This window comes from Urocitellus parryii, assembly GCF_045843805.1.
Source record: "Urocitellus parryii isolate mUroPar1 chromosome 13 unlocalized genomic scaffold, mUroPar1.hap1 SUPER_13_unloc_2, whole genome shotgun sequence".
Classification (NCBI taxonomy): domain Eukaryota; kingdom Metazoa; phylum Chordata; class Mammalia; order Rodentia; family Sciuridae; genus Urocitellus; species Urocitellus parryii.
In genome coordinates, this window is record NW_027551770.1 from 559,967 (window position 1) to 704,145 (window position 144,179).

General features: G+C 45.3%; 3 pseudogenes; all 3 read right to left on the bottom strand.

The window, feature by feature from the left end:
* Positions 1 to 2,173: 2,173 nt before the first annotated feature.
* On the bottom strand, positions 2,174 to 2,893 carry LOC144251402 (gamma-glutamylcyclotransferase pseudogene; annotated as a pseudogene).
* A 12,180-nt stretch (positions 2,894 to 15,073) lies between these two features.
* On the bottom strand, positions 15,074 to 120,919 carry LOC113178370 (E3 ubiquitin-protein ligase RNF213-like; annotated as a pseudogene).
* A 7,117-nt stretch (positions 120,920 to 128,036) lies between these two features.
* LOC144251403 (sodium-independent sulfate anion transporter-like) lies at positions 128,037 to 136,313 on the bottom strand (annotated as a pseudogene).
* Positions 136,314 to 144,179: the final 7,866 nt, after the last annotated feature.

A 144,179-nucleotide genomic window follows, 5' to 3' on the forward strand; every position in this document is an offset into this window, starting at 1 on the left:
CATTTTGGCTCTTGTGAATAATGATACAGTAAACATGGGAGTGAAGTCTTTTAAGATCCTTATTTCCCAAAAGAGTACAATTGTGTTCTTTTACCTGTGAATATACAGTTTTCCCCATACCATTTGTTGAAGGGACTATCCTTTTCCTTTTGTATATTCTGGGCACTCCTCTGAAACATCTGTTGCCTGCATATTTGTGGATTTATTTCTGGTCTTTATTCTGTTTCTATCTTTATCCAATACCATTCTTTTTCAATTTCTGTAACTTTATAATATATTTTGGAAAAAAAGACATGATTCTTCCTGCTCTCTTCTTCCTTCTCAAGATTGCTTTGGCTATATAGGATTTTATGTCATTCTATATGAAATTTAAGGTTATTTTCTATTTCAATAAAAAAATGCCATGGGTATTTTGGTAAAGAGTGGATTAAGTCTGTATGTTACTTTGGATTATATTGCCATTTTAACAGTATTGTTATATCATCCATGAACATGACATGTATTTGTGTCTTATTTCTTTTATCTGTGTTTTGATGTTTTCTATATAATCCAATTTTTTTTAACCTCTTTAGTTAAATTCATGCTCAGTATTTTATTCCTTTTGATGCTACTGCAAATGAAAGTACTTTATTAATTTCTCTGTCTGCTTTCTGTTACTTGACAATATACCTATGATAGTCAATTTATAAGGAGGAAAGGTTTATTTTGGCTCATAGTTTCACAAGTTTCAGTCTCTGGTCACTGGACCCTGTTGCTTTGGTCTGCGGAAGCAAAGTATATCCTGCAGGATGGTATGGCAGAGGAAGCCTCTTTGCCTCATTGTAGCTAGTTAGAAAAGAGGGGGCCAGGGTCCCAATATACCTAAAATACATACCCAGTGACTCAACTTTCCTCTACTAGTCCCCACCTTCCAAAAGTTGCACCCCCAGTCAGTAGTACCACAGGCTGAGAACCAGGCTTCTAACACATGATCCTTTGAGGGTAAAAGGTTTCAATTTTTTTGAATGCTTTTGGTTGGATCTTGAATGTCCCCCAAGGGCCAATGTGTTGAAGGCTTAATCCCCAGCCTGTGGCACTAATGGGAGGCAATGGTTAAGCCATACTTCAGGAGGTATAGCTTGCTATTGGTTGGATCTTGAACATCCCCCAACTGCCAATATGTTGAAGGCTTGATCCCCAGCCTGTGGTGGTAATGGGAGGCAGTGGTTAAGCCATACTTTAGAAGGTATGGCTTATTGAAACTAAGCTAGGTCATTGGGGGCACATTAAGGGGGCATTGAGACTCCAGCATCCTCTGTCTCTGTCTTTGCTTCCAGCTGCCCTCAGGTAAACAGGCTTCCTTGGTCATGTGCTTCTATCATGATGTAGTTTCTCACTACAGGCCCAAAGCAACAGAGCCAAGCAACCACAGACTGAAACCTTAAAACTGTGAGCCAAAATAAATCATTCCTTCTTATGAATTGATTATCTCTGGTATTTTGTCACAGTTTCCTTAGAAACACAACAGATTTTTTTGTGTTGATTTTTTTTTTTATTTTGCAACTTCACATTATTTTTTTTTCATTAATTCCAATATTTTAAAATATTTAGTATTTTTTATATCTAAGATGTCATCTGGAAGAAGAGATAATTTTACTTCTTCCTTTAAATTTGGATGCTTTTATTTCTTTATCTTGCCTAATTGCTGACTACAGTTTTTATTACCATGTTGGCTACAAATGGTAAGAGTGGGCATGCTATCTTTGTTCTTTTTTTTTCCAGTTTTTAAAATTTTATTATCAATTGTGTCAGTAGTTCCCTTTCTCTTATTAAACTAATTTTTAAAAAAAGTCCAGACAGAGCCAAGCAATTTACCAGCACCATCATCAAGTAAACTGCGAATTTATCCTTATCATAGAGCAAGAGGTCATTTAAGATCAACCCAAGAAAATAGCTTTAAGTGTCCACAGGAGTACCCACATCCACTTGTCACTCACTCCAGGACTGCACAGTCCCTTTTAAATGTCTAACTCTTCACCCAGCTGCTTTTTATAGTTTGAAATTATGGAATCACTCAAGTGAGGTTCCCCTTCAGAACATGGTTGTAAACAGATCAAACATGGAGATATCACAGATCCCTGTTATTAAATGTTAAAAATATTTTATATTTAGTATATAGAATATTCTTTATTCTTCAATATATTCTGTTATCTTCTAAAGAGTTTTGTTCCCCCTTTTTGATAATGTCTTTCATTTCTTCTGAGACCTTTCCTTTGTAGCCATTCTATTGCCTTTTTTTTTTTTTTTGGAAGGGGTACCAGGGATTAAACTCAGGAGCACTCAATAACCGAGTCACATCCCCAGATCTGTTTTGTATTTTTTTAATTCAGAGACAGGGTCTTACTGAGTTGCTTAGTGCCTCGGTTTTGCTGAGGCAGACTTTGAACTCATGATCCTCCTTTCTCAGTCTCTGGAGCCAAGGGAATTACAGGCATATGCCCCTGTGCCCCACTGTTTCTATTGCTTTTAGTCTCTCTTGATGTTCCAGTGGCAAACCATTTTCTTTTGCACTTATGCAAATAAACTTTTTATATAGTGGGGATGGGTAAGTGTGTTCCTAATTTGTCATCAGATAGCTTCAACAGATTCTTTCCTTTCTTGAGTTGAAACTTTCATTTCTATTACAACATACATTCCACTTTTAACCCCATCTTGCCTCCATGCCACCTCTGACTTCTTTTGCCTTGGAAATTACCAAAGTCAAGCTTAAAATTCTGCAGGTGGTCCATGAAGCAGAAAGGTGGGTGAGGGGTTTTGAGGTGGCTCATCTCCTTCATTAAGTTGCTGCCAAGGTGAAGTACAGAAAACTCTCCTCCTCCTGGCCTGTGCCTTCCTCTCAACAGGAGCTAGCCATATCTAATTAGATGCACCATCCGGGGGTTGGGAAGCAGAAGTGAAAGAAACACACCTAACCTGGTGCTGCTGCCAACGGACCAGGACTGGTATCTACAGCACTACCCCCAGGGGCTGGGGAAGACTCCCTTGATTTGTTCTTGATCTTCAAGGAAAAACTTTAATTTTTTTTTTACCATTGAACATATTAGCTTTCCATAGATGATTTTTATTATGTGGAGGTAATATCCTTCTATTTTTAGTTGTTGGAGTTTTTATCCTGAAATGGTGTTGAATTTTCTCAAATGCCTTCTCTGTGTCTATTAAGATAATTAAGTGATTTTTAGTCCTTGTTTTGTTTATTTATCATATTAATTGGTTTTCATATATTGATACACCCTTGTTTCCCAAGAATAAATCTCACTTAGTTATGATGTGTTATCCCTTAAATTGTGTTGTTGAATTCAGTTCTCTGGTATTTTATTATAGATTTTTGCTTCTATGTTCATCAAAAGTATAGTTTTGTTGTTTTGCTTTTTCAGTCATCTTTAATTTTGCTGCTCTCAGCATGAGTTTAGAAATGTTCTCTTGTATGTTTTTAGAAGAGTTGGAGAATAATTGGCTTCAATTCGTTAAATATTTTTAAAATATCATTTTTAAATTCTTTAAATATTCTTTAGTAGGAGATTTAAAATACTAATTCAATATTTTTACTATTCTAGTTACAGGTCTACTAAGATTGTCTCTTTCTTCATTACTTGATATTAATAGGTTATATTTTTGTGGGAATTTATGCATTTCTTCTATGCTCTCCAATTTGTTGGCATTTATTTGGCTTTATCAGTCTCCTAGGATTCTTTTTATTTGCATGTCATCAGTTGTAATGTTTTTCCTTTCATATCTGATTTTATTTATTTCAGTCTTTCTTTTTCTTGGGTAGCTAAAATTTTATGAATTTTCTCAATTTTTTTTCAAAAATCTAGCTCAATTTCATTGATTTTTCTCTTCCCGACTTCATTTATTTCTCTTCTCATCTTTATGATTTCCTTTTTTTTTTTTTTTTTGATGATGGTGGGTGAGCTTTGTTTGTTTGTCTAGATCTTTGAGGTATAAAGTTAGGTGTTTGTTTCAGATCTTCCTTCATTTCAGAGTAGGCACATATTGTTATGCTGCATTCTATAAGTTTTGGCACAGAGTGTTCTCATTTTCATTTGTCCCATGATGTTTTCTAATTCCCCTAAATGTCTTCTTTGATGCACCTGATTGTTCCAGAGATTGTTGTTTACCGCCAGGAGTAGGGCAGTATAAGCTTTAAGTCTAGATCCTCAGAAGGCTGGGTCAGGAAGATCAGAAAATCAAGGCCAGCCTGGGAAAGTTAGCAAGACCCTGTCTCAAAAAAAAAAAAAAAAAAGTAGCTTAGTGGTAAAATGCTTGCCTTACATAGATGGTACCCTGGATTTTTTTTTTTTTTTTTTTTTTTTTTTTTTTAAGAGAGAGTGAGAGAGGAGAGAGAGAATTTTTATTTATTTTTTAGTTCTTGGCGGATACAACATCTTTGTTTGTATGTGGTGCTGAGGATGGAACCTGGGCCGCACGCACGCCAGGCGAGTGCGCCAGGCGAGCGCGCCAGGCGAGCGCGCTACTGCTTGAGCCACATCCCCAGCCCTGGTACCCTGGATTTTAAAAACCAAAAAAACAAACAAATAGAAAAAGACATACTGTTTAATTTTTACATATTTGTGAATTTTCCAGTCTTCCTTCACCTATTGATTCCAGTTTTGTTCCATGGTGATCAGAAAAGAACTTTTATAAGAGGTCAATCTTCTTAAATTGTATGACTTGTTTTGTGATCTAGCATGTGATCTACCCTGGAGAGCATTTCATGTGTGCTTGAGAAGAATGTATTCTTCTGTTGTTGAGTAGAATCATTTGAATTTATCTATTTGGTCTACATTGTTGTTCAGTTATGCTGTTTGTTTATTGATTTTTTGTGCAGATGTTCTATCCTTTATTGGAAGTTGGGTATTGAAGTATCCTACTATTGTTGAATTGCTTCAGTTCTGTCAGTGTTTGTTTTATATATTTAAGGTCTCTGATATTAGTACATTTATTTTTATAATTATGATATTTTCCTGGTGAATTAATCCTTTTATTATCCTTTGACATTGTTCAAATTTTGTGTCTTGTGACAGTTTTTGACTCAAAATTCATTTTGTCTGACATGTTTAGTCACCCCTGCTGTATTTTGGTTATAATTTGCATGGGCTATTTTGTTGCATTACTTAACTCAGTCCATATCTGTCCTTATATGTAAACCTGAATCTCCTGTAGACAACACATAGGTGGATCTTGATTTTTAATCTGTTCAGTCACTCTGTATCTTTTGGTTGAGGAATTTAGTTTATTCATGGTAAAGTAATAATTAATGAGGAAGGTGAATATTTATGCTTACAACATTTTTACCACCAAACTTGTGTGGTATTTTTCCTTCTGATGCCAAATTTATGTTGCCTTTTCTAACACCATTTCTCCAACTCTTGAATACCAGTTGTATGTCCTACAATTCAGAGCAATTCTGGTACTCAGTACCCTGAATTAATGCCATATTCCACACTCGTAAGGAATAGTCTTATAAGATTGTCCTTTCTTAAGATGGCATTTGCAAGCATCAGGTCTCTGTGTTACGCATACTTTTGTCAGAGTTGCCTACAGAGTCATCACAGCACCCCCAGGTTGGGTTCACTAATTTGCTACAAAAGCTCACAAACTCTGGAAGACACTTTACTTGCTATCACCAATTTATTTTAAAAACTACTAATAAGCAACCACATGAGGTATATAGGATAAGAGTCCTAAACACAAAAGCCTTTGACATCATGGTTTGGAACATACCACACTCCTAACACATGGATGCTTGCATGCTCTTTTTGTTTAGTGATTTTTATGAATGTTTTGGATATAGGTAAATAGAGTAAGCCATTAGCCCTTGGATTAAGTTCAACCTTCATCCTTTCTTGCCTTCCTGGATTTTAAGAATGCAGTGGAAATTTCCATGCCTCTAATGATTCTTTGTTTTTTCTGGCAACAGCTCCCATTTAATAAGTACATAGAGGTGGCACTCAGTCTCCAGTCTTCTCTTGAGCATACAGAAGGCACTTAGACCTCTGGAGATTTTAAGAGTTATGGGAGCTATGTGTCAGAAATTCAGTAGAAATACCAAATGTTTATTGTTAATTGTATGACAGAAATACATTACTAGCATTTTGTTAAAGGTTTGCTGCCTATCTTATACATCTTTTGTTCCTGTTTTCCTTTTATACTTTCTTTCTTTATATTTTATTGATATTTATAGTGATATGCTTTATTTCTTTATATATCCTCATTGTGATTACAATCAGACTTACATAAGATATTGTATAGTTATTACAGTTTACATCAACAACCTCAATTGCATATAAAAACTATGTTATTAATCCTCTCCATGGACTTTATATTATTAACGTCACAATTTACATCATTTTACATTATATAAAAATGCACATATTTTATATAATTGTTTTAAAAATTTTGTCTTTTGTACTAGAATTGAAAACCAATTTCCACAGTTCTTTTGCGGTGTTATATTATTCTGTATTTTTCTATGCATTTACATTTAACAGCAAGTTTTATACTTATATATGCATTGATTATTTAGCTTTGGTTTGTTTCTCTTTAACATTTCTTGTAAGACTAGTCTTGTAATGATAGACTACTTCAGCTTTGTCTGGGAATATCTTTATGTCTTCTTCAATTTAAAGGACAAGACTTCTCTGGCCAGGTATTATATTCTTGATTGGCAGTTTTACCTTTCTGCATTTTGAAAATATTCCATTGCCTTTTTGCTTGCAACATTTCTCTGAAAAAATCCATTGACTATCTTGGACAAGTTCCCTTAAATGTGATTTGTCACTTTTTCCTGGCTGCTCTCACAGTTCTCTTTGTGTCTGATATTTTACAATTCAATTATAATGTCTCTCACTGTGGAAATCTTTGGGTTCATCTTATTTGGAATTTTTTGGATTTCCTAAATTTCCTAGATCTTCCTTTTTTTTCCCTCAGATTTCAGAAGTTTTTCCCCATTATTTCTTTGAGTAAGTATTTTGGCTCTGTCTTTTCTTGGACATTCATAATTGTATACATTGGTCTTCTCAATAGTGTCCTATAAGTCACCAAGCTTTCTTCATTTTTTTTTTCACTTTTTGTTTTCTTTTTATGCCATTGACTGGCTAAGATAAATCAAATGACCTGTCTTCAAGTTCAGTGATTCTTCTGCTTGATCTAGTATGATGTTTTGATGTAGACTGATTTCTCCGTTGAATTTTTCATTTTAGTTATTTTTTCTTTAGAGACAAGACTTCTCTTAGCTCATATGTATCTTTGCTAAAATTTTAATTTTATTCATGCATTTTTCTCCCAAGTTCATTTTGAGTACTTTACCAGCTAATTCGTATATTACATGTCAGTAAAATTGGGGTCTTGAAGTTTCATCTTGTTCCTTTCGGAGAGGCATGTTTTCCTATTTGTTCCTTTTCCTTGTCTCTTAGTGTTAGTACCTGCACATTAGAAAAAAATGACTACCTTTTCCACTCTTTGTGAGCAAAATTTGTATAGAACAAGATCCTCAATAGGAAGCATTGTCGGGGAGCTTTCAAATTCTGTTTGTGTGTTTTTGCTGGATTTACTTGTGTAAATTCCCAGTTAGAGGATTTTCCTGTTTCATTTTATTGTTGCTTGGCTTTCTTTCTTTCTTTTCTTTCTCTTTCTTTTTTCATTCTTTCTTTCCTTTCTCTCTCTCTCTCTCTCTCTCTCTCTCTCTCTCTCTCTCTCCTGTAGCTTCTGGTACCTGTGTCAGTACCAATGGTTTTCTGAGGCAGCAGCACACCATGAGTTCTCAGAGGCACACAGACCTCTAGATTATACCAGGTCTCATCCATGCTCTGAAAATGTTGAGACCAAAGCTAGTTCTGAATGTTTGGCATATATTTCTTTCTTCTTTCTTCTTCCCAGAGATGAGCCAGGCTCTGGGATTCTCATTGATTTGCTATGCCAGAAGAGGGGCTCTGGCAGGTGACTGTGTGGTAGTCCAACCTTTGCCTTTATTCTCAGTGGCCCTTCCTGCATTTAGAATATGCTGGGTCCCATCAGTGTTCTAAGACAGATGAGCCTCTGAAAATGTTGGAACATTGCACACTTGACCCAGCTCTCTCCTTCCAGAGAAAAGCTGAGATTTTGTGATTCCTTTACCCACTTTACAACAATAAAGACAGGCTATAATAAGTTCTTACATTATAGTCCAAAATGCTACCCTTTCCTCCAGTGGCTCACAAGTATCTAAAATGTGCCAGGTCCCATCCTTGCTCAAAGACAAAAAAGACAGAAGCCAGTCTCTCTGGCAACCCCAGAAAAGGTTGGAAACTTGTACATATACTTCAGTCATTTTCCTTCCCAGAAATTGGAAGTTGGGAAGTTTTTGCTTTTCTTCTCTACTGAAATTGAGGGGCTGTGGCAGGTGCTTACTTGCTAGTCCAAGCAGCCATCTTTGTTCTCAGTTTCTCCCAGATGCCTATAACATGCCAGATTCTAACTTGCTTCAAAATTGGTGAGAAGGAACCAATCCCTTGGGAAGAAGCCAGTACCTAGAGAATTTGGAATTTTGGACACACAGTCCATCTCATTCTCTCCCCATGAAGAACCTGGGATTTGGGGGTTTCAGCAAGGCACTCTTTGCTGAGCCATGGAGAAGGGCTATCAGGAATATTCCTTGATATCCTTCATATTGCTCTTTTTGTTCACAGGGACTCCCACCCAGGGACCCCTCCTGTCATGGCTCAGATTAAAGCAAGAATTAAACCAGTCCCTTGGGTAGCCCTAAGGAAAGTCAGGACATTGGATATATAGTTCAGACCTTTCCTTTTCTCCCCAGGAAGAAGCTGGTGCTGCACTTTCTTAGTGCTCCTCTGGTGCTGTGCTGGGAAAAGGCTTATGTTGTGAGGGTTTTATAGATTTTGCTACCAGCTTCAATGTGAAGTTTTGTGCTTCTCACAAAATCTAGTTTTTGATTGTTCACAAGGGATTTGTGTCTTTGAATCTGTGTGTCCTTTTAGGAGGGAAAGGCCAGATCTTCCCATACCATTTCTCTGAGTTCACCTAGTTTTTCTTTCTTCTTGGCTTCTTTTGCTTTCCTTCTGCTTTCTCCCTGTGGAGCTGCATTTCCTCCCAACACTGTCATGTTACTGGGCTAATTTGTCTACCTTGTTGCATTCAGCATAATCAGATCCCATGTAGATCTGTCACAGGCTCACATTCACACACACCTGTCTGAATTTGGCAGTATTTACAAATATGTTTTTCTATATCTTCGGACTCAGTAACACCTTGTGGGAATTGTTTTGAGTTTCCTGATATAGTTTTATTTTATAATGGCTATGTAACATTCAATTATGGTAGCACACCATTGTTTTCTTCTTTTTCTTACAGAGGGTATTTACCTTATCTCTACTTTTTCCCACTGCAAACATTTTTACATGTGTTTCCTGATATTGAGGCTTTTATTTTGATGAGATAAAGTTTCCAGAGTAGAATTTCTTAGCCAATAGGGTTTTCATAGTTTACATTGAATAAATGTCCCATTGCTTTTCCCAGGAAGAATATAATTTACCTGCAGAGTGTGGCAATGCCTGTCTATCATGTCCCAGCCAGGCACATGTGTTAAGCACCATGTAGACTTTTCCAGCTTAATGGACTGAAGGATTGTCTCTTTCTTGTTCACGGTTATTTAACTATTGGCAAATTAATCTTCCTCTACGTTTATTGTCAATTTGGATTAGCACTTTTGATCATTGTTCATTTTTATTTTTACATTTGTTTTTGTATTTTCTTCTCAATTTATAATAGAGCATTATATTTCATTGATAAGCTTACTTTTTCAGATTTATCAATATTACATTTAATATTTTAGGATATATTGAGTATTTATTTATGATTATTTATTTATTTATGAATATATAGACATATACCTATATATTTCTTCATAACTTTGAAGTGTTTAGTCCTACTTTTGAATGCCTCCAAAACCACAGAATCTACATAGTCTCATGGATTTTATTGCCAAAAGTTTAAATTAGTTTTCTTTATTTAAAGTCTTTGATTACTAAGATGTATTTTTTTAATTGCTTTTATTTTTTAAATACATGACACAGAATGCATCACGATTCTTATTACACATATAGAACACAATGTTTCATATATCTGTTTTTATGTAAAGTATGTTCACACCAATTCATGTTTTCATACATGTACTTTGGATAATGATGTCCATTACATTTTACCATCATTGCTAATCCCTGACCCTTCCCTTCCCCTCCCACTCCTTTGCCCTATCTAGAGTTCATCTATTCCTCCAATGCTCCCCTCTCCCTACCCTACTATGAGTCAGTCACCTTATATCAGAGAAAACATTCACCATTTGTTTTTTGGGGGATTGGCTAACTTCATTTACCATTATCTTCTCCAAAGCCATCCACTTACCTGCAAATGCCATGATTTTATTGTCTTTTATTGCTGAGTAATATCCCATTGTGTATATATGCCACATTTTTTTAAATCCATTTGTCTACTGAAGGGCATCTAGGTTGGTTCCACAGTTTAGCTATTGTGAATTGTGCTGCTATAAACATTGATATGGCTGTGTCCCTGTAGTATGCTATTTTTAAGTCCTTTGGGTATAGACTGAGGAGAGGGATAGCTGGGTCAAATGGGGGTTCCGTTCCAAGTTTTCCAAGGAATCTGCACACTGCTTTCCATATTGGCTGCACCAATTTGCAGTCCCACCAGCAATGTATGAGTGTGCCTTTTTTCCCACATCCTAGCCAACACTTATTATTGTTTGTCTTCATAATAGCTGCCATTCTGACTGGAGTGAGATGATATCTTAAGTAGTTTTGATTTGTATTTCTCTAATTGCTAGAGATGATGGACATTTTTTCATGTATTTGTTGATTGATTGAATATCCTCTTCTGAGAAGTGTCTGTTCATATTCTTGGCCCATTAATTGATAGGGTTATTTATTTATTTATTTATTTGGTGTTTAGCTTTTTGAGTTCTTTATATACCCTAGAGATTAGTGCTAGGATCCCAGGTGTCCAAGAAATGACTTCACACCCTTCAGGTCTCCCAAGCCTCCCTGGGGTAGGGCATTGCTGGGTTTGCACCTACCTGTGGAGCTGAATCCTTGCATTGGTCACACTGGCTGTGGAGACATCTTCCAGGTGCTCAAGAGTCCTGACTTGGCTGCTGCCCAAGCCCCTTCTGCGTACTGATTACCGCTACTTTGGCTAGTGCCTGGCTGGGGACCCCTGCCCACTACTGGCCTCCACACAACAGTAGCAATGTAGACTGTCCCGCTGGCCCTCTAGATCCCCTCCCTGTTGCCTTTACCTCTCCACCACAGAGGCCCTTGAGCACCAGTGGTGGCCGCCCAGAGGTGCTTGGCTACCTTTCTTGAAGGACCTTTCTGGCCACACCAAACCACCCCTTCCTTTGCTGCAGTGCTGCAACATTTCCTCCACCAAGGGGAGAAGTGACAATATCTCAAACAAAACCCAGGAATTGGTGTGTGACTCATCTGCTTGGGTACCTTCAGTCCCCAAACTGCCTTCCAGGGGTTTTCTTGGCCAAAGCTGCCGGATGTTTGAGCCTTTTCTTTCCAGGGTAGATGGATTGAAATATGCCAGTTGTTGATTGTTTGTGATCTGGGCACTGCTGTGTTTTGAAGGAGGTGAAGGGAGTCACGCTTGTTTGTCTTCCCACCCAAGTGAAGAGTTCTTGATGTTTACTGCTTATGCTTAGACAGTATGCAATTTGTTTTAATTTAAATTTATTTATTTTTGTTGTTGTAGGGGATAGGGGTATAGGCTTATGAAGAGCATTCTGAATCTGGAGGAACTCTTTGCTGTCCCTGGTAGGAGAGACACCCCTAGTCTATCCTCCATGCCATCTACCTTGGTCATCTTCACTTGCTTTGTGAATTTGCACCTGTTTCAGGAGCATCATATCTACCTGGATGAGCCCATCAGAATTCACCACTCAATGGCATGTTGTCAACCAGCACAGAATAATGCCGTCTTTGATTGCAAAGTACTGACAAGGAACCATGCTTTCCTCTGGTTGGATCACAAGACAGGCAAGGTAATTTCACCACATTGTCTAACATTTTTTCTGTTTCCCTTTGCTCTGAGAGCCATAATGTATGCAGGATCCTAAGGTTTACATCCAGAGGACATTGTCAGCAAGGCCATGGAACCAACTTTTTATATGCCCGATTCTAATCGAAATCTAATTGAGGTGGCTGAATGAAAACAGAGAAGGTATTGTAATTAAATACCTCAGGAGGGCGATGGCACCTTGATAACATGAAATCCCAAACTATAATTCGTTTTGGAAAACAGGATAGTGAAATTTGGCGTTTTGCTTTCAGTCTTTTTAGAAAGGTGAATCTGCACTTCAGTGTTTGATTAAGCAAGCAGCAGTTCCCAAAGCAATTCGAGAAATTTGGCCCACACTATACCTGGGCTCAAGTGTCCCTATGGTAAAATGTATTTAACACAGCTTTTTAGTTGAGTTTAATAAGGGCCTTATTTATAGTAAGGATAATCACTTGTGTAAACTTTATGTTTTTCAAAAGTCTGATACATATTTACTTTTGAAGGAATAATTTCCAATAATCAAAGCAACCTAATTAGTGTGGACAACTTTTTGTTTTCAGACTTATGTTTACAAGTTGGATAAAAACATATACTTATTACTTTTGAAAATCACTTTTTGGTATTCCTTGCAGCTCTTGTTAAATACATAATGCTTACTTACAGGGTGATATTAAAACATTAGTGTTAGGAAATTAATTTATTTTCTGAAATTATATCCAATGCTATCAATTATAGCTTTACTTAAATATCATAGGATGAGTTCAGGGTTTTTCATTTTAAGTGTAACCATTATGGCATTTTTATGTTGGCACTTAATTGATGTATGTGTGTGCTTTTAATTTGAGAAATCAGAAGAGTAAGAGTCTTTCACTTTTTAAAGACTCTTTTATCTTGTATGGGGAGGGTGTATACCAAAGAGTTCATCTTTGGGCCTAAACCTAAGATTTTATTTGAACTACTGAATCAATTCCAATTTAAAGTAAGTTATGTAAAACTAATAGGAATATCTCAGGTTTCATCTCCTGACTTTTTGCCCCTTCTTTGAGTAAATGATTTAAGTCTTTCTTAAAAGACTTTAAGTCTTCAGGAGTAGTTTTTTTAAATGAAAGAAATATGAGCTTCAAAATGAAGTGAGAAAATGCTTTTGCAGCTACTGACTTAAAGAGGAAGGAATACTGACCTTGGTGGGGCCATGGGAAGGGAAAGGCAGCACATTGCAGACTGTGGAGCCCCCAAGCAGAAGCAGCCTCCACAGCAGAGGGGGCTGCTGCATGTGCAGGGCCCTCCCCAGTTGGTTCTCTGAAGCACTCCACCAGCTGAGAAGGAAGCAGGCTCCATGTCCCTATAGGGAAGGTATGAGTTTTGCTAGCATTTTCTCTCTGGAGAAAGCACTTGTGCTTGTTTTTCCAACTGGACCTGGGATTCTAAGCATAGGCTTAGTGAACTTGAAGGGGTCAGAACATTGCAGAACACGATGTGAGTGCCAATTGCTGCCAATTGCTGGTACCCAGCTCCAGGCCTCAGAGCTGCTGTCCCATGGAGCACTCTGCTGGCACTGTGACATGCAACCTCACTTGGTGCTTCTGGCATCACATCAGAGATGCTTTCCATTGGCACACTGGTGCTCGTGGGCATGCCAGAACATGGGTAAGTTTGGCTGGGCCCTTTGAACTGATATTTTGCTCACAGTGATTATCAGTGGAAGGTTGTTTTTGAGTTGAAATTAGCTTAACATCTAGGAAAGCTGAAATAATCCCTGTCTGTCTCCCTTAACAAGTGGCAAAATTTCATAAGCATTAGGGATGGTATGGAAAAGGTTTGAGGGCAAAGACTTGAAGTTCTATTTCTTTCACTGCCTTTATTTTCTGTTACCAGGATGTCTTCTCCATGCATAGCCTGCCTCACTGAGTTAGGTAGTTTTCATTCTTACTCCTTAGTAGCTGGGGCTTTGCTGTTTCAGTGATGTCCCTTTAAGAAGAAGACACCCCCCTTCCCCACTGAGACTTAAGCTTTATCTACTGTGGACAAGCTGTTCTGTTGTTGTTCTGTCCAGTGGAAGTTTACCATCTCACATTCTAGAGTGTGCTCTTCACTTCTGAACCATCTACTTCATGAATACTTTCAAGGACATTTCCACAAAAACCCATAACCATTCCCACAGTCTAGCTGAGGTCTACATGGCATATACAGTAGCATGCTCCCAAAGAGAGGGATCCTTTAGCAGCAGAACTCACATTTATCAAAACAGCATTACAAGTATAATGACATTTACTTGTACTAGCCTGGTGTATTTTTGTGTAAATTGTGCTAGATAAGACAGTTAAGGCTTTGAAAGCATAGCATACAAAATAAAATATCTTCATTAGAAACAATTCATAATAGTGAAAAAAATACCCAGGCCAAAGGGAAAATAAGGGTCTTCATATCAAGGACTTGATACCTGATTCTACCTGTGAAGGTGTGGCAGTGAGGAACAGGTTGAGTCTGAGTGCCACCTGCTGGCCCTGGCAAGCTGCACCCTGACTCCCAGGCATCTAAGGCCAAGGTGCTTCTGCTCTCAGGTGGCAGGCATCTGGTGGGAGGAGGAGGTGGCTCTACATAGTCTGGAAGGTTCATCACAGCTCACTAAATGCAAGTGCATGTTGTGAAAGGAGCTACTACCTGAGGTCTGTCACTGCACTTCCTTCATCAGAAGCTGTGAGAATGATACATGGAAATGGAGTGCAGTGTTCCTTCTGTACCTACCTTTGCAGGTGTGCACAGGGCCTGTGCCAGCTTACCTTTTTTTGGTTTCGTTTTTGCAGTGCTGTGGGTTGAACCTATGGCCTTGTGAATATGAGGCAAGCACTTTACTACTGAGCTGTGTGCCCTTTGCCCCCATTTTGCATTTATGTAGCTGAAAAGTTCACAGGCCTGATTTCAAGTTGATCTTTAATGTACATGAAAAATAGGTCTCCAATGTGTGGATGGCTATTATGGCAAACAGGTTCTGAGCTGTGAAGAAAAGGAATTTATCCGGAGGTCCAGGACATCAAAGTAGGTTTCAAAAAGAGACAAAACGTACAATGACAAACACAGCACAAGATCGAGGCAAGTTAATTTCCCTTTTTCAGAAATGGAACTGGTTTTGTACTCTCTCTGAGACTCAGTTTTTATGGTATGGTTGAGACTGAAAGAAAGGAATGCACATACTCAGGGAAGCTGAGATCACACCAAGATTGCATGCTTATGTAGTATAATAATACCTGGCAACCAAAAACTCCCCATGGCATTGCCAAGAGCCTGCTCTGATCCATGCTGATGCTGTCGAATTTTCTTTAGAATCTCAAGATATGAGAACTGGAAGGCACTTTGGCTATCAATCCACTCCATTTTATTCACAGGAAACCAAAACCCTAGCAGTGTCCCAAGTCCCATGCTCTTCACAGAGTTGTTGGCTCTCTTTGGCATCTGGCAGTGACTTAGAGTGGGGTCTGGGTTGGCTTTGTTCTCGTGGCATTAAGGCATGTGCAGACACCCTGGCTTTCCATTAGTGAGAAGACAAAAAGAGTGTGGTACTTTTTTCACATCTTGGAACCCAAGAAATATGAGTATAATACTCAGAATTTAAGGGACTGGGAAAGAGAAGAAAACCAGATTATCTTCTGCGTATGCAGAATAGCATAGGGGGAAAAAAAAAAAGACCAGTAACCCTACATTCTGCCTCTGTGTGGCAACATTAGGAAGCATGAGGAACAGGCTGCAGGCCCGACACAGGTCATTGCTGGGTGTGACCCCAATTATGACTCTTCCTGTTGCTCCTTGAATGCACAGGATGGTGGTTGATTTCCAGTTTCAAGTAACTGCCATTCTCACCACTTGCTATTCATAATGTAACATGGAAGTTCTGGCATCTGCATGTATTCCAGAAACAGCTTAACTCTCAAAAAAGCTGTCAGCTGGCACAGTAACTGCTGGCCTTGAATTCAGTGCTGTGCCAACACTTTCCTTCCAGGTGCTCCCAGAGGCACAGTGGAGGGGAGGGGAGCTGTGTCTGCAGCACATCAAGAGATGGAGTGGAGAATCCTATTTTGCTTGCCTGTCCTGTTTCCGTATAGCTGCCACTTTCCACACAGAGACACAGTTGGACAGCAGTATCTCTTCTGGGAACTGGGATTCCACTTCCAGAAGAACTTCATTCTCTTTGGTTTCCATGTAACTCATTAGAGTGTCCCTCAGGCTGTAAAATCAAGCGCAAGAGATAGTGTTTAGAGCATCAGGAGCCTATCAGCTCTCACTCTTTCCAGGCATTGACAGGACTGAGGTGCTAAATAAGATGGGAAACACTGAGCGCCAGCTTAAAAGGTCAGCCAGCTGCCCAGTTCCTGAGCTAGACCTGGAGTCCCAGGCTCAAGGCATCTAGAGGATGGAGCTTCCTCGATGATGCTCAGCTAGGCCACTTCAGGCATTCCACTGACGGGCCTGCCTGGCTGCATCAGAAGCAAAGCTTTGCCATTCAGAACAGGCAGGTATTCCCTTTCAGGGTTTATCTTACCAAAGGTTGTAAATTCTCTAGGAAGGGGAATTTAATTGCTCACAGGCATGTGCCATATGGCCTGAGATCAGAAATAGCAAGTGTAGTCTGACCATCCAGAAAACCAAGTCACGTGAAATGTCTCCCTCTTACCACATATAAAAGTGAACTAATGAAAGAAATGTGCAATATAGAACTATAAAAGCAGCAGGAGAAAACATGAGGATATTTTGGCACCCTGCGATGTGATAAGGAAGGCCTTTAGTGTATGTCCCCATGGTGGCTTTTTTTTTTGGGGGGGGGTGGTACTGAGGATTGAACCCAGGGGTGCTTAGCCATTGAGCCACATCCTTAGTCCTTTTTAATATTCTATTTAGAGATAGGACCTTGCTGAGTTGCTTAGAGCCTCACTAAGTTGCTGAGGGTGGCTTTGAACTCATGATCCTCCTGATTCAGCCTCTAGAGCTCCTGGGATTGCAGGCATGTACCACTGCATCTGGCCCCACAATGACTTTATGAAAAAATCCCATCAATTGACTTCTAGTGCATTTGTAATGTGTACATCAGATTAATCTGTTCTATATAAAGATCTTTTAAAAATCATTAAGAAAGAGAAACTGGTTGGGTGTGGTGGCATATGCCTATAATCCCAGCATCTAAGGAAGCTGAAGCAGGAGGATTGCAGAGTTGAGGCTAGCCTCAACAATAATGAGGTCTTATCTCAAAAAATAAAGAGCTGAGGATACAGCTCAGTAGTTAAGCACCCATGGGTTCAGTTCCTGGTACCAAAAGGAAAAAAGAGATCAACTGCCCTGTCCAATAACCGAAAGCTACCAAGAGATAATTCAGAGGATGATAAAAGTGGTGATAAATTTAAAAATGTGCCCAACCACAAAAGTAGGTGGGGAAACAAGTGAAAATAAGATACCATTTTTTGGCCATTAGATTGACACAAATGTAAAATTAAGATAGTTTTGAATATCTTAGATTTCACACATTAGTGTGGCTTTTTGTACCTAATCTAAAATGTTTATCTCTTTGACATAGTTATGTCTACTTGTTAGACAGAGGGTCAGTCTAACAAGTGGAACTACCTTCACGTCAAGGGGAAAAAGCAAATATTCTGCACACCTGCCTGCCAGCAGGTATGCACACCATACCTCCATTCAGGGTTGAAGCTGTCCTGGGTCTGAGTGTTTCTTAGTTTCAACACCATCATTTCATGAAGCTCTAGGAGGAAAGCATCCAGGTCTGTGTAATTCAGGAAGGCGCTGAGTAGCTTAGCACTTTCTGGGCTGAGGTCTGCTTTGTACTTAGAACTGATTTCCCTAAAGGGATCCTAAAAAAGATAAACAAGTGCAACATCAAAGCCTGGGAAGAGGGTGCATCTCCCTTAGTCTGGGCAGAGGCAGGGCAGACTCTTCTTCAGTCCCAGTAGCTGTTCCGACTTAAGAGCAGAGAGGAATTGCCAGAGAGCAATGGCGTGTTTTAACTGACATCTGCTGAAGGCCTGGAAGAGGAAGAGAGTCCCAAGTAGAATGCAAAGGCTCACACCCTCCCTTAGTGCACACCAGTGACTCTGGGTGCTACCCCAGGGCACTCCTCCCTGTTTCCTCCATTTCCTGTCTTGAGGCCACCTCTGTTCCATCTAAGAGTCTACCTGTCTCATCTTGCAAACACATGAGTCTATTACTTCTATTACTTCTCCTGCAGCAGCTCAGTGTCTGTGAGCATCATGCAACATACAGGTAGCCAATGTCCTCAGTCACTTGTGCATCCCACTCTACTAGGTGGTCAGCACTGAGTGTCCCTTCCTCTCCTGTCCCCAGTGTGTGCTGCTATTCTGTGGACTGGCTAGGGGTGGGGTTCGTGACTGCCCCTTTCCAGGGGTGCCTGCATTGATGCTCCCTGTTTGGTGGCATTCTGTCAGGAAATTAAGATGAGGTGATACTGATTCTCCTTGAAAGGCATATGGGACCCACCTTTAAAATTGGAGTCATTTGGTCACCCATTCGCAGGATGTCTTGGACATACACATTCAGATGCATATTTGGATCCCCACCAGCTGTGCCTAGAAAGCCCAGAGTAACCTCTATAACAGACAGGGCTTCACAGACATCGCTGTAGGACTGAAGCTCTCCACTGATGGCACCCATGGCTGAATTGGGGAGAAGGCACTGAAACCAAAAGCAGGACAGAGGCTTGGGTCAGGCTATTACTTCTCCTACTTGTTAAGAGCCTAACTGTGAGCTTCCAGCAGGACCAGCTATCCAACACTTGTGGTAAGAACTGATGCTTGTGCTTGAGCTGATGCTGAGTGTAGCAGCGTTTCAGACTTTGCACAGAAATGGGCCCGAGCTAACTGAATCCTCCACATGACCCATGAGTACATGGAAAGGCACAACAGCTTCTCCATCTGTCAGTAGCAGAACCTAAGGAGCAGGAAGAATTGAGTTCTCAACTTGTAGCACCATGGTCATGATATCATCATTAAGAAAATAACCCCCAAGTGGTTGGTCTGTACTCAAAAGAAAGTTTGGTGATCGGCCATCCCGCTTGCTTCTCCAGAAAGCACTGGGCTCTTAAGGAGCTCCTGGGGTTCTTAGAGAGCCAGAGAGCCTGGTGCTCACAGCACACACCAGATGGGACTGGACTGTCCTTGTATATGTGAATGAAACCACCTTGCAAGTGAGGGTTTATTATGACCACCTGTGCCATTTTGTTCTTGATGTCCATAAAGAGATGTTCAAAGTTCCAATCATGTCTGTATACCAGCATGGGTATTCCCTAAGGTGAGAAAGGAAAAAAAAAAGTTTTTGGAAATTAAATCTATAGTGGAGGTTTCCATCTGATGACAGATATATTCTTCAGCAGTGACTCAGTGACTAAGTACCAAACTGGACAGTATATTCCTGGGCAAGGAATGTAGCTTTGTTGTCTCCTGATGACTCTGTTCCACCCCCACTCTTTGGACACAGTAACACAAGAAATCCAGCCTGGCTACAGTGGCCTTGCAGATATTGCCCTGCAGAATAGTGTGTCTGAGGACCACAAGAGAGGAAGAGCGCTAGAGGAACAGGAATGGGAATGTGCACATTTGTGATCTATCTTGTGACACTGAGCAGAGACTGTGCACAAGGCAGCCACTCTCAGGATGAATTAAAAATGGCTTTGGGCTTAAGCAACTGACAGCCTAATTGCAGGCAATGAGGGAATAAATACATCCTAGTATAACACCTAACTGGACCTGGAAGGATGAGGGCAGCCACTGGAAGGGACAGTGTGGAAGTGCCATTGTGCTCAGGGAGTCAGAAGGCAGGTCACAGGGTTTGATGCAGTAAGAAAGGAAGGGCCTGGAGACAGCTGGAAGGTCGGGCTGGGGTCAGGTGACAGGGCCTCTGTGACAGATGGGGGAGTGTGGTGGAGGACATGTAATGCTGTCTACATGCTGTGGACTGGCTGGGGGTGGGGGTTCCTGACTGCCCCTTTCCAGGGGTGCCTGCACTGATACTTCCTCCATGGTGGCATTCTGGTAGGAAACTAAGATGAAGTGGTGCTGCTGGCACTGGGTAGCTGGACCAAAGGCTAAATACTCTGACGTGAAGCCTCGGCCATGGCAATTCGAGGATGATGGAATGGGGAGGTCTGCACAGTGGTTTCTGGGCACCAACTACATATGCAACTGAAGGGGTGGCAGCAGTGATGGGTTTTCTTGGTGGTACCATTAACTGTAGTGGAAACCCAGTCCACTGAGACTTGAGGCTGCCCTGGGGGACAGGTGCAAATGGTGATGGTGATATGGAAGAGAGCTGGGGACACTTCCCAGCCCAAAGAAGGCATAGGGACCACAGACCACCAGTGGGGAGGAGATAACGCAGACGAGAGCCTGGGTGTCACTTAAGTCTGTTTACCCTGAAACCCACAGGGCTGACTGACACAAGCAAATCATTGGCAGAGGGCCCAGCCTACCTTGAGGGTGAGCCGGGGCTTTCCCTGGAGGAAGCGGCTGCTAATCTGCTGCTGGATCTTCTCCAGGTCAAACTCCTGCAATGTCTCCCCACCTTGCTCCACTTGATACTGGCAGTTGGAGATAATCAGTGGAATCAGGTCTCGTTCCACTTCGTAACTGATAACATGCAGGTCAGTGACCTCTGAGGCATCCACGGAATAGCTGAGGGACACAAGATACAATTCTTGGGGTCCAGGGCAGGTGTATGGGGCCTAAGGCTTTGGTACATATGCTCCTGCTTCTGCCTTCATAGTGTGAGCAAGTGAAAACCATGTGTAAACACGGGGCTTTGTTGAGGAAGGCTGAGAGAGTGGGGACAAGAGCTGTTGCTGGCAGAGTCTGCAGCCAAGCCTGGTGGCAGGGATGGTGGGCTTCTGTAGTACCTGTTGTTTTCCTTGGAGAACTTCTCCACCATGTGGATGATTTCATTGTGAAGGTTAATCAAGTAGCTGACTAACGCAGTTGAGCATAGACCCAGGCCCCGACGCCGGGGTAGGATGACCTCAAAATCTGTGTCCAGATCCAGGTCAGAGCTGCAGTAGTCTTTAGGTAACTTGATTTCACCTTTAAAAGACAGGATCATTCCTAAGTGGAAGGATTCTGCTCCAGGCATTTGGGTCACAGCCTGGGGCAGCCATTTCCATAGAGCTGGTCCCTGGCTATTAAGTTTCAAGTGCTCTCAACTCTATTCTTATTCCATATTTATAGATTCAAGAGGACTGAGGATTACTCTGGAGATTGATTCATGTATCCCAGCACCTCCATCAATAGGTTGCAATTGCCACACACACACAGCAGGGTGCTGGCAGAGCCACATGGAGGAGGACACTTACCATTGGTCTCCAGTGACCGCCTCAGTGCATTCCACGTGGACAGGAAGATGGTGATCCTGTTGTGGAATAGCTGCCTCAGCCCCTCTGTTGAACAAAACACCTGGTAAGATCCCCATGGAAACAACCCCTAGCACTACCATGACAAGAAACCACAAGGTGTGCTCCCAAGAACCTGACCCTGCACCTTCTTCACGTTCAGTAGCATGCCACATTTCAAGTTTGAGGTTGTGTGAGAGCTGGAGAAGGTGAGGGCTTTCTAGCCACAGCAGTGGCTCAAGGCATGTCTCTGGGATTTGGCATCATTTGCCTCATGTTCTAGCTTAGAATCTGAGCCCCACCCTCATGCCCCAACCTGAATGATCCTTTTGAACCACGACACATGGATGGTCCTGATCTTTTGTTGGAGCAGGCAGCAGTCGTACCTGAACTGTGACTGCTAATAAAACTCCTGATGGAACAGTATTCATCTTCTGGAACATTCTGGAATCGTTTCACTAGATCCCTTTGCAGGGCCAAAATCTCAGGTAAGAATTTCACCAGTCTTAGTTCTGCCTCCTGGAAAAGGGAAAACAGCTCAGTAACACTTTCTCTATTTAACTGAGAAACAACATGAGGTGTATAGATTTTGGGCAGGCGGGGACTTTCTGTGTGGTTTGTGTGGTCAGTGGGTTGTTTTACAGATTATACCCTGAAACTTGCAAATCGGAAAGGGACAAGCCCATCCTCTCACCAAGTGGAGGGCCTTCAATATGTTAGACATGCCCTGCACACGACAGATGTAGGATGAACAAGACCAAGTCCCCTCCTTCCTCCATTGAAAAGCTTCCTCAAGGGCTAAGCTGGGCCACCATCTCTCAGTTTGACAAGAATCAACTCTAGATGACCAAAGACCCAGATGTAAGACTTGACATTTGAAGCTGTCAGCAGAAAAATAGAGGAAACACTCCAAGACATTGGCACAGGCAATGGTTTTCTGGATAGGACCCCAAAACCACCTTTACCTGACAGCCTAATTGCAGGCAATGAGGGAATAAATGCATCCTAGTATAACACCTAACTGGACCTGGAAGGATGAGGGCAGCCACTGGAAGGGACAATGTGGAAGTGCCATTGTGTTCAGGGAGTCAGAAGGCAGGTCACAGGGTTTGATGCAGTAAGAAAGGAAGGGCCTGGAGACAGCTGGAAGGTCGGGCTGGGGTCAGGTGACAGGGCCAGACTATATAACTCAAAAAATTTAACAACAAAAATATCAAAGCAATCCAATTTAAAAATAAGCAAATGATCTGAATAGACACTTCTTAAAAGAAGAAATACAAGTGGTTAACAAATATATGGGAAAAAATGCTCAATATCAGTAGCCATCAAGGAAATGCAAATCAAAACTACAATGAGATGCTATACCACCACAGTTAGAATGGCTGTTATAAAAAAAATAAGATAGCCATGGTGGCATCTGTAATACCAACTACTCAGGAGCCTGAGGCAGGAAGATCACAAGTTCAAGGCCAGCCTCAGCAAGTTCTAGGCCAGTCTGGGCAACTTAGTGAGACCTTGTCATATTGGGGGGAGCTGGGGTTGGGGACTTTAGCTCAGTAGTAGAGCATTTCTTGCCTAGCAAGCCCAAGAAGGCCCTGGTTTCAATTGCCACTAGTATCTCACCCTATAAAATAAATGAACCCAAACATAAAATAACAAATGCTCACAAAGATGAAGAGAAAAACGAAATCTAATATACTGCTAGTGGAAATGTAATTAGTACCTCATAATGGAGAATAGTATGGAGGTTCCTCAAACTAAAAAAAAAAAACCTACCATGTGACTCAACTATCCCACTTGAAAGAAAATTAGCGTATCAAAGAGGTAATGCACACCCATGTTTATGTGGCACCTTTTACAATAACTAAGACATGGAATCAGCCTAGAAGCCCATCAGCAGATGAATGGATAAAAATGTGGTTTACAGGGCTGGGGATGTGGCTCAAGCGGTAGCGCGCTCGCCTGGCATGCGTGCGGCCCGGGTTCGATCCTCAGCACCACATACCAACAAAGATGTTGTGTCCGCCGAGAACTAAAAATAAATATTAAAAAAAAAATTCTCTCTCTCTCTCTCTAAAAAAAAAAAAAAATGTGGTTTACATACATAATAGAATATGATTTTAGCTGTAAGAAGAATGAACTCCTATCATTTTCAGAAAAATGGATAGAATTGGAGGATGTTATTTTAAGTGAAGCCAGACCTAGAGACAAGATCAGTGCATGCTATAGGCATACACGGAAATATCGTACCAATTCCCATTAATGTGTATAACTAATGAATTTATAAAAGTAAATAATTTGGAAAAAAATTTTAAAACTTGACTCTTGGGCCCACTGTTGGGTGTGATGCTGCTGGAAGGAAAGACCAAGGCCTGGGGCAATGGTAGCTGGTGTGATTCCTGGATTTTGTTCTGAAGATCCAGAATCCAGCATCCTCAGTCAAATAAAACTGTGTCTTAAAAAGAGATCACAACACTACCATAAAATTCTTTCTAGCGTGAGCACCAGATATTTCCAAATCATTCTGCTCCCTGCCATGGTACTGGTCCATGAGGGAGGTGGTGAGAACTTCTACTGTGGCCCAGGAGAGCTCAAGTGGGTAAAAGCTGGGGATGGTTTCTGGGCCTGGCAGATTCCACAGCCCCATCATTCAGCACACTGCCTCCTGCCTGCAGGGCACAGGGAGGGCTCTGGTTTGGTTTTAGTGTGCATTCTTGACTGTTCACCAGGTACTTGCTGGTAACCACCTGCTCAACTTCTGGGGATGAAGACAAGGTGTCACAGTTGAGTGACCAGGGTGGTCCCTCCTGGCCTTCAAGTTCCTTAGAGATCACTGCTAACCCCATTCATGTGCATATTTCATCTTTGACTTCAGCAGACGTGTCTTAAGACCTTTGTGCTCTCCCTGAGACTGGTGCTACAGGTCTTGCATTCAGAATCACAGTGCTGATGGGGTTGGTTAGGGTTCTGCCTCTAGGAATGATGACTTTGAACCCAGGCACAGAGCCTCCCAGTCCTCAGCAGAAGTATTCCAGGAAAAGGGGGCAGCCCATGAAGCAGACACACCTTCTGCAGGAACTGCCAGAGCACGGGCACCACCTCCTTGCTGTTCTTCTGCTCCACGACATGCTGGAGGTACTCGACTGTGATCTTCTTCCTGCAGCTCCAAATCTTTGAGCAATGAACCACACTTTTCTGGGGCAGCTGGGGCAAGAAGCTTGCAGGGTCACCATATATGATTTTGGCCACAGGGCTAGAGCTGATGCGCTCATCCTGGCTTATGAGTGTGCTCACAGTCAGCAGGGTCTTATCTAGATGCTGGATAAAGAAATGACACAGCATTCTGCAAGTGAGACATTGTCACAGACAATCGGGCAGCTCATGGCCCCCCAGTGGCTCTTTAGGAATCTGCCTGCACACACTGGATGCATGATTTTGCTGTCTTTCACGGTGATTGGGGGGGTTCTTTGTTTATAGGGTTTTTGCCTCCCCAAACAGAGCAAACTATTTTAGGGGCCTTTATTTCACCTCCCTTTTGCTTCCTGACTTTCCTGACCTGCTGTGGATAGTCAGCTCTGTGATGTTCTCACCAGAGCAGTCATGAATACAGATATCGATGTATTTCTACAGATATCGATGTATTTCTGGAGGGTCTCTGCCTCTTACTTTCACATTCTGCTGTAAAAAGCAATAGCGAACAAGCGGCCACCTGCCCTGTGAGAACTCCTGATAATCGTTGGCCTAACTTATGAGCAGTATAGGAGGGACACCTGGGGATAGCAGAAGGAGCGGTTTCTCCAGGTGAGGCCTCTAATGACCTTCCTGAGTACAGTGGTCCAACAGTGCTCTACAGATGAATGGGACCCCCTCCTAGACACAGGGCTAAGGAGTAGTCACCACTCACCACTTACCTCCAGTTCAGGTAGAAGAAGAGCTTCAACATGTTTTTCCCAATTGTTTCTCTGTCCTTTGGTTGACAATTTTACATCAAAATTTAAATGCCCTACAAAGAAAACCAAAACGTTTGTGTGTTATCCAACAAACAAAAAACGGCAATCTCCATACAGAAAACACTGAAGAATGTTAATAAAGATAGTCCTCCTTTTGAGGTGATAACTTCCTAAGTTAGCCAGGTACTGCCAACACCAGCCTCCAGACCTTGTGAAGATACTTGAGTCTCTGACAACCTTCCAACCCAAAGCTGTGGTCTTAAAGGCATTCTAAACAAATGGTTAAGGACAGGACATGAACTCAAAAGCCTAGGGACACAGAGATGCTGACAGCTACCCAGAGCCACCTCACTGCTGCCTGTTGGGCTCCTGAGTCCGTGTGCTGTGGAAACCACACCAGAACAAGAGGCATTCGGCAAAATCAGTCTTGATAAAATGGGAAGCACATGTTAATGTTGGTTTCTGGCAAAGATATCCCTGAAGGGAAAGAGATTCTTTGGTTGTGGGAACAGACTTTTCATTGCTATTGTATTATCTGTATGCTTTTAAATAACATTGTTCTGCAATGGTCATTTTAAAAGATTTTTGCAGGTAAGCAAAAAGAAACTGAAATCCCTCCTAATGCCACTCAGATAACCACTTACAGAGTCCCCTCACAGACCTTTGCTTTTGGCATGGTTTAAATGTTAAAGAGTAGAAGAGTTAGCTTGGCAGACAGTGTTCTGCAGCCTCCTTTGTTCGGGTAATGTGGATATGTACATATTAAGTCAGGGTACAAGTGTGACATCTCTGGAAAGCAGAAGTGGAACACATATCACCTGGTGGGGTGCCATGTGGTCTTAGGGTACAGGTTAATGCTGCATGAACAAGCAACAGGTATCAGTGCTGCAGGCCCCTGCCAGGCAGGTGATATGTGGAGGAGTGCAGCAGCCCCAGCAAGGAGAGCAGAGTGCTTGCTCCCACTCTTGTCATGCCATTCACCAGGAGCTGAGGGAGCCTGACCTCTTGGCAGTCATGTGCAGCCCTCACCCCCCTTACTCTGGTTAGGGAGTAGGTGCTGCTCTTTGAGAAGGCAGCGCAGCATGAGGTGGACCACATGGGTGGTCTCGTCGGCACTCTTCCCCAGCATCTTCGTTAACTGCTCCAAGTCTCTCTGGATGTGCTGCTGCAGGAATCTTTTTGGGTCACTCACTGGAGGCTTGATGATGTTTATCAAATCCTGAGAGAGCAAGAAAATAAGATGTGCAGTGGGATCTGTGTGTAGAGGACACAGTGAGAGGCCAAGGGAGCAAAGCACCTGCGCTGGGGAGAAGGTGGTTTCTAGGTGAGGTCAGGGTGCTCTCAGGCAGCAGATGGAATCACATGCATCTCATGATGCAGGCAGCAGAGGAAGGGAGGCAGGTGGTTGGAGCCAGAGACTGCTGGCTCTCATGTCATCCTGGTGCAGCAGGGAATGCTTCCCTATACCTCAAATAGCCACCACCATGAGAGGGTGACAGGGTCCTACCACCTCCCCATGCCCAGGTTTGGGCTGAGGACAAGAGTTGTACATGCCAAGTAGACTTTATGAGCTGATTATTACACCTTGTATACACATGCTAAGATGTCACACTGTATGTGTAATTGCTTTGTGTCAGTTAAAACAGATTTTAAAATTAAAAAATGAAAAGGATTTTCCATAATCTGATGAATAGTTACCCCATTGCATCATATGTCACAGTGGAAAAAGCAGGATCTATAACTTTTGTATTACCCTGTGACTAGGTAAAATCCCTAGGTGTCTAGGACTTTGTAGACAAAAGGACTGGATGCAAACACAGCAGGTTCTTCCTATGGCAACATAAGAGAGTCTAGCGGTAGCATCTTATACCTGAGGATTTTGAGTGGCTCCTAAAAGCATAGCCAAATGAGTGAGTAGCCGGATGAGAATGAAGACGACTGGGGACAGGTCTCGGTCAGACACCACTATGACATCTCTGGGTTGCGGGTGGCCCAGCACATGGCCAGTCTTGGTTCTATCTGTGCTGGCTCTGGAAAGGATGAGAGGAAACAGGGTGAAGATTGGAGATGTCTGTTTCTCCTCAGCCAGGGTCTCACACCTTAATGACTATGTTCCCAGTTTTTTTTTTTTTTAATTTGTTTTGTTTTGTTTTCTTTTCTTTTTGTTTTGGTATTGGGGATTGAACCCAGGGGCTCAACCACTGAGCTACATTCTCAACCCCCACTTTTTTAGTTTTTATTTTGAGACAGTCTTGCTAAGTTGCTGAAGCTGGCTTTGATTATCCTGCCTCAGCCTACTGAGTCACTGGGATTATAGGTGTGCACCACCATACCCAGTTTTGAGGAAAACTCTAAAAGTACTGGTTATTCCGAGCCTAGACCACCTGCCTCCAAGTCCTTCTCTTTAGACCCACCCTGCTGACTGGCCAAACCCTGCAACATTCCCAGTGTTAAGTGGCTGCAGTGGGCCAAGTAGACTTTATGATCTGATCATTACAGATCATTAATGTGGCCATTAGTGCAGGGTGTCGGGATGGAGGCCAACACCTGCATCAGGACAGTAAGTTTGGAGCATTTTTGCATCCTCATGGGGTTTGTCCATGTTTTTCTCAATATTCCCAAATTAAAAACTGAGATACACAGTCTGGCAAAAATTTTTTAAGATTTAATGACATTGATAGTTTATGGAGATAACAGGCTACACAATTTTAAATTTTGTAACAGAATAACCAGATGTATGATGATGGTAGAAAGTCCTGCCTTTCATCTTAAGGGAACACTGACAGCCACACTTATCTTAGAATCAAGCATGGGACTGTGAGATCAGATTTTTATTTTTATTTATATTTTCAGTTTTGGGAATTGAGCTGGGGCCTCACATATGCTAAGAAAGCACCCTACCTCTGAACTATGCCCCCTATCCTTTCTATTTTTATTTTGAGATGGTCTCACAAAGTTTCCCAGGCTGGCTTCAAACTTTCCATCCTCCTGCCTCCCAAGTAGCTGGGATTATAGGAATGTACTGTGTCTAGCTGGAGGCCAAATTTTTATCTGGTTTCTGAATCTGATACATTGGGCCTTCTGTATCTGCAGTTCTTCACCTGTGGATTCAAGCAACTGTGGAATAAAAATATTCAGAAATAACTGCATCTATATTGAATAGCAGCTTTTTTCTTGTCACTATTTCCTAAAAAATATGATAAATAAATATTTTTGTAGCATTTACATTGCATGAGAAACCTAGAGATAATTTTTTAAAAGTCCATGGAAGGCTGGGTACAGTAGTGCACACCTGTAATTCCAGTGCCTTGGTAGGCTAAGGCAGGAAAATTGCAGTTTCAAATTCAGCCTCAGCAACTTAGCAAGACCCTAAGCAACTTATCCAGACCCTGTCTCTAAAAAATAGATAAAAATGGGCTGGTGATGGGGATGTGACCCCTATGCTCAATCCTCACCAAAAGGAAAAGATATTTTTTAAAATAATTTTTATTATTTTTTAATAATAATATTAAAATTTTGTGACCTACCTATTTGTAGGTCACAAACAAGATTGTTTCATGACATATAAAAGAACAGAACATCTGAATCTGAGTATCTGTGGAGGGCAGTGTCCTGGGAACAGTCCCTGCAGATATGGAGGGATGGATGTACTTGATAAGACTGATTATATGTATCTTTAACTTTTCTCATATTAAAAAAAAAAAAGAGGGCTGGGGGGCAGCCCAATGACAGAGCACTTGCCTAGCATGTGTGAGGCCCAGGTTCCATCCCCAGCACCACAAAAACAAAACAAAGCAAAACAACAACAACCAAAAAGTTTCAGTGCCACATGACTACAGGTGTGTTTGATGTGGGTCCCCAACATGACACAGGTCCAGATGTACAGCTGTGGTGTTAGTGATCCTATAGTTGGTATGATTCATCTGCGGGAATAGACAGCCTGGAACCCCAGGCTCCAAGGGAAAGAAGCTGAGCCCACATACCCGATGCTTTGGAAGCCGTCTTGAGGTCTATGGTTGACACCTCCAATTACAGCACCACAGTCAACACAGGAACTCAGCTCCATCGGCTTGCCACACTGGGACAAAGAGGGGACCCACAGTCAGCACTGCAGCCAGCATTTCTACATGTGGAGAAGCCACCTTGCATAGGAGGTGGCATGTGCCACGGACTGCATCTGGTGCATGCGTGCATCAGTAAGCAGCAGGAGCTCTGGGGACAGAGTAGGCACTTAATCAAGTGTGCCGTCCATGAGCAAAGGTGGCTTTATTTTCCCAAAGTAAGGTTTTTTTACTCTCATGTAGAGTGACAAGTGTGTACAGCCCCATCTTCCTTTCTCATATTCACTGCCTCCTCCATCCCTGTGACTGGCATGCCAGCCTCTAGAGCTTCATTATCTAACACCAGGAATTATGGTGTTAATAGCTTCCAAATAGACCTTCTAACACCCACTGGACAAAAACAAAAACCCAACCATAAGATTTGCCATCACTGATGGGCCCAGGTTTTCAAGTCAAATGGCATCCCACTGCATGCTATGAATCACAGCCACACCAGGCCCCTACAGCTACAGGCATTCAGACCACAGAACTCAGCACTAAGAGGGGCCCTAGAATCTGTTCCTATTTCACTTCATGGACAAGGAAGCAAGCGGGATTCAGGAAGGTGAAGTGTCACATCAGGGCTCCATCCCTGTCTCCTATTCACTTTATGGAGAAGCATGCATAGGTCTAGTCCAGCAGCCTGTTGCTCAGCAAGTGCAGATGTTGTGAACAACCAGGGAGATGCCCCAGAGTCCCAGATGAGCAGCATCTGCTTGTCCCCCAGGGCTCATTAGCCATGAGTCTTTCTTGTCCTCTCCTGTTCTCTGGTATTCAGCCCACATTTCTCTCTGGCTAGTGATCCAGCTGAGGGTCTGTGTGGCTGAGCCCTGCTACAGTGCTCTCAGCCAGCAGCATTATGGCATCCCAGGAGACTTGGGTGATGCCTGCAGACATTCTTGGACATCATACTGGGCTGGGGGGTACTGCTACTGGCACCCAGTGAGCTGAGGCTAGGTATGCTGCTAAATATCCTACAATGCACAGATGACCTGCAGGAAAGAATCATGTCCTTGGTATCTCTAAATGAGACTCAGTTGGAACACACTGAGTAGTCCTCAGAATGCACCTGTGCCTCCCAGAAGGTGAAGACCCTTATTCCCAAGTCTTTCCCCACCACCCCAGATGTGAATGCACATTTTGAGCCTCCCCCAAACACCAAGACTCACCTCTCCTACAGTGCACGGATGACCATTGGGACAAACTGTTCAAAGAACAACAGGACACATGTTAGCAAGTCTCCATCAAATTACCAAATGTGGGAAGGGGAAGTTGCTGCCCTCCTCTCTGGCCCTGACCAACAGGACACAGAGCCCATGTCCTAAGCACCTCACCAGAAGCCTCGAGCCATGCCATCAGCTAAATTACTTGCGTGTTCCTGGAGCTCAGTGAACACATATCACCCATGAAAATAGTCTGGTTTACACAGCAGAGAGAAGTTGGATTCCAGACACAAACCAGGGGTAACTTGGTGGTAGCACTGTATATATATCTTTCTGTTCTCTTGGAATTTTACTTTTTTGGCAAAAGCATGTTTCAGTACAACTTTAAAAACTAGTTTTAGAAGATTATTTACTTAAGGCAACAGCACAACTCATATAAAAGTCATGGGTTATGTGGCTGTCTCCCAGGTGTAGGCTGCGGGAAGCTGTCTCTGGGTCAAAAACCTCTGGATTGTGACTGGCCTTTGATTGAGCCTCAGTGTGGTCTCCAGGTCCCCCTTATTCCAAGTGACATTTCTAGAGAGCACCAGTGTAGCCCAATGGCTCTTATCCCATGACTACACAGGGAAATTATTTGGTCATCTGGTGAATTAACTCTGTGGCCCTCAAGCCAAAGGCAGGAGGAGGCAAGTAACATGGGCTTTCAGCAGAACCTAGTGAAGCCCAGGTCCAGCCTCAGGTATGGCATGGCCGCAGGCTGACCTTACAAGCTGAGAAGAGTGTGACCCCTCCCCATACACTGGTACTCACTATACCATTGGACGCCTTCCAGACCCTCCCACTTCTGGGCTTGAGCCAGCAGGTCTTCAGGCATTGTTGGAAGAAAAGCATTCTGAAAGACCAAGAGCAGAAATGGCCCTGCTGAGAGGGCCTCTGGGCTGCAGCTGCTGCCCAGCAAGAGTCACAGAGTGAGGCAGTTTCTTCTCAGCTCCAGAGCTGTTTACAGAGGATGTACAACAGCTCTGTGTGAACCTGCAAAGGGCAGAGCATGTTTTCACCAGCACTGTGCTGAAGGATCAAGTGGGTCAACAGGGCAGAGAATCTAAAAGGTGGACAGGTTTGAGAGTTCCCATGGCCACCGGCCAGGTCTCAACATGAAAAAAATACACTGAAGTTTCACTGTAAAATCAAAGTTATCATCATGCAGCTTACCGACATGCTGGCGGGAGAGAAAGCTAAGTTCCTCAGGGGCACCAAGACTTCACTCTGTCCACACAGAAGGACAGCTGCAGTGTGAATGGCCATTTCTGTCACTGTTCTTTCAAGACTGTCGGCACCAGGGCCCGTGCTCAGCAAAGGCAGAGTGTTGGCCACGAGGGATGCTGCGAAAGGCCTGACCCCCGTCGGAGACAGGATCCTGCTGTTTTCAACGAACCTGCTCACAGCCTCGCATTGCTGGCACGAAAGATGTTTTTCATGTTAGGATATTTCAAAAAGGAATACTGTGAATTTAGGGTTACCTCTTTGAAAGTCACACATTATGATACTGAGTACACATCAAATATCTAGGTAAACATAGTTAAATGATCACCAATGGAGGGGAAATGCTTCAGGAAAGAAAATTTTCATATAGAAACACAGCAACCACATTCTTCAGTACAGATCTCAATACTCTGTTTTGGTAAACATTAAGTAAGGTTCCTGAGTCTGTAAGGTTTGGATTAAACAAAATAATCCTTCCACATAATAAGGGTACACCCTCTATCCTACGTAGAAAATTATGGAAGGTCATAATTCCTATTACCGTAAATAGGAAATAAAATTTGTGAGTTCTGTGCTTAGAAAGTCCTTCCCAATCATGAGGCTGAATGAAAGCCCCAGCGTGTCACTCACCTCTGGCTTAGGGCGGAGGTCTGCATTTTGGGAACAGTGGAGAGCAGCCACTTCTCGGAAGAGCGCCAGCAGCAGGTAGACTGCCTGTTGAGCTCTGGGGCTCTTGAAGGACTGTGGGTGGGGTGTGGAGCAAGTATTCAGAAGATACAGCACTCCCCAGAGCAACCTTCCCTGGGCTATGCACTATGGGCCTCCATGCACATTACTGGGGCTATAAGGTCATGAGACAAGCTCAGGTTAACCTCAGTGCACAGGCAGTCATGATGGAGAAACAGAAGTCAGCACCTGTTCTCCTGTGACTACTTTACTGGTCTTAGAAATGTGTCCTGGGAAGAGACAGGATTTTCTACTTCCTCTTCCTGGTGTAAGGCAAGGATAAACAGGGACTCAAAAAAGATGCAAGACCAGAACAATTTAAAGATTAGAATCCTGGGGCTGGGGTTGTAGCTCAGTGGTAGAATGCTTGCTTAGTATATGTGAGGCACTGGATGTCAATCCTCAGAACCACATAAAAAATTAATTAATTAATTAATTAAGGCATTGTGTTCCTCTACAACTCAAAATATTTTTTAAATTATTAGAACCCTAAAACCCTGTAACATCAAAATAGACATATAGTATGTATGTGGACTATGAATCTACATAGCAATGGATTTTGCTAATTGTTAATATCTCTTACTCAATATGAAGACAACAGGCATCTGCCTCCTGGCATTAGTGTCACTCTTGGGGCTGTTCAGAGACCTTCTCCATTACATCTGCATCTTTTGACAGGGAAGATGCAGGTGTGAGGGATACCACCCGGAATCAGGGAGAAGCTGCGAGCCCATCCTACCATCAGAGCAGTCTCGAGGCCGGAGGCCTTGCCCTCAAGCATGGCTTTGCCCACTGCATCACGAAGTGCCTTGTATTCATCCCCATGCACCAGGTATTGGTCCATCTGGCCCGTGTGGTCCTTCTGCAGCCCAGGAGAAGAGGGTTAGTCATGGTGGGGCAGGGTAGGGTGTTCTGCAAAGACCCTTCTCCATAGGCAAAGAAAGACAGTAGACACTGTTGGAGGTGAGAGGCAACTCAGCTGGAACTCCCTGTGAGTTCCAGCCATGACAATCCTGGAGGTCTTCAGGAGCATGGCCTCCACAGAGATGGAGAGCCTGGGGAGAAGGGAGGCTGACCCTGGAGCTTCTTGCTTTTTCTACACACAGCAACACACCAAGCAAAGTGACAAAAACATGTCATCTTTGAGTCCCAGATAGTCATCTTAAAGATGCCAAGGTTTCAGTGCCATTTTTTAACCCCAGGACACTAAGAATTTAACAATTTCTGAGCACTGGGAATGGAGAAGCCTGAAAGCCAAACTCATTGCACTGTCTCTCAATTCTTACCCACCTCTGCCTGGCAGAGAGCACAAGACACAGCTTGCAAGCTGAGTAACCTTTTACTTTGCTGGAAGCAAATATTAAAAGAAACATTCATTCACTTTTCCTGTGTAGAATTCAATTAGAAATTAAGCCTCGATAAAATGCAGGTGAACTTCAAACCAGAAACACACACAAATGTGCACACCAAACATGCCCATACCTACCTTTGCTCTATGGCAGGTGGCCTAAACCCACCCTGAAGCAGAGACCAAGGACCAGATACCTGCCTGTGTCCTGCCTATTATGAGGGAAGGGAGAGAGAGGAGTGGTTCCCACAGCTTTCCTGCTCTGCCAGGGACCTGTGTCTCACCTGCTGTGCAATGACTCCCTTGGGAAACACCCACTGGCATGGATGGCCCTGCCTGGAGAGGCTCTGCACAAATTCCATCCCTCGCAGGCTCGCGAGCCTCCGGACCAGATACACGCGGTGCCAGTCGTTCCCTGCCTGGGTGCAGAACTGCTCGACACATCGCAGGTAGTACTGCTCCTCCACAGCCAGTTCTGACAGTGCAAGGAGAAAGCTGGTCAGTGACTGGGGACTGAGGGCCTGCTTCTGGGGAACTCAGTAAAAAAAAAAAAAAAAAAAAAAAAAAAACATCCAGAACAGGGGAACATGGTAAGGGCCAGCAAGACCCTAAGGAGAGTTCCTGTTCTTCTGAACTTGTAGCTAATTTCACCAACGTAAAGAAGACCTGCCTGAGCCCTCCTGAAGCTCCAAAAGGAGATCAGAAGCCCTGTCGAGACACAAGCGGGTCCTGGCCACCTCCTGAAGGTACTCAACAGACACTGTAGTGGCAGGTCCTTGGCCTTGTCTCCCTGAGGAGCAGGTCCGTAGGAAATGGCCTTCCTCCCTCAGGCAGTCGAGTTCACTCCTTGTACAGTAAGCACTGGTCTTCTCCTGAATTGAATCCTAAGGAGCAAAGAACAAGAAAGAAAAGAATATTATACTTTTCAACAGGCAACTCCCCAAACTTCTAAAATTATAGAAAACAACCAGAAAAAGCAAACTGATAAGGAAAAAAGTGTATAATCTATTTTTTATAATATGCATTATACAAGTTTTGGGTATAAAAATATGAAGACAATAAAAATAAAAAGGATTCAGGATCTCGCCAGGTGGGGATGACCATTGCTAAACCTGTTGTGTACTCATCCAGGCTGTGGTTTCTTCTGCTTTGCACACACATGCACATGACTCCCTCCCCTTTGCCCTATCTAAAGTTCCTCCATTCCTTCCATGCTCCCCGCGACCTCCATTCTGGATCAGCATCCACATATCAGAGAAAACATTCAGACTTTCGTTTTTTAGGATTGGCTTTTTTCATTTAGCATTTCATTTGTACTCTGTACACTGCTTAACAACAGGGACACTTTCAAAAAACGCATCTGAAGGGGATTTCACTGCTGTGCAAACATCAGACATTTTCAGATGCTAGGTGAGGATCTCATGAGACCAACATCAGAACCGCAGTGATGGAAACATCACCAAGTGACTCGTGACTGTGTGTGGGACATCTAAGAGCAGAGCAAAGTCTTTGAAACTTTTTTCTTTTTTCACATGGAAAAGAAACCTCTATTAATTGTACTGAATAAAGCTGCATTTTTTCAGTTTTCAGAAACTCTGCTACTGTGTAAACCATATGGTTCAGAGAGTTTGTAGAAGAAAAGCAACAAAGTGGCAGCTGGCTTACTTCCAGGCAGTTGATGAAGAGCATGTAGGGTTCAGTCTTATCTTTAATGATGAATGCCTTCTTCTCTAATAGGGACAAGTAGGCCTGGATGTAATCTTTCACTGCATGGAAGCTGTGGAAAGATAAATATTATTCCTCATGACGTTAGAATGGCAGAATCACCTTATACAAAAGAGCATCTATTAACCAATCATCTTCCCATCTATTTCTCTGTGTGTATAAAGGTATAATACATATAAATAGATAGATAGATAGATAGATTTGACAGCTCTTTTAATTAATTCATTCAATCTAATTTGTTATACATGACAGCAGAGTGCATTTCAATTCATAGTACACATACAGAGTACAATTTTTTCATGTTTCTGGTTGTACACAAAGTAGTGTCACACCATTTGTGTCTTCATACATGTACTTAGTGTAATGATGTCGATCTCATTCTACCATCTTTCCTATCCCCATGCACCCTCCCATTCCCTCCCTCCCCTTTGCCCTATCTAAAATTCCTCCATTCCTTCCATGCTCCCCCCGACCTCCATTCTGGATCAGCATCCACATATCAGAGAAAACATTCAGACTTTGGTTTTTTAGGATTTGGCTTTTTTCATTTAGCATGATATTCTCCAACTCCATCCATTTACCTGAAAATGTCATGGTTTTATTCTCTTTTAATGATGAGTAATATTCCACTTTGTGTCTGTGTGTGTGTGTGTGTGTGTGTGTATATATATATATATATATATATATATATATACACACACCATAGTTTCTTTATCCATTTATCTATTGAAGGGCATCTAGATTGGTTGTACAATTTAGCTATTGCTAATTGTGCTGCTATACACATTGATGTGGATGTGTCACTGTAGTCTGCTGATTTTAAGTCCTTTGGGTATAAACCAGGGAGTTGGATAGAACAGTGAAGCAGGTGGCATCAGTGTGCCAGACTTTAAACTATACTACAGAGCAATAGTAACCAAAAAAACCATGGTATTGGCACCAAATTAGACTTGTAGACCAATAGTACAGAGACACAGAGACCAACCCACAAAATACAGTTATCTCATACTAGACAAAGGTGTCAAAAACATATATTGGAGAAAAGATAGCCTCTTCAACAAATGCTGCTGGGAAAACTGGAAACCCATATCCACCAAAATGAAATTAAGCCCCTATGTCTCACCATGCACAAAACTCAACTCAAAATGGATCAAGGACCTAGGAATTAGACCAGAGACCCTGTGCTTAATAGAAGAAAATATAGGCCTAAATCTTCATCATATCAGATTAGGTCCCAATTTCTTAACAAGACTCCTATAGCACAAGAAATAAAATTAAGAATAAATTTATTTTTTAAGAATAAAATTATTATTATTTTGCTGTGGATATATATGTGACTGCATGACCAATGTAATTCTGCAACCTGTACACTCAGAAAAATAAGAAATTATGTCCCATTTAATTCAAATGTATGACATGTCAAGATCATTGTACAGTCATGTGTAACTAATTAAAAAAAAGAATAAATAAATGGAATGGATTCAAACTCAAAAGCTTTTTCTCAGCAAAAGAAACAATCAGTGAGGTACAGAGAGAGCCTACAGGATGGAAGTAAATTTTTACCACATGGACATCAGAGCACTAATTTCTAGGATATATAAAGAACTCAAAAACTTGACACCAAAAAAAAAAAAAAAAGAAACAACAAATAACCCAATCAAAAAATGGGCCAAGGAAATGAACAGAACTTCTCAGAAGATGATATACAATCAATCAACAATATATGAAAAAATGTTCAACATCTCTAGCAATTAGAGAAATGTAAATCAAAACTAATCTAATATTTCATCTCATTCCAATCAGAATGGCAGCTTATAAGAATACAAACAACAAGTTTTGTTGAGGATACGGGGGGAAAGGCACACTTACTCATACATTGCTGGTGGGACTGCAAATTGGTGCCACTAATCTAGAAAGCAATATAGAGATTCCTTAACAGCTTTTTATTAAAAATATGTTTGCAGAGGCTTGAAGGAATATTAAGTTCCATATTGCAGACCAGTTGTTCTCAAACATTTTGGATTCAGGCCCTTTTACAGTCTTAAAACTTATTGATTTGTTTATGTGGGTCAAATCTATCAATGCTTATAGTATTAGAAACTGAAAAGTTTCAAGAGTGTATCAGTTCATTTAAGATAAACAGAATAAACCCACATGTGTTAATGATGTTTAGAAGAGTGGCTTTCCTATAATTCTTGGAAGCCTGTTTAACAGAAGTCAGCTGACTTCCTACATCTGCTTCTGATACTACTTTGAAGCATTTGAAGAAAATCTGGCCTTACACATGATATAGTTGGAAAAGGGAGAAATCTTTAATAGTTCTTGCATATATTGGGGGTTATTCTTTTTCAATACCGTAACAACACTTTTAAAGTGATCATTTCTGAAGACTGGTTATAGAACCTGATACCATGTCAGTTGTTTTCATCAAGTATATTACAATCACATAGTCTACTCTGTTATGGATTTTTCCCAGTGCTATGGATCAAACTCAGGGCCTCACTGTGTGATAGTCAAAACCTCTACCACTGAGCTGCATCTCCAGCTACTGGATCATTTTTTGACACACATGATTCTGTGACATTAGGCATTGGTCATTTGGAAAAGCCTTGGTTTTCTGGGCAAGGCAAATCTTGAGATGTTGGCATCCTTTTAGTCTGCAATCTCTTGTTGTAGATACCTACTTACATGCATTAACATCACCACAGATCTGTAGTCTGGTGGTCACTGGTTCAGGCAAAATGGCAAGGCCTGAGACAAGCAGCCAGTTGTTATCTGGAGACTTTTAGGAGAAGCATTCTTTGAGATAAGCACTGTCTTATGTTTTGCAGTGTTCTGGGTCAATTTCTTGCTTCTATACAACGTTAAAAATCACAACCTCGGGCTGAGGTTGTAGCTCAATGGTGGATCGCTTGCCCCTTAGGTGTGAGACACTGGGTTCAATCCTCAGCACCACATAAAAATAAATAAACGAAATAAAGATATTGTGTCCAACTATAACTAAAACATTTTTTTTTTAAATTTCAAACTCAATGGTTGAGATTTAGTAAAGCTCATAGTGAAACTGGCACTTTAAAAAGTACATATGCACAGTGGAGAAGAATACCATAACTGTGGTTGCTATTTCCTTCATGCAGAAAAGCTTTGGCAATATTATTGCCAATATGGACACTTTGAACAGGCAAATTACTATCTCAGTATTATTTTTAAAAATTCAGAGTTCAGGAACCAACTCCCCACCAAAGGGTCCTTGCCAGCACTCTGAGAACTGAAGCTCAATGAACACAAGGATCAGCCAGAGGACACCATGCTTGGACATCACTGACTATCTAATTCGAGAAAACACAGAGTCCACATGTTGTGGAATCTGGACTTGGAGGACATTGAGGGTGAGGGAGACTCTGAATTACCACACCAAAAATCACACTCTGGGGTGGCCATGGAGCTAGGGTGAGAACAACCATTCCTGGGTTCTGCATGCATCACCACACCAAGGGTCCTTTCCCAGCACTCTGTATTTTCACTTCATACCCATGCCTGGCCAGCCTCTACCTCAGAGCAAAGCCTGTCCAAGGAAGGGGGCGTGACCCTTGGCCTTGGAAAGACCCACAGAGTACTCCTAGGCACATACCCACCCTGCTGAGTTGTTTATCTACAAATAACAGGAGAGATCTGCTATGCCAGGTGTCCCTGACTCAGTCAGGCTAGGTGAGGACCCATAGCAACCCCCTAGCAACCACCAATCAGCATGAGACAGGAAAAATACCTGGGATGCCAGATGACCCTTCTGGTAGTTTATGGTGGTTGATAACATGTTGGGAAACCATGTAGTTCAGCATGTACACTCCTTGTGGCTTAAATGAATCCATTCAAATGAATTCCCCTCTGGTACTAACCAATCACCCTTACCCCACTTGTTCCCACCAGTGAATGTGCTAATCAATGTTAAGAGTTGTTGTTTGATTTTCCCGCAGTGTGTGATGATTTGCTAAGAGATGCTATGATGTATGTGAAGTCCCTGTCTTCCCCAAAGAGTGTATAAAACTGCTGCAACCCCTGGGCTTGGGGCCTCTCAGTGCCACAAGTTGCTGTGTGCGCAGAGGACTGAGCTAGCTTGCAATAAACACCTCTTTGCTTCTTACATCGATCTTGGTCTCTGGTGGTCTTTTAGGGGTCCCGAATTCGAGCATAACAATATGCCCACAGAGACATGTCTAAACACACTGAAGAAACTTTCCCCAATTATGCATAAGGATATGTGTTGGCACAAAGACTAAGCACAACACAGGCCAGAGAAGCCAAGGCCTCAGAGAAGTGTGCCTTCAGGGAGCTGCTCCTACCTGTATTTCAGGAGCAGCTTCAGCACCACAGAGCGGACGACAGGAGTCTTATCCACAGCATCATCAAATGGTGAGAGAGACTTCGTGTGTTCCTGGTATCCTTAGCCAGAAAGAGAAAGGTGCTATTGCTCATATCATGGCACAAAACAGAGAGGAACTGAATCAAGATTTGAAAGAAGAAAGCAACTCACGTTGGGGAGCATCTCTCAAGAGCTCCTTCTGCACGAAGAGTAGAGACAGAAGCCCATCAATCACGTTCTTCTCAGGAGGGTTATTGTCTTTGAAGCACATGGTAGAAATCAGGTCCATGAAGAAACTGTTGCACATCTGCCGGAACTGGGCGTGTTTCCCAATGGCCACCCTAAGGAAACAGCGAAAACCCAGTCAGAAGACTCAGAGACCGTGTTCCCAAATCCCTGCAAGAAGAATGATTTGAGATTTGGACAGCATGTTGTTTTACATCAAGAGATTCAAATATCTACTTTTGTTGATTAGCTGGTCTTAAAAACTGCAGCAGCATCTACACACATCTCTTCCAGGAACACCTCAATCATTTAACCTGCCTAAGCTTGTCATAGATCCTCTCCATTGGGAGGAAACAGAAGAAAAAGCAATCACTGATGAAGCATGACCATTGTCTGAAGCCCACAGCTCCCCTTCCTGACCTCCCAGAGGCTGGGAGAGAGCTGGTGTGTGGCTCAATGGTAGAGGGTTTGCTTGCCTATGCAAAAGGCATGGGATTCACCCCTGCACCTGCCACCTATGCGAAAAGGAGGATGGAGAAGCTGTATCTAAGTTTCTTGGATCTCTTTCAAGGGCTTCATTTATTTCTGAATTTTGCAGTCTCAAAATCTTGTCAGGTGTGTGTGTGTGTTGGGGAGAGAGGAATTCAGAGACACCCATCATCTAAGAAGTGCCCAAGTCTTACTTCAGACAGTTCTCTGAAGCCAGGCTTTAATCACACAAAGGTTAATAGAAATTAAATTTCTGAATATTATATCTGGAAAAAAAGAGAAAAGAGGAAGACTTTTAAAGAAAAAGAGTGTTTTACCTGTGCTCTTGGGAAACTGTCACAGAGAAATTATCTGGCAGGTCAGTTAAACAGGAGGGGCAAATCATCTGCCCAGGGACAAGCCAGCTCTTGATGCACATCAGGCAGTACACATGGTCACAGGGCAGACACACAGGATCATGAGCGTCTCCCAGGCAGGTGGGGCACAGCTGCACTCCACACCTGGAATCCAAGCAGGTGATGGGGTTCAAGGCAGACACTGGTTTGGAGGTGCCAGTGCACCCCAGGGGCAGCACTCCCTCCTCCCAGTGCTCCCTCCTCCCAGACCCCTCTCACCTGGCCAGACTCTTGCTGGCTTGCTCCTTGCATTCACAGAGAGTGGTCATCACAGCCACAAAAGGCCTGTGGGTCTTGAGGTCAGAGTTTTCTTGAAGACACTGGAGGGGAAAGGCCTGGTGAGGGGTGGCACCCATCCAGGAGGGACAGGGATCAGCTGTGCCCTGGGGCAGCCCAAGGCCTGGGGAATTCTTAGCAGTTTCCCATCCTTTCAAATCCTGTGGCCCCACTGCTTTTTGAAGAGAAGGACTGAATTCCCAATGTCATTTTCCATCTTCCTCCTCCTTTTCAGGTCTACCCCCTTTCCTCATCATGAGGTATTTCAAACTTTAAATGATGATAATGTAATGACCATTGTGTACACACCATTAAGCTCTAAGAGACTTGAGCATTTTTGGAATATCTGCTTTAGATCTTGTTTTCTTTATTTACTTAGAGAGAGGGTATTACTATGTTGTCCAAGCTGCTCTCAAATTCCTGAACTCAAGCAGTCCACCTGCCTCAGCCTCCCAAGGAGCTGGGACTATAGGGGTGTACCACCACCGCTGGCTAGATCCTATTTTACAGGAACAACATATATACATCCAGTTGTGGCAACATGGGCAACCCTTTTTGGTCAAGTCCCCTCCCCACATTCCTAAGCTTCTCTGAGGACTTGTGTGCACCTGTGTAAACACCCTGCCATTGTCCTGCACCATTCTGCCCTCAGGCCTGGGAGGCCTCACTGCAGGCCCCTTCAGTGACTTCCTGGTAAACAGCTCGGCTGCTTTAACCACTGTATAGCAGTCCAAATGAATATTCTTCCAGATACCTGTTTCCAGTAACCAGTATTTAGTGTGTACTTGAGTTTTTGTGATTCTGAACAGTCCTGTACAAACAATCTAGCATATGTCTGCTTCAGTAAAAACAAAAGGTTGGGCTGGGAAGCAGCTGGGTGGTACAACACTTTTCTGGCATGTGTGAGGCCCTGAGTTCCACCAGAGCACCATAGAAATGCACATCCCCAGCAATTCATGGAGAATTTATTTTTTCTCAAATTATTTTACTTTTTAATTAATTTTTCTATGTATATATGACAGTGGAATGCATTACAATTCTTATTACACAAATAGAGGACAAGTTTTCATATCTCTCACTGTATATAAAGTATATTCACACCAATTCTTGTCTTTGTCTTTTGGATAATAATGTCCATCACATTCCACAATCATTTCTAATACCATACCTTCTCCCTTTCCCTTCCACCCCTCTGCCCTATCTAGAGTTAATCTATTCCTCCCACATTCCCCATCCCTACCTCACTATGAACCAGCCTTCTTATATCAGAGGAAACATTTGACATTTGATATTTTGGGATTGGCTAACTTCACTTAGCATTATCTTCTCTAACTCCATCCATTTAGCTGCAAATGCCATGATTTTATTCTCTTTTATTGATGAGTAATATTCCATTGTGTATATATGCCACATTTTTTTTATCCATTCATCTACTGAAGGGCATCTAGGTTGTTTCCACAGTTTAGCTATTGTGAATTGTGCTGCTATAAACATTGATATGGCTGTGTCCCTGTAATATGCTGTTTTTAAGTCGTTTGGATATAGACTGAGGAGAGGGATAGCTGGGTCAAATGGTAGTTTCATTCCCAATTTTCCAATAAATCTCCATACTGCTTTCCATAATGGCTGCACCAATTTGCAGCCCCACCAGCAGTGTATGAATGTACCTTTTTTCTTACATCATCGCCAACACTTATTGTTGTTTGTATTTATAATAGCTGCCATTCTGACTGGAGTGAGATGAAATCTTAGAGTAGTTTTGGTTTGCATTTCTCTAATTGCTAATGATGATGAACATTTTCCATATATTTTTTGATTGATTGTATATCATCGTCTAAGAAGTGTCTAAGCAATTTTTAGCAGGAAGAGTGAAGCAGGTGGCATCATTATACCACAACTTAAACTATACTATAGAGCGACAGTAACAAAAAAAAAAAAAAAAAGAATGGTATCAGCACCAAAACAGACTGGTAGACCAATGGTACAGAATAGAGGAACAGAGACTAACCCACAAAATTACAATTATCTTATATTAGACAAAGGCACCAAAAACATGTGTTGGAGAAAAGATAGCCTCTTCAACAAATGGTTCTGGGAAAACTGGAAATCCATATGCAACAAAATGAAATTAAACTTGTATTTCTCACCATGCACAAAACTCAACCCCAAATGGATCAAGGACCTAGGAATGAAACCAGAGACCCTGTGTCTAACAGAAGAAAAAGTAGGCCCTAATCTGCATCATGTGGAATTAGGCCCCAACTTCCTTAATAAGATTCCTTTGGTGCAAGAATTAAAATCAAGAATCAATAAATGGGATGGAGTCAAACTAAAAAGTTTCTTCTCAGCAAATGAAACAATCTGTGAGGTGAATAGAGAGCCTACATCTTGGGAACAAATCTTTACCACTCACACATCATTAATCTCTAGGGTATATAAAGAACTCAAAAAGCTAAGCACCAAAAAGACAAGCAACCCAATCAATAAATGGGCCAAGGACCTGAACAGGATAGTGAATTTAGTGATTTAATGCTGTTTCTGAAAGTTTGTCGTCAGGCATAAATGTTAGTACAGATGTTAGCACAAATGTCCACTCTGCATTATACAAGTAAGGACAGTTCCCTATTTCTACTTTGCCTAGGGCATTTTTTTCTAAATCATAAATTTTTGTCAAATGTTCTCTCTACCTTTTGAAATTATCATTTAGAGTTTATTTTTTCATTTATATAACTGATGACATTTGTAGATATTTTTTGAGCCATCCTTGAATTCCCAAGGTTGATAATACTTGGAAATGATGTGTGTTTAATATCCTGATAAATTTGATTCGTTAATTAACAACCCACTCAGCAAAGGGCAAAGGACTTAGACATTTCTCCAAAGATGCATACATACCTGAGAAGAACATGAAAAAATGTTCAGCATCATTAATTATCATGGCAATGCACATCAAAACTCTCTGAGCTGGGCACAGTAGTATATACCTAGTGAGGTCAGAGGCTGAGGCAGAAGGATCACATATTTAAGGTTAGCCTTAGCAACTAAGCCAGATTCTGTCCTAAAGTAAAACAATAGGCTGAGATGTAGTTTAGTGGTGGAGCATCCCCAGCTAGAGAGAAATGTAATAAATTGACACAGTAAGTCCCCTTCTAGGTACACATCCAAAAGAAGTAAAAGCAGGCCTCAAATAAGTTCACAGCAATCACAACAGCCAGAAGGTGGAAACAGCCTGAGTGCCCATTAACAGATGAGTGGACAGATTCAGTGTCACCCATACAGTGGCATTCATTATCCAGCCCTAAGAAGGTTGAATGCTGAAACTTGCCACCATACAGATGAACCTTGAAAACATCATGCTAGGTGACACAAACCAGAAACCAAAGACAAATGCTAAACAACTCTACTTATGTGAGTTACCTGTGGTAATCAGAGTGACAGATAGAAAGTAGATCAAGGATCTACATGGCTGGGGAGTCCATGTGTGTGTGGAGGGAGGTAAGGACACTCTGGAGCATGATCTGGTGGCAGCACAACACCCTGTGCTTGATGTCGCTGACTATATGTTTAAAAGTGTTTACATGGTGCATTCTGTGTTATGTATATTTTAGCACACTTAAAAAAAAGCAGCAGTGGCCCAGTGGTGGGGTGCTGGTTGGGGAGACTAATGTTAGGGCAGAAGGGAAACCCAGTTTCCTGAAACTTGTGGAAAAATATGCATTACAGACATGAGCCATGAGAATTGATCTCCCTTGCATCTTTCTCTGCAGACTACCTACCCACCTAAGACCTAACTGTGTCTGCCATGTCTAACCCTCCTGTCAGAGCTGATGGACAAGACTCGAATACCCATCATGTGCTGGCTACTTTCAGCTTTTACCAATATCCAGGGGTGTAGGAGTCAGCTCTGAAGTGGCAGTCTGCAGGAGGTAAGACTCAGGCCCCAGACATCCCCCACAGTTTCACTTAAACTTCTAACCATAGGAGGAGAACAGCAAACATCAATCCAGGGCAGCACCCTTTCCAGGCTCAGGTAGCCAATGAATGGAGCTGTAGGGATTCCCTGTAGCTGGAGGAAATGCACAGAGCACAGACCAGTGTACAACACAGGCTTCAAGCTCGGGAACTAACTGGGTAGCATCTGTGGCTATGGTTAGTTGCACAGGGATCTGATTAGAAGGAAATGAACCAGAAACCTGTGAAGTTTTTGAGGTCATTACATTGGGGAAAAAGTCTCCCATGAACAGGTGCATGCCAGCTCTCAGGGCCAGAAAACCCATCTCTCAGCTAGCAGGCTACCTGACCACCAGAGACCACACTGGACCTGGCTGAGTACCCAGTGCATCCCCAGGGTCTGAGGGTCCTGGATGGTACAGGAAAGACTTGGAGAGAGCTGTGTCCAGGCCATGTGGGAAGGTGGTCCAGGATGCCTGTGGCCATAGGGCAGATACATGCTCCTTCTCACCATTTTTTTCTCTACTTTTCCTTTAAGAACCTCCACAAGAGTGGTCCAGTTCATACTTTGAACATAGCTTTGCTGCTCTAAAGTATACCTGTTTTTCTCTCCTCCCTGATCTATCTAATATCTCCTTCCTAATCCTGGAAAACAGAATTCCTTTGAATAGCCTCTTTAAAAAACTCTCTGTTCCCCCTGATAGAGGAATCACAGCCTCTGGGACAGGAGTCCCTTGTGTTTCTCCTTTGCTAGCCAAGCAATAAAATTTCTTTTTCCTTTTTCTCAAAACAACAACAAAAAGCCAAAAAAAAAAATATTTAAAAAACCCTCTAAGTTACATGGCACATAAGCATACTCTGAGAAAGGTTTCCCATCTTCTTTCACCTAGATGAGGCCAAGGGACTTAGTTTAGGACAATGAAATATGAGCTGTACTGTGTGTGTGTGTGTGTGTGTGTGTGTGTGTGTGTGTGTGTGTCCTGGGCTGTGTTCTTTTTTAAAAATTTTTGGTACTGGGAATTAAACTCAGGGGCACTTAACTACTAAACTTCATCCCCAGCCCTATTTTGTATTTTATTAAGAGACAGTCTTACTGAGTTGCTCAGTGCCTTGCTGTTGCTAAGGCTGATTTTGTATTCACAATCCTCCTGCCTCAGCCTCCCGGGCTGCTAGGGTTACAGGCAGGTGCTTCCATGCCCAGCCTGGGCTGTGTTCTTAAAGGCATTGTGTGCAGGGGCTGGGGTGTGGCTCAGTGGCAGGATTCCAGCCTAGCATATGTGAGGCCCTGGTTCCATCCCTGGCACTGCCACTCCCTTCTTTTGCTCCCCAGGCTATGACAGCAGGAATAGACTTTGAAGACAAGTAGCTGGAAGGTAGCTGCTGAGGAGGACAGAAGAGTAAGCGAGAAGCAGTGTGGGCCCCTGGCACCCTAGGAGTGTTAGCAAGCTCTGGCCCGTATAGGCCATCCTGCACAAGTCCTGTGACATTCTGATTAAGTCTGAATACGCTGGCACCTGGCATCTATGCCAATCTCCTTCTGGTGCACCTACCTGCATTTCAAAGACTGCACACCTAAGTGGTCTTTCTCAGACACCCTGACAGTGGGTACACTGGAGGCCAATGGCTGTACACCCACAGGATGTGCTCATGAGCTAGTTACCCTAGCCCAAGGTCACAGGGTGACACAGGTAGGAACCGTGTTGTGCTGAGTGGCTGTTTTTGGTGGAAAGCCACAGAGATGGTGGCTTTCTCTGAGGGGTACTGGTTGCAACATCATCAGCTTTATCTGGTGTTGGGGGCAGAGGCTCAATGGTTTCCTGTTCCCATGGTCCCATGGACATCATGTATTTTGAAGTCCCACCTCCAGTGGCATTCTCCTGCATTGCTATCATCCTGCCGAGGATGGTGGTGAATTTGCCCCTAAGGGCTAGGCTGCTGGCCTGCTCTAGGTCATCCTAGAGGTGGGTAGAACCTAACCATTCAGCTCTTGCAAAGCATCCACAAGCAAGTTCCCTGAAGAAGTCCAATTCTGTACAATCATTCCTAAGTGACATGCCCCAACTCGGCAATCAGGGAGGGCAAACTCTTGAACAACTGAGCTTATCCATGCAATGGCTGGCACATTCCCCTGTGCGACTGGGTGAGAGCCCAGCATTGACCTGCAGATGAGGGCAGAGTGGGCTCCCAAACTCTGCATTTGACCAAGAGAAGTGCCCAGTGCTCACCTTGTCTAGTGAAAAGACGTACTTGGTCACCAGCTGACACAGCTCAGGAATCTGGCTCTCAGTCCCCAGGAGCACGTGCTCCACAAAGAGTGCAATGGGGAAAACACGATTCCACTGGGTTCTGTCAAAAGAGGGTGTTACACACTCAGCTCTAACAGAGGACTGTGAGACAGGAGGAGGGGACGAGAGGGCGGATGTAAGGCAGCATGGGAAGGTGAGCTGACAGGAGGGGTTATCCACCAGCCCTGCCCTCAGCACTCCCCCAGTGCTCTGTGCAGGCAGGACTTGGAGTCTCACTTTGCTACCTCAGCATGCACTGCCACTGTGCCTACTCTCTGACAATCCTGCATACAGTAAATCCCTCTTGACTCTCACAGCCCAGCATGGATTGGGACTCTCCCCAACACTGAAGGCCTGCCCCTCTGCTTGCCCTGCCCAACCTTGTCCTTTCTGATGGCTCCCTGCCACCACAGTGGTTCTCAAGGTGCAGCTTAATAACCTGCCTGCCTTTCTGTGGCTCTGGCGCACCATGGCCTCCCTGCATGTGGTTTTCCTCTTTCTCCAGTGTCTAACGAGATGCCTGGCACTTGACAGGGTTCATCGAGGGCAGATTGAGTGCACAAAGAGCCCCTCCCATGGCAGGAGCACCTGCTCTCCCTGCTGCCAGGTGTTCCAGGACCTGGAGTCCACTGGTGAGCACAGGCTGAGCATGCCAGGGAGAGCCGACTCTGGATCTCACCTGACCTCTGCAGTGACAGCTCTGGCTGTGCTCCCACTTCCTTGAAAGTACCCATCAGAGCAGACGAGCTCCAGCGGTATGGACAGCTTCTTCACCAGCTGCAGCCAGGCCTGGGGACTTGGCTTCAAGAAGTCTCTTGTCAGCATTTCAGCACAGGCCATTGCAGCAAATGCATCCAGTGTCTGGGAAGAGGAGAACAGTCACATGACCCCACAGGGCCCTTGCCCTTCCACCCACCCTCTTCTTTGGCTGAGGCTTCCTTAGGCCAGAGGTCCCAGCAGAGGCAGTGTGTCCTTGTATTCCAGGCTCTTAACCTGCTCCTTTGGGTCTCGGGATACAGGAAGCACAGCTGTTCCCAAAACCTCTGGGCTATGCTGATTCACACACCCCTAAAGGGTTTCTCCTTCTGCTCCCAGGGACAGGCCAAGGGCCTGAGCCTCCCGAAGGGTTGTACCATCTCACTGCCAGCCATGTGGTGCTTTTGTGCAGCTTCAGTGAGGCTCTGCAGAATCTGTGGGTGGATGGTCAAGATTCTGGAGAAGTTGTGCAGCCGGGTCCTGAAATGCTGATAGGCCAGGTGCACCCACGGCAGGCAGAGCACATCCACAGGACTCCCTGAGGCTCCTTGCAGCTCACAGACACAGGACCACAGGGCCATCTGCAGAAACTGGGGTTTTCAAGGGTTTTCAGTATGTATTTTTGAATCATAAAGAGATGTTTTCCTGTAGGAATTCAGAACTATTCAAAAACCACAAAAAAATAAAATTACAAATCAGACTTCCTATTTCCTGACTGCTTTTTAGTAGAGTCTCTAGCCATTTTCCTAACTGTTCCTTTCCTCAGAATCATCCTCAAATCAGAATCACTGTGTTCCTGATTTTTTCCACTCAAGATTAGGTTATAAGAATTCCTCTACCACTCATTATCTGTGAAAATATTGTTTTCAATGGTTGCAAACAACTATTTTAAAATGGTCCTACTTTAATTTGTCCCTCCTTCATTTATTTGAACACTTAAATTGTTTTTAATTCTTTGTGATCAGAAACAAGGCTGGAAAGCCTTGCTGTGAGCACTGTCCAACCACCCTGCCATGTGACCACTGCTCAGTACCTGCCCAGGAAGCCTGTGAGCCTGCCCTTCTTTTTGAAAACTCAGTTTTTCCAGATGAGCAGGTACAACTGGCATCTGGAGACTGTTTATCTTTTGACTGCCTGGTGGGGCTGAGCATGTGAGCAAAGCTTTCTAGATTCCTGCACAATTATGCCCTGTGTAGCTGGCTTATAAATTATACCCATTTTTGAAATCAGGATAATTCTGCTCATTCCCCAAAAGATCTCGCTAACCTTCCCTCATGCTGGCTAGAGTATGTTCTTCAATGTTCTTTAAGTTTCCATCTTGGGCTGGGCTGCTACTCTGCAGTCAGCACTTGCCTAGCATGCCTGAGGCTCTTGATTTTCTCCCCAGCTCCAGAAACAAAAAAAGTATCAACTTTCCCATTGAATTTCACTTATTATTCTTACCGTAAGACATCAGTTACCTATTTATCTTAAATTTGTCAAGAGAAACTCAACAATTTCAAGAGGGTGCTACAAGGAACCTGGAGAGCTTCTCAAGGTACTAGAACATCCCATTCCAGGAGGCCTTGGGGAGTGATGAGGACTGGCCCTGTGTTCTGAGCACCTTGGGGGACATTCTCAGACTAGCATCCTGTGTGGCTTCATTTTGTTCCCCCACATGGCAGCACCAGCTCTCAGAAGTTGAGTTCCTGTGTTTGTCCCCAGTCTATACCATGCAATTTTCACACTTGACCTTGAGTGGATACCTACCTTCATCTCCTCCCAGGTGGACACTTTCATGGTTAAGAGCAGGAAGTCTCTCAAGTAGCACTGAACCAGCTCCTGCTGGTGATCTCCAGGGAGCTTGGCAAGAAACACGCCCAGGGGAGTCTGCTGGAAGATTTCCACTAACTTCTCTGACCGTCCTGCAGGGAGGAAGCCAGAGCGGCTTGAGACAAGTGAAGCCATAGCTGAGAGAAACTTGCTCCCCAGTAAGGAGCCACAGGCTAGTGTAGCACCCTGGGGCATTTCAAAGACAAAGTTCCATTATTGGAATAGAGTATGGTGGATGTGTAGCCTAGGTGACATAGAAAGGAAGGCAGGATCAACATTCAATTTAGGTCACAAAATCCACACTAACTCCAACAGGAAAAAACATATGAGGTAGCCTAAGTTTTGTGCTGCAAGTCTGTTCAGTGTAATGGGCCCAAGTAAGTAAGCCAGGGAATCACGACTGAGTGGGCTTCTCTTTAGGGCTGGGGTCAGAGACTACACCAATCAGAGAGATTTGCCTTCCAGCAGATGGGGAGTTGGCTACCTACTTCAAACTCAGCTGGACAAGCAGGTCCAGGCAGGGCATTCCCCCAGGGGAAGAAACACTCTCTCAGCAGGAGACCAACTGCTTCACTTTGGTTTAGGACAAGTGGCAGAATGCAAGCCCAAGAAAGCAAGTTCACATTGAGCATACTGGTTCTCTAAGTACATGTAAAAATGTGGATGTGTAACAGATGTGATTCTGCCATCTGCATTTGGGGTAAAATTGGGAGTTCATAACCAACTTGAATCTAATGTATGAAACATGATATGTCAAGAGCTTTGTAATGTTTTGAACAACCAATAAAAAAAAAAAGTAAATATCAGACAATAACAACAGAGATACAATGACATAAAACCTATCATTTGCTTTTTTTACAATACACTTATCTCTTTTAACAAGCAATAATTTTCAGTTTTATGAACAAAAAAATAAACTCAAGCAGGTAAATGAAAGGTTTTAAACTAAAATCGTTATAGGTGAGGGCAGTAGAGAATTAGAATATTTCTTCCCCCTTTACAAGCTAGTATTTATATATTCTGCCTTATGATATTAGAGACCAAACATTCAAGACCACCATGCAAAAGTGACATCGATGATAAACCATGATGTTTCCTTTAATGTATTTTCTGCCTCTACAGATGAAAGATGACGTAGCTCCTGAACAGAGGGGCTGACACAGTAAATGACAAATGGCTTCTTTTCAAGTGATATTTCTTCATCATAATGTCAACAGTGTTCAAATAAACACACTTTTTTTTATAAAGAAGAAAAAAAAAGAAAAAAGAAAAGATGATTTCACATGTATCTGAAAAGTGACTTTTCAAAAAACATAGCACTGCCACTGGCTTTTCTGAAATGACTATGGCCAAACTCAGCCCCCAGCTATGACGCAGGAGGAAACAATGGCTCAGCATGGGGAAAAGGGTCATGTTCCTTTCATTGCTAGCATTTGCTGAGAAAGCTTAAAGGGGCTGTTTCCTGGGTCTAAGCCTCAGAACAGGAATGGTCAACTTGCAGCAGGAAGTAAGCTTCATCCCTGCTGAAACATGCTCTAGTTCACCAGACTGCCAGCAAGTGAGCCACTAGAAATCACCTCACAGCCTCCCTTCACGGCATGACTTAAAGGCTTCTGATCTCCTGGAGACTCATTTCTTCAGCAGACATTTCAAAATGAAGGTAAGACATGAACTTGAGTCTATTCCACATGCAAAGTGTGAGAACTACAAGTCCCAGAATTTACCAGGTGCTAGCTGCTGTCTGCCCGCTGATAGTCAGGCAGTGTCTTTGTGGGTAAAGGCTGCTTCACCAGGGCTGTATCTGGCCCATCTTGAGTAGGACTCACCTTTTGCATCTGTGATGTACTGGGCCTGGACCCAGAGGTCTTCCAGATAGTCCCTGATTCTCCAGCTGAAGGGGACACTGTTGCAAGCACCCTCGGGAAGGCTCATATGGTTCTGTACCACGATAAAGGATATCTCACTCTTGGATCTGCAGTGAGGTGAGGTTAGTGAGAATCAGTTCCTGAGATGGTGCTCCAAACACCAGAGGACATGTGCCACAATTCTCAGAAGGTGCTGTGGGTCAGGGGTGAGGGGGTAGCTCTGAGGTAGAGTGCTTCCCTGGCAAGTGTGAGGCCTCAGGTTCCATCCCCCACACCATCAAAACAAGACAAGGTGCTGAGGCTGCATAGACAGCTGCTGTCTGCCTTCCTGGCCAGGGCTCCCAGTGCACAGAAACTGGAGGGCTACCTCATAACCCTTGTTTACAGGCAGAATGAAAGCAGGCCACCTGTGCAGGGCCTAGAAAGGGCCCAAAGCTTCAGGCAGGACCAAGTCTCCAGTGCCTGTGCCTGCCCCTCTCCTGCATCTTATTGGCCTACATTCCAGAACTGAAGTCCCTGTAATCTGAACAGAAAACTTGGGGAGGTTCCCTGACAGAACAGGGGAACAGCATAAGGGAACACAAGCATGATTAAGGACAGTCTCTCCAAAGGGCAATGTCCCCACTGCACACAGAATCCAGCCTGGCTTTCTGAACTATCACAGATGCCCTCAGAGAAGAAAATGAGGAAAAAGGAAATGGAACAAAAACCTGCCAGGATGCCATGACCGCTAGGCTATAGAAGAAGCTGGAGAAACATTCCTTGGAAAGCAGAGCCTACATTCTCAAGCCCAGGAGAGCTCCTGAGGGTGCTGTGAGGATTTTCATTCACCTTATGTTATTCATCATAAGCGGAATGTTCAGCAACTTAGTGTTACTAAAAATAAACATCCACAGGTCCTGGGCCCAGGCTGGTGAGTCTGGTCTGATCAGAAGCTCGAGGTTGCCATCTCTGTCGATGAGGGAGATCATGCTGGCCAGCAGAGGGGTGACTACGCTTTGGACCCGCTTCCAAAGGGTATGCCTGCAGCAGGGGTGGGACAGAGGACAGGGGACAATGGCTCAGCACCACAGTCAGTACTATGATCTTGATGCCTCCTTCCTCTGTGTCAACAAGCCTTCTAGCCTACAAGCCAGGGCCGCAAGTTGAAGTTCTCATCACTTTTAAGTGTAAGAGACTCACAAATGCGATTGTCTTAGATTAGAAGCAGGACTGGATGGAACTTAATTCTACATCTAGTAACAGCAACTAGTGCCTTGAAAAGATGAAGAAATATTTGCTGTTTTTGTATATAATGTTTTTTTAGAACAAGCCAACTAGGTTCTATAAACAAATCAAATAATAATGAACTTCACTAAATAAATAAACTTTGCAAGAAAAAAAATTAGCTGTGGATACCATATAATAAAGATGAAGAGATGAACGTAAATTTGATCTAGATGAAGTTAAGTAAGAAAACATGTTCATCTAGAATTCAGCTTTCATTGAGGGTGTTTCTGTAAATAACCCTGAGTACTTTAGAGTGACAGCGCTTAATTGGTTGAATTAACTACATCTCACTTTCATGTTGCAAAGATATGTTTTTTACATAATAACAAAAATTCTATAATTTCTTATGGTAAAGGACAAGAATTACTAGGTAATTGTGTTGGAAAATAAAGTAAGGCCTTTTGTATGAATTTTTTTTCCTGAATATATAGTACACAGGATTCTAGAGAGAACTTAAAAACATCTACTGAGAAAACAAACATCCCACTAGTCAAGGACATCACTTGACTTAAGACCCCAAACTAGAACATGCACAGAGGATGGGGAAGGGGTGGTCGTGAAAGAGGTTCTGGGCTGGAGGAGCTGAGAGCCCTGGGAAGTGCTCTCAGAGTAATGCAGTCACCTCAAAGGGGTTCCAAGAGACCAAATTTAAACAACTTGAGAATCAAAAAGAATATTAAGACAAGGCTACTTAACACAGTTAACTAAAAAGCAGAGGACTTCTGGTGTAAAGGACTTCAAGGAGGCTGGCTGTCTAGCCCCAAGGATATGTGATGTTAAGTCCCAGACACACAGTGTTAGTGAAGACTCATAACATCCAGCAGGGTCCTAAGGCTCTGCTAGCCCCAGAAATGGGCATTGAGGGTGCAGTGCAAGCAGGTCCAGTTGTTCCTGGGTGTTGCTTGTGACCACGGGGAAAAAACTGGTCCCGAGTACTGTGGAGACCATGGGGTAGTGAAAAGGGAGGCTGGCAAACCCAGCAAGGACAGAGCAACAGTGGCAAAGGGGCAATGGGAGCATGGCTTGGATATGTGCTAGGAAAGGGAGACCATCCAGGGAGCAAAAACATAGTTCTGCCCTCCTCAGAGGTGGAGAAAGAAACACCTGGTGTGCTCCTTCCCCTGGGACAGTATAGCAGGTCCCTGCACTGCCTGCTGCTCACAGTACCTGAAAGTGCCGGCCTCCTGGAGTGCATCCTGGTTCGCAGCCTCTCGCCCCACCCACTCCTTCAGACTGCAGAGCTGGTTCTCTTCTTGCTTCTTTAGAAGGACGGAGAGGCGCATCTTGGATATCCGCAAGAACGCGGCTGTGAAAAGGCAGAAAGGACATAATTTGGTCCACCTGTGAGCACCAAGTTGGAGACTCCACTGTGCTGCTTGACCAGTTCCCCCACAGAGGGAAGCCACAGGTCCTCTGGCCAGGCCAACTCTAGAGCAGAATTCATGAGATGTCCTGAGATTCCCACTATGCCAGCTGCCTCTGCCAAGCCACAGAAACCCAGAAGGGCAGCTCGCCACACTCAGTCACCTGATTCCCTGATGAGAAGCAAGGACATGACTCATACCACTGCACACACTGTCCCCATTCAAGAGGCTGAGGAGGATGGTGACTCTCCTCATGTTGCGTGTGCTGCTCTCCTGGTCCCTGAGCATCCCCACGGCACTTTGCACACAGCTCCTCAGCAGTCTGGTGGTGTCCAGGACTTGTGCCTGCCAAGGGAGACAGCACATCATCTGCTGCTGTCATGTCCAGGGTGGGTGAAAGCTACGCTACCCACACAAGAAGGTGGCCTCGTGTCCATGTGCCCAAAGCATCAGTGGCCAGTATCCATGGTGAAGCTGACCTACAGACCTCTCCCAGCTGATCCCTGTGTGCTGCCCAACCACCCTGAGGACCACTGGCAAGGTGGTGGCTGACATCAAGGATTTGGTCAGTGGTTGGGGGACAGGGCAGAGCTAACTAGGAGTCTTCATAAAGAAGGGAATGACAGATCTTGTCCTGGTAAGTCCCTCATACTTCCAGCATAAAGAGAAGGCAGGGCTCAGCCTGACCCTGGCACAGCTGCCTGGGCTCCTCCAGCTCAGCCACCTGCAGCCAACAGGGGAACAGAGAACTCACATCACCGCCCCTCAGGTCCACGGCCTCCCATTCCATCTCCTCAGGACCTTCCTCTTCCATTTCCATTTCTGCCACCTCCCCTGACATGCTAGTCTCTGCCTCCATCGCCTCCTCCTGGTTGCCTTTTGATGCAAGCAAAGGGAACACAATCAAGTCACCACTTGGAGAAGGAAAAGGATAGGGTGGCACCAAGTCTGTGCCTAGGCTGAGAGCTTCACCAAGGTTTCCTGTCCCAAGCTTCAGTGGCAGCCCCAGTCATGGGGACATTTGTCACCCAGTTTAGCACAAAATCTACTGCTCAGGTGTCCCACAGCCTGGGGCACATCACCCACAGCACACCAGTTGATACACTGGGTGTTGCTCCTTGGCCTTCCCATGGCCCTGGTGATCTTGACCATGAGCCGGGCAGTTCAGTGTCACATCCTGAGTTCCGGCTGAGGCCAGGTGCCAAGACTCAAAGGTAACTCAAGTGTGGCAACCCTGACTCCAGCCCCACAGGAAGCTGTCTAACTTGACACCTTCCATCTGCCTCTCTGCCCCCACTTTCCCAGACTGAAACCTTGCAACTCACGCTCAGGGCTGTCTCCTGGCATGAACAGCTGGCTGATGGTAACACTCTGCAGCTTAGTCACATCAGAGGACATGACTGGGAACCTCCGGAGGTCATCGATGTGCACAGACCGCCATAGCCCTGTGAAGAACAAAGCTACCACGTCTTCTCAAGTCTTTTCACTTTCTTCTTGCAGCCATGAGCAGGGACACACCTGTGTCCAGATGTTTAATCACACTACTGACAGAGGAATGATCAGTACCTCAAAGTCTATGTCCCTGAACACACCAAAACCCATCAGTTCCACTACATCATATCAGCATGCTCACCATCAACCTGTGTGTTGAGACTGATTAACTGGTGTGCAAAGGCTACCTGGATCCTGTCTATGGTTCTTTACATGCATCTTAGCATACATACTGTCACTTAGTTAGAAAGTGCTTTAAGATACTGACAGGTTGTCTTTCCATCTGTGAAATTATTAAACTTATTTCCCTCTTCTCAGAATACCAGTTGTCTTACATAATCCAGTTTGTGATCATTCCACAGAAAAAGAGTTGGGCTGATTTGAAGGCAAATCAAGGAGTCAGGCACAAGGAGTCAGCACTAGGGCTGGTTGCAAGGAGAAGATCTCTGAGTCATTTGTACAATGAAAAGTTGGAGCAGGAGCTTATCCTGTGCACACCTGAGATAGCCCAGGCCATGCTGACAGAGCAGCAGCAAGTCCCAGGGTGATGGCTGTGAACAGTGAGCCAAAGAAGCCCAGAGACAGCTGGAGTTGGTGTCTGACTTAGACATGTAGGCAGCATGGGACCCCTGAGAATCAACCCAGACATACTTAAAGACAGTCACTTATCTTTGGCCCTACCTCCATGAAATCCCACATAGGATGCTCTGCTCCCCATCCGGGACAGTTTTGTGATGAAATAGACAAAGATGCAGCCCTGAGTTCCTTGTATTTTGTTGATTTCATTGATAGCAGAGTATCTATTTAGAAAACAAAAATCAAAACAAAGCAAACAATTGAGCAAAAGCCAAGGTGTGAGATGGCTGCTGGGTGTCCCTGGAGCTGTCAGGGGCTTTACCACATTCCATACAATGCCAGGGGCCACCACATCTCTTGTGAGAGGAGGATGGCTTCTTGTTGGTGGGGTCACTTTCTACCTCTCACTGCTGATCAGAACTCCCACTCGGCATGTCTCAGGGCCCTCACATGCCAGAGGGTGGGGCTTGTTGGCCTTCCCATTTTGAGAGAGTACAGTGAGGTACAGTGCCCCTTGCACCCCTTGCACCCCCAGTGGCGTCAGACCACCTCCTAGCAGGATCTGGCTAGCCTTAACTTTGTACTAGGCTCCCAGTACTTTAAAGGGGCAGAAGTCACTCTTACATTACATGAGTAATAGAACACAGCAATTATGAAAGCAACAGATTTATAGTCATCATAAAAAATGTCCAATAAATATTAATTTATTTACATAGTTTTACTGCCCTTAAACTTATGATAAGTACTTTTTTTTTTCTTTTTATGCAGTGCTGCGGATTAAACCCAGGGCCTCAGACATGCTAGGTAAGTGCTGTACCACAAGGCTACATCCCAGACTAAACTTTAATCCTAATTGTGTGATTAAAAATTAAAATGACCAAAAAATGACTGCAAACATAGCTTTAACACATTCTTCTACACACTACAAATATTCCATTATTGACACTTCTTGCATTTCACCAATTCTGTGCCATTACTGGCCTTTTCCTTCATCCTTTCCTCTCTAGCTTCCCTAGCCCATGTCAGGAGCTGGGAGGGAGAGTCATTCTTATTTTCACACTGCTTTCAGGAAATAAATTCTTCAGGAGGTCCTGGGTAGATTTTGGCTTCCTGTGTTTCCTGAGAAAAAATACTAAGAACATACTTAGCTGATGCAATGAGCTGAGCACTGTGAGCGCCATCATCAAAATCCATCTGGACAATGAGGATTTTACGTCTGGCTGTCTTCATTAAGCTGCTTCTGAAAGAAAAATTGAATCACCCAAGTGAATCCTCTGTCCTAAAACACAGGCAGCCATGGCTCCGTAGGCTGAGGCACAAGGGTCACAAGTTCCAGGCTAGCCTCAGCAACTCATCAAGACCCTGTCTGCAAATTAATAATAATAATAATAAAAGGGCTGGAGATGTGGCTCAGTGGTAGAGCAGCCATGAGTTCAGTTCCTAGCATAAGTGAAACAAAACAAAACATAAACATGGATCACAACACTCCACAAAGTGAAGGGAAACACAGGCCATGCAGAATAATCCAGCATCCAGTAGGGTCTCCTTCCACAAGGTGAAGAGGCAATCCACTGGAGAAGGAAAGGGCTACACAAATATCAAGAGACAGATGACACAGCTGTGGAGAAGGCCACTTATGACAGGGGCTGGAAGGGCATACCATGAGGCTGAGCAATGACCTTCTCACAGTGTCCAGTGCTCAGAGTTCCTTTCGAGTGGCTACCATGCCCCAGTATGGGATACCATATACCTAGGATGGGGGCTGAGGGTGATGGGCAGGCAGGACACCTCACCGGACTTCCTTGAGGAATGAGTACTCGGTGTCGAACTGCTGCAGTGACAGGATCATGGGCTTCGGGGCCAAGCCCTTCACTTCCTCCCCTAGGGCCTCGCAATCACGGCTCGTCAGCAGTCTGGAGAAGGTGGTGACCTGCAATGTGGGTGCGCAAGCCATCAGCCAGAATTCAAGCGGGGGCACAGAATGGTGGGTTAGAACCCAGGACCAGGGGGCACTGGGACAAAAAGAAGCCCGACCCCGAGCAGGTTTTACATACAAGGAATGGCTGAGGCAAGCAGAACCTCCAGGGTCAACAGATGACAGAGAGAAGACTTGCCCCGGCCAGAAGATGCCTCGGATGTCTTCTGAGAAGCCAATGTCTCTTTTCCTATTTTGGTCCCTACCTGAGAGCCTCCTGATCCTTTAGGGCTCAGCACAATGCCATTTCTTCTTGTAATCTGGCTTCCTGCTATCAGATGGAGTTAGCCACTGGCAACTCTTCCTCCCCTCAGTAGTTCCCAAGTCTCTGCCATGGACCACACCCCATGGTGCAAACCCAGATGTTCCTAGGCCTGTAGGACCTCAGCTCTCCAGACCCCTTCTATTTTTTTTTTTTTTTTTAGTACCAGAGATGAGATGTAGGGGTGTTTAACCACTGAACAACAACCCCAGCCCTTTTTTAAAATTTATTAATGTTTTAGTTGTTAATGGACCTTTATTTTTTATTTATTTTTATGTGGTGCTGAGGGTCGAACCCAGAGTCTCACACATGCTAGCATTCTACCACTGTGCTACAAGCCAACCCCTTTAGCCCTTTTAATTTTCATTTTGAGACAGAGTCCCACTAAGTAATTTAGGGCCTCCATAAGTTGCTGAGGCTGGCTGGCTTTGAACTTCCCATCCTCCTGCCACAGCCTCCCAAGCCACTGGGATTATAGGCCTCTCCACAGCCTGCAGCACCACAGAGGCACAGGCATCAGAGTGGTAGCTATTGCACTCAGTTCCAGACCCCTTCTCTGGGCCTGTCCTTATGAATAGGCTTCAGGTTCCCACATCCAACCATAGAGCAGACATCCAAACCTATCCCAAACGGATGTCACCACCACTAGCTGCCAAACCCACTGCTATTCCTGAATTCTCCATGGTGATTGCACAAAGCTGCAGTGAGCTCAGGAAGGGTGTCTTCCACCTCCTTCCTCCCCTTACTGCCTGCTAACTTTCTGCAGTTTGCACCATGCCAGCAGCCTCCTGACAGCTCTATCCTCTCAATGTTAGTCTCTTGCTCCACTGTATTCCCATCACTGGGGCAGTGGGGTATGTCCACATACATATTGCTTCATAGCTCCTCTCTGTGCAGGTAAGACAAAGCTCAAGGCTGCTGACAAGGCCCTCCACATGTCTCTCCACCTATTCCATCCCTGTGAGACCCAGCACTCAAAGCTTGAACTTTACTATCTGTCAGTGATCTCCTCCAGGTCTCTTGCACAGATGCAGATTCAGACTCAACACCTGTGTCCCACAGAGGCCTCTGCCTCTGACACTGGCCCAGCCAGCCCTCTCTTTCAGTGCAAAAAGCCTCTCTTAAGGAGAACCACCTAAGATCCATGTTCCTACCTGGAGTGTACCTTTCACCTATGACACACACTAAGGGCACCTGCATGGGAGACATTCTCATCCATTACTCTTACTCTGTCAAAGGATGGGAAGCAGACCAATTCACTTACATCCCAGGTGGACCCAGCACTCTGGGACCTGAATGTTGTGCCCAATGCTGCTCTCAGAGCAGAGCTCTACTCACAGTCAAAAAGAGGCCTCACTGAACTTATCCTCCTTGTGCCTGTATGAAACACACCCGTTTCCTAGACTGCACACTATCTTGAAGAGAGTCAAAACCTCTGGGCCCCAGGGACCAGGGCTCTTGGGTGAAAGAGGAAAGGGAAAGGCTGTGGGGCAGTCACCTCTGTGAAGATGGCATGGCACTCCGAGTCCCCATTGCGAAGTTGGGCCTGGAGGAAATCTGCAAAGGACTGATGCTGCTGCTTGTACCAGTATTCCTGCGACAGCACCTGCGCAGCAAATGAGCCCAGTGCAGAGTTGCTCAGCCGCACCACAGCATCTGGTGTGGCACAGTCCAGCAGGATCAGCTTGGCTTCCTCAGACACCCTGTGGTATAGCTCCTCTGTCAGGTCCCCGGGGCCCTGCCTCTCCACAGCCTGCAGCACCACAGAGGCACAGGCGTCAGAGTGGTAGCCGATGAAGACATCAGCAGGGCTGTACTTGTGCCCAGCCAGGAACTGATGGGCCTTCACGTCAGCAAACTGCTCTGCCCACTGCATGAGCTCCTGCACAATGCTCTTCTGCCACCCCTGTAGCACCGAGCTGATGTCCAGGTAGTGCTTCTCTAGCCGGTTAATGAGGGGCACAGGGAACTGCTCATACACCACATTTTTCTCCTCGATGACAATCAGGCGGAAGTCAGGGTGGACCCGACACTTGACTCGATGGGTGCCGAGCCCGAGGTCCACGTACTTCTGGCCCCCGAGGTAGACGTAGTACTGGTTGAGCGCATCGTACAGGCTCTCATATAGGTGCTGCAGGTTCAGCAGCACCACCATCTTGCCAGTCTCCATGCAGATCTTCACCCGATTGATGTTTCTGCAGATCTGGGTGTACTCCTGGTCCCGGGGAAAACTGGAACCAAAGATGATCTCAGGCTGCTGGTCCTCACTGAAGAATGACTGCTGCAGGATCTGCAGGGCCATGTAGTTTTTGGTCAGTATGAGCAAGTAGCGGGATTCAGCTTCTTCCAGTTCCCCCACTGCTGGGAGTATGTTCTGCATACTCCCACAAATGTTCTGCTTGATGAGCTCCAGGGTGCTGACCTCTTCCACACACCCGGCCTCAGGTAAATTGGCCATGAAGATGTCCAAAGCGGGGATGTCATCTTTGCCACTGAAGTTCCGAAGGACTGCATGTGCAATATCCTGTGGAGAAGGCTTCTTGTTAGATGCTCTGGCGGTGGCGAAGACCATCTTGATGAGGCTATAGTAGTCGCGAAGCCCGAAGAATTCCTTGTTCTGCCTGCTGCACACTGTTTCATAGGCCTTGGCAAAAGGAGCGAAGTACCCTTGGACCCTGTCCTGCACCAGGCTGTCTGAAGAACAGATCCCTCTGGCACTCTCTATGAGCTCCTTCTCACTGGGGCTGCCGCGGGACACAAAGATGCCCCGATTCATCTTGGCAGGGTCGAGGGCCCAGTTGGAAATACCTATGAAGCCGACTTTTTGGTGGGGGGCAGGATCACCTTCAATGCACCCATCTTCTAGCAGTGGGTGCAGAGCCTTCAGGGGCATTTTGGGGGAATCTTCTGCCAAGCCGACCTCATCCAACACCACCACAGACACGTACTGCTGCAGGTCCTTCCCCTGCTGGAAGCGAGCACACTGCTTGAAGGTGTTTATGATGCCCTGTGGGGTGCAGTGGGGGCTACACTGGAATGACACCAGGTGGACTTGCTTCAGGCTGCGGAAGAGAGTGGAATGTGCAGCCTGGCCTTGCATGGCATCTGCCACGATGGTCTTGGCAAGAGATTTGGAGCTGCCAGGCTTTCCTACCAGGAAGAGGGGTATCTTTAGCTCAATGCAGATGATCATCATGAAGACATTCTCCTTCAGAGCCAAGTTCCTGGCTATGGTTTTCCTCAGAGGCACCCCACTCAGGAAAAGATCCTGTGCGTGTGTGATCTCGTCCAGGATGACCCCGCTGTTGTCATATGGTTCTGGGAAATACCTGCAAATGGCTCTGCGGTAGGACTCCTTGTCTTTTAGGGAGGCATGGTAACAGACCCCCACAGCTAGTACCAGGGACCAGAGGACGGGGTCTCTCCTGAAGTTATTTTTGCTGACACTGGTCTCGCAGAGAAAGGTGTTCAGCTTCACCAAGAGCATCTCACTGCGGCCATGAAACCATGTGAACACCTTCACACAGCGCTCCACATCCCGGAGGCTGACGAAACTGCACTCACTTTCAGTGTTCCTCATGAACCTCTGAGAGGCAGAGAGCACTTCTGTGATTACATGAGTCTCGTCCTCGCTGATCCTGACATGGTCCACCAGTCTCTGCACAATCTGCTGGATGTAGAGCTTTTCAGTAGTGTCATTCAGTTGCCCAAAGTCCCACACCAGAGGAATCAGGCTCGGGGGCAGGGCATGGACACGGTACACCAGCTGCCTGAGGGGAATGGAGCCCAGCCTGTCTTCTGTCTCCTCTGCACTGACCCTGTACCCCAAACCAGCTGACTCCAAACAGCAGATGGTCTCCTGGGAGTGCTTCCTGTAAGGGTTGCAGGCAGCTATGATGTGCAAGCCTGAGTCCTCCTCCAGGGGCTGGCCATCCACAGTCTGGTCACACAAGACTTCCTTAATACAGCTTATGGCTTCTGTTGTGTTGGCTTCATCAAAAAACAAGATGGTGTCCAACTGGTGTGAGTCCTTATTGGATAAGGCAGTTTTCTCAGTCTCTAAGACTTTGGAGTGAATCATGGCTGTGGTTGTTCCTCCATGAACCTTGACCAACTTCATGGTCTCAGCCTGGGTACCAGCACGCCGCAGATCACTAAGGAATTTAATGAGCCTGGTTTTCCCACAGCCAGTTTCTCCCATGATGATAACTGGGATCCCACACCTGAACCGCATTTCAATGGCCAGAATCTTGAGCATGTTGTCCATTGTAAGCTCATATGTTTCATCAGGGTCAAAGGCCTGAGGAATTCCTAGTGGCTGGCAGAGTCTCAAGAGTTTCTCGTGTCTGGGCAGGTTATCAAAGTCAACATTGAAGGGCACGCCTTGAAGCAATAGCCCCCTGTACAGTTCTTCTGTCATGACATCTTTCCTGATTATCTCCCCATTGAGATGGTTGATGGCATCAATGCTGCCATTCTCATTGGGCTGGAGATGGAAGCCTATGAATGTCATGGTCTCACGGTCACCATTGAAGAACACATATGGGTGAGGCTCTGACTCCCACCTCCTCCGGAGAGTGAAGGGGGCGAGCTCTGCCTCATCAACCCCATCCATGGTGACCATGTGCTTCCCTTGACTTTGGTCAGAGGTATGAAGTGTTGGTGTGGCAAAGTCTCTTGCCATGACAATCATGAAGGTGACCACGAAGTTCTTGAAGCCCTGTAGTATATCTCCAGTAAAGTCTGGATTGCAGAACACAGAGGCCTCACAGTCCTTGAGCTGAGAGTTGAGGAACCGAGCAAAGTTCTGGAGCTCAGACCAGGAGGGGTTGATGACCCCACAATATATGAGGAGGTGCTGGATGCACTCCCCTGGGGTACCTTCAACAGAGCCTGCTTGGTATTGAAATGTGTCTAGGTTTTGTTTTTTATGGAATCTTTTTAAATATTGGTAAGGTCTTTGGAAAGTAGCACTGCAGAACTCTCTCTCATCCATTCCAGGCTCTATGAAGCTCCTCTCAGGGCTCAGCTCCATGGCTATCACTTCTTTTGGAGGTCTGCAGGTGACTCTGGGGAAGATGTCAAGAAAACTAAACTGGGGGGCATGTGGATTCTGCAAAGAAGAGACATAAATAGAAGTTAGAATTTGATTTCCTGAAAGATGCCCATATGTGTTAACCTTCCACGTGGTCTCCTGTGGATAGACCTTTATGAAAACAATCACTTGAATGCATGTGGCTTTCTGCAGCCTCTTGTTCACAGAGGCTGGCATCTGCATGTTAGAGCATTACAGAAGCTCAACTATGGCATCTGCATTATGAACCATAAAGCTATATCCAGTCCTGTGACTTGATCTCTTCGCCAAGCATGAACACATTTGTAACAATAGAACTCCCACCAGCTAACAGGTTTCCATGAATGACGTCTCACTGTCTTCTTCACTGGCAGTAAGGGAGACAGTGGCCATCAACAGAGAAATGCTCCACACTCAGCACCCCTGGAATTCAACCCCAGACATAGGAACCAATCTGACATATCCAGATGAATCCAAGATGCTACCAATCAACATGAGAGTATTCTCATTCTAGACACCATTAAGATCTAAGTCCAAGCATGTATTTCCCCTAACATGTACTCACAGCTACCCTAAGGTGAAAGTGCAAAACAACCAAGATGTGTCAACCAGGCTTCAAGCCACAGAATCAAAGGTGTGCCATGACCACCTGAAAATGCCCTGTCTACATACCAGCTTTGTAGACCTCTTTGGCAGTACTGAATTTCCTTCTGTAATTTCAATGATATATAAATGGCATGGGTTCCGAAGCCACATTTTCCCACTTATATCCATTAGGTATTGTAAAATGAGGATCTTGAAAAGAAAGACCCAAGTTCCAGTCTGTACCTAAAGACAGAGAAGCATGGGTTTGAAAATACACAATTGCCAACCATTCCTCCCAACCCACAGGACCCTCCTGACTTCTTCCTTGGGAGAAGAGTACTGACTACAGGCAAGTATAGAAGGAAGGGACTCTTCATTCAAGGAGAAGCAGATGGGGCCCTGGGAATGTGAGCCTTCTGATGTGGCCATTCAGTTGCCATGTGGGCACTTACCGAAGCAGTCACATCAAAGTGGAATATCATGGGCGTTTTCCAATACTGAACATCCCAGAAAGACAGGAGGGAGCCCAGGATGCGGCCCTCATCCACCTGAGCGTCAGTCAACCGAACAATCTTTAAAGGCACCTCTTCACTGTTTAACTTCTTTTTCAATTTTTCATGCAATCTCTTCACATAGAGAGATTTTCCTAGAACGTTAAAACAAGGAAATTAGATCCTAAGCCTATGGATCAAGAGGAACAGATTCCAGAGAGATTAGAAATTACTTCTCAGCCAGGAGCAGTGGCACATGCCTATAATCCCAGGAGCTTGGAAGGCCAAGATAGGATGATTTTAAGTTCAAGGTCAGCCTCAGTAACCTAGTAAGGCCCTAAAAAACTTAGTGAGACCATATCTCAAAATTAAAAATGAAAAATGCTGGGGTAGGGCACCCTTGGGGTAAATCCCCAGCTAAAAAAAATTAAAAAGTTACTTCTCTATATAAAATTCAAAACTGATGCAACGGAACATCATATTAGAGCACAACTCCACCATGAAGTCAGAGTCCCTAGCTGTCACCCACCCAGCATCCTCAAATTCCCCATGATGACAATGGTGGAAGTGTAATAAAGTAAAAGCAGAGGCATGTCCCCCAGTGGGGGAGAGAACAGGTTGTATCTGGACAGGGCACAGTGATGCTCACAGGTTGAAGTCAACAGAATTGAAGTCACCACCTCTTTCCAAGGAAACATGACAGTGACTAAAGGGAAGGTGCAAAGGCACTCTTCTCCTGGAGCTAGAGCAGCTGTGCCTCTTCTGCTCACACCAACACAACCCGGAATAGGTCAAAGGAGGTTATGCAGGAAAAAAGTGACCTGCAGAGAAGTCCATGCAAGGAGAGGATCAGGGCTTCCAGGAACTGCAACCTGGATGGAAAGGGGGCTCCTTCTAGGGGAAGCACTGACCGCAGGGAGTCAGACCCTCCTGAGACTCACTTTCCCACCTGCAGAGGTTGTCAGCTGAGGTGCCCTCTGCTACAGAGAAAGGGGACACTAGGAAGCCCTCAGGGACTGCCTGCCCATCCCAGCACTCTCATTACCAAGTCCTGCTCTCTCTGAGGCCACGATCCCCACACACATCCGGTCTCTGAACACAGCTGCCGCTGACAAGGTCTGTGCTGGGACCCGGTAGTGATGTGCCAAGTAGGCCTGGATGGCATGGAGGGGCGCCTGGGGGATGACGTGGACTTTGTGCTGGCTGAAGGCTGAGGGCAGGTAACAGCACTCCCGTGCTGCATCACAGACCAGTACTAGCTGGTAGTCCTCCCGGGGACACTGTGTGCACAGGCTGTGGAAGAGGGCCTCTGCCTGGCAGGCCACCTCATAGCTCAGCTGGTCCACAAACAGCAGGCTGTAGACCTTGTGCCCCTGGGAAACCGGGGCCAGGCAGCGGTGCAAGAGCAGGGCCACCTCCTCAACCGTGGTCCCTGGGGTACAGAGTAGCACCTCATCGAAGGTGGGCAGGGGCTGGCCTGGGGCCTGCATGTAGATAGCCAGGGCAGCCAACAGCACCTCAGAGTGGCCACATATGACCAGGTTGGGCTGGCCAGCCTGCAGGCCCACAGGAAGAGACCGCTCCACAGGAGGCCCGCCCATCCTGGCCAGGTGAGCCAGACAATGGCCCAAAGCCTCCAGGTCCAGGCAGCCAGGCAGAAAGACACTCATGCACTCCAGGGACTGTTTCATGATGACCCTCAGCTTGGTCACCAGGCTGATCTCAGCGGATTGCAATGGTGGTAATTCTTCCATCACTGTCCTCATGTGGTGTCTGGGGGCCTCATTGAACCCCTCGGTGACCCTTAAGATGTCAGCTGGGGTGCAATTGTCTTTGATGAAGGACAGCATCATGAGGGCAGCTTCGCTGGGACTCTGCTTCCTGAGCTCGGTGCTCAGGAGGACCAGCTGCTCGGCTGTGTAGAAGTTGAGGTAGAAGTGCTCTCTGCGCTTACTGCTCACGAACTCCTTCCAGTCATCCAAGAAGTGCTCCATCTGCCTGCAGAGGGCTTCCAGGAGCTGGGTGATGTCCCCACTCTCTGTCAGCTGGCTTACCAACTCCAAGTGGAAGTCCATGCAGATGGAGACGCCATTCCTGGGGCAGCAGTAGACCTCGGCAGTCCAGGTCCGGAACAGCATGTTTCCCGCAGAGTACAGGTTCAGGAAGGCTTGCACAAGCCGCTGCACGTGGCAGAATAACTGGGGGAAACAGGGGCATAAGGCAGATGTCACAGTGAACTACTGGAGGGGGACGTGCCGATCTAGACACACACAGGTTCTAATTGAAGGGGCTTGGGTTCACTCCTCCCTTAGGGTCACTGGGAAACACGATCAGCCTAAGGAGTGGGCTCCCATCTTTGGGAAGTGATCAAGTGGCAGATAAGCCCACTGTGGGCCGGGCTGTGCTCAGTGGTAGAGCACTTGCCTAGTATGTGCCAGGCCCTGGCCCTGTATCCAGCACTGGGGAAAAAAAAATGTCAATTGTGAAGTACAAATAAACTGTAAGAAAAGAAACTTTACATGAGAGAGACTATTATATAAATCAATAACCTGTGTCAACAATTACTTCAGATTTTTTTCAGTACTGGGGATTGAATCCAGGGTAGTCTACCACTGAGCTATGTCCCCAGCCCTTTTTATTTTGAGACAAGATCTCACTAAGCTGCTGAGGCTGGCCTTTAACTTGCAATCCTCCTGTGTCAACCTCCTGAGTCACTGGTGTTACAAGCATGTGCCACCACACCTGGCTTGATTACTTTTTTTTTAATATTTATTTTTTAGGTGTAGATGGACACAACACAATGCCTTTATTTTTATGTGGTGTTGAGAATCGCACCGGGGTTCCGCCCGTGCTAGGCCAACGCTCTACCACTGAGCCACAATCCCAGCCCTGGTTACTTTAGTTTTGATGAAGAGTGCCCATTAGAATCTTGAGATTTTTGATTTTGCCAGTTTACAAAGTAAATGAAGCCATTCATACTTCTTCCTAAGAACTATCTACCTGGTCACCTCCTGTTAAATGCAGTGGATTAACCATCTGTCACCACTGGTTGGTGACAGATGGTTAATCCATCAGCTCTTTTGGAGGAGCTGATGGCCCCAGGGCCTGTCCCATCTCAGATGTGACTCCACGCAAGGTGCACCCTGCAGACCCACAAGCTCCACTCTCTGGAACCACTCTGTCCACCAGAGGCCAACCCCTGCCTATTTCCGTTTGCATGCCCAGCCTGAGGCAACAGGGCACCTGCTCACCTCAGAAAACCTCTCCACTTCCATATTCTTGTGGTCTTTCTTGCCAGACATCAGCATCAGCTTGTTTAAAAGATCCCTCAGCTCTTCCAAAGTGTAGGAGCGATCTGGCTCTAGGCCACTGTGACCCCCAGGGAGGATCAGGTGCAAGATGGCATCTGGGGAGATCTGGGAGGCACAACATGTTTAGAGGTCATTTTCTAGTGGCTGAAACCCTGACTCTGCAGCAGGCCAGTGCGTGCCACCAACAGTGCACCTGGAATCTGGGAGGGCTCACCTTCTGGTCACCTGTGGGTGCCCTGATCTCATAGATGCCTCTGCTGTTGATTGCTGTGGCCAAGGACAGGGACGAGAGCTCAATGGATCCATGGCTTTCCTTCACTGTCTTCAGCCACTCCAAGTTCCTGGCAGAATCTCGCTATTGGGACAAAAGTAGAGAACATGGGCCAGGGTTCGAATGACTATCTTCCTGGATGTCCTCCTCCTGCCTCTGCCCTTGCTGGGCAAACTCCAGCCACTCTCCTCCAGGGCTCTGGGTGTAGCTGCTCACCCAATGCCTAAGGCTGTCAGGTGCCTCTGCCTGATCCCTCAGGACCCTGCTTGGTCCCCAAGGACCCTGGCCACTCAGTGTAGATGCACTGGTGCCTGGTTCCTAGCTGACACATGGAGTGCACGTGGCCTGCACTTATGGGTGATTGGGTGGATGGCCACAGGACATGCAGCCAGGTGGGAGGCCACCATCCTGCTGTGTTCTCAGAACAAAGGCCCTCTGAGGAAAGATGCCTGACTGAACAGGAGCCCTAAGTTCTTAATGTCCTGCCATGGACCCTGAGCATGGCCAGAACAACTTAGGAAAATTTTAAGAGAATGTGAGCTTCTAGCAGGAAAACTGTCTATCTCCCCACCCTCCAATCACATGTAGGACCAGCTGTCCTGAGTAGGGTGCAGGCCTCTGGACATCTCTGCTCATTGGGTGAGTTGTGTAGTGCTGGTTAACTAAGACTCTGGTACAGGCAATTTACTTAAATGTTTATTTTTTCTGATAAAAAATTAATATCAATTGCGAAAAATACCCAAAAGTAATAAAATAAAGGACAATTACTACCATTCAGAGAAAACCACTGTACACTCTCTTTTACACTTCCTATTGTGCCCCTTCCACTCCTGTCTTGTAGGGTGGAGAGTACTCTTGACATGCAGTTCCATAGCTCTCTTCAAACCCAAGACAAAAAAGGCATTTCCATTTATGAAGAAAACCTGGTTTTCAACATCAGTTTAAATGGCTGCCCATGTGCCCTCAAAGCAGAGCAGTTCCCTTGGGCTGCAAGATCACCATGCCTTGGAACCGGGAACAAGACTCACCAGCTTACTGGGCAGGTGAGGGTCGTTTTGCAGAGCCTTCCAGAGTTCTTTCAGCAGTTCCATGAACTCGCTGAAGCCTGCCTTCTTGTCCAGCTTATACAGCAGGGACGCATAGCCCTGCACAGCATCATGGAAGCAGGCCACCCGGTCCACATCAATGTCATTTTCTCCAGCCAAGATGGAGGCGAGGTCCACAAACACTTGGAGCTCGGTGATGCCTGAGACAGAAACGGGGCTAGCACAGAACAACTCCACGAAGCTGCACAACTCATACCTGGGGCATGATCCTTAGTGAGGCCATCAATAGACACTAAGTAAACATCTAGGGCCTGCTCCACTTCCTGCCTTCAGTTAGGACTCCAGGACACCTTTTCTTTTGTAGGATATGATGACACCGCTGACCAACATCTAACCTTTACCAAACAATTCCCAGGCACTGTACTAGGCTTGTGTGTACCTTATTTCCTTTAATCCACAAACATTATCACTTAAACAAAAACAGGTTCAGTTGGTAAAAAAAATATGTAGATGATTAATTATTTTAAAAAATTGAGATAATTCTCTTGAGTTAATTACCAATCAAAGATTGTACATCAAAGGAGACTCAGGAGTACAAGCAGTACAGTTCTGGATGCTATCAGGAGGTGTCCTGCCAGGCCTCTGTGGTGCACCAGTGCTGCTCCTGCTCCATCTACTTGGCCTTTCTTATCTCCCCTCCCCCACCCTCTATCTAATCTGTACAACCACATAGGCTGCCCAGCCCTAGACTTGGAGAGAAATGCACAGCTTCCGAAAGCTTGCTGCAGCAACATCCCCTTATGTGCAAGAGCTTGCCTAGTCCTCTAGCAGAATGAGTTGGAAGGCACAAAAGGAGTCAAGATACTGAAGAAAATGACACCAGCATCCAAAGATGGAGAGAGCAGAAAAGAAAACAGTTTTAACCAGAACTCTGAAAAGCCGCCCTGATGTAAACTCCTGGAAGCAGACGCTGCCCCCCACCTAACACACGCAAGTGATTAAGGCAGGATGTCCTCAAGTTCAGGAACAAAACTTGGCAAACACTTGAAACCGAGCTACCCGCATACCTCCCAGAGCCTCGTGCAGCCAGCTGACCAGCTCCTTCTGCAGGGCCAGCTCTTCTAGACACTGGCAGTGGGGCTCACTGATATCCTGTAGCAGCTTCTTGGCCTGGATGAGCTGTGGGCTGATCTGGTCCAGTCTCTCATGACGGGTGGCCTCGAAGTCATCAGTCTGAAAGATGAAGCTCTGCTGAGGGCTATACCAGAGACCACGCATGCCTGCCTTCCCACATGCCTGGACAAGAAGACGCTACAGCAAGAGTGTGACACACTCGTGCACCAAAAATAGTATGACCTCCATGGCCCTCTTTGCTACACTGCAGAAGCTACTGTCCACAGTTACCCAGTGCCATGAGGAAGCCTTCAAGGACTTTGAAACCTGTTCTGCACAGCAGCCCTGCCAGTTCTGGGCTTCTCTGTTTGTGAGAGTAACAGATGTGCTAAAAGTTTCAAGATTAGGTATAGACAATTCCACACTCTGCTAAATTTTAAGCACTATCATGCCTGTCTCTATTGAAACATAGGCCACACACACTTTAAAAATGTGAGGCTAAAAACAGGAAGGAGAAACTCAGGCCTGACCTACGACAGGAGTAATGTATCATTTGGTACTTCCTGCTGGAACTAGGAAAGGTACCTGGACAATTGACAAAATATTTCCTTTTGTGCTTTTATAACCTAATGAAATAAGATTCCTCTGGAAAGAGTATGGTTTCTCTATCCTGAATTTTTGGTTCTCAGATCGAGCCAAGAAAACTCACTAGCTAAGGAACAGTTACACTATCTCAAGCAAAGGTAAAAATGCAGGCCATGGAATGTTCCAGCCTCAGTGCAGCCCAGACAGAGCCTTTCAGGGGGGCTGCCACACTGCCCGTCCCAGAATCCCTGGGGCTTCCAAGGAGTCTGAGGTAGGCCCCCACCTCACAGGAGTCCCCAGAAAATAACTTACAAAGTTTATTAAAGTGTAAAGAACACTGAAGTCACCAGTCAATCCAAAATCCTTTTTGACCTTGCAGATGACTTTGGCTGAGCTGATTGCCTGGTGCAGGCTATGGTACTCCTTGATCTGCTCAACACGCTCTGAGATCCAGCCCCTCTGGGCCTGGGGGTCTACTTCACACATGATCTGGAGGTCCAAAGTCAGGTCATTGTATTTATCTACAAAGTCTTTGAAGATGACATCAATTTCTGCAAAGGTGACATCTCCTGACTTCAGATCCTCATATAGTTTCATGAACCTTTGGTAACAAGGCGAGTACAAGTACTGATAGGCCTCTGTAAGTGCAAGGGGTTGACTTTTATATTCCCCTTTGGGATCGTTCAATGACTCTGCTGCTTCTTCCCAGAAGATCTGGAAGATGTGGCTGTCTGTCAGTAAGTCTATCCTTTCAGCCATTTTCTGGATCTTGGGGCCTAGGTTGTAGTGTGTCATCTGCTTACAGGCCGAAGACAATGGCTGGCTCAAACTCATGATTTCATTCAGTCTTTTGCAATTCAGGTCTTCCATGTGTCTTGCTTCAATCTCTCCAAAATCCACTTTGGAAACCACAAGGAAACATGGAAGTTAAACTGCTAGTCATGGTAGCATCTTATTTTACTTTCCCAGTATTTCTAATCACTGCCTTAAGAAAACTAAGTGAACACCATTGCTGGGATTTTTGTCACAGGAAGAATTCATCCCTCCTCCCCTCCACCCTGCTGTGGCTCATTCATCAGTTTTCAAGATAAATAACAGATTGTAAGCTCTTGTGTGGAAAGGACAATTGGAAACACATATCCATCTCCTTTCCTCCCAAATCTGTCTCCAGTGACAGATTAGAAATTGCTTTTTCAAAGATCATAACCACCAGGAATGAGGAGAGTAGAAAAGGAGCCCAATAGCAACATACACTGGGAAGTAGAAAGATGACCACACCAAATGATACTCCTGGGGCCTGAAAACACAGACCCTGAGGCCACAGTAGACATGAGCTCAGCCAGGCCAAGCACAAGCTCCTGGTAGGCAAGGACACTAGTTTCTAAGGTCACCCTAGACTGGAGGAGGCAGAGAGGGAACAGGAAGTGAGTTCAAAGTCTGTTTAAGAAGCAGTTGGTAAGAGTCCATCCCCACCATGGAGGCTGCCCTCTGCCTGGCAAGGGACAGGAAGGACCACCTGCAGGGCTCTCAGGCCTGGAGGCCACTTCTAGACACACACCTGTCTTGGGCAGTTACAAAGGACAGGGAGTATTCAATTTAAGAACCAAGAGGACCACACAGCCACCAGGGCAGGAGAACTGGAGTAGAGGAGCTCACCCTCCTACACTCCCTCTTGGATCCAGAAACATGGCAGCAGGCAGGGGGCTGCAAAAGTGACCAGCCCACAAGAGAAGCCCTCAAGGACCAAGTCAATTCAAGGGCAGCCACAGAGCCTCGGGGCCATGGCCCAGAAGCCCTTAGCCTGTCAATCCACTTGTGGTGACTGTCTTTATAGACACAGACAAACAAAAATCTCCAGCCAGAATAGAAAAAGCTTTAACAGGGGGAACATACCAAAAACCCAATAGGGCTGATGTAGCTCAGTGGTAGAATGCTTGCCTAGTATTCTAGCATGTGTGAGGCATGGAGTTTGATGCTCAGTGCCAAATAAAAAAAACAAAAAGAAAAGGCTAGGTTTGTTTCATCCTCAGCATGCAATAAAGAAAAGAAAGGGGGAAAAACCAACAGAGAGAAGCAAATTGAATGAAGTGGAAAACTATGCAAGGAAAAGAAAAATCTTTAAAAATACCAATAATCTCCAAAAGATAAGATACTTCAACCATGATCCATGACAACAGCATAGTATATAAATGGATCTTTAAAGAAAAAAGGGAGGGGCTGCAGTTGTGGCTCAGTGGTAGAAAGCTCACCTAGTGCGTGAGGCACTTGATTTGAACCTCAGCAATACATAAAGATAAATAAATAAAGGTATTGTGTTCGTTTACAACTAAAAAAAATTAGAAAAAAAAAGTGCTGGTGTGGTGGCATATGCCTGTAATTCCAGCAGCTTGAGAGGCTGAGGCGGGAGGATCATGAGTTCAAACCCAGCTTCAACAAAAGCGAGATGCAAAGCAACTCAGTGAGACTCTGTCTCTGAATAAAATACAAGGAGCAGATGACAGCGACCTCAGCCTTTCTGCCACACAGAAGGAAGTGGAGCAGACAACAGCGACCCCAGCCCACTCTATGGTAGGAGGAGAGCGACCATGCTATGTCTCCATCTGCTGATGCATGCAGTGGCTTTTCCCCTGGCTTCCATTTAGTGACAACAGGCAGGACCAACAAGACCATATTTCAGGTTCCTGCAGGCAAGGAATTGGTAATCACTACAAGATTATAAGTTAGAAATTATAATACCTCGAATCCGCAATGCTAGAGAGGAAGACACATGGACGACATGAAGAAACAAGGGAAGAAAGTGCTTGAAACACACCAAGCTGATACAATAATAGATTCCATTGACATTCCATTCCAAATGTACATAATTAAAATGATCTGCAGAGCAAAGAATGAATTAAAAGAGCAAATACAAGCAACAATTGACTGCTCCACCAAAGAGATTGAGAGGAAATACAGGTAACAAAAAGTTACTTCAAGAAAATCATAGAGACTGTGAAAAAAAAAAAAAACGGAAATCCTTGAAATGAAGGAAAACAATAAACCAAATAAAAAATTTAATAGAAAGCACCAGTAGACTAAATCACTTGGAAGACAGAACCTTAGGCAATGAAGACAAAATATATAATCTTGAAAATAAAGTTGACCATATAGTGATGATGGTGAGAAACTGTAAAGAGAACCTTCAAGAATTATGGGAAAACATGAAAAGGCCAAATATAAGAATTACTGGGATAGGGGAAGGCACTGAGATACAAACCAAAGGAATGCACAATCTCTTCAATGAAGTAATAACAGGAAATCTCCCAAGCATGAAGAATGAATTGGAAAAATCAAAAACAAGAGGCTTACAGGACAGCAAATATACAAAATTACAACAGATCCACACCAAGGCACATTATAATGAAAATGCCTAGCATATAGAAAAAGGATAGAATTTTAAAAGCCACAAGATTAAAGTTTCAGATTACATATAGGGGGAAAACAATTTGGATCTCAGCAGATATCTCAGCTGAGACCTTCAAAGCTAGGAGATCCTGGAACAACGTATATCAAGCTCTGAAAGAAAATGGATGCCAACCAAGAATCTTCTACCCAGCAAAATTAAGCTTCAGATTTGATGATGGAATAAAAATCTTCCATGATAAAAATTAAAAGAATTTACAATGAGAAAGCCTACACTACAGAATATTCTTGACAAAATGTTCCATGAGGAAGAAATGAAAAATAACAATAAAAATCAGTAAAAGGAGGAACCACACTAAAGGAAAATCCAATCAAAGGAGAAACCAAGTCAACTTAAAAACCAAAAATAAACCAAAATGACCAGGAATACAAACCATATCTCAATAATAATCCTGAATGTGAATGGTCTAAACTCATCAATCAAAAGACATAGATTTACAGATTGGATTAAAAAATCCAAAACCATGCTGCTTTCAAGAGACTCATCTCATAGGAAAAGACATTCACAGGTGAAAGGTGAAAGGATGGGGAAAAAACATACCACTCACATAGGCCATGTAAACAAGCAGGGGTTTCCATTCTAATAAAGGATAAAGTGGACATGAAACCAAAGGTAGTCAGAAGAGGTGAAGAAGGACATTTGACACAGCTTAAGGGGACCATATATCAACAAAACATAACAATCATAAATGTCTATGCCGCAAACGATGGAAGTTCTATGTATATCAAACAAACCCTTCTCAATTTCAAGAAGAAATTGATCACAACACAATCATACTGGGTGACTTTAGCACACCTGTCTCACCTCTGGATAGATATTCCAAACAAAAACTAAACAAAGAAACTACAGAACTCAATAATACAATTAAATGATTTATATATAACAGACATATATAGAGTATTTCATCAATCATCGAGTAAATACATCTTCTTCTCAGAAGCACACAGACCCATCTCTAATATAGACCATATATTAGGCCACAAAGCAACTCTCAGCAAATGCAAAAAAAAAAAATACAGATACTACTCTGTATTCTATCATATCATAAGGAAATGAAAGCAGAAATCAATAATAAAATAAAAAATAAAAGCTACTCCAACACTTGGAGACTAAATAATATGATATTAGAAGATAAATGGGTAGCAGAAGACATCAAAGATCAGTTAAAAAAATTCTTAGAGGTAAATGAGAATATCAACACATCATATCAAAATCTCTCGGACACTATGAAGGCAGTGCTAAGAGGAAAGTTGATTGCAGTAAGCTCATTCATTAAAAGAATAAAAAAGTCAACAAATAAATGACCTAACATTACATCTCAAAGCCCTTGAAAAAGAAGAACAATTCAACACCCAAAGTAGTAGAAGACATGAAATAATTAAAATCAGAGCTGAAAACAATGAAATTAAAACAGAAGAGAGAATTCAAAAAGTTGACAAAATGAAATGCTGGTTCTTCTAAAATATAAATGAAATTAATAAACCCTTAGCCAGGATAACAAAGAGAAAGAGAAAGAAAATTCAATTTACTAAAATTCCTGATGAAAAAGGAAATATCATGATGGACATTATTGAAATACAGAAGATTATTAGAAACTATTTTGAAATTTATACTCCAATAAAATAGAAGATCTTGATGACACCAAAAAATTTCTAGAAACATATGATCTATTCTATCTGAATCGGGAGGACATACACAATTTAAATAGATCAATTTCAAGCAAGGAAATAGAAAACACCATCAAAAGCCTACCAATCAAGAAAAGCCCAGGACCAGATGAATTTTCAGTCGAGTTCTACAAGACTTTCTAAGAAGAAATAATATTAGTGCTCCTCAAATTATTCCATGAAACAGAAAGGGAGGAAACCCTTCCAAACTCATTCTATGAGGCTAACATCACCCTAATACCAAAACCAGACAAAGACACATCAAGGAAAGAAAACTTCAGACCGATATCCCTGATGAACAGATACAAAAATTCTCAATAAAATCCTGCCCAATCTCATACAAAAACATATTAAAAATATAGTGCACCACGATCAAATGGGGTTCACCCCAGGGACGCAAGGTTGGTTCAACATATGGAATCAGTAAATGTAATACATTACATAAATAAACTTAAAGACAAGAATCATATGATCATCTCGATAGATGCAGAAAAAGCATTTGACAAAATACAGCACACTTTCATGTTCAAAACACTAGAAAAACTGGGAATATTAGGATCATACCTCAACATTGTAAAAGCTATCTATGTTTAGCCCAAGGCCAGCATCATTCTAAATGAAAATAAATAAATAAATAAAAGCATTCCCTCTAAAAACTGGAACAGGACAGGGATGCCCTCTTTTACCACTTCTATTTAACATAGTCCTTGAAATTCTAGGCAGAACAATCAGAAAAAACAGAAGTAATTAAAGGGATATGCATAAGAAAAGAAAAACGCAAACTATTTCCCCAACAACATGATTCTATATATAGAAGATCCAAAAAATTCCACCAGAAAACTCCGAGAACTAATAAATTAATTCAGCAAAGTAGCAGAATATAAAATCAATACCCATAAATCAAATGCATTTCTATACATAAGTGATTAACCCACTTAAAGAGAAATTAGAAAAACTACCCCATTCAAAATAGCCTCAAAAAATACAAAATACTTGTGAATCAACCTAACAAAAGAGGTGAAAGACCTGAAAACTACAGAACACTAAAGAAGGAAATTGGAGAAGACCTTAGAAGATGGATAGATCTCCCATGCTCTTGGATAGGCAGAGTTAATATTGTCAAAAGGGCATACTACTCAAACTGTTACATAGTTTTAATGCAATTCCTATTAAAATCCCAATGACATTCTTCATAGAAGTAGAAAAAGCAATCATGAAATTCACTTGAAAAAATAAGAGACCCAGAATAGCCAAAGCAATCCTTAGCAAGAAAAGTGAAGCAGGGGGCATCACAATACCAGACCTTAAACCATACTGCAGAAAAATAATAACAAAAACAGGTTAGTATTGGCACCAAAATAGACATGTAGACCAATGGTACAGAATAGAAGATACATAGACCAACCCATATAAATACAGGTTTCTCATGCTAGACAAAGGTACCAAAGACATACACTGCAGAAAGGATAGCCTCTTCAACAAATGGTGCTGGGAAAGCTGGAAATCCTCTGTAGCAAAATGAAATTAAACTTCTATTTCTTACCATGCATAAAACTCAACTCAAAGTGTATCAAGGACCTAGGAATTATACCAGAGACACTGTACCTAACAGACAAAAAAGTAGGCCCAAATCATCATGTCAGATTAGGCCCCGACTTCCTTAACAAGACTCTTAAGGCATGAGAAATAAAATCAAGAATCAATAAATGGAATGGATTCAAACTCAAAAACTTGTTCTCAGCAAAAGAAACAATCAGTGAGGTATGGGAGCAGAATTTTACCACACACACGCCAGATAGAACACTAATTTCCAAGATATAGAAATAATTCAAAAACCTCAATACCAAAAAAAAAAGAAAGAAAGAAAAGAAAAAAAGAAAGAAAGAAAACCTAAACAACCCAGTCAATTAATGGGATAAGGAACTGAACAGACACTTCTCAGAAGAAGATATACAATCGATCAACAAATATATAAAAAAAAAACTGTTCAACATCTTTAGTAATTAGAAAAATGCAAATCAAAACTACTCTAAGATTTCATCTTACCCCAATCAAAATGACAGTTATCAAGAATATAAGCAATAATGAGTGTTGGCAAGGATGTGGGGAAAAAGGTACACTCATACATTGCTGGTGGGACTGCAAATTGGTGTATCCACTTTGGAAAGCAGTAAGGAGATTCCTCTGAAAATTTGGAATGGAATCACCATTTGATCCAGCTATTCTATTCCTCAGTCTACACCCAAAGGACTTAGAATCAGCATAGTATAGTGACATAGCCACAAAAATGTTTATAGCAGCTGAATTCCCAATAGCTAAACTGTGGAACCAACCTAGAGGCCCATCAAAAGATGAATGAATAAAGAAACTGTGGTATACACATACACACACACACACACACACACACACACACACAATGGAATATTACTCAGCATCAAAAGAGAATAAAATTGTAGCATTTGTAGGTAAATGGATGGAGTTGGAGAATATAATGCTAAGCAAAGTAAGCCAATCCCAAAAAACTAAAGGTGGAATGTTTTCTCCCTTTAGAGGATGCTGATCTATGATGGGGGGGGGCGTGGGAAGAATGAAGGATCTTTGGATTGGGCAAAGGGGAGGCTGGGGAGAGGTTATGAGGGTAGAAAAGACGGTAGAATGAGATGGGCATCATTACCCTATGTACATGTATGATTGCACAAATGATGCATCTCTACAAAATATACAACCAGAGAATTGAAATGTTGTACTCCAGTTGTGTATGATAAATTGAAATGCATTCTGCTACCATATATAACTAAGTAGAATAAAAAAAATGAATATAATAATAAAAAAGAAATTACTCAGCCCACCAATAAAAGATATAATCCATGCTTATACAATTACATCAAAGTGAATTCTACTCTCATGTGTAACTAAAAAGAACCAACAAAATGCAATCTCAAAAAAAAAATCAGCATACTACAGTGATTCAACCACATCTATGTTTATAGTAGCTCAATTCACAATAGATAAGCAATGGAGCCAACCTCAGTGCCCTTGGACAAATGAATAAAGAAAATGTGGGGGGCTGGGATTGTAGCTCAGCGGTAGAGCACTCCCCTAGCACGGGTGGGACCAGGTTCGATTCTCAGCACCATATAAAAAAATAAAATAAAGGCATTGTGTTGTGTCCATCTACAAAAAAAAATCTCTCTCTCTCTCTCTCTCTCTCTCAAAAATGTGGTAAATGTACACAATGGAGTGTTACAATTACTCAGTTATAAAGAAAAATGGTTTTATGGTATTTTTTTGGTTAATGAGTGAAAATGGAGACTATCATAAGTTAAATAAGCCACAGTCCAAAAGTTAAAGGTTGAATATTATGTCTGATATGTGGAAAGTAATCCAAAATCAGGGGGGGGGTCATTAAAAATAATAAAAGTAAGATCAGAAGAGTAGACAAAGATGAAAGAATATAAGGGAGGAGAGAAGGGATAGGAAAAGTCAGTGGAATGAATGCAACCTAAATTTCCTATATACCTGTGTGTATATACCATGAATATACCACAGTGAATCTCACCATCATGTATATCCACAAGAAACTAATTTTAAAAAACTCTTAAGTAAATAGCAAAATGATCAGTAGAGTAGAGGGAAGGGAACAGGGAATGGGAGGAAATTAAGGTAAAGAAAAATACTGGGGATGAATTAGAACAAATTATATTCCATGCTTTTAAAATTATGCCAGTATATTCTATTTCTATGTATAACTAAAAAGAACCAATAAAAAGAATTTTTTTCTTTTATTTTTTTATTTCTTTATTTCTAAATAAATAAAATACAAAATAGGGCTGGGGATGTGGCTCAGTGTTTAAGTGCACTTGAATTCAGAGTTCAGAGGGTTTTTGGTACCAATACCTGGTACCAAAAAAAAAAAAAAAAAAAGAAAGAAAGAAAAATAAAAATAAAAAAGGGAGTGTCTTCAAATTAAATATATGTGAGAGCTGAAATGAAGAGTTCAATGCCAAGGCTGCACAAGAAGGTTGAGGAGAAGGCTCAGGAAGCAAAGCCCAAACAGGAGAGTTGTTATGAGAATCAGGCAACTGTTCCAGGAGGCCCAGCAGCTGATGATGTGAACCCAGCAAGAAGGAAACCACAATAAACCAATTCATGAGAACTCCCTAGAGTTCTAAGACTAGATCTCCAGCTGACAAAGATCTGCCAGTGCCCAGTCCTGGAGATGGAAAAGGGATCAACAGTCAAGCACAGTTTTATGACATTTTCAGGACACCAGGGCCAGAGAGCTCTCCAGAGCATCCCGGGAAGGACAGTAAACCTCACACAGAGGATCAGTAGTGAGGCTGCATCTGATGGCCCAATGCAGCACTCAAGCAGCACTCTGAAGGAAACTCTGTCCCCAGCCAAATGATCAACCTACAGCAGGGGCACAGTTCTATATCTGGCCTCCTGTGCCCCCATCCCAGCAAGCAGCAGATGCCACCCTCTGTCAAACAGGATTCAAGTGCAGGCCATGGATGCAGGACTTGTCCTACCAGCCCGGAGGCACAAGGCAACCCTGCTAGGCAAGGGGAGATTGAGGGCCACCTCCCCACCAGGGAAAATAAGCCCTTAGTCTGGGAGACTTTTCAGAGACATCCACTCATATAGCTGATATAGTTCGGGGTTGAATTCAAACTAAACACAATGAAAAAGGGGGAAAAGTTAATGACAAGACAAGAAATGCAATTCCACCAGCTACAGAAATCTTGTGCCAAAACCGTGGATTAGTCATGGTCCATGGCACGGTCCGCTTGTGGATCCTGTGTTCACACCATGGCGAAGGCCTAACACTAAAGAATGAGCCAGTAACTCAGGACACCACTGGGAGTGACAGAGCAGCAAGAAGCCTCATGTGCAGGGTACAGACTGGAGAAAGATCTACGCCTCTCCTCCATGGGTAGCCAGAACAGGACAGTGACACTAGGAAATTGCAGATGTCTATGGGCGTGGAGGTACACAACAAGAATGTACAAGCTGAAGCTGCTTCCCTGGGCAAATGCATTGAAAACTGGGCTAAGAACATGTTTTAAAAGCTTCTCCCTGCCAAATAAGGCCGCACTATTTGTGGCCTGCTTCTGTCCCCATCATAGCTCTCGAGGGTGGCCCAGCGTGACTGCGGGAGCAGTACCTTGGACGAGGTGCTTCACCTTCCCACACAGCCTCAGGAGGCTGTCCACCTGTCTCTTCTCTCTCTTCAGAAACATGACTTCATCCATCCTCCAGTCCAGTGTCTCTTCCATGTCACATTTTTTCTCTTGCAATGAAAAATTTTTTCTCTCTGGAAAATAATGACAAAATCAGCCAAAGGAAACAAACTTCATGGCACCCCTTTCTCTTCCTAGGAGTGCCCCCACAGTCACCACCAGAAGGACAGAGAGGCCTCCACTCAGTGGCATGGATAAGGACAACCAGCACACATGTGAACATGGGCTTCTTACCAGCCTGGCCTCAGCTCACCTAACTGCCACAGGTCCAGAAACTGACTTTTGTGCTTCAGGATCAGCTCCAACCGTCCAACCAATATGGACCCATCCAGGACATCACCAGCAACCTCTGCGAAGACAGAGCTGGCAGCAGCCATCAACCTCTTGGCGTCCTCTGTGATGTTGGCTAAGAGCATCTCATCTGTCCCTGAGAAGATAAGGAGTACAGTGAGCTGGTTGAATTCAAACTAAACACAATGGAAAAGGGGGAAAAGTTAATGACAAGACAAGAAATGCAATTCCACCAGCTACAGAAACCTTGTACCAAAACCGTGGAATAGTCATGGTCCACGGCTGGTGTGAGGTTCTAAAAACAAGGAGAGGGGGCAGCCCCCTCTCCTTGTTTTTAGAACCTCACACCAGCCCCATGCCCACGTGGCTCCGGCAGCAGTGAGTTTTGTTTCCAGATGTGCTGATGCCTCATTCATCTGTGCATGTACCTGTGAGGTTCAGGTCTTACCCTAGTGCATCTCCTGACTGGGAGGACAAGACCCTCCCAATGGCCAAAGTCAGCCAGGAGAACCACAGTGCTCAAGGTTGAAGGCCTGAGTCCATGCTACAGTGAACATATTTCTTGGACTGCACATGATGTCCTTTGAAATTCACCTGTCTTGGGAATCCCTGCAGTAGTACAAAAATAAACTGCAACAGGACAAGCTCATACATAAGAGGCCACTCCATGGGTGCAGTGAAGCATCTGCATAACACCAAGGAAGGAGACAGATCCTCGCTGAAGCTTCATGCTCTGCCTATGCCTGTCTGAGGATCAAAACCTGGAACATGAGCTTTTGGAACAACTTAGAGGGCAACAATTTAAAATGTGCTTAGTTTAACTGCCAGACTATTTATCTCACAGTAATATGAGGCCCATAGAGTAGTATGAGAAGAGCAAGTTTATCTTTACCATTAAAAACAAAGACAGCAGAGAGCTGGGATGCAGCTTGATGGTGGGGTGCTAGGCTCGTAGGCATGAGGCCCTGGTTCAGTCCCCAGCTTCACACATACAGACTTTCATTCATAATTACAAAAACATGGACACAGCTGAGATGAACTTCAGGGGAGAATGGACCAACCCAGGCACATCCAGACAAGGGAGCTTTGCTCAGTTATAAAAGTAACAGAACAATGAAGCCAGGAAAAGACAAGGAGGAGCCTTAGATGCATACTGCTGAGTATGTGGAGTGTAACACGATATAGTCTTCCCCAGCAGACTGCTATGGCCCGTGCACACAGCAGCCACCTTCAGGACCACATGCTACTCCTATTTGTCTCCTGGCATGGAAGGACACAACTGGTTTGGCTCAAACAATCATCTGCCCTGGGTTTTTATTGCCACACCCAGAGTTTTTCCACTACAAGATCTGAATCTAGCAATTTTATGCATAAACCTGCACCATCATTTCCAGGGCAATCAATGCACAACACCTGGGAAGGCAATGGCTGAAGAGTCACTTCATGTTTTGTTAGTTATCAATATTAGTCTCAACCTGTGACAGATGGGCTTCACAGGGAGGCAAGCTGGGCTTGGATTTGAGTTCCAAACACTTGTTATCTTTGAAATAGTAAGTCTCCAACACCCTGGGTAAGCAACCTGCCCTGGGCACTTCCATTCCCTCAACTGGAAATCATGGGCCTTGGGGACTTTCAAGGGGCTGCTTCAAGGACAGTGTGTCCCCCCAGGAGCAGGTATTCAGCAGGCACTCAGCAGAAAATGGCTCTGGTGCTAGATGCTCTTTATGCCTATCACCTGCCTGGGCATCTCTGCCCATCCTGCCTTTACCAAACCTCAGCACATGCAGGCTGAGGATCAGGTCAAGTACCTTGCCCTGTTCTATTGCCCAAGGAAGGACAGCAACTCCAACCAGCCCTGCACGCACCGTACAATTTGAAGAGCTGCTTCACATCTGGCCCCGTAAGCAGGTATTCAAGAATCTCATCCAGGCCTTCTCTGTTGTTGCTGGGCCAGGACTTGGTGATCACAGCAGACACAAGGCTGCCAAATTTCTGCAAATCATGACAAGAGACTCCCTCTAGGACACTGATCCGAGACTAAAAGAAAATGAATTAAAAAGAGAGAATTTAGAAGATTTTACTGATTTATTTTTTAATGACATAAGTTAGCACCCAATAGCATTTCAGAAATCTACTGAAGCTAGCTTTATAGTGCCTCCAAAAAAAAAAAAAAAAAACACACAGAAGAGAGGCTTGGGATATCCCCCTGATAAAGGGGGAGTTTAGCTTATCAGAGGCCCTAGGTTTCATCCTCATACTGCAAAAAGAAAAAGAACAGAAAATGTAAAATACTTAATGTTTCCTAGAGCATATCCATTCCCCTGTGGCCTGGTTCCATATGTGAGGTGCCAGAGATTTGAAGATGCACACATACGAATGAACATACCCCAACAACCCCAAGTCACATGCCCTCCCAGCTCACTGCCAGCTTCTATATTTCTCTTAGACTTGCCTGCAAAGAAAAATACCAAAAGCAAGATGAGGAAAACTTTACTACGTTGTACGTTTTATATCCTGAGCTGCCCTCAAACACCACTGACACTTCAATTCTCCTTCTGATGCTTCACCAAGAAACAAAACACTTTTCTTCTTTGGGTTCACATTTTTACAAAAAAAAAAAAAAAAGTTTCAGTAATCAGTACAAAACACTGGGTGAACTAACAACAGATACTTTTTGACATTTAAAAGGATAAAAGAAAACATTAACTAGCAATAAATAAAAAGTTATAGACCATGGGAAGTGAGATTTATCCCAGGAATAAAACCATGTTTTAGCATCAAAAATCAGTTAATAAGCCTGGTGTGGTGACACATGCCTGTAATCCCAGCAGCTGGCTAGGCTGAGGCAGGAGGATCAAAAGTTGGAGGCTAGATTCAGCAATTTAGTGAGGCTCTGTCTCAAAATGAAAAACAAAAAGTGCTGACAATGTGGCTCAGAGATAAAGCACCCCTGGGTCCAATCTCTAGTGTCACATATACAGACTTAAAAACATGAATACATCACACCAATAGAAAAAAAGTGACACAATCATTTTAATAGATGCAGAACACGTATCAGACAAAATTCCAAGAACAAGACCAGGATGACCAATTTCACTCCTTTGTCAGTCCCAGAGTTGCTATCCGGGGCAATTAGGCATGAAAAAGGAAAAAAAAATGTATTGGGATTGGAAAGGAAGTACTATCCTCAAAGGCAGATAACATGTTCACCTACATTGAAACCTCAAAGAAACTATTCTCCCATGTATGCTCTGCTAGAGCCAAGAAACAAGCCTGCCAAGCTGCAGGTCACAGAGATGAGGTGTAGCCCTGTTTCCAAGTGCTAGTGATGAACAATCTGAAAACAAAATTGAGAAAATAATTTTAAAAAAATTTTTTTAGTTGTAGATGAACACAATCAACAAATGGGACTTACTCAAACTAAAAAGTTTTTTCTCAGCAAAAGAAACAATAAGAGAGGTAAATAGGGAGCCTACATCATGGGAACAAATCTTTACTCCTCACACTTCAGATAGAGCCCTAATATCTTTACTTTTTTTATTTTTTTATGTGGTGCTGAGGATCAAACCCAGTGTCTCGTATGTGCTAGGCAAGCGCTCTACCACTGCATCACAACCTCAGCCCTGAGAATATAATTGGTCACAATAGCAAAGGAATAAAGAACTTAGGAATAAATTTCACAAAAGAAATGCAGACCTCACTATTTGCAAACCGCAAACCATTGTTGAAAGAAATTAAAGACCAATATAAATGGGGAGACATTCTAGGTTCAGAGACCATGAGATGTGACATTTTTAAGAGGTCAACACTCCCCAAACTGACCTACAGATTCAAAGCCATCCCTGTCAGAATCCCAGCTGCTTTCCTTGCAGAAATTGACAAACTGATTCCAAAATTCATATGGAATCCCAAGGGATCCAGAAGAGCAAACAATGTCAAAGAGGATAATGAATCAGGAAAATACATGCTTCTAAATTTTACGACCTACTTGAACGAAATGGCAGTGGAGACATGGACAGATGTGAGGTGAACCCTCACAGCTGCGGTCAACAGACTTTTTGATAAGAGTGCCAAGATCACTCAAGGGGTGAAGTACAGTGCCTTCCTCAAATGGTCTGAAACACCTGGATCTCCACATGCAAGAGAATGTACCTGGACCCTTACCTCATACCACATAGAAAAAGGAATTAATGTTAAGAACTAACACACTAGAGCTTTCAGAGGGGGTTGCTCCATGACAGAGCACATGCTTAGTATATGGTCCTAGGTTTAACACTGGTGCCAAAAGCAAAACAAAACAAAAACCTTTTAGAGGAAGACACAGGTAAATCTTGATGACCTAGAATTTAGCATTAGATTCTTTGATGTCAAAAGTACTAGCAACAAAAGAAAAAAGAATTTAGATACATTGAATTTCACCAAAAGTTAAAACCTTCCTAGGAGTGGTGGAGCACACCTGTAATCCCAGCTACTCAGGAAGCTGAGGCAGGAAGGTTCCAAGTTTGAGGTCAACCTGGGCAACTTTGTAAGACTGTGTCTCAAAATAAGAAACAAAAAGGGCTAGAGATGTAGCTGAGTGATAGATCACCCCTGGTTTCAATCTCTACTATCACAAAGAGAAAGAGAGAAAAAAAATTTAAAAATCCGTGTGCTTCTAAAAAAACCACCAAGAGTGAAAACAATCCAGAGAATGGGAGAAAATACTGGCAGATCACATATCTGACAGGAGATCTGCACCTGATTATCCAAAGAACTCTTTAAGCCACAATAAAGGAAAGACTACAGCCCAATGAACAAAATGGGCTAAAGATCTGAACAGACATTTTTCCAAAGACATCGCAAAAAGAAATAGCCAATAAACATATGAGAAGGTACCCGAGGTCATAGATATCAGAGTCATTAGAGAAACCACTCCAGACCACCAGACTGTACTTCCCAGGTCTGAGAGCAAAGGCTGTGGGGTGTGGAGAAGTCAGGACCCTCTGAAGCCGGCAACTGACATGGAAATGGTCCTGCCAGTGTGGGAATGGGCCAGACAGTCCTTCAAATCACACAGGTACTAAGTGATCCAGCCACTTCACCATAAGCATAGACAGCATGAATAGCATGTCCACAAGAACCTGTGCATGGTGGTTCACAGCAGCAGATTTATAACAGACATCAGTCAGGGAGAACTTGGGACAAACGGAACATAAAAGCACACTGCGTCCATATGATGAGCAACATGTAGCCATGAAAAAGGACAAAGTACTGACAGGTGCTCCAGCATGGAGGACCTTAAACACACACTCAATGAAGCCATGTGCTTAAGGCCACAGCCTATGTGATTTCATTCCTGAGCAGTCTGTGGAGGACGAAGGGGGATTAGGTGCTGCTGGGGAGGGGTCTGAGTCAGCATGGTGGAGGGTGGACATGGCAGCTGAAGAGCTGTGCTTTCTTTCTGAGCTGATGAGAATGTTGCCAGGTAGACTGTGCTGGTGGTACCCACACCTGCAAACACATCCCACCACCTAAGTGTGGCTTCCAAGGGTGAGCGACAGGACACGTGACTATCATGTTACTAAATCACTGAGCAAAGAGCAAATGAAAGCCTTAGAAAGTATTATTCATGTAAAAAGATGAGAATCTGTTTCCTTGGAAGAAGGGACTTCTAATTCTTGGGAATCCACTGGCCAACAATGAAGGTGAGGCCTGTGCAGGGCATGAGGTGTCCTGTAGGAAACAGAGCAGGGTGCTGGGGCCATCAGGGAGCCACAGTTGTATTGTGTGGGGACTGCTCCTGTCACGAGGTAAGACAGAACCTATACCACTTTGCAGAAAAAAGCTAAGTGAACTGATAGTATCTTTTCACCCTTTTTCTGCAGTTTTGGGAATAAAATCCAGGGCCTTGCACATGCTGGGCAAGCGCTCTACACCAACAAGGATGGAGTCTATTTATCTTCATAAGCTTCCTTCCATAGATGCTTTATCAACCTTTGGGGTCCTTTCCTGTATACCTGTTGGGCAGGAGTTAACAAACCATAATAAACCAGCAGCAACAATCACAATGGGCAGTTGGAGGCATAGCCCACCAGATAACCTGCACCAAGGCATGTGAGCATGGTTGTGGTTTTTTTTATAGCAAGCATGGCTGCCTCTGCAGCAGGAAGCCAAGTTTAATCTCAAGGAGTGGGTAGAGAGCACTGGATCACATGAGGCCCAAGCCAGGGAGGGGACACCTAGGACCCAATCCTGATCAGCACAGGCCTTGGATCTGGCAAGCACTTAGGTCCTGGAGCTGGCCATGTCAACAAGCATCTGTGAACCCAAGCATGTTTCTCAAGAAGAGATTGGTCACCTGGCATGCAGAGCTCACAGCTTCGATGACACACTTCTCAAAGCTCCTGGCCACACTGTCCTTGAGGCCAGCGGCATCCCAGTGAGGGCTGCAGAAGGCAGAGATCTGGGAGAGAGGCCTCTCCTGCAAACACAGAGGTGGGTGGGGTGTGAGTCGTTATTCTGACTCCCCTCCTCCCTGCCCTACACTAAGCATGTCCTCCCTGCCTGTCACCAGAGGAGCAAAGATGAAACCAAGTTAGTCTCTTCCCATGCTACAAAAAAGCATCCAGAACAGCAGCTTGCAAAAACATGCAAATTTTGAAAAATGAGCCATTGTTCCTCGCTTTTGTCTTGCTAAAAAGATCCATTTGATCAGGTCCTTATAAAACAGTCATGTAGAAACCAATTTTCCTGGGTTTCATTCAAAATGAAGGGCATTTTTGATTGTGTGTGTTTTCTCCATGTCATTGTGTTTAATAAGGCTGCTGCCACCTGCAGGTCCCTTGGAGCATCTGCACATGAAGTGCTTTATGACACATGTCTAGGGGCCCAGTGACAGCACAATCCCATTCCCTGGCTCTTCTCAAGAACATCACACTAGAACTCTGAAATGTTTCTGAAGTCAAACTGCAGAGGCCTGATCCGAAAGAAAAATGCAAAGCTGGGGTGGATCCCAGGGCTTGCACACACTGCACTGCTCGTAGCCCAAGGTCCTGCCAATGGTCTGGGCTCATCACCACTCTGAGGGTGTCCCTCATGTCTGTTACCTGCTTGAGCCTCCCTTCCATGTCCCCCAGCAGCGACTCCTTCCAGCCATGCTCTGCAGGAAAGTTTATTCCCACCAGCCGCCGCCAGACCTGCAAAACCCATGTATTAAGTGACAGCCACAGGGACAAGTAAACATCACAGGGATATCTTACAGAAAAGATAGCAATAGCCAGGTGTGGGGGGCACCTGTGGTCCCAGCTGCTCAGGAGGATTTTGAGTTCAAAGCCAGCCTCAGCAACTTAGAGAGGCCCTCAGGACAGGCAGCATTAGGAGGACAGGAGCCTTGGAGCAGCTGCCCTACCCATGTGCCTCTATATGTCTACCTGACATCTGGATCCAGGGTCCACCTTGGGACACATAATGCATTTACTGATCATGTCTCTTTTCTAGAGAAGTTCTCTGGCATTATCTTTTCCTGATGTTGACAATTTTGAAAAGGTCAGGCCATTCTGTAGACTTTTTCTTGACTCAATTGACTAACAGTTTTCCCATGATTACAATAGGCTTGGTTGGAACACTACTAAGTCAAGCCACATAAAAATGCACTTGGTATAGGTCAGATGTGGCCAAATGTCTGCACTTGCCACAGCTGCCCAATCAAACACCTCTAGCCTTAACAAGCAGCCCATGAGACCTGTTGGTGCTATCGGGGCTGACAGAGAGGTTAGCCCTTGATTAAGGTTTGTCTTCCAGAATTCTTCACTGTGAAAGTCGTCTTTCCTCCTCCATAAAGGCATCCGCAGTGGGGCACTGGAAATCCTGTTTCCTCTTGGAGCCCCCACTGATCTCAGGATTCCTAGGTGATACCTGCCTGCATCAGCTACTGTACCTTGGTTACAAAGTGATAGTCTTCTATTGTAATTATTTATTCTACATTTCTTAGTTCTTTTTTTCTGTATGTTTATCAATGAATTTTAATCTGTTCCTATCATTTTGCCTTTTAATAATCAAATTGTACCAGATTAGGCTAACATAAGCATCTTCAACAGTTTTCTTAAAAAGTACAGAGTAACTTCAGACTTCCAAAACACTGCAAAGATAGCCCAGATAATTTCTATGCTTTTTTGGCCCCATTTTTGCAATCATGAACATGACTACCATTCAGGCATCAAAAGTAAAAACCTGGCAACAGCAGACCACCATGGCAACCACAGACTTCACATGGAGTCCTCTTGCTAAACCGAGATGGAGATGTCTGGATCACCACATGTGTTTAACTCTATCCCTGTGATGGGCCTGCAGCCTCAGCACTTCCTGACACTCTAGCACAAGGAGCTCTTGGTCCACCTATGCATCTCCTGCTGACTCATGGAGGTGGCTCTTCTTCCAGGAATAGCATTGTGTGGTGGGAAATGGCAGTTAGAAGATATGACTGGGCCATGTGGGGTGGAACATGCCTGAAATCTCAGCTACTCAGGAAGCTGATGTAGAAGGGTCACAAGTTCCAGGCCATCCTGGGCAACTTAGTGAGACCCTGCCTCAAAATAAAAAATAAAAAGGGCAGGGAATATAGCTCTGTGGTAAAGTTCTTGTGGGTCAGTCCCCAGTACAAATTAAAAAAAAAGAAAACCCATGATGTGATATGTTGTGCTCAGGTCCCAGGGCATCATTATTTCTGTAGGTGCTCATGGTCCCAGGTGCCTTTGCCACAGGACTCTTGATGGACAGAGCTGGCAACTATCTAAATCATGAGTTCCTATTGCTATCTCTAGCTCCTTCCATACCACAGAGCTCTTTTCCCCCTTACTCTGTATTTTCCTTCTCCTGGTGAGAAAGAGCCTTGACTTCCAACAATACCAACAGCATGTTCATCTCCCCAGACCTTGGTAAATTCACTTATAAACAGCAATAACAGCAGCAACCACCTCAGAGTAGATGTTTAATTAATTTCATTTATTTTTATCATTACTACTGTACTTAGAAACATTCTTTCTTGTCAGTGGCTCCATAGCTATCCTTCACTCATGTTTAATGCCTAGGGATTATACCACTTAGAATCCTGGAATAATATTTAATAATCCAATTGTGTTTTCCTGGAATTTCAGTCTGTTGGTATCAAACTTCACAAAGTAGTTGGGGGAGGATTTTTTTTTTTTTTTTGTCCTTGATTGAAATGAACAACTCTCTGGCCCTGTGCCCATCCTAATCTATACAGTTGGGGTACCCCTGCCTCACATCACAATGAGTCCTGCTTCCAACTCTGTGTGAAGACCATGAGCAGGTTCCACAGTCTCCCTGGAAGACCGTGTCTGAAGGGGAACAACCTTTCACTTCCAGGACAGGGAATAAGGAAGCCAGGCTGAAGAGCAGGCCTGGGGCGGGCAGGACCTCCTGCCTCCACCTCCTTCCACTGCAGCCCTCTAGTCATCCTTACCATCACTGGGGTGCCTATTGTGGAGTCCTTCCCATGTCCCAGGCTTTGGGGATAGAGTTCATCCTGTCAAATGGCTCCACTCAGTTGCCAGCTAAAGGCACTTCCTATCATATTGGCCTTCTTTTTTCCAGTGCCACACTGCTGGCTTGCAGCCTCAGACCTGAAGCAGATGGTCCTCCTGGCAACCCCTGCCTCAGCGTGACTGCACCCCATCCTACCGACTTCCTGCCAGGCAAAGGGCAATGTCCTGTCCTCAGAGTAGGGGCCAGGGCCAGAGGCAAGGTACATGATGAGCCCAAGCCTTCAGGCCTTGGGACCAAATAATTGGTGATGGGCCAGAGCTCTGTGATTCCCCACCCTGGTGCCTGTGGAGACTCTCCAGCCTTAGGCAAAGCTTACCTGGATTTCCTCAGGGTATGTGAACAGGACAGTTGAACCCTTCCAGAACATGTTCTTTGCTAACACTGTGTGCAGCCAGGATCTTGTGATGGCCAGGACACCCTGGAGGACAACTGTCAGCAAGTCTTTCCTGGCTGTGGCTCCCAGGTCCTCTACCATGTCCTGTGGGCACATAAAAGAAGGTTTACCAGCTCTGCTCTGCTCCTCCCCACACCCAAGCCACCTCCTAGCTCTGTCCTTGTTGGAAGCCCAACTGACACAAGCACTGTCATTTCTCCAAAACCCTGGGCTCCCCTAAAAGGGGCCACATGGGAGAGGAGAGGAGAAGGCATGGCTGTTATTGGTCCCTGAACAGACTCCACCTCAACAAGAGCCTCCAGCAGCGGGAGCACACACAAGAGCCCTGTGCTTTCTCCAGATCAGATGAGAAGAATGGACCCATGAGCAGAGAGCTTCCAGAGAACCCAGGGCCAGTGGACCATGCAAACTCCTGGCAACCACTCCTCAGGGATGTGAAGTAGACCCTCTCTGGCCTGAGGCCAGCCAGTCCTTTCCCTTGGCAACTCTGTGGGGACAGCCACTTTCTCTCCTCCTCTCCTCTACCACCACACCAACAGAACCACCCCCTTTGGGGGCTCAAGGCCTCTGGTGACCTATCACTCCCTCAGCCCCTCTTTGCACTCCAGAGGTATCTGCCAGGGAGCACATGCAACTCCAGCATCAGGCCCCTCTTTAGAGAGGCCTCTCCTGAGCCCCTGAGGGCTGCACAGCTTGTGCTCTTACAGAGCCCACAAAACCTGGGTCTGCCACCTCCTGCCCCCTTCGAGGCTCACAGAACTAACCTGGTGCCTCCATCTGGGCAAACTGATGAGGTGACCAAGCAGATACCATTCCTACAGGAAGGAACCAACCAGAGTAGAAGAGATGACCCATTCAGACAGCGGGAAGAGCATGGTCCTCAGCCACAGTAAGCGCCAAGGTGGAGAAACACAAGGAGCTGGGGAGGCATACCAACAACAGGGCTCCAGGCAGGGTAACCAGAGCACAGGGCACAGGTGAGAGCAGGGCAAGGAGAGCACTGAGGGGTCTCAAGGGAAACTGAAACAGGGGCCCTTACACAATGTCCTTGAACAGCACAGCACCTTCCAGGACAATCTGGATGCCTCAGCAGGGCATGCATTTCCCTGGTACTAGGCCTCGAGCATTCCACCAACTCCAAAAGTGGCCCCAGTCCCATACTGACCCATCCTAGTGTCATCTAGGGCTGTACAGAGGTGGTCAATAAATGAACTGCAGGAACAACCCTGAGGCTGAACAAGCAGCAGGGCCCTGAACTGTGCTCTGGTCCTCATGGCAGCCGCCCAGATGACCATCCGACAAGAGGCTCCCACTTGCCCGGGTATGTTTCTGTTTTGGTCAATTTTAATACTGCATTTTTTTTTTTTTTTGCAGCACAGGTAGAACATTTGTGACCACAGATCTGGGACCCCAAACAACAAATGAGGACATTTCCTTCTGCAGAAAAGTAAATCCTAAATAACTGACAAACTTCCAAAGCATCATCTATTGGGAACTAGCACTAACCTGGGATGGATAAAATAGTACCACCTGGGAGAAGGCAGACACCTTATCAGTAATCATTCTTAGTGCCTGTAATCCCAGTGGCTCAGAAGGCCAAGGCAGGAGGATCCCAAGTTCAAAGCCAGCCTCAGAAACTTAGTAAGGCTCTAAGCAACTAAGACCTTGTCTCTAAATAAAATACAAAAAAAAAAAAAAAGGCTGGGAATGTGGCCAGTGGTTAAGCACCCCAGGGTTCAACCCTGGCATAAAAAAAAATGGAGTGTGTCTGTGGTATTTTAAAGAATAAAGGCTGAAAGGAATAAAGTGAAAATATAGACTTAACCATCTCCATTCCTGATGTCACAGTTCTGAAGTGGAAAAAGTTTAAAAAGAGAGTCGCCTGAGATGCCACTCTGCATCACCCACAGCAGAAGCTCAGGACCCATAGTGGAGACGCTGCATAGCAACGCAGAGCTCCCAATACAGCAGCAGGAAAGCTGCCCTGAGACACAGGTGAGAGAACTGAGTGTGAAGGCCAAGGGCAGAGCATCTCCAGTGGCAGAAATCAAAGTCAGGTTCCCTCTGGGGCATGAGGGGGAGGGTGACTTCAGGCTGAGGGGCACAGGGGCCTGAGCAGGGCAGCAGGACATGGGCTCTGCTGCCATGTTGTGTTGCAACATGAAGAGAAGGGTTCTGGCAGGGAAGATGAGGCATAGATATATGCTTTTTTAGGGGGAAACAGGCCCTAGTTTTCTGTGAACAATAGAATCAAGGACAAAGAATGGGTCATCTTTTTTGTGAGGCTAAGAGCTAAGTGTGTAGTCTGCACAAAACAGAACCCAGCATCTAGGAGGTGCCAAATAAATACCTGACAGCTGACTTGACCACTCTGTCTCATCCAGGATTCCCAAAATACCCCAAGTTCCCTTCCAAATCAGACTGCATGGAATCTCAGACCTCTCCTGGGCATGCATTTGGTACATAAATCCCACTCACCACTGGAGGTCTAAGTCCAATGATTCTGCAAATGATCTCAGCAGACAAGGCAGGGATCTCGTAAAACCTCAGGCGTTTGGTGATCCTGCAGACAGCTTCATGGAGCTTCAGGCACACAGTCAAGTAGGACTCTAATGAGGTCTTCTCAAGAATCCTGCCCCCACCAGGATCCAGAGAGATCATTGAAGTCATTGGGAAATGAGAAAACAATACCAATTATCAATCAATTACCAGTCCCTTCTCCTTTTTTAGATGTACAAGTATGCCTGTACTCACAGCTCCTCAGGAGGCTGAGGCAGGAGAATGGCCCAATTCAAAGTTAGCCTCAGCAAATTAGCAAGACCTTATCTCAAAATAAGAAACAAAAAGGGCTGGAGTGTGGCTCAGTGGTAAAAAGCCTCTGTGTTCAATCCCCAGTACTGCAAATAAATTAATTACTTAAAATAAAATAAATGACCACAAGTAAGGCATTTACTTGATCTCCTCTAGGCTATCATTACAATAAGCCTTAAAGCTGTGACTGAGATAAGAAAGGAACACAGTCATTTTGACTTAGCTCAGCAGTTGGAACTCTATCAAAACCAAGTTAAAATATTTTTCAAATACCTTCCCTTATTCAAAAAAATAGCAAAGGATGAATCTTTCTAATAATTTAAATATAACTTAAGAAAAAAATCAGAGAGATACAGAAGGGAGAGAGGGAGGGTACTAGAAGAAGAGTGTGCACTGTGTACGAAATTTCTTCCACTTGGTGTGAACAGGTTTCACATTTACTAATTGACAGCCTGGTGATACGAGAAAGAACCCTGCAAAGTCACAGGGACTTGTCGTGCAGGGAGACCCTGTGCTGTGCCCCACATCCAGACATTCCAGGGGCTCAGAGGAGGGAGACCAACAGTGCTGAGAGGCTCCAGGAACACCTGGGCCCCTGGTGCACATTCCTGTTCTGTGTTTCATGTGCTATTCCTCCAGGTGGCAAAGGTCACGCACAGGGGTTGGAGTAAATGATTCTGCAAGGCAACCTTTGATTTTTGTTTTAAACTGGCCCAACTTACAAAAACCATAGAAGCAAATATTTTAAAAATGCAGGACGCATACATTTGCACTATGAAAGTGATCATTTAAAAATAAATGAAAACACAAAGGCCAAAAGATTGGGTGGGAATGAAGCAAAATCTCAGCACCCAAGAGAGTGATTTGCTTTTTTGTTTGTTTGTTTTTAGTTCTGTAGACTGAACCCAGGCCTTGCACATGCTAGGCAAGTGCTCCATCCCTGAGGTACATCCACAGCCCTATTCATTTTCTTTAAGAAAAAGAAAAAAGAAAAACCTGGATGGCTGGATTGGCAACTGCAGAGGACACTGGGGCACTTGCCGGTGTACCACCCTCCCACTTTGACACGAGGCAGCCCACACAACATAGGAGCCCCATAGTAATTGGCTGTTCTACTTACATGTCCTGATAGATGTTCACGAGGTGCATGAGCATTTTGAAAACATTCCCGACATGCTAAGGCAGGGAAGAGAAAAGGAAATATGAAAGTTTCAACCAGAAAACAGCTGTTATGCTGAGAAGAGAGAAGGGCACGGGGACTTGTCTTGTTCTCCCTGCACATGAGACTTCAAGGGCTCAAGGGCCAATCTTCATTTTCCACTGGTAAAATGCAGGCTATAAATTTGTACCATTTTCTTCTTCTTCTTTTTTTTTTTTTTTTTTTTTTTGGTTGGGGTTCTTTTTCTTGTTTTTTCTTTTTTGGAACTGGGGATCAATCCCAGGGCTTTGCCACTGAGCTGCATCCCAGCTCTTATACCATTTTCTTTACCCCAAAAAGCATAAAAGGAAAGACAGCAACTATGACACATGTGATGTTCACAGAGCCTTCTCACAGTCATAATTAACAAACGGCTACTGTTCCCTTGTCCTCTATATACTAAACCAGAATCAACTCTGGGAAGTCAAACTTTAACCCTAAGAAATAATGACTTCTTATTTCAGCAATTCTGAGCACTTCCCCCAACCTGCCCTTTAGGACAGAAGACCCACAAGCATTCAATGTTCAGTGTGTGACCTGCTTTTACTAAGCAAGGACCTGACAATCTACTTCCAACCACAAACCTCCAAGAGATCTTCTGAGATCTTAGAGATCTTCTGAAGCCGTTGCAGCCTGTAGTGAGTCCCTAGAAAACAGTCCAGGACCCTAGCAGGCATGAGACTCAAATATTCAGTGGAGTTTTCCATATAGGAAACCAGGCTTCTCAGAGGCAGCAAACTGAACCAGGATCGAAAGAGATAATCATCCATATACAGCAACTGCTTCCTGCTCTCCATGAAGTCAAGAAACTGGCTCCTGAATGAAGAAACCAGGACAGAGACGAGGGCAGCAGTGAGAGTACTGAACAGACTCAAGACGAGGAAAAGCAAGGCTGGGAAGGCCCAGAATGCTCAGATTTTAAAGTAGATATCAATGCATCTTGGAACCAGACATACAGAGGGAATCAAATGAAAACTGAATAAAATAGCCAAGTGTATGGCACACTTGTGGTCCCAGCAACTTAGGAGGCTGAGACAGGGGGATCAAAAGTTCAAGGCCACCCTCAGCAATTTAGTGAGGTCCTGTCTCAAAAAAAAAAAAAAATTTAAAAGGGACTAGAGATATGGCTCCATAGTTGAGTACCCCTGGTTTCAATCCCTGGCACCAAAAAAAATAAATTTTAAAAAATCATTTCCATTTGGCTTTCATTTCCAAAGGTTTCAAAACTAGATAAGAGATGGGAACAATTGAGCTCACTGCCTTTATCCCTAATGATGGCAGCTGGCTCCCAGTGGATGGGGTGGGCAAGGGGATAGGTTATTCCACACATGGCAGTTATCTGTATGTGGAAATGAGTACAGTGATGATTTCATGTTTAATTCAGATTTACTTTAAGTTTTGAACTTAAATTTGATTTCAAAAACTTTTTTTTGTGGTGTTGGGGAGGCAACCCAGGGCCTCGCTCAATGCCAGGCAGTCCTCTTCCACTGAGCACAGCCCAGCCCCCTTTCATTTTTCTTATGTAGTTGTGCTTTCCATGTCTTCTTTGAAGAACCTTTCCTCACTCTAAGACGACCTTATTTAGAAGCATGCTGTTAACAGATCCAGGCATGTAAGGATTTTCCAGAGAGCCATCTGCTCAGCTGTGGTTAGGAACCTGCACCCTTGGACTGCAGCACCTTCAGGGTACTGAGAGTGGTTCAGCTCAGAATGCAGCCGTTTTGTTGCATGTGCCCACGGGCACACCTGCCATGCAGGGCGCTGGAGTCCCTGGGTGCCATCTGGGTCTGCAGCTTTGTCCCCAACATCTGTACCATATTCATTCTCCTGCCATTTGTTTTACCAGTTGCTGGAGAGGAGGCACAGAGCTCTACAGAGCTATGGATCTGGATCTGCTGGCTCCTCCTCTCAAGGCTCTTGGTTTGGGATTGGATTTGATTCTCCACCTACACAGTTCTACTTGGTACCTTTGCTCTCGATTCCTCTGTGACTCCTGCTCTTTTTTTCTTTTTGGTGGTGCTGAGGATGGAACCCATTGCCTTGGCCAAGCTAGATAAGTGCTCTATCACTAAGCCCCAGCCCCAGCCCTGGCCTTATTCTGGCTTTTTAAATTGGTGGAATGCATGTTGCTTAGTATTCCAGTTTATCATTTATTTAGTTTGGAGTTTTGCATCTGTGAGTACCATTTCTCCTGATGAAGCACAGTTCTCAGTGGGGACAGAAGTATTCAAGCCCACCCCCCATCCCACCCAGGGGGGGCCTGGCAAAGCCTGGATACACTTGTGCCTTTAAGACCTGGGATCGGGGCAAGCCATTGTCTGTGTACCCTTGCCCACCCAAGACTTCCACTCCAAGGGACACCACAATGCCCTCACAATCAGACAGCAGAGAATGTGGAAGTACTCTGCTTTTCCTGGCCAGTTCTCTGGCCTGAGCTTTATGGCTAGCAAAAGGAGAAGCTTGCTCCAGCTCTACCAAATGCACTCATCACCCACCACTTCAGGTAAAAGGCAAGGTTAGAAGTCAGAAACTAAGATTTGTGGTACTCAGGGCTAAGTCTTGGGATACACAGAGTTGCTAAGTATCTGTCACACAAATGAGTAAACACATATTAGTACAGTCATAAGAGAAAGACTGCATAGTACACTGGCCACGCCAGTGATCCCAGTTGTTTCAGAGACAGGTAGATCATGAGTTCAGGCCAGACCAGGCAACTTAGCAAGACCCATCTCAAAAATTAAATCTTTTTTTTTTTTTTTTTTTTTTTTTGGTCGGGGGTGGTACTGAGGATTGAACTCAGGGGCACTTATCCACTGAGCCACCTCCTCAGCCCTATTTTGTATTTTATTTAGAGACAGGGTCTCACTGAGTTGCTTAGTGCCTTGCTTTTGCTGAGGCTGGCTTTGAACTCACGATCCTCCGGCTTCAACCTCTGAGTTACTGGGATTACAGGCATGTGCCACCATGCCCAACTTCAAAAATTAAAAATTTAAAGAAGAACTGGGGATATAGTTCCATGGCAAAGTGCTGATGAATCATTCCAAGATGTGCTTACATAAATGCAGCTTTACAACTTACTCATTTAGCAATTCTTTCTGAAACTGAGAGAAGGAGATTCCCTTGAGGGCAGCCCAGATGTCCTCAGACTGGTTCACAGAGTCCTTTCTTGGAGGGTCCAGCTGCATACAGTAGTGCAGGACAGGGAGGATGCCCAGCCAGTCGACGACCCTTGCAACCATGCATCTTTGGCACAGGTTGACCAAGTACACTTGCCATCTGGAAGGGAACCAAGACCTACCATGAGCTATGGATGGCTGTGTCCAACCTTCCCTGTGGTCTGATGTCCCAGGAGGGAAGGGACAGCCACTTGCACCCAGCAGAAGGAGCATTACACACATGGACCGAGTCCCAGACCAAGAGTCAAAGGGTGGCAAGGGGGACAAGTTCCTGGCCCCCAACCCAATGCACCAGGATATCACAAATGCCAAAAGACACCCACTAAGGTCACTGCCACCCACACCATACAGCTGAAGTATTGAGGTGCTCGGTTTCAAACCAAAGAATTCACATAGGACCTAGGGTTTGAACCAGGCAGTCTGGCGATGGTGGACCTAAACACAAAGCAAATGTTTTTGTTTTTAAACTGGGATTGAACCCAGAGACATTCTACCACTAAGCTATATCTCCAACATTTTTTATTTTGAGACAGGGCCTCCCTAAGTTGCTGAAGCTCAAACTTGTAATCCTCCTGCCTCAGTCTCATGAGTCACTGGAATTATAGGCACATGCCACCATGCCCAGCTATGTTTTAAAAGGAATGGCACATGATGTGTGTTCCACGGGCACAAAAATTGATGTTTCTTCCTTCTCTCACACCCATGTACAGCTGTTTGTAGATTTCCTTACCACTGTCTCTCTTTCACAGAGGGCACAGAAACTGCCTGGGTCTTTAAAACTTAGGAAACCCACAGGTGCTAAGAGCTCAGGAAAGGCTGCCTGATGTTACCCAAGCTCAAACCAAACAGAAGCAGAAGAGACCCTGATCCTCCAATCACAGCAGCTCAGAAGAGGTCTCCCCTACCACATAAAAGGCCATGGCTGACCCAGCAGGGGCAGTGTCCTTCCACCAGCACAGGTGGGACAGCAGGAACAGCATCCCTGTGGATTCTGCAGCTGAGGTAGGTGATACCTGCAGGCAGGCCTGGGCCCCAGTGCTAAGGAATGCTGAGCGTGAAGAGGAAGGTCCTCCAAGGAGCACTTCTGTCATGTACTTTATATTATTCATTTATTTTTCCAGATGGGGTTCCACTAAGTTACCCAGGCTAGTCTTAAGCTCTTGGGCTCAACCTCCCAAGTAGCTGGGATGACAGTGTTGCCGTGGTACCTGGCCCTGTGAAGCTTTTTGAAGTCAGGGTATTCAGGAGAACACCGAATTTAACAACACTAGCAATGACATACATGCCAGGAAAGTGACAGGAGCAAGTGATAACATGACTGTGGTTTTATTTTTCCCCAGTGTGCGCTCAGCCTTTCTCTGACTAGCACTTATCTCTATAGTCAGATAAAAATCATGATAAATGCCTACGAAACCTCTGACAAAACAAAACAAAACAAAAAAACATGGGATACCTCTCAGATGTGAACAGGATGTGGTGGAGGTCGCTATGCAGGGCATCTGGTGAGCAGGGACTGGGGCAGAGAATGGAGCACAGTGAGGTCAGGTCACGCTCGGATAAGCAGAGTTTGGTATCTTCCACCAGGAAGAGAATGATCAGACCCATCCTCAGTCTGCTCTTCACAGGGCATCCTTCAGGCAGGGCATCCCCACTCTTTCCTTCCAGAAATGGTCTCATCTGCTTTTTCAAATACTTCCACAGGTGTTTCTTCACCTGATGCAGGGAGAAAAGAAGAGGCATGGTTATGGAGTGCATGCCCTGGAGGCTGGAGGGCCCCTTGGGCAGGGTATCAAGGCCCTGAGGACAGAGAGCTCTGGGGAGGGTCCCATCTGCCCCACTTCCCACTTCCCCAGCACTTGGGCTTCTGGAGCAGCAGGAGCACATCGATGCTCAGTCCCAAACAGTGTAGTGAGGGGGTCTGGGAGGCCCCTGGATGCTCATGAGAGCTCAATGTCAAACTGAGAAAGAGTGCCAGCTCTGTCTCCAAGCCACAGTGTGGCTGAAGGGCAAAGGATGGGCTCCACCTTTTCTTTCAACTCTGCCTAAGCCCGGAAAGAATGCAAGATTGGTGCTGGGAATGAGGCTCATGGATACAATCAGGAGGAGAGATAAGGAGAGAATTCCCAAGAGGTGGTGCAGAAACAAAGGGATGGAAAGGTCCTCCTGACCCCTCTACACCTGCCCTACTTAGTCACAGGGTCTCTATATGCCTCCAGTAGGTCAGGGGACCCTGACCACCCACACCAGAGCTACTGGTGATTGGGGGAAGACTGATACCTCTTCCTCTCTGAGGCCCAGGCTATGCCAGGGCTGTGCTTTCCCTTCATAAATCATAGGCACTCGGACAACAGAGTAAAACTGCCGGAACTGGGTAAAGAAGTTCCTCAGGTTGATGGGGTTCCAGGTCTGGAGGATGCTGAAGATGCGGCCCAGCATGATCTCGGCTGCCATCTTCTTCCCTTTCAACAGCTCCTTCTTTATCTTATTAGTGAAGAGGTTCTGGAATATCTCCAGTGTCCCAGGAGGCCTCATGCAAATTATGTCATCATATTGATGCCAGTCTATGGGTGATAGCAAGACAAATGTCACACTTAAGATCTCAAAACCCACCAACCCAAGGCACCACCCCAGAAGACAGAAACACAGGGGAGCAGCCAGGCACAGTGGCACATGTCTATAATGCCAGTGAGGCTGAGGCAGGAGAATCACAGGTTGAAGGTCAGCCTTAGCAACTTAGAGAACCCTTCTGAAAAATAAACAGAAACAGGGGAGTACAGTCAGAGGATTAAAGGAAGGAAGGAAAACAAGTCTGGTAAACTGAAGTGATCAGAACTCACTCCATCAGCTACCATGGGCAGGTCATGCCCCTGCAGAGAGAAATTCTAGACAATCCACAGTGATGAGCTTAAAACCAAGTCTCTGCTTAGCCATGCAGTTCAGCAAGCCTGGTAAAAGCTTTAAACATGACCATATGCAGGTTAAACATTTTTTATACCAAAACTTCATCCCTCACTAGCAACTGAGTACTGTTCTGGTAAATGAACAGGGTGCATAGTGGAACAGCAACACCCACCCCAAAGAGAACAGCGCAGATCACCCAACAGCCACAAGCCACTAGCAGGTGCCCAGTACAGGGCAAGGGCTGAATTTATGGCTATTCTGAGGACCAACTGCAAGCGACACAATTATAGACCAAGAAAACCCAGTGACATTAACTGTAAAATAATTAGAAAACAAAAGTGGTTAGCCAAGCACCATGGTTGCACGGCTGAACTCCAGGCAATTTAGGAGGCTGAACCAGGGGGATCCAAAATTTGTGGGCAGCCTGGGTAACTTAGGAAAACGTGACTCAAAATTTAAAAATGAATAAAGGAGCTAGGGATCTGGCTTAGAGGTAGACCAGAGGCAGAACACTTGTCTAGCATGAACAAGGCCCTAGGTTCCATCTCCAACACTGTCAAAAAAAAGAAAGAAAATGAAAAAAAGAGAGAAAACCTATAAGAGGGCAGAGAGCTGGGCATGATAGTACATGCCTGTAATCCTAGTAACTCCAGGGTTGAAGCAGGAAGACTACAAGATGGAGATCAGATTAGGAGGCCCTAAGCTACTGCACACTACTGTCGCATTGGTAGGCCCTGCCATCCCAGCTCTACTCTGTCCTTTCCTACCCTGCCAGGTGACAGTTGGCCAGGGTTCATATGCTGATTTGGGCATGGCCTCCTCTCGAGCTTCTCCTTAAGCCCACTCTAGCCCCTCTCTTTGTGGGAATTGTCAGAGAAGAAGCTCCATCTTTCCTTGTGGAATTATCTGATGAAGTCCAGTTTCGCCTCAAAGCTGAGGCGTGCCACTCAAGAGGATGAGGCAGGAGGGCTTCCTTTCTAGTTGGAGCCCAGACACTTGAGGCCAGCCCAGAAAACATATTTTTAAAATTCTGGGTCTCGGAGGTCGCTCAGGATAGAGCTAGGTGCCCAGGCAGGACAGGACAGCCAGTATCTGCAGAGAGGGTCACCAAGGAAGAGCTGCTGAGGGACTGAAGAGGTGCAGAGGGTTCTTTCCAAAGATTCAGCAGATGGAATGTGGAAGCCACCCAATGCCACCAGCAAAATGTGATGAGGACAAATACAGAGGCCCATAGGGAGGCTCTCGACACATTGTCCTGCTTCTGGTCACCACCTAGACGCCTCCAGGAAGGGCCAGCCAGCAGCTCCCTGTTCCCTGCTTTGTTCCAGAGTCTGCCCGGTACCCGGGCCCACCCTGCACCCAGCCCCAACCCTTCCTTTGGCTTCGTCCTTTCTCCTTCTCATTTCCTCTCTCACCTAAGTTAAACCACAGCAGGGGCAGCGCACAACAGAGGACCCATGCAGACCAGGCCTTCTGCTCCACAGAGCCCCACCCAGGCCAGGACACAGGTGCCACGGGAAAAGCCCTTTACCTCTGGAGCGCAGGAGGGAGGACTTGACATACAGGCAGCGGTTCACGTGCTCGCCTGCCTTCTGCGGCTGCTCGTAGATGTACTCATACTCCACGGTGCAGTTGGAACCTTGGCCGCAGTGAAGGACGTACTTGTAAGGGATGGCTCTATCCAGGCTCTGCCTGGGAATGACAATGCTGCCCTCGATGAGGGACCCGTACTCATGTAAGTCCCTGGAAATCAACAGACACTGGCCAGTTATCCGGAAGTCTTACATCAGAAGATTTTGTTCTCAAACACCCCAGGAACACAGACCCAAAATTATAGAATGGACACTGACCAAGATGGCATGTCTAGAACAGGGCAGGGCTTCCTTTCTAGTTAGAACAGAAAAAAGAGCCATGGCGAAGTGAGACAAAGAATGCATGCTGGGAGTATCAAACACACTCACCCAGGGAGCAGGGGGACCCTGGGGACTCACTGATCACCTCTAACAAACACCAAGGGGACTGGGGGCCCCAGGACTCACTCAGTGTAGTACATCTCGCAAGCGTCACTCCACTCGGGCTGTCCAAGCTCTTCTCCTCCCCTGATGAACACAGTGTGGAGCATGGGGTCGAAAGTGACATGCTTGGGAATGATGGCATGGAAATACACGGTGATCCCCTCCTCCGGGTTCAGCCAGCTGGAAGAGGGAAGGAAGCAGTTGGTCACCAACTGCTCCTGGCCCAGCCCACCTCCTCTTTCTCTACTGGTCATTTTCACACCTGGCCACTGCCCACCATGAGCGGCCAAGAAGAGGAAAAGAGAGTGTGAAACCCCAACCTGGCCAGCCCACCTCCCCTGCAAACCCCACAGCTGGACTTGTCACAGGGGCCCTCAACAGGTGCGGACAGCATCCCTGTGCCTGGGCGGGGCAGCCTGGTACCTTGAGGGGATGGCCTGAGTGCTGGCCTTCTGGTTCTTCTGCTCCTTCTCCTTTGTCACAGCAGCTGTGTAATTTTTGTCACTCCCTTCTGGCTTCCTCAAGTCTTTGGGCTCTGAGTTGATTTCACCTGGTTTTTCTCCAGGAGCAGCCAACCCGTCCTTGGTCTCACCCTCCTGAAATGAGCAACCAAGCCCCAGCCTGAAAGGCTGCCCCTCAGCCATGCATCTCACAGCAGCCCAGGTGGACTGTCCAGTCCTTCCAGTCTACTCCCATGGCCTCTGAGGACCCTTCCCCAACCTTGCCTGGGCCCTCCTCCCTCTCTCACTACTGGGCACACTAGTTCCTTCCCTTGAGAACAGGCTGCCACAAGATAACCCCAGGCCTTAGCACGCCAATCCTTTCATCTGAATGTGTCCCCAGGGACCCTAAAGCTCACCCCTCATTCCCTCTAGCCTCTGCTCCCCCAGCACCTCCCTGGAAGCCTCAGCCAGCTTCCCTGGCTGAGGGGCCACCTTCCCTCATGGCACCAACCATCACATTCCTGGGGACCCTCCTGGTACCCACCGTGCTCTTTTTCCCAGCTCATTTCCTGTTGCCTGGCTTGGCCTCAGTCTTCCCCCATCAAGAATGAGAGCTCCTTAAAGGAAGGCTTGATCTCCTTTGCACTGTCCCTAGCTCTCCATAACGTGCCACACAATCAGACTGAAGATGGGCTAGTGACTGGCTATAGCAGAAGGGGCCGGGAAGGCCAAGCAGTGTCCCCCAGCCCAACCTGGAGAGAAACTTGTACCTGGCACTGTTCCTTGGAAGCAGGGGGACTTGCCGGCAGCTCATTTGCTGCGACTGAACCTTATCTTTCATTTGTTTCCCAGTCCTGTTAACTGGAATATCTGGCTCAGCTGTAGTGTGAACTCCCTGGAGGAAATAAAGACCCCAGACTACTGGGGTCTGAGCCACAGAGACAAATGGAAAGGCTGCTCTGCCCCAACGGCTTAAGATCAGCTTTGGCCTTAATGCCGAGTGTAGGGTCAATAGTCCCTTCTTGCCTCCACAGCTGCCCTCCCAGAAAGGGAAGTAACGTCTCACCCACATGGCATACCAAAGGTGCTAGGGCCAGTCCCATGCCCCCGGCCGCCACTCACTATACTCACCCCAGAGGCTGGGACCTCCACGTGCTGCCTGGCCCTCTGTGCTTCTTTCTGAGGCTCAGAATCCCCTTTGGACTCAGGCAGCGGGAGCCCTTGGGCAGCATCTTCAGGCTTAGGGTGGGCTTTGCAGATAGATGTGGGTGGCCCAGACACCTCCTGAGAGAGGCTCCTGGCCCCAGAGGGTGTGGAAGTGTGGAGATCCATTTCTTCCGTGTGGTCCTGTGGTGCTGGCCTGCTCTGAGCCACATCTCCTGTGGCTGCACCCCTGCACTGGCCAGATGGACCAGCATGCGGGGCTTGGCTTTGGGCCAGGGCTGCGTCCTGGGACCAGGGATGTGAAGGTGAATTTGGACTCTGGGGAATGGAAGGCGATGGGGACAAGGAACCCTGTTCTGAGGAAGCAGTAGTGGCCTGATTCTTCCTCCTTTTCTTTCTTTTGTTCTAAACAGGAGAGACATACCAATTTTACTTCTTAGGTTTACTACAACTTGCCCCACGTTTCCCTCCCATTTTTGTGTCCCAATTTCTCATTGGTCATTTCTGCAACTTCTTTATCATGGGTGGAACTGAATTAAGAAACCAAGGGTGGGGGGTAGGGGAACCAAGGAGCAAGAGGCCAGGCAGAGCCTTGCATAAAGGGGCTGGGGGTGTCACTACAAGATTGCTCTTGGACACTACAACATTCATGTACTGTTCACGTGACACTCTTCGTAGTATGTGTCACAATCAAGAAAACCAGAATAAAGGTGAGAAGACTGCAGAGTGTGGAGGAGCAGTAAGACTGCTCCTGAGCTCTTGAAGGCTCAGGCAGCTCCCAGGCAAGGTTCCTGCCTTGAAAACCAGTAACACAGCTTGTGAGGAGCAGGCCACTGGGACCCTGGCCCCAAGGGCTATGATGCTCTAGAGGAGGTGTCAATGGGCCACTGAAAGCAAGTGGTTCGTACATCCTGAGTCCTGGCTATATGTGGGGACACCCTGCCACCCCAGACAGCTGGGGGTGAACCTGCACCTGCCCTAGACCCTCACTCCTTGCATTAAGCCATCAAGAAAAAGGAAGAACTTGGGTACATCTGTGCCTAGGATGTGTGGCCATCTTCTGAGTCACTATGCAGCTTCCACAAGAATCCTAGCTGACCTTCCTGCAGAACTGCTCAGATGCCCACGAAATCCCTCCAGGTACCCAGAGCACTCCTAGCCTGACTCATGCTCTTGACTGGGCTCATGAGAGTCAGCGCCCAGTGCGTGCAGTAGAAAGACAGGGCTTAAGAGACTTTTTTCTATTTATGGTGCTGAGGAAGGGACCCAGGACTTTGCACAAGAAAAAAAGATTTAAGACAGAAACTTCTCCATCTTCCAAGGGCAACCAAATCACCCAAGACATTGTTAACATGTGCAGTGACTCAGCAGTCTGGGTGGGCCCCAGGGTACTCATTTCCACAGGCTCCTTGGAGGCCTATGCTGCCCGCTCAGGCCCAGTCATGAGCATGAGATAGTGCAGTCACTGGTGGTCTTCTCCATGACACCTCAGGGTCACTAGGAAGCCTCTGAGACTGCTGGACAGGTCTGGGGTCTCCTGACCTTAATGGTGTCTGTCAGCATCCTGATGGTTCCAAGAAATTGCTGAAAACTACCACATCAAAGCAGTGTAGGCTCTGGGAGGGACATATTCCCTAAGCCCTTCCCAGAGACCCTGAAATGTCAGTGCTTAATCCAAGCGGTGCTGCCTCCATACTGAGCCACTGAGTGATATGGGCCTCTGTGAGGCACAAGGACCATGAGGGCATGAGGGCAAAACAGGGTCCTGTCCCACGATGCTGACAGCATCCTGAGGCAGGCTAAGACACATCATGAGACATGCCAAGCACAAATCAAGCCAGGAGGGCATGGTGGGAGGTCAGAGGCCACTCTGACTCATATGCTTTCTGGAGAAGGTGGCAAGAGGCTGAGTCTGAAAGATGCAGAACCTCTAATCCAACCTGCTCTGCTTGGCAAGGATTCACAGGTCTTTGTGTAGAAACATGAGCCCTGCCTCCTAAGGCTCCTGCTCACCCAGGATGAAAGCCAAAATCCAGCACACAAAGACCCCATGAGGCTCAGGCTGCTCACTGCCCTCACCCAGTGCAAGCAGCAGCTCTGGAGGTGAGTGAGGCCTGGACACAGGCAGTGACTGCAGCAGCACCTGGAGGCAGCACTGAGCGCAGAACAACTGAACCAGGGCACCTCCAGGTGGGACACAGGTACCTGAGAGCTGGGAGCCAGGGTGAGTGAGGACAGGTGGGCTTGGGAAAGGCACTCCGCCAGCTCAGCCAACACCTGCGGTAGGCCTCTGCCTTAGGACAGGTGGAGCATCAAGGCTGAGGTGATAGAGCATGGAATGGGCAGAAGTGCAGAGGGGCTAACGCCTAGGATGCGGTCCACATAAGAAATGGAGAGACTTCAATGCCACTAAGGGGGTACAGCATCAGGGATGGGGTCAGGCCAGCAACACAGACAGGGATGGCTAGTCCTCATGCAAGTGGGCAGTGGGATATAAATGCCGAGAGGAGGGGGGCAGTGAAGCTCCCTGTGGAGGCCCAAGGGAAAGAGGCTGACAGGTGGGTGCTACATGCTTCCAAGCCCCCAGGGCCAGCTGGCTCATCCCTGTAGCAGATAAGGGCTGTGAGGAGCCAGGGGCAGGCTGCAATGAGGACAGTGAGGTCTCGCCCCTGGAAGCTGCTTGACACATCCTTCCAGCAACCTGGCTACCAGAGCTTTGCGTGGGAGGGCCTCCTGGCAGAGCCACAGGGACATCCACCTGACACACCTTTCCATGATATTCTCCAATTCCATCCATTTTCCTGAAAATGCCATAATTTTATTCTCTTTTAATGCTGAGTAGTATTCCAGTGTGTATAAGTACCACAGTTTCTTTATCCATTCATATGTTGAAGGGCATCAAGTTTGATTCCACAGTTTAGCTATTGTGAATTGAGCTGCTATGAACATTGATGTAGCTGTGTCACTGTAGTATGCTGATTTTAAGTCCTTTGGGTATAGAGCAAGGAGTGAGATAACTGGGTCATTTCCCTCTGTTCTGAAGGAGCATCCTTTGTTCCCTGGATGAAGCACTGAGGCAGGGAGCTGTGGATGCCATGTGACCAAGGAATGGGATGGTCCAGAGCACTAGAGACAGTGGCCAGGAGGGTAAGGAGGCAGTGCAGACAGGCAGAGCCACACCTGCACTTCAGGGCTACCAGCTGGGTGCCTAGATTGATCTTGCCTACAGCCTCAGGATTCATCGGTGATATGAGCAATAAATTCAACATAACCAATGTGAGTTGCATTTTTGGTAATTTGGAAACAAAACATTTCTAATGGTTTGAATAATCAAATCTCAGAGTAGGTTATTTTCTTCTTACAGAAGTGAAAACTAAGTCCAGGTAACTAATGTCCTAACTGCCAGGATGAAATGGATGCTGGGGTCTTGTAGATACCTGCAGGTCACCACGTGGCACAGAGGACCCTCCAGGTCCATCAGAGTATACACCCTGCTTCAACCTTAGAACAGCTGCTAGCTGCCCTCTAGGAGGGGAGTGGTCAGCAGGAGGCACTCAGCAGCAGGACCTTAAGAGGGCAGGAACCCTGGTTGGGGCTTGCAGGTGCCCTGAAGAGGGCCTGGCTATACCCTCCATGACAAAGTGGTGTGGAGACTGCAGGAAATGCAGAGGTGGCCCAGGGAAGCCCCTTGGAAGGACCCCAACCAGTTCCTGGAGGACAATGCCAGGGAAGTTGGTCAGTGACAGCCCCCTGTGTACCCGCACCCTTTTGGCCATACCTAGGCAGCAGCAGACCACTCATTTCCAATACAAGCACAGCCCAAATCCCTGATGGACAGAACTGCAGAAGCTCAGGTGCCCCTGGAGGAAGGTCCATACCGGGCTTCCAAACTCACCAGGGCCCAGCCCAACTCATGTGTGAAACAATGTGTGACCATGGTACTCAGGACAAACCATAGCCCTCCATGAGTGACCGCATCCCCCCTGCAGGGGTGAAGAGGCTCTGCTTTCCTCATGTGCATAGCACCTTCATTACACAAGTGAGCTTCTTGTGTTGTAGTGAACCTGGAACATGCCCAACCAATGCTCTGGAAAATGACAGGGCAGGATTGGAACCCCAAGGAGCAGACATCAAGCTCAGTAGGGTACACACCATACCACTGGTGTCTCAAGCACAGCCTGCTGATGGGCCTGTGCCCAACTTGGATGCCACCTGGCTGGTAAGTAGACCCCTGGGTGGCCTGTGGATGTCAAGGGAGAGACTTCCACAAGAAATAGAAGCTGGGAGTCAGGGTGAGCAGGAAGGATATGCAGCACAGAACAGAAAGATGGCACCCCCAAAATGACCTGCCACAGGGTCCAGCTGTTCCAGGGCTGGCGGGAGGCTCTGCAGCCAGAAACACAGACTACCTGCTCATCGTCCGCAGTGAAGGTGTCCAAGACCTCGCACAGAGCAGCCTCATTCATTCTCCTCTTGCCGGGAAGGTGCTGGGCAGCTTCCTGCTCACCAGGTACATCCTCTATGGCATCTACAGAAGGTCCAGAGGCCACTACCTATTGAGATATGACCCCTTTAGACAGCGCAGGGTCACCCACATACCCTGGAGCCCTGCCCCAGCCAGGCCCAATTAGGGAAACCTCATGGAGCAGGGAAAACACAACACAGAGCCCAAGGCAGCTGAGGCCAATAGGAAGGGGGATGCAGGTGGGCAAATCAGGTCCTGGTCCCCTGGAACATCCACCTGAACACCTGGGCCCCTGCTTCCAACAAATACAGCTGCAGAGGCACCAGAGGGGGCAGGTCATTCCAGGCACCCAACGCTCAGCCAAGCACAGCATTCAGAGCCTCCGGAGGTCAGGTGTGCCTCCACCAGGAAGCCTCTGTCAAATCATGCCAGCAAAAGGCTGAGGAAGGGAAGCCACTGAGGGCCTAGGGCCACTTGGAGCCTCCCACCTGACCCACTCAGGCCCCTGCTAGGTCGCTTCCTTGCTGCTGGAAGAACAAATCTCTAAGCCTCTGGAAGGATGCAGAGCCAGCAAGCAGAAGCCCACAAGCCAGCATCCAGTGGCCACTGAAGAAAGGGCCAGAATGAGGCTGGCCACCTCCCCATGGCCCTGTGGACCATAGCACTCTCTTGGGCAGGTGGTAGGACATGCTCAGTTCTGCTGGGGAGGGCTGGGAAGTGGCTGGTGACTTCATCCTGGCTTCTGAGGTCCAGGCCACTCCCAGCCTCTGCCCACCTCCTGGGAACATCGGGTCTTAGCTCGGAGACCTTCTCTCAACAGCAATACCAGCTCAGGTGAAGCATGATGCAGGCTCACTATGGGACTGGGAAGCCACTGCCCAGAGACACTTACCGTGCTCACCTGTGCACTTAGCTCCCAGTTTCTTTCAGTTGCAGCTTCTGCATCTTCAGGCATGTGTTTTAAATAAATCTCCTGTGACAACACCACACACAGTGTGAAAATCATACAAAAATAGACAGTTTGGAGTGGTTTTGCTGCTGTTTTGTAGTGCTGGGGCTGGAACCCAGGGACTCACACATGCTGGCAAGTGCTCCACACGGAGCCACACCCCTGCCCCAAACATTTGAAAGTAAACACTGTACTACGCTCCCACTTCATCACCCCAAAAGCAACCAATCTCACAGTGCCCCCAACCTCTGCCAATTCTGAGCTACTCATCTCTCTGAATGAGCTTGTTCTGCATGTTTCCTATAATAGGCCTCACACAGTTTGTGCCTTGCACCTTGGGTTCCTCCTTGTAGCGCTGCGTGTCTGAGGTCCACCCTCGTTACAGTTTGGATACATACACTTCCTTCTTTATTATGGCTGACTGATATTCCACTGAGTGTATACAGCCTAAGTAGTTTACCTGCTGTTCACCCGCTGAGGACAACCTGGGTTGCTGTGCCACTGGACTGCCATGGCTCTGCTGCTCTGAACGTGCAGACAGGCATTTGTTCAAACACCCGTTCTCTTTTCTCTTGGATGAATACTTAGTGCAACTGCTGGGTCATATGGCATTCTGAATTTAACTTTCTGATAAGCTGTCACACTGCTTTACAGAGTAGCTGTAGGACTTCACATTCCCCACAGCATGACACCACAGCTCCAACTTCTCCACCTCCTCACCAACACCTGTGATTTGATACTTTTTATCACAGCTATCCTAGTGTGTTTTAGGTGGTGTGTCAAGAGGTTTTGCATTGCACTTAACCACCAATGGGTGCTGATGCCTTTCACAGGCTTCTTGGCCTCTTGTATATTTTCTTTGGAGAAAAGCTTTTGCAACCCAGCTGTGGCAGTGCATAATTGTTATTGCAGCTGCTCCAGAGGCTGAGGCAAGAGGATCTCAAGTTCAAGGCCATCCTGGGTGATTTAGTGAGACCATCTACAAATAAAATAAGGACTGGGATGCTGTTCAGAGGTAGTGTTGGTCTAGCATGCAGGAGGCCCTGGATTCAATTCCCAGTATAAAGAAAGAAGGGAGGGGAAGGCAGGCTGCTTCAGGCAAATCTTTTGTCCAGAATTAAGTTGGACTGTCTTTTTGTTGTTGAGTCATGAGTTCTTTATATATCATGGATACTAAACCCTTATCTGATACATGATTTACAAATACCTCTCCATTCCATTGGCTGCCTTTTCAGTTTTTCTTCTCCTCCTCTAAATGAAAAAAGTTTAAATTTTGATGAAATCCAATTTTTCTACTTTTTCCTTTTGTTTCTAGTGCTTTCGATGCCACAATTAAGTAAGTTTTGTTAAACATTTGGTGACCAAATGCCAACTCTATGATATTCCCTCAAATTGAGTTTTATTTCTATAAAGTCATCAGTAATGTCTTCACCTTCATTTCTACTTTAGTTTCTTTCACACCTTTTAAAAATATATGCTTTATTTGTTTGTTTGTTTATTTATTTTCATGTGGTGTTGAGGATGGAACCCATGTGCTAGGCAAGGGCTCTACCCCAGTCTGGAATCTTTGCTCATTGGTGTTTTGCAATTGCACACATTGATGGTGTTTGTTGTTGCATATTGGTGCATGCAATACACAATGTAACAATACCATTTTGCCTGGATTCCTCCCCAGCAGTTCCCCTCCCTCCCCACCTCCCACCTGCACCTTCTTTTCTTCCACTGGTCTCCCTTTGATTGTCATGAGGTCTGCCCCCACTTTCCTTTCCCTTTTTGTTCTATAGCTTCCATATAAGAGATAAAATACAGGACCCTTGACCTTCTGAGTTCTTTACATATTATCTCCTTTTTTTTAATTAATCTAAAAGTTTATGGATCTTGTTGGTCTTTTGAAAGACTCAACCTTTTGATTCATTGTTTTTTCTCTGTTGCTCTTCTATTCTCTCCTTTTCAAAAAATCTCTGCTCTAATATTTAGTATTTCCTTCCTTCTTTGTCTTTGGGTTTAGTTTCCTCACCTTTTCCTAGTTTCTTAAGGTATGAAGTTGAGATTGGACACAGGGCTCTTGTCCTCAATCGTTATCTTTTTTTCATCTTCTTTTTTTTTTTTTTTTTGTGACAGGGTCTTACTAAGCAGCTGAGGCTGGCCTTGAACTTTGGATCCTCCTGCCTGGGCCTCCTGGTCACTGAGATTACAGGCATGTACCACTGAGCACAGCTATGGTTTCTGGCTATTACTCATTTTTTTCTTCCACAAAGATTCTTCACTTACTCTATGAATGTTTAAAAAGAACCTTGTCCAGCTGCGCAATGCAACATTTTTAATTGCCATGCCCTAAGTGTCTCTGCGGTGACTCCCACTGGAGGTTTCAGCCAAGCCTTCAGTATCCCTCAAGATCCAGGTTTGGGTGGCCTTCCCTGCTGAGGAAGAGGTGACTCCAGGGAAAGGACACAACCATACACCACACACACACACCTCTTTCCTCACACACAGACCTTGCACCCTGACACACATGCACAAATCAACACTCACCTCACACACACTACATACACCAGACACTACACACATATACCTTCCCCTGCAGGCATCACATATATTGCATCCCAGTGTGTCACTGCCACACTCCGAACCACAGAGCACCCTCTGCAAGGAACCTCACAAACCAGACCCAGCCCAGGAACAGAAAGCCCCAATCCCCCCCATGCCCAGGAGGAAGCCTGGGAGCAGGTGCCCCACTCTGGGTGTCTGTGAGCTGGAGCTGAGTCATGGAGCACACCTAGTGCTCCTGAACACCTGCAGGGAGATCCCTCTCAGAAGCTTCCTGGGGCTCCAGTGGGTTCCTTTACCAAACAATAATTCCCCAGTGCCTGACAACTCCCAGAGGCCAATGGGACCCCACTCTGAGGAAGAGCACCTGCCAACCAGGGAGCACCCAAACACAGGCCCTGCAACACAGTAGAGGTGTACCCAGCCCATACCTCAACACGTAGACCCAGAGGGTAGTGGGACCCACACATAGCCCAGCCACAGCTCCTGAGATACCCACATATTTGGTCCAGGGCTGGGAAAGGGAGGTGGAGACCCAGGGCCTGAAGCCCGTAGACTCCTGTGGGGATGGACCAGACACTGGGGCAGCCAGGCCACTGCCCATGTGGTAGCACTTCTAGGGCCAGCTGGACTGCAGTGCAGTAAGTTTGCAGGGAAAAAGTCGGGCAGCAGGGGACACATGGAGGCAGTGAGGGTGGCTCAGACAGCCCAGCTTAGCCACCAGGGAAACAGAGCAGGGGCAGGGATGGGTGGAGGCAGCATGGCTCACTCACTCTTTGGATGGTCCAGGACCCTTCATCGGAACTGGGCTCAGCTGCATTTTCCTGCCAATCACTGGAGCCTGGGGACAAGCACAGGTCCCCATCTTCCTTCAGCACTTCCCTGCATTCCATCTCTTCCTTCAGGGATTAGGCCACCAAGGAGTTATTGTTCTCAGAATCTACACAGGCAGGTGAAGGACAGGTCAAATCATGGAAAAGGCAGGGAGCACCAGAAGGCCACACTGGGACAACCCCTGCAAGATCAGCCCTATCCTCCCCCAAGGCCCTGGTGTGGTTTCTGCTACCAGCCAGGCAGGATGTGGCCAAGGATTCAGCCCCAGCTGCAAAGAGCGAATCAGACAGAAAGAGCCTGGGGTGGCAGGTGCATGTAACCCAGCAACTGGGGAGGCTGAGGCAGGAGGATTCCAAGTATGAGGCCAACCTCAGCAACTTAGTAAAGCCCTGTCGCAACATAAAAATAAAAAGGGCTAGGGATGTGGCTCAGTAATAGAACACCTCTGGGTTCAATCACTATTATCAAGGAAGAAAGAGAAAGGGGTGGTGCAGGAGAAATGGAGAGGAAAAGAAAAGAAAGAGTCAGGGCAGGGCCAATGTCCACAATACTCCAGCTCTGCAGCTCTAAAACAGAATCTGCCCTTTCCTTCCTACAAGAAAACTCCCCCTTCCTCAGGGGCAGGAAGCCTCAGATCAGGTACCTCCCAGTGGAGGCCTGCCTCCCTTAGCCTAGCACTACCCCATCCATCTACCCTCTTGTCTATGGAGAACCTCACCTGACCAGTTATGTCACCCACCGAGTGCACACACAGCCACTCAAGATTGTATACCTGAGCCCAAATTTAATCCTTCGAAGACTCTCTCTTGTCAAACCTGGGTCTTGATGACATGGTGCCATTTCAAGCCTGTGCCTGGAACCTTCTCTGAGCTGACTGCCCAAGGCCCAGGTCTGCTGGGCTCCAGGTGTTCCCTCCCCTAACCCCTGCTCTCTTTCCTCTCCCAGCTCTTTTACCACTGCATCTCCTCCCTACACATTCTATGAAGACCTTAGGCCCAGAGTGCTGGAGGAAGAAGACCCTCAGTTACACACACTAAAGGAGGCCCAAGTGCAGGTCTCAGACCCTATACCAAGTCCTCCTGCAGGACTCAGACCCTATGCCGAGTCCCTGTGGAGAACTCAAACTCAACACCACCCACATGCAGGACTCAGACCCTATACCAAGACTTCTAACTTCCCCACACAACACATCACCAAAAAGTTGGAAAATTTTCTGCCACATACCCTACTCCCAGACCACTTTCCTTTCACAGCTAACACTTAACAATAAACCCAGGATTCTGACGGGCCTCTCTCCCATTATACCAGCTGGATGGGCAACGTCATCCAGTCAGAACCTGGCATTTTCTCTGGCCCCAGGGACAGAGTCAGGAGCTCCAGGGCTCCTACTGGAGTTGGATACACCCACCCTCTCCTGGAGGGGCCACGATGATGAGCTGGATGTTGGACCTTGACCAACATGAGTTTCACCTGCAGCCTGAGGAAATAGCTGTAATGTGCAAAAGGGTTGGGTTTCCAGGACCAGAGAAAGGAGCAAGACCCTAGGCATACCCAAACTTTCAAGCCAGGTCCTGGCTTCCTGTGTTCTGCAACACAAACATCCCCAGGGACTGTAAATCTCAACAGGCAGTCCAACAAGAACAAATAAAAGTGTCCATCTGATTTCCAAAACACATCTGGCTTCCCTGTTAATGGAGATTATAATTGGATCCACAGGTGCCACTTCTGCCCACCCCACTGGACTATGAACAAAATGAAGCACCCCCAGCACTGGGGAGGGGAGGGTGGAAGAGGAGATGAAACCTCAGGCACACTGCAGCCAAGGCAGCTAGAGAGGCTGGGGGCTAGCAGAGGTTGCCCTGGTAAGCATTCAATACTGGGGTGCAGGAACATGTTCTCTAGACAGACTGGCCAGGAGCAGGAATCTGTCTAGGGAAGCAGCCCAGCAGCTGCAGGTGGCTGGGCATAGCCAGGCCAGGCTGCCCACAGCTTCAGACCCTGCCAGGTCAGAGCATTCCATCTGTTCAGCACACCAATTTCCTTAGAAATATGAGGAAGAGCTGGACACAGTGGCAAAAACTTGTAATCCTAGTAACATAGGAGGCTGAAGCAGGAGGATCACAGGTTCAAAGCCAGCCTCAGCAATGAGGACCCATCTCAAAATAAAAAAATAAAAAGGGCTGGGGATGTGGCTCAATGGTTAAACACCCCTGGTTCAATCCCCAAGACTAGAAAGTGTGTAAAAGCTCACACCAGCTCACTGACACTAGGCAAGCTCCAAAGGCCCCTGAAATGCTCCACTTCAAGAGATCAAATGCCAAATGTATGTTATGATAATTCTGTGACAACTCAAAAGCAAACACACCAGAGCATAGCACAGCAGGCTTTGCCAGCCCATTGTGTGGCAGGTGCTGGGGGCAGAGGGGCGCAAAACTGAGACACCAGATGCCACAGCCCAGGCCTCTTCCTCACCTGGTGAACATCCACTCCCTCCCAGGCTGGGCCTCCAGTGGAGTCCCCTGGGAGGCCTCAAGCAGAAGGGACCTTGCTATTTGGACTTCATTCTTGTTAGATGGGGTCTTACCCACTCATGCCAGGGACTGGACTGAACCGCACCCACCCTGGGCCTCAGAGTTAAGGCTGCTTCCCTCCCAAGTGGTGTTCACCATCCTGGCTCTAAGCAGCACACTCCCCACCTCCCAGGAGCCTTGATGTTCTGGTGACTCTGAACTTACTTCCTCCATCATAGAAACATACATCCTCCAGGAAAACACAGAATAAAAAAGAAACACGCTGCCTGGACCGTCACGCCTCCTCCAGGAACCTCCCAGCATTGGGGAAGGAGTTCCAACTGGGTCCCTGGGTACCTGGGCAGGAAAGGGTGGCCCACACCTCTCAAAGCCCTCACCCCACCCCCACCCCCTGCCTGTGCAGAGACCCCAGGTTTCCCCCCATGCCTTCATCCAAGGGACCTCTAGGCCTGGGTACCTGGCAGAACACACCGGGGCCTGGGATTCCTACCAGCAGGTGAAATCACCTGGAGAACCTCCGAGTGACTGAGAGGAGTGGCCTCCCTCTGCTGCAGAGCCAAGTCCCCAGTTCCTGTTTCAGCTTCAATTCCTGTAAACAGTTAATCCCAGGTGTGATGAAGCCAGGGCTGGCACCCCTGCCAGGCTCTGGCTTAGGGGAGGTGCCAGGCCACTCCGCCCTCTCTCCCTACCTGCAGGGATGGGCACCCCCTGGAAGGCAGCCCCTGGTAGTGTAATGGATGACAAACCCAGGCCTGGATATAAAATAAACTATAAAAACACTGCCATGAGAAGTAGTGCCTAGAAAAGGGAGGGTTCCTGCCCTTTCTAGTCAGTTATCTCCAGGAAACCTGATTAATAGAATAGACCCCTATCTTTTGCCTTTTGGAATGTAAATAACTACCCCTAGGAATATAACTTCTCCCCTTTGAAGGCTCAGGGACATGGCTAGAGATTTGCCCTTTGCTGCTTCTTCTCTGATTCCTGCCACAGTAGGATTCCAGTATGAGAAGAATCAGGGGCATTTGATAAAAAGGCCCCATGTCCCTGTTCTCAGGAAGATCCCTCTTTGTTCTGGTTCTGCTGGCAAGTGGTTCTGGGCCCATCCCAGGCCCTTGCCAAAAATAAAAAGGGGCAGAGGGCAGTGGCCTTTCAGGGAGGCTCTGCAGCAGGATGAAGGTGGATTGCCTCTTCCCAAAGGGATGGGGACTAAATGAAGCCCCTCAGGGTGCTGTGCCTGCCCCTTTGGCCCTTTTCTGGCCATGGTCAGGGAACCCCCTGTCTTGTCGCATCATTGATTTTAATGCCAACCCCACAGCAAGCCTATGAAGACAGGCTGGCACTGTTTATCACTCAGACCAGCACCCCTTTTCTCCCTCAATCCAGGACCAGCAAGACCTCAAACACAGTTCAACCTGCATGTGGGCTCCAGAGGGTTCAAGTCCTATCTCTTCCTGTTACTAGCTGTGTGGCTGTGACAAGTTACTTAAACTCTCTGTGCTTCACTCTCAGCATCTGTAGGACAGGGATTTATAATAATGTCATGTTTAGCACCATGCTGGGAACATCACAGTTAGCAGCTTGGCTTTTTAAAAATCTCTGGGACTGCAAACCCTCCCCCACCCAAGGCCCCAGCTGGCGGATGTTCTTCCTGATACCCAGGGGTGGGGAACCCTGGCAGGCTTCACCATTCCACAGCTCTATCTTCACAAGGCAAGGAATCTACAGCCACTCAGGATCACCAGGTGCATCTGCCCTAGGCCCAAGGTGCAAGGCCCAGCTAGGTTCCAGAAGAAAAGATGGACTCCAAATCTCACAGTAATTCAAAGCCCCTCCCCAAAGAGCCAGAGACAAAACACCAAGGAAGCAAAAATCAACCAAAGAAAGCAGCTACCACCTCACACCTCCTGTGGCCCAAAGAAAGCACCTGAAAATGAGAGCGTGCCCAGGCAGAGCAGGGGGAGAACCCACTCATACCCACTCACACCCATGACACCTGCTCAACGGACTAAGGGTCAGCTGTGGGCAAGCAGCAAGTTGAAATAAGGACTTTGTTCCCACTCAAGCACAGGTGTGTGTGGCACATCTCCAGAGCACATGTGTGGTCCTCTCCCAGGCCCTCCCTGCTATGCACAGGTTGCAGATTCAAAGGGTGCTCTGGGTGTCCTTGGGGCTGGGGGAGAGCAGTGCTGTCCTCTGGGAGTGCAGTGCTGCCCTCTGGGAGTGCTGTGCTGCCCTCTGGGAGTGCTGTGCCACTTAGGCTCTGGGGCAGTGGGACAAGAGCAGGGGAGGTAGTTTCTCTATCCCTGTCTTCAGCAAGGAAGACCCATCTGACAGCTGGTGCCCTCCTGTCCCTCCACCGACAGCCTGGGCAGGCTGTGGGGACCCTCCCAGGGTATTGCAAACCCACAGAGCCCTCCCCCTCCAGCAGCCTCAGAAACCTCCCAAGATATCTTCTGGAATATCCAGGGCCCTTCAGCTCAGCCAGAGGCTTTTCATCCCCAAAGGGGACTAAACTCCAGTTCCCTCAAAGAAAAGAGATGGGAAACTTTAAGCAGGACAGATGATGACTCCAGTAAAGAACTCACAAAACTACTTGAGGAAAGTGCCCCCTGGGAAGAGTTCTGTGGGGGGAGGGGCCAGGCCTCCCTGAGGCTGCAAGCTGGCCCTGCTCCCATCTGCCTGGAAGGCACAGATGCCCACACTCTCCACTTACCCCAGTGCCTCTTGGGATTTGCCTGGTCCTGGGGCTGTAGGAGGCAGCCTCTCTTCACACTGGCTACAGAACTTGGAGGCCTCCTGGCAGGAGATGTGCTGTCTCTGGCTGGGGGATCCTGTAGCCCTGGAGGTCTGAAAGAGAAGCAAGAGTTCCCAAGGCAGCAGCTATAAACTGTGCCTCCTGTCATGTGACCACAGTCCCATTTAAGTTTCATTTTGTGAGAAAGTGAGATTGCTGTAGCCAGAAAGTTCCCCTGGCCAATGGAAATCCAGCAGCAGTCTGACTCCTGTGGCTGCTCATGGTCATTGCCCAATCCCAAGTCCCACTCTGCCCTGGATCCCCTTCCATCCAGAAGCCCCCTTCTGTCTGGGCCATCACCCAGGGAGGCTAAGACTGCAGCTCAGACTGAGGCCAGGCCAGCTTTCCAGACAATCACTGAGAACTTGGGGGAGGTGGGCAGGGAACTCAGGTGGACCTTCAGCTATGGAAGAACCTTGGCCTAACACAGAAGACCCCTAGGCAGCCTGCAAAGCTGCTTGGAAAGCGAGCCTTTCTCCTAAAAGTTACTACAGCGGTTACAGAGGCGGAGCCTCAGGTCTCAGATCCCCCGTCCCGCTGCGCTAAGCGCTCTAGCTGCAGCCTTTTCACCCCAGCTGTGCTGTCTGGGGGCTCCTGCGCGACCCCCGGGCTGGAGCGGGACACAGGTAGGTGGACTGTCCTCCAGGGATGTCGCACCATACCCAGGAAAGGCCTGCAGCCGGAGAGCTGGGGTGGAGACAGCGCTGAACCGCATCCCTTCGAAACCGAAACTTTGAACCAGCAGGAAGAGGCGGCCTGCGCTTAAGGACGCAACACTGCCCCAGGGCCTCCTCACCACCCGGCCTTGCACCCCGACCCGTGGGACCTTAACTACCCACTGGACAGCACCCAGCCCAGCGAGACTCATAACCCGCACCTGCATCCCGCATCACCTTCTCTAGAGGTCTCTGGCGCCCAGGAGACCTATATTCCGCATCCCCGCACCCTACGCAATGGAATCCGGTATCCAAGGAGTGTATCCTTGCCAGAGGGACCCTTGGCACCCACAAGACCCGCAGCCCCCCATGTCTGAATCCTGCCAAGCGAGATCCCGTCACCTACCCGCTGGCACCTACAGCGCAAAGCGCCTAGCCGCGGTCCCGCGCTCTTTTCATCCATAGGTCACGTGCCGCGAGGCGCCTCCTCTCAGCCAGCCTCCTAGCCACTGCTGGGTACGTAGGGATGTGGCCGGGAATTCCCCACCACGTGATACCCCCAGAGGACCTGTCACCCTCCCAGATCACCGCTCCTTCCCCCTGGGAGGCGTCCCCTGCCGCTTTGCGCCTGACAGGTAATGGAGGAAGCTCTGATCCTGATTTCCAAGGGCTTGGGGTCCCTGAATCCTCCTCACACCCACCGAGGGCCAGGAGAGCCTTGGGATCCTCCCATCTCAGCCTCCAGAGTGGCAGGGATTATAGGTGTGGCCCCTGTGCCCAGGATGAGTCATATTCTTTTAGTGTTGGTTGCCATCCCCTAACAGAATTGCATGGCCAGCTAGTGGGTCACTGTCCTCCTTCACAGGGAATTTATGATGCTAATTCATTTATTTCTTAAATGTGAACTTCAGAGACATCAGAGAAATTCAAGTGGGGGCTGCTGAGAATTCTCACCTCAACAAAACCAATGAGAAAACTTGCAAAAAAAAAAAGGCCCAATCAGCTTTTTAAGAATTCTGGAAATTAGGAAAAAAACCACTACATTTTATTGGTGTGTGTTAATTATACAGGATGATGAGTATCATAGGGGTGTATCTGTACCTACAGGGAAACATAATTTGGCCAACTTCATCTCTAGTATCTTCCCACTCCTTCCCATGCTCCTTCCTCCAGATTCCCTCTCTATGCTAAATGTTTCCCTTCAACGCTCCCTCTTAAAATCTTAGCTTGCTCTTATCTCTACAGTCCTTCAGGGCCACAAAGAATAATACTGAAAGTTTCATAAGAATTCTGGAAATTAACCAGTGGAGACAGCAATCTGGGAGCATTTATTTAAGAAAAATGGTGGGGCTTTGTAAGGATAGTGACTTCTGTAGCATTTTGAATTGGCTCATCCCTGCTACCCCCTCCAATTCTGTGACATCCTTGAAACAACAGGGAGGTGTACTCCCTCTGTGGAGTTCCTGGAAGGCATCCCTCCTTAGCAAGGCTGGATTTCTTTGACCTGTCATCCCTGGAAAAAGAGGACAATGAAACACTGTGTCCCTTAAGTCTCCCTCTCTGTTCACAAGAATCTAGCCATGTCAAGGCATTAATTAGAGAGCATAGCTGGGCCAGAATGTCCACAGTACACATTGTCCCATGGACACTGGCATTCTCTCACACTTGCTGGGAATCAGGGCAAGTTAGTGTTACCTGTAGAAAGCTACTTTTGTGTGTGCTCACCAAGTTCTTTTGTGTGTGCTCACCAAGTTCTCTGGGTACTTTGGGTGGGACAAAGCTAGCTAAGCTGATCTGCTGGTAACCCCCACAGCCCCTCCCTGGGGAAACTAGTGCAGATCAGAGCACACTGGAGAGGGAAAGGCACTGTGGGGACAGAACACTATTCCCTGGAGAAACACAAAATCCCACCCCTCCCCTGTTCTCCATGGGACCTTCTGTAGCACTTCTTAGGAAACCTGTCTCAATGCCCAACTTTGGGTGTCTGCCCTGGGGTCTTGGCCACCTGTCCCACTGCCCTGACCCAGCTGGGCTGTCGACAGCATAACCTGATTTGATTCATCTAGTATTAAAAAAGCATTTCCCCTTCAGGGTCATTTGTTGAAAACTTTGAAATGCACTAATTTACCCTCACTGCTGCCTGAATGTAGAAAACAGGGTAGAAGGCTGGGGTGCAGCTGAGCTGATATATCTGGGCTGTGCATTTGCTAGAACTGTGGGTGCCTGGGAGAGGCCGGAATCTGAGGTAGCTGTATAATGGTGATAGAGCTCTATTTTGGTGTAATGAAAATGGCTCAGAACTAGACAGAGTGGGTGGCTGGGCAACATTGTGAGCTGAAGGTACCTGGACTGTCACTTAAAAGGATTAATTTTAAGCCATACACAATGGTGCATGCTGATAATCCCAGCTACTAAGGGGGCTAGATGAGCTAATGGTAGAGCACTTGCCTGGCACATAGGAGGCCCTGGTTCCATCCCCTGCGCCACAGAAAAGGGGGGAGGCAATTTTATAAAATGTGATTTCACCTCCATCAAAATTCTACAGCTATTGAGTCAGGCACAGGAAGCTGAGGCCGGGGTACAGTTTGAGGCTAGGAGTTCAAGGCCAGCTGGGGCAATATAGAGACCATCTATTGAAAAAGAAGCCAGGCACAGTGGTAATCCCAGCAGCTGGGGAGGCTGAGGCAGGAGGATCACAAGTTCAAAGCGAGCCTCAGCAATTTAGCAAGGTCCTAAGCAACTTAGTAAGATCCCTTCTGAAAATAAAAAGTAAAAAGGACTGGGGGTTGGGGATATGGCTCAGTAGTAGAGCATCCCTGGGTTCAATTCCTGGTACCAAAAAAGAATAATAATTATTATTATTTTAAAAATAATTATACATGCCTGCATGCACATAAGGTGTGTGCCCCTGATATGACCCATGACCCTCCTGGCTCCTGTCTCCTTCTTGGCTACAGCAGCCAGACTCTACTCCACACCTCCTGCCATCCCCCCAATGGTCAATGACCTTAAAGCAGGGCAGAGCCCTGGATGTCTGAGCTGTATCCTGAGTGTGCTGGGCTTATATTTTACACCCTGATCTGTCTGCATCAACAGTGGGTATCTTCTTGTATGTCTGAGCTTCTGTCTCTTCTTACAAGGACACTGCTCATATTAAACTTAGGGCCTATCCTGGACCACTACAATATAATCAGAATTAAATTAATTACATCTGGGGTTGGGGTTGTGGATCAGCAGTAGAGCACTCGCTTATTATGGGAAGGGCATTGGGTTCTATCCTCAGCTTCACATAAAAATAAAATAAAGGTATTATCTCCAACTACAATTAAAACAAAATTTTTTAAAAAAACTAATTGCATCTGCAAAGACTCCATTTCCAAGTAAGGCCATATTCATAGCCACATGGAGTTAGGAACCCTACTCACCTGCAGATGGGGCCAGATTCATCATGGCAAGCAGTAGCTCCATGAGCCTTTGCCAGGAGTCTTCTGGAAAACCCATCTGCCTGGCACTGCACAAATTCACATGATGGGATAAACTTCATCCATGCAGAGGGTTAATATTCTTTTAAAACAGGGAAGCAGAATTGGCTGAGTTTACAAAGGGCAGAGCCACATAAGACACATTTTATAACGATGATTTTTCTACAAAAATCATGATTCAAAAAGGTACATTCCTCATTCCAATCTGCTCTGTGGTTCCACTCCTGGTGGCCTTTATTTTATTTTTGTTGTTGTTATTTAATTTTCTTTTCCATTTGGCACTGGGGATCACATCCCAGGGTGCTTTACCACTGAACTACATCTCCTGTTCTTTTTACTTATTTATTTTTATATTGAGAAAAGGTCTTGCTAAGCTGCCCAGGCTGTCCTGGAATTGGGAGACTTTTGTGATCCTCCTGCCTCAGCCCTGAGAGTCACTGGGATTACAGGTGTGGACCACTGAGCCAGCTCGGACTTTCTTTTAAAGAAGAATGGAGTCACGTTGAATCCATGGATGTGTAGCCCCAGGATATGGAGGGTACAGGTATGGACATGTGATTCTTGAGGTGCAGAGATAGAGGAAAACCAGGCAAGATGGGGGGAAGGAGGTCAGGTTACCAGCTCTGCCACAATGCACACCTGCTCCAACCTGGGCAGTAGCCCTTGGAAAGATCACCTAGGTGTGGCAGGTAAGGATTGGAGAGATAAGTTAACCCAGTCCGGGGAAAAGCTAGGGACCCTGGTCTCGGGCATAGCCCTGGTGGGCCCCATACCCCCTTTGTCCAGAGGCTCACTCTCTTGCAGCCCAAGGCAAGAGTGCAGGCATGCACACGCACCTGCTTGGAACAGCACCTGGATTTGAATACTCCACCACTGTGCTGTCCCTCCTAAAATAAAACAAAACAAGTGAATTTTAGGGTAAAACAATCTGTCCATAATCCATGTTCCAGTTGAACAGAGAGCTCACTATGGATATTATTATATATATGCAGCCACCAACTTCCCTCAGGAGCAACTGGTCCAAACTGAGATGCTCTGACCCTGTAAAATTCACACTGAGTCTGGCATCCCAGCAGCTTGGGAGAAAGCAGTATGGAGATTCATCAGAAACTTGGAATCGAACATTTGACCTCAGTTATCCCACTCCTTGGCTACACAGACACAAAAGACTTAAAATCAGCATACTATGGTGACACAGCCACATCAATGATCACAGCAGCTCAATTCACAATAGGATCCAAGTCTCAGTAACTTAGGCTGACCCTGCCTGAAAATTTCAAAAAAATCAATATAAAGGGCTGGGGTGTGGCTCAGTGCCTCTGGGTTCAAACCCTGGTACCACCAAAAAAAAAAAAATCCCCCTAAAATAAAACAAAACAACTGAATTTTAGGGTAAAACAATCCATATTCCAGTTGAACAGAGAGCTCACTATGAATATTATGATATAAATGCAGACATTAAAAACCATTTATCCTGACACTATTCATTATCACAGTAATTCATAGCAAATGATGTATGAGAATGTAGGTCACAGAGCACCATGAATGGAGCACATGGAGCCAGCAGTGTGCCCACATGCTGACAGATGCATGAATCCCAGGGATAGGAAGTTCTGGGTGATCATCAGAGTGGAAAGAGGCTAGGGAAGTGGTTTTCTGCATTTTTTACAATAGGCATTTATGATTTTTACAAAAACACCAAAGCTATTGCTTCAATTAAAAAAAAAAAAAAAAAAAACCAGAATCACTTTTAAACAGAGTTGAAGTCATTTGGTTCACCTTGGTGTCCTCCCCAGCCACAGCATGGATGCTGCATCAAGATCTGATGTCTCAGAGTCTCCTATCTGGCTAGAGCTCATTGTAGGTCCAGGCAGGTTCTGGGTAGAGCATGCCTTTCCCACCAAGCTGCAAAACCCTCTTCTTTCCTCTGTCACCTGATCTGTCATTTTGGTGGGCTCTTGCCAAGCCACTCTCCTAAAAAGCTCTATGCCCAAGGGACAGGCAGAAGGTTTTTCCAGTTGTCCTAAAGAACATCAGAGTTATACCTGGGGCTCCCCATGGGCTCCCTCTTCTTCTGGGGTCATCTCACAGCCTTTTCTCTGCCCCATCAATCGGCTAACAAATATATGAACAAGTGTTCAACATCTCTAGCAGTTTGAGAAATGCAAACCAAAACTACTCCAAGATCTCATCTCACTCCAATCCAAATGGCAATTATCAAGAATACAAGCAATAATAAGTGTAGGTGAGAATGTGGTGAAAAAGTTATACTCATACATTGCTGGTAGGACTGCAAATTGGTGCAACCACTATGGAGATTCCTCAGAAACTTGGAATCGAACCACCATTTGACCCAGTTATCCCAGTTCTTGGTCTACTGTCACAGTCTGGCTGGGCACAAAATAACTGAGCCGCCATGAGGCACTTGTAGGCTCAAACAGGAACTCCTTTATTGCCTGAACTCCACCAGCACTCCCCGCGCACTCCCGGGGAACTCTCTCAGCTCTCCACCGGGCTCCTCAAACTCCATGGGAACCCCGGGAGAACTCAACAGGAACTCAATGGGAAACTCCCTGAGAACTCAAAAATAGTGGGCGCCAGAGGCAGCAGGAGCTGCCCTATTGCCTGACAGCAGGGGTCTATATACAACTGAATACACAGCCTGCCCCAATCCAGCATCATCCAGTCACAGCAATTATACACAGCTTAACTTAATTATCATCATCTTAATGGCTCCCTGGAATCACCTCTCAACCACTCCTTCTGTGGCTCTCAACAGTCTACACCCAAAAGATTTTAAATCAGCATGTTATAGTGACACAGGCGCGGTCAATGTTCACAGCAGCTCAATTCACTATAGCTAAACTGTGGAACCAACCTAGATGCCCTTCAACAGATGAATGGATAAAGAAACTGTAAAATATACATAAAATGGAATATTACTCAGCATTAAAAGAGAATAAGACCATGGCATTTGCCAGTAAATGGATGGAGTTGGAGAATATCATGCTAAGCAAAGTAAGCCAATCCCAAAAAATCAAAGGCTGAATGTTGTTCCTGATAAGTGGATGCTGGTCCATAACGGGGGTGGTGTAAAGAGAATGGAGGAACTTTGAGTAAAGGGAAGGGAGGGAAGAGGGAGGACATGGGAACAGAAAAGATGGTGGAATGAGATGAATGTCATTATCCTAGGTACATACATGACTGCACATATGGTGTAACTCTACATCGTATACAACCAGAGAAATGAAAAGTTGCGCTCCATTTGTGTACAATGAATTGAAATGCATTCTGCTGTCATGTATACCTAGTTAGAACAAATAAGAAAATAAATTCAGAAAGATTCTAATAACAACCTAATAATGCACTTCAAGGCCCTATAAAAAAGGAACAAAATTATTTCTAAATCAGTAGAAGGAAGTAAATAATTAACGATGAAATAGAAAATAAAAAATACAAAGGATTAAGGAAACAAAGAGTTGGCTCTTCAAAATGTTAAACATGACTGATAAACCCTCATTCTAACTAACCAAAAGAAAGAGATGACTCAGATTAATAAAATTGGAGATGAAAAAGGACATAACAAACATCTCTGAAATCTAAAGGATCATTATGGACTTTTTTTGAAAACTTATATTCTAATAAATTAAAAAAATATAGAAAAAATGGTCAAATTTTTAGACATATAAAACCTACTACAGTTGAACCAAGAGCATATGGCAAACCTATACCGACCATTAAAAACTAATGATATTGAAGCTGTAATAACAAGCTTTCCAACAAAGTAAAGACCAGATCCTATTGTATTCTCAATTGAGTTTACCAGACCTTTAAAGGAGAATTAATGTCCCTAGTTTTCAGCTTATTCTAGGAAAAAGAGAGAGGGAACACCACAATGGGCTGAAAAAAATTTATGGTTTCACAGAAGTGAAAATCCTCACAAAAGTATAATTAAAGAGTTTGCCAAAGGTTAAGGGCAACAATGGAGAATGGCAAAATACTAATGAACAGACCACAAATGTGAAGCCATGTCTGCTTTCCCCTACAGAGACAAGAAGGAAGGTGACCCAGAAATGAGCAAGATCTGTAGCAATGGAGGAATACCTGCCCAACAGGAGCTGTGGCCACAAGTAGAAGTACTTCTTCCAAGTACTAGGAAGGTTTCTCAGTGATAGAATAATTGATTACCATGTGAGGGGTTCGGGATTTAATATCCAGGGCAAGGAAAGGCTTGAATAGAGTGGGTAAAATGGAGAAATTTGTGAAAATTTTGACATTGTTCTAGTCTTGTCTTTACCATATTTTTTGAATGCTAGGCAAAAATTATTCTAAAGATGCAAGAGACCCATGATAGTATTCATTGAGAATGGATTATCATAAGAATGTACAACTTTAGAATCTCTTTTTTTTTTGATACATTTGTTATTTGCAATTGAATCAAAAATTCTACTTTATATCACATTCAGGGACAGCTGGGTATAACCCAAAATACCATGCAAGAATATGGACTGTTCAAATTAGAAGTAGGCAGGTCCTTCAGGTATTCTGAGCACTTGAAATATACTATTAAGTATAAAATTTGATGATACATATGGTAATATGATTGTGCTATCCAATAATCTACAGATATTAAGTATGTTGCTTAATATTATAAAAATCAAGATTTCTTCATTTTGCTAGCTGTTACAATATACATTTTCCTCTCAGGGGTACAAATATGTAGCATCATACAGTTTACTCAAAATAAACATATTCAGCCATTAAAAAATAAACAGCAACCACAGAGAATGAAGGGAACATAATGGGGACAGGAATAGGAAAGAGAGTGAAATGAATCTGACATTATTTTTCTATACACATATATAAAAACACCACAATAAATCTCCATATAAAGTACAAATTCAAGACTCAGATCTTAATTAGTGTAAGACATATGTCATTTGTATAAATATGTCAAATAAACTCTACTGTCATGTATAAGTAAAAAGAAAAAAATAAATATGAAAAAAGAAGTAAGGGTGCCTCAGGTTGTTCAATGAAATTAAAGGCTGGCCTTTAGGGTCTAGTGCCAGGAAGGGGTCAGCCATCTGGGTTAGCATCACTAGCTCTGATGGGCTCTGCCTGAGTCTCTGAGCGGGTCATCCTCCTGTGTAGTCCATCTCTCTGCTGGGTACTGCTGGCTTCCTGCAGTTGTGCCAGGTTCTCTTACCCTTTGGTCCTCTGCATTTGAATGGCTTCTAGTTACAAACCAGAGGAATCTCACAGAGAATGCACTGGGCCCAGAAACTCAGACACAAAAACAATCTTTATTTTTCCTTTTTGCAGTGCTGGAATCTAGGGTGTTAAGCACACTAGTCAAGTGCTCTACCCCTGAGCCATGTTCCCAGCCCTTTTTCACATTTTACTTTGAGACAGGATCTATATGTTGCTGAGCCTGGCCTTGACCTTGCACTCTTCCTGTGTTAGCCTTCTGAGTTGCTGGGATAATAGCTGTGTGCCACCATGCTGGCTATAACAGTGGTTCTTTCTAAGGGTGAAGGCCTGAGAAGACTTTCTAGAATGAGTGATATGTTATCTTGATTGGTAGATGCACAATCAAGGAGACACATTTAAGATATTTCTTTGTATTTAAAGATTACCACAAACACACACAAATATTTAAAACATCTGCAGAGAAAGAAGATACAAGGTTCCACCCATGCCCCTAGGGCCCTCCCCTTTCCCAGAGTTTCTGGCTGTTCCAATCATGTCCTGTCCTGTCTTGATCCCTAAGAGTGTGGACATGCTGGACTGTCCAGCTCACTGGAGAATGTCCTCTGCACCCACCTGCCTCCTCGAGGATATAGAAGTACTGAAACCCCTTTAGGTCAGCAGCCAGTAGAGCACCCGTGAACAGATGTGCTCCAGTCCAGGGCACAAGCCCACCTGCCCAACACGCAGGGTAGACAGCTAGGACATAGATAAGTGGAAGGAGGGCAGCCTGCTTGGGGATCTGCTTCCAGGGGAGAGATCTCTATATGAATGGTCTCTAAAGACCACTAGGAGGAGTGCTGTGCATAAACCACCAAGAATGTGACAACCATGAGCCATGAACATGGCTCTGGAGCCAGATGTCCTCAGTGCTAAATATAGTCTGGCTGCAGACATGGATTGGTACTGATAGCAGGGGAGTGGCCCCTGGAGGGCAGGCAGAGGTGAAGTTTAGGCTGTCAGGAACCAGGTCAGAGGAAAGGGGTCAGGCCATGCCTACCTGTAGACCCACAAAGACCACAGCAGCACCCTTCCTGTGGAAGTCCTCCAGGAGTTCACCAAGCCCTAGCACCATGGTGTAGTCGATGCTGTAGATGTGTGCACTCCAGGACCGCTCAGAGCTATGGGGATCCTGGGGGACAGTCCACTCTGTCACACCTAGTGAGAATGTCAGGGTGGCGGGACCCACATGGCAGGGGGAGCCACACTTGGGGCACTGTGGTCCTTGCTGAAGCAGACAGCAGGGTGTTCTGGGATCCAGTGCCCACTTCAGATCTGTGTGTCAACCTCACAATTGTGCAAGCAGGTGTCTCCCTGATGGCTGGGGCTGGTCCTTCGGTCCTGATAGCCAGGGCAGGAGAACAGAGGGCAGTGGGAACTCACAGTGACCTCAGCCCAGCCACATACCTTCCAAGACCTGGTTCAGTATCATCTCCCACAGGGCCTCAATGACAGAGAAGTGCAGGCCACTGATTGGCTGCAAGAAAAGGACCGGCTCCTCTGACACCTTGGAAGGCAGAGGGAAAAGATTGAGTCCTGGAGGCAGGTTGGACACAGCCTCTGTCAGGCCTTGCTTGTCCCAAGCAGGAAGCCCATGTTGAGCCCAGGGTGCTGGAGGAACAGAAGGGGGCACTGGCAGGAGGCCAGGCACTGTGGAGACTGCTATAGTGCATGACCAAAGGACATCATATTCAGCAGAGACTGAAATCACCCATGAACTCAAACACCAGGACAGCAAGGCCAAGGAGTCCCACCATTGAATGCTCACCCCTGATCTACACCTGGGTCTTGGGCCTGGCTATGGAGTGCAGGAGGATGAGCACGGACACCAGAATCCCATCCAGCCTGCTGTACTGGTCCTACCAGAAACACAGCAGGAACCTAATGCAGAGAGGTAGCAGGTCCAGCCCTGGGAGAAAAGTCTGCTGAGAGGCGCCTCTTCTCTCTGGCTTCCCACTACCACCTGAGCCTAATGCACCCTGCAGTCAGCAGGACAGCCTTCTGGTCCTCACACATGAAGCAGTGGTGGTCATGGATCCAAAGCAGCCCCAAGGGCTCCCGTTTCTGGAGCCTCACGGGTAGCAGCCACAGGCCACACCTGGTACATTTGCCTTGGAGAGAGGAAGACCTTCTTGTGCCTGAGGTTCAGGCAGGACATGCCTGGGCCTTCCCTCAAGGGACCTCAGAGGGAGGAGAGCATTGGAGCTATCAAAAGGCTCAGGATAGAGGTGTGTGGGTACCACAAACCCCCAGACTCATAGGTTTCCTTTGCTGAGGAGGTATTCTGAGGTCAAAGTGCAGCCATAAAGTCCCCCCAACATATGTGACTCAGAAATGTTTCACCCCCACAAGCCTCAGTTTCCCTCAAGAGAACCTTATATTGCATACAGGCATGACAATGTATTCCAAAGCTACTCTAAATATGAAATGTGCATGGAAGCCCATGGATAAAATAACCACTCATTTCATTTGGTGACTCACTGGGGTCATGGGAAGGAAGCCACACAAACTGCATAAGTTCTTACACTTCAGTAAGCAAAATAGAACAAATTTGTGGGGATGAATGTGGTTAAGCATGCCCTCAGTGTTTGCAGACACAGTGCTACAGTGTTCTCTCCTTTTGTAAAAAATATACATATTTTTAGCACTGGAGACTGCACTGCATGGCCTCATATAGGCTAGGCAAGGGCTCTCACACTAAGCCACACCCCAGCCCTTTGTATTTTAACAGAGGATCCTGCTAAAGTTGCCCAGCTGCTCTCCTACTAGCCATCCTCCTGTCTGAGCCTCCCAGGTGACAGGTGTGGGCACTGTTGCCCGATCCATATACATACTCTTAACATACCAAAGTGTCCCAAAGATCTTGGTGTCATACAGCGGGTTCACAGCCATGATGATAATGGTGGCCAGCACAGCCTTGGGGATACAGTAGAAGAGCGAGGTCAGGTAGTCCAGTGACAGCAGCACCAGCACACCTGTGTGGAGGGGCCAGGGTTCAGCCTAGAAGGCCACACAGACTCCCCCGGGAGGGTGGGGAACAAGCTCTGACACCCTGCATCTGCAAGGCCCCAGGGAGACACAGCCATGCACTTCAACTGTGGGCTGCCTGCCCCCACACACTTCAGGGACACAGGGAAATATGAGGGGCTCACTAGTCACCAGCCTCCCTGCTGGGGTGCACACTCCCAACTGGGTATTAATGGCTGTCTAGCAAGTCAACAGAGAGATCTGTTAATCCCTAGAAGCTCTGGAGAGAAAGGGGAGACCTCTGACTGCAGGCTGCAGCTGATTTTCCTGGGGTATCTGGGCTGGGGGAGGAGGTGAGACCACTGAGGTTCATGGAGAGATGCACTCAAACCACCTGCTTCCTTTATCAAGGATATGTCAGAAAGCCTGAGTGCCCTTGGGGGTCCCCTGCTTTGTCTTCCACCCCCATCTGGCACTGTCTGGGCACTGCTTCCCTCTGCTTGGCCACTACTAAGGACAGCCTGTGGGGTCTGGGCTTGGCCCCAAGGCCAACTTGTCAGGGCAAAGCCTCAGTCCTCCTGCCTCCACTTTGGGGAATTAATTTAGGCACCACCATGCTCGGAGCACCTGCATATGCTGGGAATGTTCTAGTACTAAGCACAGTGCAGGGAGCTCAGATGCCACTCTAAGGAGCAGGCATGAGCCCCCACCCCCACTATGCTGCAGATGCAATCACAACTGACTTGGGGGTAGTCAGGAGGCCAGGTAGACTGTGACAGGGAGAATGAGAAAGGGTCCAATGTCGGCAAAGTACCCAGCTGCGGAAAAGAGGTCCTTGGTCTGGGCCCTTCCAGAAGGAGCAGAGAAGGAAAGAATGGTCACTCACCACCCAAAGCTGCAGATGACTCCTCCAAGTGGGAGGAGACGAGGTAGCCCTGCAGATCTGGTGTGGAGAAAAGGAGGCTTGCAGGAGGGGGAGATGGAAGACAAGAGCAAGGCCAGGGAGATGCAAGGAGTGACCTGGGCCTGCATCTGACCTCTTGCCTTAGGAAAGATAATGCAAGACACAGTCTTCCTGCCCAGGATGATTCCAGCTTTTTGCAGGGAGAGGAACTAGGGATAGAACCCAGGGCCTCGCCCATGCCAGGTGAGCACCCTACCCCTAAGCCAGCCCCTGCCCTAGTTATAGCTTTAGAGTATAATTCTGGCCCCAGCTTGCCATGGGGCTCAATCACCTCCAGCAGAAGTGTAACTAAGGGAGGCAGTGCCTGTAGGATACAGCTGCCACCATCCTCAGGGCTCCACTAAGGTCCTCTCAACCCCTCCTTTGCTCTGCTGCAATGATCCTCCAAAGTGAGGAATAAGCTGTCTCCCCCAGGTGGCACTGGCTGACCACTTGGGGCAGCCCAGTCCCACAGCCAAACTGGGACCAAGAACCAAGCATCAACCCATACTAACCCCAAGCTGCCCTGCCAATGTTTATCTCGCTAGAGCCTTCACAACCACCGCAGTCTCCCAGACTCTAAAACCCAAGATGTAAGGCAGATTCAAGGCTTGTTCTCAATCAGCTCTGGTCCAGCTACTTAGCATCAGGCCCTCCAGGTCTCATGGCTTGGTGCAGATCCTTAAGAGTGAGAGGCCTGGATGTCAAGGGCCTTGGCAGAGGCAGTACCCTGACCACCCTCACTCCTGATGATTTCCGGTCCAGAACAGAACTCTTCTGTCACTGACAGGACAGTCCCTCCCAGCTCTGGCTTCCTGTGGGACCTGTGCCAGCCTCTCCCTATATACCAGCTGGGAACTGTTGGCCCATTTAAGATCAAGAATCACACATGCCCCCTCAACAACCTGAACTTTGTGACTTCCCCTTGTCAGCCTGTCTGGGCTGCAGCCAGGAACTCTTGTCCTATTGGGAAGATTCTGGGATACTAGTTCTTTCCTGCTGCTGCTGCTGCTGCTGCTGCTGCTGCGGTTCTTGGGTGACAGGTGTGAGCAGCTTAAAAACCAATTAGGAGGTCTGCTAGTTGGTGACTGGGGTGGGGGTTGCTTTGGGTTTCCTCTGCCTCAGTCCAGTGCTTTTGTTTTACTAATGAACATCAAGAAGAAGCAAGTACCATGTACTGAAGAAGAGCCAGAACCCCAATTTGAATGATCACAGTGCTTTTGCTGGAACACAAGTTGCTTTAGTCAGTACAGCAGGGAGTCAGCACAGTGTTTCAAAACTGAATGTCACATTTGAATCCTGAACTGCTGGGAATGAAGACGTGTCCTATACTCACTCCCACCTCTGCCAAAGCCTTCCTAGGGCACAACACAGTAATAAAATTCATTTTCTTTATTTGCCCCCCTTTTATTCTCTCTATGTGACAGAACTCACTGTTGGCTTTTATTTTGTGTACATTTTGTAATAAAACCTCAATTATAATATGCTTTGAAACAGCTCAAGAGAAAAATATTTAATATTAATTTGATAGTATTTAAGATGATTATATTCAGCAAGTATCCAAAGTTAATTCCTTTATTTTTTAAAAATAGTAATTGTCATTTTCTTTGACTTCCCTTTTCTGCCCTACCCTCAGACTTTTTAATAATGATCTTTCTTATTACACAAGCACTAGCTGCCCATAGAGCAAATGGTATTTCATAAAGTAAAATCAGAATGAGGAAATGTTATAGCAAAACCTTTCCCATAGGTAGAAAGCTTACCAAGAGTCACAAGTAATGTCAATATGAGTGTATAATTAATTGTACTATCACAGTTCTCTGTAGAAACCTAAGCCTCAGCATCCTCAGCCCCAAGATCAGGAGAGGGGAAAGATTAACACAAGACAGAGCAGCTATATGAGCAAAGAGAGATGTGTATAGGAATGGATTGGATTGACATGCTGCTTGATTAGTTAATGATTATCCCTCAGTCTCTTTTACCTGAAGAAATTGTAACTCTACAGTAGGTCACAGAGTTTTCTTTTTAATTTTTTAAATTAATTTATTTTTTTCATTTTCCACGTTTTTATTGGTGCATTATAATTGTACAAAATGATGGGATTTGTTGTCTTATATCCATACATGTACAAAATATAATAATATAATTTGGTCAATATCCCTACTCCCCAACCTTTTCCCCCCTTCCCCACTTTCTCCCACCTGCTGGGTCCCTTTCTGTTACTGATTCCCTTTTAATTTTCATAAAATACCAGCCTTCAAACTTCTTTTTCCATTTTTCTCTCCAGCTTCCACATATGAGAGAAAACATGAATGACCTTTGACCTTCTGAGCTTGGTTTATTTCATTTAACATAACGGTTCCATTCATTTTCCTTCAAATGACATAATTTCATTTTTCTTTATGGGTGAATAAAACTACATTGAGTATATATACCACATTTTTTATCCATTCATCTGTTGAAGTACAGGTAGGCTGGTTGCATAATTTGGCTATACTCTAAACATGCTATGCATGTATCACTGTAGTATGATGACTTACAATTCTTTAGGATAAATACCGAGGAGTGGTATAGCAGAGTCTATATGGTGGTTCCATGCCTAGTCTTTTGAGGATCCCCCATACTGATTTTCATAATGGTTGTACTAATTTACAATCTCTACAATTGTGAAAAAGTATTCCATTTTTTCCACATCCTCTCTAGAATTTCTTATTGTTTGTATTTTTCTTGTTCAATAAACATAAAATCATTGATTTTATTAATATTAAAGCATAAAAGGAAACATAATGAGGTTATCACATACTGTGTTCCACTAACATTTAAATACAATGGAAAATATTACAAAATAACATTAAAAATAATACAAAAGCAAAAGCTAGGGAAGATTTGGTTTAACGTGACAAGTGTGCTTTCTGTTCAACAGCTCTTTCCAGTTTGGAGCACAGGAAGATGATGCTACCTACATACCTGCTGTGCCATGCAGTCTGTCTCCTCCCTTTGATTTTAACTGGGTTCAGATAGAAAAGCCCACCTCACACAAACAAGCTGTTGTGAATGGTAGTGATAGCAGGATCCTCTTTCTATTTAGCAAAGAAAGGCTTCCTCTATCTTAATCCAAATGCTTATAAACTTAGTGTCTCATAATCATTCTTCAACATATATGAAGAACTAAGCTGCAATAATTCATTTTCTTCTTTAGGTACTAAGTTTAACTTGATCATTGATTCAGGGTTTTGAAAAGCAAATGGAAATGTCTCAAGTTTCTCTTCTAGGGAGAAATGGTTAAATGTTTGAGATAGAGAAGTGAGATACAACAATACTTCTAATTTCATGTCCTTCAAATTGTTTTATTAATAAATGCTCTCTTCAATATGTCATAAAAACTTTGGGAACCTGTAGTAGCTAGGATGATTATTTTTAAGCCTTGCTTGCCTTGACAACAATCTCTTTGAGAATGCTTGGGTACATTCAACATGTTGGAAAATACTATGGTTTTTCCCATGTAGTTTTAAACTCAGTTCATTAAAAATGCCAAAAATATCAGTTAAATATGCTAATTTTGTTACTCAAATATCATCTTCAAAAATATTGGCTAAATGAGATTTTTTTTTCAATGAGAAAACTGTGAATCTCATTCCTTAGCTCCTACACCCTGGTTATATTTTTCCCTGAGACAACCAATGAATTTTTGTATGATACAGTAAGTTGGTGTGATTAGTTTCAATTTCTGAACATAATCAAGAAGTCAGCTATGCAGTGAGCTTTCTTTAATAATATTAACAACATTTACTGCATTTTCCAATACTTCCATGAGATTCTGTGGAATTTCTCTGGATGCTAAAGCTTCATGATATATACATCATGAAAAATGAATGATTCCACATAGCACCATTATTAGTAACTTCCAGCAATTTTTAATTACTATGCTGTGTTTTCCAGTTAGCTTGCTGTCCTATCACTTGTAATTCTTGTACATTTCTTTCAGTTTAATTTATATTGACCAAAAATGCACTTTTCCAATTCTGTAAAAATATCTAATTCACTTAAATGAGAGGTTAAATTTTAAAAAGCACAAAAAATCCTCCATGAAATCATCCTTCCATGCAAACGTGACATTAACAACTAAAAGCACTGTGTAGCTTCTAATATCAGTGCTTCCATCCAGCTGGCCTGCAAAATCTACACTAGATTGTAACTGAGTAAGAGGTATTAATTCTAAATGTTTGCAATAGTACAAATCTGAAGAGATATGTTGTTGTCACTAAATATAGTTTTTAATTTATTAGCTGACTTATCATCAAATATTATACATACCATATCAAATATTATACAAAATGCTGGAAGAATATTTTTTTCAGCAACTGTGTGAGCCATTTTCTCATTTGACACATGATATGTAACTAAATATAATGAGAGTAAGTCTTTCTCAGCAGCACTAGGGCAATGAAGAAATTGTGTTGATAACTTTATGTCTTTTTTTCTTTCTTTGAAAAATATTCAACTTTTATCAATTAAAGTTCAGCAAGTATTGTCACCCAAAATAATCTAATGTCACAGTGGAGCATCTTGAAAAGGGTTCTGTTGGGCTGTTTGCATTAGGAATTGAGCATTTGATGCAATTAAACCCCAAAATACTGTTCTCAATAACTGAATTAGCTGCAGCAGATTAAAAACAGCTTTTCTAATATGCACTCTGGTTTTCTTGTACATATCAGGAAGAGATTGGGTTTTTGTATATGTGAGGTTATTTAACAAGAAAAACTTTCCCCAAGGGATAATCAAGTTAATGAAATTTATTAAGAGACTACCTCATGGGTAATGAATATGCATATTTATAAGAACTACATAATAAACTGAGCACTTACCAGATTACTTTCCCTCACAAAATAAATATGGTTGATGGTATTGCATAGGAAAGAAACAGCATTTATATGGAAAATGATTTTAAGTCACTAGAAGTTTCCCCTTATTGAATAATAATTACAATGTGAAGAACATTTACGAGAGAAGAGAGAGAGAGAGAGAGAGAGAGAGAGAGAGAGAGAGAGATAGGAAAAGGTGAGAATTTTATAAAATTAGATCGGGAAGGAGGCTGCACAATAGGCAGATTTACTTAAAGTCAATGAATTGTGCATTTAGAATGGGTGAATTTTACAAAAGTAAATTGTGGCAGAGTAAAGCTGTTAAAAAATTAGTGATGACTCAGTTTTTAACACAACCAGTTGAAATTCATGAGGCCATGGTTTCCCCTGAAGGAACAGGAAGGACCTCCACAAGGCCCAGGACTTAATCCTGTTTAAACACCCTGTGGGTGTCCAGGCAAAGGAAGTGTGAGGTGTTGCACAAAAGAGAAGCCTAACTGAAATCATACATACCTGTAGGGATCCATGGCCTTCTCTTTGCAGGGTTAAACACCTGGCTATTTCCACCTTAAGTCACTCAGGTGCCAGTTGGCTGAAGTCAACCATTGTATTTTTTACGGGAGAAATTGTCTAGCAAATTGAGAATGGAAATTAGGGAGCAAAGGATGGAAAATCTAATAAATATTCAGACAATTTGCATGTTAGTGTGTTCGAACCTATAGCCTAATTTGAATTATTTTGCATATCTAAAAGTCATGGTGGCTTTTCTTAACAGTGTTCTGTGATTCCATATTCCTATTAGTTTAGATAGGCTTTCCCTCAAAGAGGTAGCTTTACTGTGGTTTTCCAGTAAAGATCACACATGGTGGTTAGGATGTGGGGGAAAGGCACACTCATACATTGCTGGTGGGTCTGCAAATTGGTGCAACCACCCTGGAAAGCAGTATGGAGATTTCTCAGAAAACTTGGAATGGAATCACCATTTGACCCAGTTATCCCACTCCTTGGTTTAAACCCTGTTATGTTTTGGATGTGAGGTGTCCCACAAAAGCTCATGTGTAAGACAATGTAAGAAGGTTTAGAGGAGAAATGATTGGGTTATGATAGCCTTAACCCAGACAGTGTTGACTGGAGGCAGGTGGAGTGTGACTGCAGGAAGTGATTTATTGGAGGTGGGGCTATGGAGTATATATTTTGTATCTGGAAAGTGGAGTCTTTCTGTCTGCTTCTAGATCATCATGTGAGCTGGTTCCCTCACCACATTCTTCTTCCATGATGTCCTGCCTCACCTGGAAACCCAAGGAATGGAGCCTGTTGTCTATGGATTGAGACCTCTGAAATCATGAGCCCTCAAATAAACCATTCCTCCTCTACAGTTGTCCTGGTTGGGTCATTTAGTCACAGCAGTGAAAAAGCTAACTAAAACATACCCCAAAGACATAAAATCAGCATACTACAGTGACACAGCCACATCAATGTTTATAGCAGCTCAACTCACAATAACTAAACTATGGAACCAACCTAGATGCCCTTCAACAGATGAATGGATAAAGAAAACATGGTGTATATACACAATGGAATATTACTCAGCCAATAAAGAAGAATGAAATCACGGCCTTCGACAGTGAATGGATGGAACTGGAGACTATCATGCTAAGTGAAATAAGCCAATTCCAAAGAACCAAAGGCCAAATGTTTTCTCTGATATGTAGATGATAATTCACAATGGGTGGTGGGGGTGGGCTAGGGAAGAATAGAAGAACTTTGGATTAGACAAAGGAAAATGAAGGGAAGGGAGGGGGAATGGGAACAGGAAAGAAAGTAGAATGAATCGAACATTACTATCCAATGTGCATATATAATTACATGACCCATGTCATTCTACATTATGTACAACCACAAGAGTGAGAAGTTATACTCCACATATGTATAATATATCAAACTACATTCTATTATTATGTATAACTAATAAGAACAAATAAAAGAAAAAAGAAATAATAGGAAAAAAAAATCCAGGATGATGAAGCGACAACCAAATGCAGTTGAAAGAAAAAAAAAAAACCCAAAAAATTGATTTTTAAAACTCTTGGAAAGCAAAGCCACATTATAGATAGCAGAATACAAGGAAATGGCCATATAGATGAGGCCACAGGATGGAGAGTATGGGCTGTCACTGGTTTGTACTTCTAGCACAGGGCTAGCACGTCTGGACAGCAGGAGCCAGAGAGGCAGGTTGACTTCTTCCTTTCACCAGAGTGGGAATCCTTTCCTTTACAGATGACTAGTTTTCACTGAGACCCATGAACTGTCATTCATCTGGAGGTAGACTTTGGATCACAGCGGCAGATGGACAGGCTACAGGCCATCCTGGAGTGGGGTGTTGCTGTTGCCGCTCTGTGGGTGACTGCTATTCCAATCTTTGGTGAGGGTTAAAGTTGCCTTCTAGAGTTTCAAATAAATGTTCATTTCTGTTTGGTCTCTCCCCTGGGTTCTCAAAGATTCATCTAGGGCCTTCCAATGCCCAAGGGATGGTTTTGCATCTGTCTCTCTGCCTCAGGGTAACAGTTTTCACTAAAACCTCAGACGACAGAAGACAGTGAATAAAACAATGAGTTAAAAATTCTAATGTGGCCTGACTTCATAAAAGTATACATTCAAGGTGAGCCTTGTGGCCCTAGGCCCGTTTTGCCAGCAGGTGGTCAGGTGTGGGGACACCCTGGCCTGCAGGTGAAGCTTGCTCCAATGCTGAGGGACCTGGCACACTCTATCAGGGTAGCAGTGTGTGCTGGCCAACCCCCTGGAGGGATGTCCATGACAGCTCACACCTTTGCTCACCAGCAAGACCACCTCCAGGAATGTCTGAAACAGAAACATGTGCAGGCTTGGCGCTAGGACTGTTTAAGACAGCAACAGGGGGAAGTCACACAAATGCCTGGCTGCCAGGGATGAGTTAAAGCAAGTAAGGCCCATACCTGCCATGGAACACTCGGGGCCAGAGTGCCTTCCACTGACAGAAACAAACTGTGTAGAGGGTGGCCATTTGTGTAAAAAAGTAAAAGGGGTATGTACAATAATATATGAATGTACTGGCTTATTTATGCCTAGAGAAACTCTGGGAAGATCCCTAAGAAATCAGCAACAGCAATTACTTCAAGGTGGAAGGTGAAGGGAAGGCTGAGGGAATGAGCGATAGAAATTCCTGAATGACATAAATGTATCTGCTATTTACTAATTAAGTGAATGAAATAAAACTGAAAAAGAAATATAACACTGTAAAAACACTACTGTCCTAATTTTAAATATATAGCAATGAGGCTTGTGTCCTGGCTGTCACCAGGTCAGCCAAAAATCCAAGGCTTTCCACCTGCATAAAGCATTACTCTTTTATTTCTAAGGCTGACTACTGAACATTCAATAATTTTGAATATTTAAGGTCTCTACTACTTTGGGGAATGATAAGGAGAAAGGCAGGAGCAATAGGGAACGAAGTTGATCGCAGAAAGTCGGTCCGCTCTAACTGTAGCTAGAAGTTGAGAGATGTCATTTGGAAATGATATCCTTGACACAACTCTCTTTTAAAAGTTCACTTCAAAAGATTTTAAGTGTCTCTGGAACAAACATGCACATGGAACTAATGCCTGGGATTTGTTTCAAACATAATCACAAAACCACGAACTGTTCCAAGATGGCTACCAACATGAACATGTGAGTAGATTCACTTGCTGGGGGTGTTGCTCATGGGTAAGCATTTGCCTAGCAGGTATGAGGCTCTGGGTTCCATTCCTAGTACACCAGCCCCCCAAAAAAAGAAAGAAAATTTTTCATAATATGGCAACCGTAGACAAGAATAATGTATTGCATATTTTAAAAAGCTAGAAGGATTTTGGAAGTTATTACCAAAAAGAGAAATGATAAATGTTTGAGAAATTAAAAATGTTTAACCACCAGAATATACAAAGAACTCAAAAAATTAGACAATAAGATAACAAATAACCCAATCAATAAATGGGCCAAGGACCTGAACAGACACTTCTCAGAGGAGGACATACAATCAATCAACAAGTACATGAAAAAATGCTCACCATCGCTAGCAGTCAGAGAAATGCAAATCAAAACTACCCTAAGATACCATCTCACTCCAGTAAGACTGGCAGCCATTAGGAAGTCAAACAACAATAAGTGCTGGAGAGGATGCGGGGAAAAGGGCACTCTTGTTCATTGCTGGTGGGACTGCAAATTGGTGCAGCCAATTTGGAAAGCAGTATGGAGATTTCTCGGAAAGCTGGGAATGGAACCACCATTTGACCCAGCTATTCCCCTTCTTGGTCTATTCCCTAAAGCCCTAACAAGAGCATGCTACAGGGACACTGCTACATCGATGTTCATAGCAGCTCAATTCACGATAGCAAGACTGTGGAACCAGCCTAGATGCCCTTCAATAGATGAATGGATAAAAAAAATGTGGCATTTATACACTATGGAGTATTACTCTGCATTAAAAAATGACAAAATTATAGAATTTGGAGGGAAATGGATGGCATTAGAGCAGATTATGCTAAGTGAAGCTAGTCAATCTTTAAAAAACAAATACCAAATGACTCCTTTGATATAAGGGGTGTAAACAAGGACAGGGTAGGGACGAAGAGCTTGAGAAGAATATTTACAGTAAACAGGGATGAGAGGTGGGAGGGAAAGAGAGTAAAAATGTTTAACCTAATTTAAACATTACCCAACATATATATGTATGAAACATCTCATGGTACTCCATTAGTACATATTATCATTGTTTTTATGTATAAAAGAGTAAAAATTTAAAAAGAAGTGAATGGATTTAAAGTGTTTCCATGCCATGAGATCTCACCAAGGGATTTTCCTGAGTTGATGGGAAGCTCTTGTACACAGGGGTAGTCACACAACCTAAGTCAGTACAGAAAAGTCTGTGCAGTGTGATGACAGGCTGTCTTAACAATTGTTGTTATCAAAAAATCTAATGGGTGTACAAGGTATATGTGGTGTCCAATGCCTCGATTTAAAACTCAATTACAAGCCAAGCACAGTGTTGCATGCCTATAATCTCAGAAGGCTGAGGCAGGAGGATTGAGAGTTCAAAGCCAGCCTCAGCAATGGTGAGGCACTAAGCAACTCAGTGAGACCCTGTCTCTAAATAAAATATAAATTAGGGCTGGGGATATGGCTCAGTGGATGAGTGCCCTTGAGTTCAAGCCCCAGTATCCCCTCCAAACAAACAAACAAATAAACAAATAAAACAAATCAAAAAACTAATTTATATGCAAGCAACTCAACAGCTGTGAAAACATTCCTCTTTTGTGGGGACAAATAAGGACAGACCTGTTACATATACTCGAATCATGTATCTCAGCTCTATAATCAATGGATCTGGAGTGTCCCCATTAAGCCATCATTGTTCAATCACATTTTCTAAAGATGTACCACAATGTTACATTTGGAGTGAGCAGGCAGAGATGTTTTATTGGCATTCCCCCACTCCCTGGGAAACAAACCTTCCCAGTTTCTGCTGCTATAGCCCTACCATGCTGTTGGTAGCTTGGACCACACTGTTAATGCTTAGGAACAGTCAAGGCTGACCGAAGTGGCACGGAGCCTTGTTTTCTGGCTCTGCTTATGGAAAAGCAATGCAAGGGCTAGTTCCAATTTTTCAACCTCAGGTCTCCACTGAATAGTCAACGCTCCAGGTGAATCAAGTCAGAGACAGAATATAGTTCCTCTTTAAGATCAGAGAAGTCACTTCATTTAACATAATATTTCTTCCCTATGCATTCTGGACAATGTTGGCCAAGAGAGGGCCTCTGAGGATGCTTACGATTCTTAAACCAGTCAGATCTATTCCTTTCTATCCTGATCTTAGAATGAAGATGAAGACACAGAATTTATTTATTTGTGTGTGGGTGAATCTGTGAGCTGTATTGTGCTGGGCCAGTAGAGCAAGAAAACAGGTCAGGAC